General features: G+C 51.9%; 2 protein-coding genes across 6 annotated transcripts; both read right to left on the bottom strand.

Moving 5' to 3' along the window:
- Nucleotides 1-22,757: 22,757 nt before the first annotated feature.
- Nucleotides 22,758-62,672, bottom strand: TRAIP (TRAF interacting protein). Of its 2 annotated transcripts, XM_074958366.1 has the most exons (16): nt 62,634-62,672; nt 61,655-61,819; nt 59,446-59,503; nt 57,952-58,035; nt 45,156-45,195; nt 42,287-42,414; nt 40,133-40,227; nt 39,524-39,637; nt 38,456-38,543; nt 34,091-34,180; nt 33,707-33,795; nt 27,659-27,814; nt 27,358-27,406; nt 25,678-25,803; nt 24,932-24,982; nt 22,759-24,223 (listed from the first exon to the last, which is right to left on the bottom strand). In XM_074958366.1, exons 2-16 carry the CDS (start codon nt 61,750-61,752, stop codon nt 24,092-24,094), a joined length of 1,398 nt encoding a protein of 465 aa, XP_074814467.1. In that variant the 5' UTR covers nt 61,753-61,819; nt 62,634-62,672; the 3' UTR covers nt 22,759-24,091. The 2 variants fall into 2 exon arrangements, with proteins under 2 accessions (XP_074814468.1, XP_074814467.1); XM_074958367.1 differs by lacking the exon at nt 24,932-24,982 and having other exon boundaries at nt 22,758-24,235.
- Nucleotides 62,673-65,581: 2,909 nt separating this feature from the next.
- CAMKV (CaM kinase like vesicle associated) lies at nt 65,582-118,005 on the bottom strand. Of its 4 annotated transcripts, none has more exons than XM_074958363.1 (11): nt 117,573-117,699; nt 94,181-94,289; nt 79,117-79,248; nt 77,643-77,717; nt 76,441-76,579; nt 75,815-75,935; nt 74,005-74,080; nt 73,342-73,478; nt 72,078-72,156; nt 71,715-71,802; nt 65,582-69,221 (listed from the first exon to the last, which is right to left on the bottom strand). In XM_074958363.1, the coding sequence occupies exons 2-11, from the start codon at nt 94,273-94,275 to the stop codon at nt 68,967-68,969; spliced, it is 1,197 nt and encodes a 398-aa protein (XP_074814464.1). In that variant the 5' UTR covers nt 94,276-94,289; nt 117,573-117,699; the 3' UTR covers nt 65,582-68,966. The 4 variants fall into 4 exon arrangements, with proteins under 4 accessions (XP_074814464.1, XP_074814461.1, XP_074814462.1 ...); XM_074958360.1 differs by lacking the exon at nt 117,573-117,699 and adding an exon at nt 109,543-109,692; XM_074958361.1 differs by having other exon boundaries at nt 65,583-69,221; nt 117,516-117,668.
- Nucleotides 118,006-142,392: the final 24,387 nt, after the last annotated feature.

Raw genomic sequence — 142,392 nt, 5'->3', positions numbered from 1 at the left:
AACTTTTAAAGTGCTGTGTGTCCTTGTCCTTCCCTCCTCCACCACCCCTCCTGGGCTACCTTGGCAGTTATCCCCCTATTTGTGTGATGAATTAATAAAGAATGCATGAATGTGAAGCAACAATGACTTTATTGCCTCTGCAAACGGTGATCGAAGGGAGAAGGGGAGGGTGCTTAGCTTACAGGGAAGTAGAGTGAACCAAGGGACAGGGGGTTTCCATCAAGGAGACACAAACAGAACTTTCACACCGTAGCCTGGCCAGTCATGAAACTGGTTTTCAAAGCTTCTCTGATGCGCACTGCGCCCTCCTGTGCTCTTGTAACTGCCCTGGTGTCTGGCTGCACGTAAGCAGCGGCCAGGCGATTTGCCTCAACCTCCCACCCCGCCATAAACGTCTCTCCCTTACTCACAGATATTGTAGAGCGCACAGCACGTAGTAATAACAGTGGGAATATTGGTTTTGCTGAGGTCTAACCGAGTCAGTAAACTGCATCAGCACGCTTTTAAACGTCCAAATGCACATTCTACCACCATTCTGCACTTGCTCAGCCTGTAGTTGAACAGCTCCTGACTACCGTCTAGGCTGCCTGTGTATGGCTTCATGAGCCATGGCGTTAAGGGGTAGGCTAGGTCTCCAAGGATAACTATAGGTGTTTCAACATCCCCAACAGTTATTTTCTATACTGGGAATAAAGTCCCTTCCTGCAGCTTTTGAAACAGACCAGAGTTCCTGAAGATGCGAGCGTCATGTACCTTTCCCGGCCATCCCATGTTGATGTTGGTGAAACGTCCCTTGTGATCCACCAGTGCTTGCAGCACTATTGAAAAGTACCCCTTGCGGTTTATGTACTCACCGGCTTGGTGCTCCGGTGCCAAGATAGTGATATGGGTTCCGTCTATGGCCCCACCACAGTTAGGGAATCCCATTGCAGCAAAGCCATCCACTATGACCTGCACATTTCCCAGGGTCACTACCCTTGATATCAGCAGATCTTTGATTGCGTTGGCTACTTGCATCACAGCAGCCCCCACAGTAGATTTGCCCACTCCAAATTGATTCCCGACTGACCGGTAGCTGTCTCGCGTTGCAAGCTTCCACAGGGCTATTGCCACTCGCTTCTCAACTGTGAGGGCTGCTCTCATTCTGGTATTCTTGCACCTCAGGGCAGGTGAAAGCAAGTCACAAAGTTCCATAAAAGTGCCCTTATGCATGCGAAAGTTTCGCAGCCACTGGGAATCGTCCCAGACCTGCAACACTATGCTTCCTTGAATTAATCCCAACAAACATTGCATTGCCTGCACTTCAGACTTCTGTTCTTCTGCATTCTGTCTGCGTAACAACCACCAGTGGAGGGGTGAAGAAAAAGCGCTTAACACCCTGTGCACCAAGGGCCTGCTCCTACACGCAAGGAGGCCAGTGGGAGCTGACTTCAGAGGGCTTTGGAGCAGGCTAAGAACAACCTGATTCTTGTGCTTAATACTCCTTGGAACAGAGCCCATCTCTTTTGTTCTGTGTTTGGACAGTGTCTAGCACAGTGGGGTCCTGCTCCGTAAGTGGGGCTCCTGGCACTGCTGCAGTCCAAATCAATGATTAATAATGACACCTTTAGACAAAATCTGTGCGCCTTTTGCCCCCTTCCTTCTGCAACCCACTGGTCAGTGTGTGCTCCTGCAATTGGCCAAAGGAAGATGTCGTGGCATAAATACAATGAAAAGCCAAAAGAAGCAGGCTTTTCCTGAGACTGTTTCCCTAATGAAATAGCAGGGGCCGTTACTATTTGGGTGAAATTATAGAGACAAGCTCAGGCCCAGTTTTCACTTCCAATAAAATTCTGTTCACTTTAATTCCAGATTTGGTTGTTTTTCTCAGGGTATGTATACACTACGAAATTAGGTCGATTTTATAGAACTCAATTTTTGGAAATTGATTTTATACAGTCAATTTGTGTATGTCCCCACAAAGCACATTAAGTCAGCGGAGTGTGTCCTCAATACTGTGGCTAGCATTGAGTTATGGAGCGGTGCACTGTGGGTAGCTATCCCACAGTTCCCACAGTCTCCGCTGCCCATTGGAATTCTGGTTTAAGCTCCCAATGCTTGATGGGGCAAAAACATTTTTGAGGGTGGTTTGGGGTACATGTCAGTCACCCCTTCTCTCCCTTCGTGAAAGCAATGGCAGACAACCGTTTCATGCCTTTCTTCCTGGGTTACCCGTGCAGACGCCATACCACAGCAAGCATGGAGCCCGCTCAGCTCACTGCTGCAGTTGTGAGCATTGTAAACACCTTGCACATTATCCTGGAGCATGTGCAGAACCGAGCTAAGAGACGCCAGCACGAAGAAGATTGTGATGAGGACATGGACACAGACGTTCCTGAAAGCATGGGCTGTGGCAATTGGGACATCATGGCAGCAGTGGGGCTGGTTGATACAGTGGAACGCCGATTCTGGGCCCAGCAAACAAGCACAGACTGGTGGGACCGCATAATGTTGCGGGTATGGGATGATTCACAGTGGCTGCGAAACTTTCGCATGCGTAAGGCCACTTTCCTTGAACTTTGTGAGTTGCTTTCCCCTGCCCTGAAGCACAGGAATACCAAGATGAGAGGTGTCCTGACAGTTGAGAAGTGAGTGGTGATAGCCCTGTGGAAGCTTGCAATGCCCGACTACTAAAAGGGATCAGCCCAGAGAATAGCCATGCGGTGGGGGGGAGGGGTGAAGGGATCATCCCAGAGAATAGCCAGGCGGTGGGGTCGGGGGAGGTGTGTGCTGCACACCCACCTGAAAATCACAGCCCTTCCTTTTAAATGTGAAACCCAACCCATTGCTTGCTATGGGAAAAGGATGGCACTGCAGTTTGAAACCATTCCCACATGTTATGAAGGCGTAAGAAGCCAACCCCATGTACCAAAAGACTTACCATGGCTGCCTGGAAACCGAATTCAGTTGCCCAGCTGTTTGTGATGTGTCACCATACTGGCAGGTGGCTCAACATAAAAGGCAAAATGCGATCTTGTACCTAAAGCACATGTGCTGTTTTCTGTGAATTGCTTTACTGTGAAAGAGGGTCTCCCTTTTGTTCTCAGAAATGTATCATCTTAAATTTTACTCTTTTTTATCTCCCCCCCAGCTGCAAATCATAGAACCATAGATTATCAGGGTTGGAAGGGACCTCAGGAGGTCATCTAGTCCAACCCCCTGCTCAAAGCAGGAACGATCCCCAATTAAATCATCCCAGCCAGGGCTTTGTCAAGCCTGACCTTAAAAACTTCTAAGGAAGGAAAAAGAAAAAAGAAAAGGAGTACTTGTGGCACCTTAGAGACTAACCAGTTTATTTGAGCATGAGCTTTCGTGAGCTACAGCTCACTTCATCGGATGCATAGCATATCGTGGAAACTGCAGAAGACATTATATACACACAGAGACCATGAAACAAAACTTCCTCCCACCCCACTCTCCTGCTCGTAACAGCTTATCTAAAGTGATCATCAAGGAGGGCCATTTCCAGCACAAATCCAGGTTTTCTCACCCTTCCCCCTCCCCCCTTTCCCCCCCCCTCCCTCCCCCACAGACACACATACAAACTCACTCTCCTGCTGGTAATAGCCCATCCCTGTGCTGGAAATGGCCCTCCTTGATGATCACTTTAGATAAGCTGTTACCAGCAGGAGAGTGGGGTGGGAGGAAGTTTTGTTTCATGGTCTCTGTGTGTATATAATGTCTTCAGCAGTTTCCACGATATGCTATGCATCCAATGAAGTGAGCTGTAGCTCACAAAAGCTCATGCTCAAATAAACTGGTTAGTCTCCAAGGTGCCACAAGTACTCCCTTTCTTTTTTCTTTTTACAAATACAGACTAACACGGCTGTTACTCTGAAACCTGTCATTATTCTAAGGAAGGAGATTCCACCACCTCCCTAGGTAACGCATTCCAGTGTTTCACCACCCTCCTAGTGAAAAAGTTTTTCCTAATATCCAACCTAAATCTCCCCCACTGCAACTTAAGACCATTACTCCTTGTCCTGTCATCTGCTACCACTGAGAATAGTCTAGATCCATCCTCTTTGGAACCACCTTTCAGGTAGCTGAAAGCAGCTATCAAATCCCCCCTCATTCTTCTCTTCTGCAGACTAAACAATCCCAGTTCCCTCAGCCGGTCCTCATAAGTCATGTGTTCCAGACCCCTAATCATTTTTGTTGCCCTCCACTGGACTCTCTCCAATTTTTCCACATCCTTCTTGTAGTGTGGAGTGCAAAACTGGACACAGTACTCCAGATGAGGCCTCACCAATGTCGAATAGAGGGGAATGATCACATCCCTCGATCTGCTGGCAATGCCCCTACATATACATCCCAAAATGCCATTGGCCTTCTTGGCAACAAGGCCACACTGTTGACTCATATCCAGCTTCTCGTCCACTGTAACCCCTAGGTCCTTTTCTGCAGAAGTGCCGCCTAGCCATTCAGTCCCTAGTCTGTAGCAGTGCATTGGATTCTTCTGTCCTAAGTGCAGGACTCTACACTTGTCCTTGTTGAACCTCATCAGATTTCTTTTGGCCCAATCCTCCAATCTGTCTAGGTTCCTCTGTATCCTATCCCTACCCTCCAGCGTATCTCCCACTCCTCCCAGTTTAGTGTCATCTGCAAACTTGCTGAGGGTGCAATCCACACCATCCTCCAGATCATTTATGAAGATATTGAACAAAACTGGCCCCAGGACCGACCCTTGGGACACTCCGCTTGATACTGGCTGCCAACTAGACAGAGCCATTGATCACTACCTGTTGAGCCCGACAATCTAGCCAACTTTCTACCCACCTTATAGTGCATTCATCCAGCCCACACTTTTTTAACTTGCTGACAAGAATACTGTGGGAGACAGTGTCAAAAGCTTTGCTAAAGTCAAGGAACAACATGTCCACTGCTTTCCCTTCATCCACAGAACATGTTATCTTGTCACAGAAGGCAATTAGATTAGTCAGGCATGACTTACCCTTCATGAATCCATGCTGACTGTTCCTGATCACTTTCCTCTCCTCTAAGTGCTTCAGAATTGATTCCTTGAGGACCTGCTCCATGATTTTTCCGGGGACTGAGGTGAGGCTGAAGTTCCCCGGATCCTCCTCCTTCCCTTTTTTAAAGATGGGCACTACATTAGCCTTTTTCCAGTCGTCCGGGACTTCCCCGGATCATCATGAGTTTTCAAAGATGATGGACAATGGCTCTGCAATCACATCCGCCAACTCCTTTAGCACTCTCAGATGCAGCGCATCCGGCCCCATGGACTTGTGCACATCCAGATTTTCTAAATAGTCCCGAACCACTTCTTTCTCCACAGAGGGCTGGTCACCTCCTCCTCATGCTGTGCTGCCCAGTGCAGTAGTCTGGAGCTGACCTTGTTCGTGAAGACAGAGGCAAAGAAAGTATTGAGTACATTAAGCTCTGTCCACATCCTCTGTCACGAGGTTGCCTCCCTCATTCAGTAAGGGGCCTACACTTTCCTTGACTTTCTTCTTGTTGGCAACATACCTGAAGAAACCCTTCTTGTTACTCTTAACATCTCTTGCTAGCTGCAACTCCAGATGTGATTTGGCCTTCCTGATTTCACTCCTGCATGCCCGAGCAATATTTTTATACTCATCCTTGGTCATTTGTTCAATCTTCCACTTCTTGTAAGCTTCTTTTTTGTGTTTTTAAATCAGCAAGGTCTTCACTGTTAAGCCAAGCTGGTCGCCTGCCATATTTACTATTCTTTCTACACATCGGGATGGTTTGTCCCTGTAACCTCAATAAGGATTCTTTAAAATAAAGCCAGCTCTCCTGGACTCCTTTCCCCCTCATGTTATTCTCCCAGGGGATCCTGCCCATCAGTTCCCTGAGGAAGTCAAAGTCTGCTTTTCTGAAGTCCAGGGTCTGTATTCTGCTGCTTTCCTTTCCTCCTTGTGTCAGGATCCTGAACTCGACCATCTCATGGTCACTGCCTCCCAGGTTCCCATCCACTTTTGCTTCCCCTACTAATTCTTCCTTGTTTGTGAGCAGCAGGTCAAGAAGAGCTCTGCCCCGAGTTGGTTCCTCCAGCACTTGCACCAGGAAATTGTTCCCTACACTTTCCAAAAACTTCCTGGATTGTCTGTGCACTGCTGTATTGCTCTCCCAGCGGATATCAGGGTGATTGAAGTCTCCCATGAGAACCAGGGCGTGTGATCTATTAGCTTCTGCGAGTTGCCGAAAGAAAGCCTCATCCACCTCATCCCCCTGGTCCGGTGGTCTATAGCAGACTCCCACCATGACATCACCCTTGGTGCTCACACTTCTAAACTTAATCCAGAGACTCTCAGGTTTTTCTTACATACAGTGCAACTCCCCCACCTTTTCTGCCCTGCCTGTCCTTCCTGAACAGCTTATATCCGTCCATGAGAGTACTCCAGTCATGTGAGTTATCCCACCAAGTCTCGGTTATTCCAATCACATCATAATTCCTTGACTTTGCCAGGACTTCCAGTTCTCCCTGCTTGTTTCCCAGGCTTTGTGCATTTGTGTATAGACACTTGAGATAACTCGCTGATCGCCCCTCTTTCTCAGTATGAGGCAGGAGCCCTCCCATCTCACATGCTCCTGCTCCCTCCCGGTATCCCACTTCCCCACTTACCTCAGGGCTTTGGTCGCCTTCCCCCGGTGAAACTAGTTTAAAGCCCTCCTCATTAGGTTAGCCAGCCTGCTTGCGAAGATGTTCTTTCTTCTCTTCATTAGGTGAAGCCCGTCTCTGCCTAGCACTCCTTCTTGGAACACCATCCCATGGTCAAAGAATCCAAAGCCTTCTCTCCGACACTACCTTCATAGCCATTTGTTGACTTCCACGATTCGACGGTCCCTACCCCGGCCTTTTTCTTCCACGGGGAGAATGGACGAGAACACCACTTGCGCCTCAAACTCCTTTATCCTTCTTCCCAGAAACACGTAGTCTGCAGTGATCCGCTCAAGGTCATTCTTGGCAGTATCATTGGTGCCCATGTGGAGAAGCAGGAAGGGGTAGCGATCCGAGGGCTTGATGGGTCTCGGCAGTCTCTCTGTCACATCGTGAATCCTAGCTCCTGGCAAGCAGCAGATTTCTTGGTTTTACCGGTCGGGGCAGCAGATAGATGACTCAGTCCCCCTGAGCAGAGACTCCCCGACCACCATCACCCGCCTCCTTCTCTTGGGAGCGGTGGTCATGGAACCCCCAGCCCTAGGACAGTGCATCTCATGCCTTCCAACTGGCGGAGTCTTCTTCTGCTCCCTTCCCTCAGACGTATCATGTGGTCCACTCTCCGCATTGGTACCTGTGGAGAGAACATGAAAACGGTTACTTACCTGTATCTGCATTGCTGGTACATGGACGTTCCCCTTTCTTCTTCTGGAGGTCACATGATGCCAAATTTCTTCACCGGCCTCCTGTCCCCGCTGTGCAGCCTGCTCTGAATCTTCAGAACCTTGTGCCCGTAGAAGCATATCCTAACGTCTGTCCAGGAAATCTTCAGTTTCTCTTATGCAACGCCGGGTCGATACCTGTTGCTCTAGACCTTGAACCTTCTCTTCCAATATGGAGACCAGTTTGCACTTTTTACAGACAAAGTCGCTTCTGTCCTGTGGAAGAAAGACAATCATAGCACATCCAGTGCAGGTCACAACAGCTGAACACCCCGCATCCATATTACCTTCCTTCTACGAGCTTCCTCAGGAGATGCAATAACTACTCAGAGAAGCCGGCAAGATGTAAGCCTCAGTGGGCTCTCCCCAGGTGAACTCCCAGGCAAACTCCTTTCTATGTTTCTATGCTCCCCCTATCATCTCCTTCCTGAGGTTAACACAGATTAGAAGGTGAAAAACATGCACTCGATGACATGTTTTCTGAGCTCGTGCAGTCCTCCCGCACTGATAGAGCGCAGCTTAATGCATGGAGGCATTTAGTGTTAGAGGCCAGGAAAGCATTAATTGAGCGCGAAGAGCAGAGGCAGGAGGTGATGCTGAGGCTAATGGGGGAAGCAAACGGACATGATGAAACATCTGGTGGAGCTGCAAGAAAGCCAACAGGAGCACAGACCTTCCACTGCATCCATTGTATAACTGGCTGACCTCCTCCCCAAGTTCCATATCCTCCTCACCCAGACGCCCAAGAATGCATGGGGGGAGGCTCCGGGCACCCAGCCACTCCACTACAGAGGATGGCCAAAGCAACAGAAGGCTGCTATTCAAACAGTTTGATTTGTAGTGTGGCTACAAAAGGCAATCTAGCCTTGTCCTTCCCTCCTCCCCCACCCCACCCGGGCTACCTTGTCAGTTCTCACTTTTTTTTTTTAAAATTAATAAAAGAAATAATGCATGGTTTCAAAACAATAGTTACTTTATTTCGAAGGGGGGAAGGAGGGAGGGTGGTTTGGTTACAGGGAATTAAAAATCAACCAAGGTGGGTGGGTTTGCATCAAGGAGAAACACACAGTCACACCATAGCCTGGCCAGTCATGAAACTGGTTTTCAAAACCTCTCTGATGCGCAGCGTGCCTTGCTGTGCTCTTCTAATCATGCTAGTGTCTGCTCAAAAATTGGCCACCAGGCGATTTGCCTCAACCTCCCACCCCTCCATAACCGTCTCCCTCTTACTCTCACAGATATTATGGAGGACACAGCAAGCCGCAATAACAATGGGAATGTTGGTTACGCTGAGGTCTGACCTAGTCAGCAAGCTTTTAAACATCCAAAGGCACATTCTACCACCATTCTGCACTTGCTCAGCCTATAGTTGAACTGCTCCTTACTACTGTCCAGGCTGCCGGTGTACGGCTTCATGAGCCATGGGAGCAAGGGGTAGGCTGGGTCCCCAAGGATAAATATTGGCATTTCAACTTCCTCAATGGTAATTTTCTAGTCTGGGAAGTAAGTCCGAGAAGTTGCAAGAAGGAACAGTCCGGAGTTCCTAAATATGCAAGCATCATGTACCTTTCCCGGCAACCCCACATTGATGTCGGTGAAACGTCCCTTGTGATCCACCAGTGTTTGCAGCACCACTGAGAAGTACCCCTTGCAGTTTATGTACTGGTTGGCAAGGTGGTCTGGTGCCAAGATGGGGATATGCATGCCATCTATCGCCCCACGACAGTTAGGGAACCCCATTGCAGCAAAGCCATCCAGTATGACCTGCACATTTCCCAGAGTCACTACCCTTGATAGCAGAACGTCAGCGATTGCATTGGCTACTTGGATCACAGCAGTCCCCACAGTAGTCTTGCCCACTCCAAATTGATTCCCGACTGACCGGTATCAGTCAGGCATTGCAAGCTTCCAGAAGGCTATCGCCACTCGCTTCTCAACTGTCAGGGCAGCTCTCATCTCAGTATTTCTGTGCTTCAGCGTGGGGGAAAGTAACTCACAGAGTTCCAGGAAAGTGGCCGTACGCATGCGAAAGTTTCACAGCCACTGTGAATCATCCCATACCTGCAACACTATGCGGACCCACCAGTCTGTGCTTGTTTGCCTGGCCCAGACGTAGCATTCCGCTGTATCAACCAGCCCCACTGCCGCCATGATGTCCCAATTGTCACAGCCCATGCTTTCAGGAATGTCTGTGTCCATGTCCTCATTAAAATCCTCCTCGTGCTGGCGTCTCTTAGCCCGGTTCTGCATATACTCCAGGATAACGTGCGAGGTGTTTACAATGCTCACAACAGTAGCGGTGATGGCGAGCTGTGCGGGCTCCACGCTTGCCGTGGTATGGCGTCTGCAGGACAGCAGAGTTGAAGCGGAAGAGGTGGGTGACGACTGTTAGGAGCACCCAGGAGGACCAGAACGGATCCCCTGAGCTGCAGGAGAGCAGAGTTGCAGAGGAAGCGATGGATGATGACAGCTAGCAGACCTACTGCACTGTTGGCTGACAGCAGCACCCAGGACACTACAGCAGCGAGGGTGAGCTGAGTGGACTCAATGCTTGCCGTGCTATGGTGTCTGCACGGAAAAAAGGTGCAAAACGATTGTCTGAGTTGCTTTCACGGAGAGAGGGGCGACTGACATCATGTACCCCAAAACCACCCGCAACAATATTTTTGCCCCATCAGGCATTGGGAGCTTAACCCAGAATTCCAATGGGCGGTGGAGACTGCAGGAACTGTGGAGTAGCTACCCACAGTGCACCGCTCTGTAAGTCGATGCTAGCTATGGTAGTGAGGACGCACTCCACCAACTTAATGCACTTAGTGTGGACGTACGCAATTGACTGAAAATCGACTTCTATAAAATTGACCTTATTTTGTAGTGTAGACATATCCTTTGACTTTTAGTATTTCTTATACTTTCCCCCCCTCGCCCTTCATGACTGGTTCCTTGACCTTATTTCAGGAGAGGAGTTTGAGGCAGGACTGTCCTTCAAGTGTACACTTGTATATTAAACTCCCACTCTGCCCAGCAACACTTTTGCTCTCTTATCTCTCCCCCCTTCCTCTGCTTGTGGGCAGCTGTAACAGTGTCTTTGTTCACACATATTAGTAAGAACATAAAAATATCAAAAAGGCAAATGGGCAAACAAGATGGGCACTGCTACAGACTAGGGACCGAGTGGCTAGGCAGCAGTTCTGTGGAAAAGGACCTAAGGGTTACAGTAGACTAGAAGCTGGATATGAGTCAACAGTGTGCCCTTTTTGGAGGAGCACTGCCAGCAGATCGAGGGATGTGATCATTCCCCTCTATTCGGCATTGGTGAGGCCTCATCTGGAGTAGTGTGTCCAGTTTTGGGCCCCACACTACAAGAAGGATGTGGAAAAACTGGAAGAGTCCAGTGGAGGGCAACAAAAATGATTAGGGGGCTGGAGCACATGACTTATGAGGAGAGGCTGAGGGAACTGGGATTATTTAGTCTGCAGAAGAGAAGAATGAGGGGGGATTTAATAGCTGCTTTCAACTACTTGAAAGGGGGTTCCAAAGAGGATGGATCTAGACCAGTGATACTCAAAGTGGTGGTCGGTAGACCGGTGCCAGTCCGCGAGCCGTCGGCTGCAGGTCTGTGCGCATGTTGGAAAAAAAAATTGCCGGTCCCACACATCAGATAGCTTGAGAAGCACTGATCTAGACTGTTCTCAGTGGTAGCAGATGACAGAACAAGGAGTAATGGTCTCAAGTTGCAGTGGGGAAGGTTTAGGTTGGATATTAGGAAAAACTTTTTCACGAGGAGGGTGGTGAAGCACTGGAATGGGTTACCTATGGAGGTGGTGGAATCTTGTTCCTGAGAGGTTTTTAAGGTCAGGCTTGACAAAGCCCTGGCTGGGATGATATAGAACAAGTGCTAGTAATAATAAGCGGGCTCAGATTTTCCTGGATGCGATAGCTGATGGACTCCTTCACAAAGTAGGTGCTGAACCAAGAGGGGATGCCATTTTAGATTTGGTTTTAGTGAGTAGCAAGGACCTCATAGAAGAAATGGTTGTAGGGGACAACATGCGATCATGCGCTAACTCAGTTCAAACTAAATGGAAGGATGAACAAAAACAGATCTCTGACTAAGGTTTTTGATTTCAAAAGGGCTAACTTTCAAAAATTAAGGAAATAAGTTAGGGAATTGGATTGGACTGAAGAACTTGTGGATCTAAAGGCGGAAGAGGTCTGGAATTACTTCAAGTCAAAGTTGCAGAAGCTATCAGAAGCCTGCATCCCAAGAAAGGGGAAAAAATTCATAGGCAGGAGTTGTAAACCAGGCTAGATGAGCAAGCATCTCAGAGAGGCGATTAAGAAAAAGCAGAAAGCCTATAAGGAGTGGAAGATGGGAGGAATCAGCAAGGAAAGCTACCTTATTGAGGCCAGAACATGTAGGGATAAAGTGAGAAAGGCCAAAAGCCATGTAGAGTTGGACCTTGCAAAGGGAATGAAAACCAACAGTAAAAGGTTCTATAGCCATATAAATAAGAAGAAAACAGAAAGAAGTGGGACCACTAAACACTGAGGATGGAGTGGAGTTAAGGATAACCTTGGCATGGCCCAATATCTAACCAAATACTTTGTCTCAATCTTTAATGAGGCTAATGAGGAGCTTAGGGATAATGGTAGGATGACAAATGGGAAAGAAGATATGGAGGTAGACATTACCACATCCGAGGTAGAAGCCAAACTCAAACAGCTTAATGGGACTAAATCAGGGGGCCCAGATAATCTTCATCCAAGAATATTAAAGGAACTGGCACATGAAATTGCAAGCCCATTAGCAAGAATTTTTGATGAATCTGTAAACTCAGGGGTTGTACCGTATGACTGGAGAATTGCTAACATAGTTCCTATTTTTAAGAAAGGAAAAAAAAAAAGATCCGGGTAACTACAGGCCTGTTAGTTTGACATCTGTAGTATGCAAGGTCTTGGAAAAATTTTTGAAGGAGAAAGTAGTTAAGGACATTGAGGTCAATGGTAAATGGGACAAAATACAACATGGTTTTACAAAAGATAGATCGTGCCAAACCAACCTGATCTCCTCCTTTGAGAAGGTAACAGATTTTTTAGACAAAGGAAACACAGTGGATCTAATTTACCTTGATTTCAGTAAGGCATTTGATACGGTTCCACATGGGGAATTATTAGCTAAATTGGATCAATATGAAAATTGAAAGGTGGATAAGGAACTGATTAAAGGGGAGACTACAACTGGTCACACTGAAAAGTGAACTGTCAGGCTGGAGGGAGGTTACTAGTGGAGTTCCTCAGGGATCAGTTTTGGGATGAATCTTATTTAATCTTTTTATTACTGACCTTGGCACAAAAAGTGGGCGTGCGCTAACAAAGTTTGTGGATGATACAAAGCTGAGAGGTATTGCCAATACAGAGAAGGACCGGGATATCATACAGAAAGATCTGGATGACCTTATAAACTGGAGTAATAGTAATAGGATGAAATTTAATAGTGAAAAGTGCAAGGTCATGCATTTAGGAAATAATTGTTATAAGCTGGGGATGCATTGCTTGGAAGTAACAGAGGAGAAGAAGGACCTCCGAGTATTGGTTGAGCACAGGATGACTATGAGCTGCCAATGTGATATGGCCGTGAAAAAAGCTAATGCGGTCTTGGGATGCATCAGGCGAGGTATTTCCAGTAGAGATAAGGAGGTGTTAGTACAGTTATACAAGGCACTGGTGAGACCTCATCCGGAATATTGTGTGCAGTTCTCGTCTCCCATGTTGAAGAAGGATTAATTCAAACTGGAACAGGTATAGAGAAGGGCTACTAGGATGCTCTGAGGAATGGAAAACCTGTCTTATGCGTGTTTGCTGAGTGAGTATCCGAGTGTGTGTTTGCTGGGAGGGCAGTTTGAAAGCCTGAGCGAGTGCCTGATTGGGTGGTAGCCTGCAGGGGGCGGGTATTGGGGCTGTCTGTTTCAGGGAAGCCTGGCTGTTTAAAAATAGCCAGAGCTCCGTGAACCAGCTGAGCGGCGGGGAACCAGCTGAGCAGCGGGGAACCAGCTGAGCAGCACACAGCAGGAGTTTGCCTGGGAATTCGCCTGGAGTGAGCCCAGTGAGGCTTACATCTTGCCAACTTCTCTGAGGAAGCTCATAGTAGGAAGGTGATATGGAAGGGAGGGGTTCAGCTATTGTGACCTGCACTGGATGTGCCATGTTTGTCTTTCTTCCACAGGACAGAAGTGACTTTGTCTGTACAAAGTGCAAGCTAGTATCCATACTGGAAGAGAAGATCGAAGGTCTGGAGCTACAGATATCGACCCTGCGTTGCATACGAGAATCTGAGGATTTTCTGGATAAAAGTCAGGATATGCTTCTACGGGCACAAAGCTCTCAAGATTTAGAGCAGGTTGCACAGCGGAGCCAAGAGGCCAGTGAGGAAGCTTGGCAACATGTGACCTCCAGAAGAAGGGGGAATGTCCGGGTACCAGCAACGCGGACACAGGTAAGCAACCGTTTTCATGTTCTCTCCACAGGTACCATTGCGGAGAGTGGACCAGATGATACATCTGGGGGGAGAAAGCAGAAGAAGGAGACTCTGCTGGTTGGAAGGCATGAGATGCGCTGTCCTGAGGTTGGGGGTTCCACGACCACCACTCCCAAGAGAAGGAGGCGGGTGGTGGTGGTCAGAGACTCTCTCCTCAGGGGGACTGAGTCATCTATCTGCCGCCCTGACTGGGAAAACAGAGAAGTCTGCTGCTTGCCAGGGGCTAAGATTCGCGATGTGACGGAGAGGCTGCCGAGACTCATCAAGCCCTCGGATTGCTACCCCTTCCTGCTTCTCCACATGGGCACCAATGATACTGCCAAGAATGACCTTGAGAGGATCACTGCGGACTACGTGGCTCTGGGAAGAAGGATAAAGGAGTTTGAGGCGCAAGTGGTGTTCTCGTCCATCCTCCCCGTGGAAGGAAAAGGCCAGGGTAGGGACCGTCGAATCGTGGAAGTCAACGAATGGCTACGCAGGTGGTGTCGGAGAGAAGGCTTTGGATTCTTTGACCATGGGATGGTATTCCATGAAGGAGGAGTGCTGGGCAGAGACAGGCTCCACCTAACGAAGAGAGGTAAGAGCATCTTTGCGAGCAGGCTGGCTAACCTAGTGAGGAGGGCTTTAAACTAGGTTCACCGGGGGAAGGAGACCAAAGCCCTGAGCTAAGTAGGAAAGCGGGATACCGGGAGGAAGCACAGGCAGGAACGTCTGTGAGGGGAGGGCTCCTACCTCATACTGAGAATGAGGGGCGATCAGCAGGTCATCTCAAGTGCCTATATACAAATGCACAAAGCCTTGGAAACAAGCAGGGAGAACTGGAGGTCCTGGTGATGTCAAGGAATTATGACGTGATTGGAATAACAGAGACTTGGTGGGATAACTCACATGACTGGAGTACTGTCATGGATGGTTATAAACTGTTCAGGAAGGACAGGCAGGGCAGAAAAGGTGGGGGAGTAGCACTGTATGTAAGGGAGCAGTATGACTGCTCAGAGCTCCGGTATGAAACTGCAGAAAAACCTGAGTGTCTCTGGATTAAGTTTAGAAGCGTGAGCAACAAGGGTGATGTAGTGGTGGGAGTCTGCTATAGACCACCGGACCAGGGGGATGAGGTGGATGAGGCTTTCTTCCGGCAACTCGCAGAAGCTACTAGATCACACGCCCTGGTTCTCATGGGCGACTTTAATCTTCCTGATATCTGCTGGGAGAGCACTACAGCGGTGCATAGACAATCCAGGAAGTTTTTGGAAAATGTAGGGGACAATTTCCTGGTGCAAGTGCTAGAGGAGCCAACTGGGGGGGAGCTTTTCTTGACCTGCTGCTCACAAACCGGGAAGAATTAGTGGGGGAAGCAAAAGTGGATGGGAATCTGGGAGGCAGTGACCATGAGTTGGTTGAGTTCAGGATCCTGACACAGGGAAGAAAGGTAAGCAGCAGAATACGGACCCTAGACTTCAGGAAAGCAGACTTCGACTCCCTCAGGGAACTGATGGGTAGGATCCCCTGGGGGAATAACATGAAGGGGAAAGGAGTCCAGGAGAGCTGGCTGTATTTCAAGGAATCCCTATTGAGGTTACAGGGACAAACCATCCCGATGTGTCGAAAGAATAGTAAATATGGCAGGCGACCAGCTTGGCTTAACGGTGAAATCCTTGCGGATCTTAAACATAAAAAAGAAGCTTACAAGAAGTGGAAGATTGGACAAATGACCAGGGAAGAGTATAAAAATATTGCTCGGGCATGTAGGAATGAAATCAGGAAGGCCAAATCACACCTGGAGCTGCAGCTAGCAAGAGATGTCAAGAGTAACAAGAAGGGTTTCTTCAGGTATGTTGGCAACAAGAAGAAAGCCAAGGAAAGTGTGGGCCCCTTACTAAATGAGGGAGGCAACCTAGTGACAGAGGATGTGGAAAAAGCTAATGTACTCAATGTTTTTTTTGCCTCTGTCTTCATGAACAAGGTCAGCTCCCAGACTGCTGCGCTGGGCATCACAGCATGGGGAGTAGGTGGCCAGCCCTCTGTGGAGAAAGAAGTGGTTAGGGACTATTTAGAAAACCTGGACGAGCACAAGTCCATGGGGCCGGACGCGTTGCATCCGAGAGTGCTAAAGGAATTGGCGGCTGTGATTGCAGAGCCATTGGCTATTATCTTTGAAAACTCATGGCGAACGGGGGAAGTCCCGGACGACTGGAAAAGGGCTAATGTAGTGCCCATCTTTAAAAAAAGGGAAGGAGGAGGATCCTGGGAACTACAGGCCAGTCAGTCTCACCTCAGTCCCTGGAAAAATCATGGAGCAGGTCATCAAGGAATCAATCCTGAAGCACTTAGACGAGAGTAAAGTGATCAGGAACAGTCAGCATGGATTCACCAAGGGAAGGTCATGCCTGACTAATCTAATCGCCTTCTATGATGAGACTACTGCTTCTGTGGATGAAGGGAAAGCAGTGGATGTATTGTTTCTTGACTTTAGCAAAGCTTTTGACACGGTCTCCCACAGTATTCTTGTCAGCAAGTTAAAGTAGTATGGGCTGGATGAATGCACTATAAGGTGGGTAGAAAGTTGGCTAGATTGTCAGGCTCAACAGGTAGTGATCAATGGCTCCATGTCTAGTTGGCAGCCGGTATCAAGTGGAGTGCCCCAAGGGTTGGTCCTGGGGCCGGTTTTGTTCAATATCTTCATAAATGATCTGGAGGATGGTGTGGATTGCACCCTCAACAAGTTTGCAGACGACACTAAACTGGGAGGAGAGGTAGATACGCTGGACCGTAGGGATAGGATACAGAGGGACCTAGACAAATTGGAGGATTGGGCCAATAGAAATCTGATGAGGTTCAACAAGGACAAGTGTAGAGTCCTGCACTTAGGACAGAGGAATCCCATGCACCGCTACAGACTAGGGACCGAATGGCTAGGCAGCAGTTCTGCGGAAAAGGACCTAGGGGTGACAGTGGACGAGAAGCTGGATATGACTCAACAGTGTGCCCTTGTTGCCAAGAAGGCCAATGGCATTTTGGGATGTTTACGTAGGGGCATAGCCAGCAGATCGAGGGACGTGATCGTTCCCCTCTATTCAACATTGGTGAGGCCTCATCTGAAATACTGTCTCCAGTTTTGGGCCCCGCACTACAAGAAGGATGTGGATAAATTGGAGGGAGTCCAGCGAACAGCAACAAAAATGATTAGGGGTCTGGAACACGACTTATGAGGAGAGGCTGAGGGAACTGGGATTGTTTAGTCTGCAGAAGAGAAGAATGAGGGGGGATTTTATAGCTGCTTTCAACTACCTGAGAGGTGGTTCCAAAGAGGATGGTTCTAGACTATTCTCAGTGGTAGAAGAGGACAGGACAAGGAGTAATGGTCTCAAGTTGCAGTGGGGGAGGTCTAGGTTGGATATTAGGAAAAACTTTTTCACTAGGAGGGTGGTGAAACACTGGAATGCGTTACCTAGGGAGGTGGTGGAATCTCCTTCCTTAGAGGTTTTTAAGGTCAGGCTTGACAAAGCCCTGGCTGGGATGATTTAGTTGGGGATTGGTCCTGCTTTGAGCAGGGGGTTGGACTAGATGACCTCCTGAGGTCCCTTCCAACCCTGATATGCTATGATTCTATGAGACTCAAAGAACTTGGCTTGTTTAGCCTAACCAAAAGAAGGCTGAGGCGAGATAGGATTGCTCCCTATAAATATATCAGAGGGATAAATACCAGGGAGGGAGAGGAATTATTTAAGCTCAGTACCAATGTGGACACAAGAACAAATGGATATAAACTGGCCATCGGGAAGTTTAGACTTGAAATTAGACAAAGGTTTCTAACCTCAGAGGACTGAAGTTCTGGAACAGCCTTCCAAGGGGAGCAGTGGGGACAAAAGACATATCTGGCTTCAAGACTAAGCTTGATAAGTTTATGGAGGAGATGGTATGATGGGATAGCCTAGGTTTGGCAATAAATTGATCTTTGACTATTAGCAGTAAATATGCCCAATGGCCTGTGATGGGATGTTAGATGGGGTGGGATCTGAGTTACTACAGAGAATTCTTTCCTGGGTGTCTGGCTGGTGAGTCTTGCCCACATGCTCAGGGTTTAGCGGATTGCCATATTTGGGGTCGGGAAGGAATTTTCCTCCAGGGCAGATTGGCAGAAGACCTGGGGGTCTTTTGCCTTCCTCTGCAGCGTGGAGCACAGGTCACTTGCTGGAGGATTCTCTGCTTGAAGTCTTTAAACCATGTTTTGAGGACTTCAATAGCTCAGACATAGGTTAGCGGTTTATTACAGGAGTGGGTGAGATTCTGTGGCCTGGGTTGTGCAGTAGGTCAGACTTGGCAATCATGATGGTCCCTTCTGACCTTAAAGTCTATGATTCTATTTAGTTGCGGATTGATCCTGCTTTGAGCAGGGGCTTGGACTAGATGACCTCCTGAGGTCCCTTCCAACCTTAATATTCTATATGTTCTCTGTGTAGGGGCTCAGACTAACCAAATCACCCTGACTGTCTCTATGTTAAGTTAAATAGCAATAGACTCAAGGAGCTCAATCTAAGAGGCAGATTTTCCAATCATTTAATGCTTCTCATGGCTCTTTGCTGACCCCTCTTCAATCTATCAACATCCTTCTTGAATTGTAGACACCAGAACTGGATACAAGATTCCAGGAGCGGTTGCACCAATGCCAAAACATAGCAGTAAAATAACCTCTCTACTCCTACTTGAGATTCACCTGTTTACACATCCCAGGATCATATTCTCTCTTTTGGCCACAGCATCACACAGAGTTCCCATTCAGCTGATTATCCACCCCCCCCCCCCCAAACCCCCAAAATCCTTTTCATAGTCACTGCTTCCCAGGATAGAGTCCCCCGCCTATAAATATGACTTACATTCTTTGTTTCTAGATATATGCACACAGCCAGGGCTTAAATTCAGCCAGAGCCGAGCTCTGGTAAATATTTTCAAACGCGCAGGGCTGAAGCTGTGAGCCTCGGCACACCCCACAGAGCAGAAGTTCTGAGCCCTGGCACACCTCAGGGGGCTGAAGTAGTCTCATTATGCATATAGGAAGCTGACACACAAAAAGACTAAAGTCACTTGCCCAAGGCCACACAGGCAGTCTGGTGTAGAGCTGGGTAGACCACAGATCTACCCGCTAGCAGGCTAGCATCCTAACCAGTTTAGCTAGAGGCCTGGTGGATTCTCCAGTCCAAGTCAGGACTGCATGTCTTTCCAAGAGAGCTGCTCTAGCATAAACAGATGTCATGGGTTTGATGGAGAAATCTGGGTGAGGTTCTTAGGCCTATGCTCTGTCGGTCAGAGTAGGTAACAATGGTCCCCTTTGGCTTTAAAAGCTATTAATGAAACCACTGGATCATCTGTCCTCTCTAGCACACCTAACCAAAGTGCCTCACCTCAGTCGGTGCAAGTGCTGCTGGTGAGGACGTGCACCACTGACAGAACGAGCGTAGTGTGGACATGAACAGCTGATTTCATTACTGTGGTGGCTGTAGGTCGACCTACTTGACTTAATGTTGCGCAGACATGCCACTGTTGTGTAGCACCAACACAGGGTCAAGCTAACCTGCCCTCACCTGGCTTTAATCTACCTGTAATTCAGTGCTGAGCTGAGGGCCAGGTCTATCAAGCCTCCAAGGGCCTCCTTCCCAGCCTCAGGAGCTGCCTGAGGAGAAGGGGATGGAGCTGGGCATCCTGACTCCCCTCAGGACCATTTCCAAGCTGGTGCAGAGTTTCAATTCCTGGAATGTCTGGTTGTCAGGCGCCTTCTACTTCGGGGTGAGTGCCCCAGTGCTGGCTAGAAAGCTTCAGTGTTGGGCCTTCTGCCACCAGGTCCCCCGCCCTGTAGCCAAACTCCTGTCCCAGACCTGCTCCCTGGCTCCATCCCCATGCTTCCAGTAGCTGCTCACCCTCCTCCATAGCCAGACTAGAGAAAGCAGCTACCCAGCACCTGACTAGCTCCCATCCTTCTCCAAAAAGAGCTGGTTTGTTCCCCCCTTGATACCCTGCAGCATTTAACCTCCATGTGCCCCAGGCCTCCTCACATTTCTAGGTGACCCCTTTCCCTCCCTCCCTCCCGCCAAACTTCCCCACTGGTCATCTCCCCCTCACTGCCCCAGTGTTCCCATCGATCAGAGCTGCTGGAAGGAGGGGAAATTAGGGAGCCATCCAGGATTCCAGCCCAATGCTCTTGTGCCACCCCACTGCCAAGGGACCCATCGCCTCCACTCCACATTGGGAGCAGCAGGTGTGAGGGGCAGATGCTGGAAAGCCCCCCCACGCAGAGCTCCAGCTCCACGCAAGGGTGCCTGCCCACACTCCGGAGATGGAGCGACCAACACAACTCATGCCCTGCCCAGTGCCCTTCTCCATGCCTGCCTCTAGTGGAGCTAATGCCCACCTCAGCATTCATTGGGAACAGTGGCTGGTGTTCCATGGACTGTGGTGCTCCCCTTTCTCTACCACCACAGACAGCAGGGTGTAAGATACTAGGGCACAGCAGCTGCAATACTTCAATAGGCCCCACAGGACTTGGACTGGCTCACAGCTGAGGCCCACGAAATCCAGGTCCCTGCCTCCATCAGTGGCCTGCACCTGCTGGCTCAGAGGAATCTGCAAGAGTGTCTCAGCTACTTTCAAATTCTGTTTCCCAGTGAGAACTTGGCTCCCTGAATGCAATGGAGGGAGCGAAACCTTCACTGAGAAGAGACAGCAGCAGCCATCTCAGGTTACAAGTCAGATGGCTCCATCGTGTACACCACATTTATGTAATAAAGGCACACGTTCTCAGGGACGTACAGGAATCGGGCCGCCCACACTGCATGGGCTGGGCGCTGACACAAACCGCTGCTGATGCCGAAATCAGTGGAGTTAGTGCTCTGCCTTTAATCCATTCATTTTGGTTTCCAGATAAGCCTGTACCAATACTGGATCTGTCCAGCCAGCTCTCTAACTAGCCATGCTCACTGGCCAATTAATTATAAACAGCACCATTTAAAGACGGCTCCATTGAATCAGGGCAAGATCTGGAACAGAACCACATGGGATACCTGAGACAAAAGACTGAGCTTAAGGCCAATGAAGGGGAATAAAGCCCTCCCCTAGTAATCAGCAGCCCCATCATATTTCTTCCCCAGTAAGTGTAATGGGGCTGGTATTTTGTATTGAACACCCAAGCAGCAGTAGGGAGGGATCTGTTGCAGAGGAGCATTTGTAAACTCACCATATCATTTAAAAAATTGATTTAAAATGTAAGTTCCAAATCAAAGTTTGCAGAGAATCCCGAAAGTCACACAGGTGCCTGCCCCTTTAAGAGCCTGGTACAGAGACAGGACGTTCTCTCGATTCTGGAAAATAAAGCCCTACAGAAGTGGCGAGCTGGGAAAGGCCACCTGCTCTGGGTGCTGCAGAGCTAGAAATGCTAAGATCACCTCTAACCCTCACCTCCCACTGCCTCATTACAGACCCACCTCCTCCTCAAATCTGTGCATGCCAACAGTACAGTGCCGATCGCACGCCCACTGTATAGCAACAAATCACACACAGTTTTACTCTATGGACAATCGGCAGGCCGGATACCTGCTGGGATGGCAAAGACAGCAACATAGAATGGTTGTCTGCCATGGATTCCGGCCTCATCCCTTCCAAAGCAGAGTCTCCTGCTAGGCTAAGTCCCCAGCTGCCATGCCTGGGTGTGAGGTGTCAATGTGACTGGCCAGGGTGTCTCCCCTGGCTATCAGATTAAAAACCAGATTTGTGCCTGAGGCAGACCCCTCCTTTCAGGGGGGTTTGCACCAGACATGCTCTGGCCCAAAGACTCTAGGTTAGGGAGAGGATTGCCATGCCACCCTACTAGCAAGGACAGTTGGAGGTGAAACACCCAGCACGGGGAGACTGCCCATCCCTGTCCTGGAAATGCAGCTGTGGATGCTACAGGCTAACAGACACTGGATCCCCTTCCTCCATCTTCAGGTCTATGCTGCTCCTGAAACCAAGCTAGAGTTGTTTGTCCCCCAAGGGACCCGTCACCACCACAAGCGCCAAAGCCTCAGAACAGGCCAGCAGGGTGAGGAAATTCATTGTTTATTCTGTGCCAACAGAGGCTCCTGGGGGAAACGTAAGGCCAGACCCAAACAAGGCCAGTCCTCTGTGAAGAAAGAAGTGGTTCGGGACTATTTAGAAAAGCGGGACGAGCACAAGTCCATGGGGCCAGATGTGCTGCATCCGAGAGTGCTAAAGGAGTTGGTGGATGTGATTGCAGAGCCATTGGCCATTATCTTTGAAAACTCATGGCGATCGGGGGAGGTCCCGGATGACTGGAAAAAGGCTAATGTAGTGCCTATCTTTAAAAAAGGGAAGGAGGAGGATCCGGGGAACTACAGGCCAGTCAGCCTCACCTCAGTCCCTGGAAAAATCATGGAACAGGTCCTCAAGGAATCAATTCTGAAGCACTTAGAGGAGAGGAAAGTGATCAGGAACAGTCAGCATGGATTCACAAAGGGTAAGTCATGCCTGACTAATCTAATTGCCTTCTATGACGAGATAACTGGTTCTGTGGATGAGGGGAAAGCAGTGGACGTGTTGTTCCTTGACTTTAGCAAAGCTTTTGACACTGTCTCCCACAGTATTCTTGCCAGTAAGTTAAAGAAGTATGGACTGGATGAATGGACGATAAGGTGGATAGAAAGATGGCTAGATTGTCGGGCTCAACAGGTAGGATCAATGGCTCGATGTCTAGTTGGCAGCCGGTATCAAGTGGAGTGCCCCAAGGGTCGGTCCTCGGACCAGTTTTGTTCAATATCTTCATAAATGATCTGGAGGATGGTGTGGATTGCACGCTCAACAAGTTTGCAGACGACACTAAACTGGGAGGAGAGGTAGATACGCTGGACCGTAGGGATAGGATACAGAGGGACCTAGACAAATTGGAGGATTGGGCCAATAGAAATCTGATGAGGTTCAACAAGGACAAGTGTAGAGTCCTGCACTTAGGACAGAGGAATCCCATGCACCGCTACAGACTAGGGACCGAATGGCTAGGCAGCAGTTCTGCAGAAAAGGACCTAGGGGTTACAGTGGATGAGAAGCTGGACATCAGTCAACAGTGTGCTCTTGTTGCCAAGAAGGCCAATGGCATTTTGGGATGTATACGTAGGGGCATTGCCAGCAGATCAAGGGACGTGATCGTTCCCCTCTATTCGACATTGGTGAGGCCTTATCTGCAGTATCGTGTCCAGTTTTGGGCCCCACACTACAAGAAGGATGTGGAAAAATTGGAGATAGTCCAGGGGAGGGCAACAAAAATGATTAGGGGACTGGAACACATGACTTATGAGGAGAGGCTGAGGGAACTGGTATTGTTTAGTCTGCGGAAGAGAAGAATGAGCGGGGATTTGATAGCTGCTTTCAACTACCTGAAAGGGGTTCTGAAGAGGATGGATCTAGATTGTTCTCAGTGGTAGCGGATGACAGAATGAGGAGTAATGGTCTCAAGTTGCAGTGGGGGAGGTTTAGGTTGGATATTAGGAAAAACTTTCACTAGGAGGGTGGTGAAACACTGGAATGCGTTACCTAGGGAGGTGGTGGAATCTCCTTCCTTAGATATTTTTAACGTCAGGCTTGACAAAGCCCTGGCTGGGATGATTTAGTTGGGGATTGGTCCTGCTTTGAGCAGGGCGGTTGGACTAGATGACCTCCTGAGGTCCCTTCCAACCCTGATATTCTATGATTCTATGAAATCAGCAGCCAGGAGATTTTTAAGTCTGCTTTGTCCCACACTTTATTGCATTGCCTAGGAGTGAGGCCGAGATGAGTCAAACCAGGCAGAGTTGAGGGGTCCACACACCCCACCCACAGGGAGTCCTGAGCTCTTGAGCACAAACCAGTGACCTTGCACGTCAGGCAAAGGCAGGCAGGTTGCTCAGTGTCAGGAGCCCCATCTCCCAGGACAGCTGGCAGCACATGGCACATCCTGCCTCGCCATCCTCACAGTGTAGTCAGCCTCGACTGGATCAACAGCAAACAACGTGGGAGAGTTCTGATTGACACTGTGTGTTGGTCCCAGCACCTTGGTTCTGCAGAGACATAGATGAGCCCCAAGTCTTCTGCCCAAGCATGCCTAAGTGACCAGGAAAGCCTTTGGGTTTACTGAAGGAAGCTGTCCAGTTTCACCTGGCTGGTGCCAGAGGAGGAAGCTGCTGCAGTTGTGGATGCTGGCCTGGAGACGTTCCTCTTCCTGCTCTTTACAGCTAAGGGACGGATCTCCATTGGGTTTGTCTGAAGGGAAAACTGTCAGGGAAAACAAGTCTGAAAATGGGGAGCAGGGAGATTTATTACCAGCTCCGGGCTAGGCTTACTTTTAAATCAGGACCATGTGGAAGGGTCTCAGACCTGCCCAGAGAACATGGCCACACAAGTGACAGTCCAAGAGCTGCCAATTATTTCATAGTAATCAGATGATTCAGATCCCCGATTCCTTGTGAATGACCTGATTCACATACAGATCAAATACAGCCCCAGGACCTGTGCCCAGGTACATACAAGACCCACAGCAGCACAGTATCTGAGCCACAAGTTCCCAGATTGATCAGGATCTTGTGAGTTTCCCTCAGGAGTTCCCATCAGCCGATCTGTCTCCCTTCCTCCTCCCCCAGTGCCTGAAGAACAGAGCTGTGTTGTGGGACTACACACCAGAACAGTGTCTTTAACCAGACATGTAGTAAGATATTCTGCTCTCCCACCTGGGCCATGTTGGGTGGGCAGTCTAACTTTGTGCATAGAAAACAGATTAAGTAAAATCAGCCTTTTCTGTGGGCACAGTGCTCGCTTAAACAAGTTCCACCACATTCTCCCTTAAGAGTCCCCAGCCCATTCTCAAGCAAAGCCCATGCATTATTCACCCTAGCTACTCGCCCCAAATGAGAAGGAAGCAAAGCAGAACTTCCTGCCTGCTTATTTCCACAGCGCAGAAGTGGGGAAGGATACGGGCTGTATGAACTTAGTTCTACCTCCTAAGCCATCGTACCCCATTCTCACCTAGAAGAGAAGAGAGGAGATATAACACCACGCAAGGTCTGCTTCTTCACTTGGGTGATGCTAGGTACTTCACCCAAGCTGGAAGCTTGCAGCATACTGGAAGGGAGGGACAGTTCCAGGCACCTTATAATGTACAGAATGCTTTGGCCAAAGCAGACTCGCAACTAAGGTGTCCGACCTGAGACAATAAAGAAGCCAGAGCTTCAGGAAATGCTGAGCAACCACCCTCTCGAGATCAGGACCCTTTGAGGGTCTCCAAGTTGGCCGCCCAAAGTCACTTTTGAAGAACTTGGCCATATTCTGATGGAACCTCACACAACGGACAGAACCTCCTCTAAAAAAAATAGGACATTTAGTCAAGCCCAGTCACTGGGAAACGTGGGATAGCTACACAAGCCGCCGAGAGCTAGAGCAATGAGGGTGGACAGGATCTCAGTGAAGGGCTATGGCCATCTGACTAGCTTCACAGGAAGTGGCTGGTAGTGCATGCGGGAAGACAGAGGGCTCTAAAGGGAAGTCTTTAGCCACATTTCTCACATCCGCAAACCACAGGGAAAGCAAGAGTCTCGTTTTCATTCACTCCCACTTAGATCACTCAGGGGGCTAGAATGCCTATGACTGACCCTTGACAAGTCTCCACCACCGGAGGGCAGGGAGCAGCATCCTTGCTCTGATCGGCCAGAGCACATACTCACAGCTCCTGTGTTCTTGTGTGGCCCCAGCAGGCTGCCCATGGGTGGCTTCCGGGAAAGAACCGAGTTCCTGATGAACGCAGGAAAGAATTCTTCTAGAGGGTCATCCTCTGGCTCACCTACCCAGTTCTGTCCCAGGAAAGAGAAGAAAGGCAGCATGAGCGGCTTTACTCCCAGAATTTCATTTACAGAAAGAGGTAGCACTGAATGCCCCACCAGGCAGCTTAGGAATGATTGCTCCTTTACCCCATGGCTTACCCTTTTAAGGTGGACCATGGAACTGCAGCTTCTCAGCTACTCAGTATCAATATCTGTGGTTTCTTGCTATTAAGAACAAAGCTTGGGAGAAAGTGTTTGTGTTTCATGTGGCTAGTAAGACCAGCTCTCTACAAAGTGTTTGCCCCCAGGATCCTTAGAGTTTAACACCACTGGTGTAACTGGCAATAGCAATAGCGTGTGCGCCAGGTGAGTGCACTGTAGAAATGCCCAGAAACTATTGAGAATGGATGGCCTGAAAGCCTAGAATAGCCCTTGGACTGGGGCAGCTGTGTTAGGGCATTCGTCTGAACACTGTCTAGGCCAGTGGTTTTCAAACTTTTTTCCTCGTGATCCAGCTAAAGAAAATTGTTGATGCCCATGACCCAACATAATTATATCTTTTAACTAGAGTTTTCATGAAATCATAATACTGCAATACATTCCACTTAACCCACTTTACATATCTAACACTAGCCTTAGTAAGCCTATGGTAAGGAGTGTGGGAGGTGGCCCAGGGTAGGGCAGAGGGTGGGGTTAGGGCTCTGTCTGGGAGTGAGGGCTCTAGCATGGAGCTGGGGATGAGGGGTTCAGGATGCAGGAGGGGGCTCAGGGCTGGGGCAGAGGGTTAGGACATGGGGGGAGGGTGAGGGCTCTGGCTGGGGGTGTGGGCTCTGGGGTGGGGCCAGGGATGAGGAGTTCAGGGTGCAGGCAGCCTGCCCCAGGGCTGGGGCCAGAGGACTCCCCCCAGCCCTCTCCACACTGGCAGCAGCTAGCTCCAGGGGAAGGGCCTCTCTCGCCCCCTGCTGGCAGGCAGCACAGAGCTCCGGGGGAAGGAGCCCCTCTCTCTCCTTGCTGGCAAGCAGCAAGCAAGCAGCATGGAGTACCGAGCTCCGGGAGAAGGGCCTTTCTCCCCCCATGCAGGCAGGCAGCATGGAGCTCCAGGGGAAGAAGCCCATCTCTCCCCCTGCCAGCTGGCAGCACAGAGCACCGGGGGAAGGCCTCCCTCTCCCTCTGCACAGAGCTCGATGGGAAGGGTCCCCTCTTTCCTGGCTGGCAGCAGCAAGCTCCAGGGCCGGGGGAGAGGTCCGCAGCAGCCCTGCAAGCCCCAACTTGCTCCTCTCCCCAGTTCCCACCCACCCCCTATCTCTTTCCTCTCCAGGTCCCTGCTGCCCCTTTAGAGCTGCTGCCTGGCAACGATAGTTATGATTAAATCAGTGATACAACCCAGTGCCGGGCATTCCGCGAATGTCGGGACCCGTACTTTGAAAACCAGTGGTCTAAGCGATGCACCCTGGAGCATGTATTGCAGTACTAAGATCAGAGCATGACTGTTATGCAGCCCAAGTGGAGGGATATTCTGGTCAATTTTTTAAGTCTATTACCAGATCGAGAAAAGCAGGGGATTTAAGCAACTGGTTACTTTACCTCCATTGTTTCCTTCAGAACTTTTTTTGCTACGTTTGTCACAGGAGGCCTGTAAGAAATCAGATCAGTGAGTGGATATCTATCTGCTGTGGGTTCACTGCTTCAGAGGATTGCAGCCACTAGCAGAGAGTTTACAGGGGAGAGGAACTGATAGATGGAAGGCCAAACAAAGATTAATGTCTCCTAGTGCAATGAATCAAATGGGTAGAGATCCTGATGCTCAGCAGAAACGTGAGCATCAGAGGGACTTAAGCTTAGTCCCCTTGGTCCCACCTAGGGCTGGAGAAAGGGGAGTACTCACAGCTTTTTATCCAGCTTGAGTTTTTTTGCAGGGGTTGTGATTGATTTGTGAGGCTGTTGCTCAGGCGTCTCAACATCAAAGGTGGCGTCCAGGTCGATCTTATCGCTATGGGCCGGGCGGTGGAGCTTTGGGCTCAGCAGTTCCACAGGAGCAGGGCTGCAAGGCCATTTCAGACATGTCAGCCATCAACATCAAATTACATACTGTCCACCAGACAGACAAGAGAAAGACTTTAATGCTCCAAGTTACACTGTCTATCAGGAGCAGTGGTTGTAAATATTTATATCTTGTCATGGTGCCACAGCCCCTGCTCAGGATAGATACCCCATTGCACAAACACAGAAACTGAGGTCTCAGACAACACAGCACAGAGCTAGCATTTGCTGCACCACAGAACTGCACACCTTCATGTAAGCTTCTTCCCTTCAATTTCAGCAGGCTTGGCAGAATTCCTTTTTTTGTTATAATTTTGATAGATAATGTTTATTTTTATGCTTTTTAAAATTCTCAATTTAAATTTTCACAATTTCAGGAAATTATTGGGGTGGGGGGTGTCAGACAATTTAATGACAACAGATGCAGAGATTCAAAAAGTTAAGGATTTGTAACCATTAAAACACAAAAACGGCCAACATCACATCAAAATCCACAAACTAAACAGCCTTACATCAATCACTAGTTCTCAAACAGCATTTTTCTTTGCCTAGCTGTAAATTATCATTACCATTGATGGAAATACGTTGGCGTAGGTTTGTGTATGTACAGTGAAATAGATGTTCGTCGACATTTATTGATAAAAATCAAATCCTTCCAAGCCTAAATTGAAGGCACTTGGGTCAAGATTATTATTTACACCCAAAGCCCTTTCCACCCAGAGGGCCTGAGCCCCATTTGAGGAAACTGTACCCCATGCTCCTTATAGGAGTGCACCTCGAATGCTGTTGCTCAATCTAGATTACCCCATCTGCCATCCAGAGGTGGGGAAGTTACATTGTTTGGAAGGCACTGTAAGCGCAAATGCGTTCCAGCATCACCACATCACGTTCAAGCCTAATATGCAAGCTAGCCTGTTGGGAACTCCTATTCAGCACAGCCTTTCACCCCAGCGTTCTTAACTTGGATCCCCACGTTGATAAATCTCCTAACAAATCCAGAGTAGTTACAATGACACTTCTCTAGTGTTGGGTTATAACAACAGCCGCTAGGTTTCACTCAAACTACCCCTTCATTTTGTTCCCTCAGAGCTTTCCAAATCACACCCGAGTCCCTCTCTGAACACATGCTTCCGGATACCTGCAAACCCCTGTCTTCGCATCAGCCTAGCATAAGCGAGAGGGGATGAGAAAGATACAAAAACAAAGATAACGAAACCAAAATTCTTTGAGATGGTTCTGCACATTCATACTTATAGTGACTGCACCGCCTCCTTCTAGCGGTGTCAGCTAGGGCTCTCCCACACCATCCCAACACACTGAGGGCAAGGCGGTAAAGGGGGCAGAGAGTCCTCACCACCTGCGTTCCTTCCACTGCAAAGCCAGAAACAGAACAAACAAGGACTCTGACAGAGAGGGGGAGGCAGGTGGGAAGGGTAAGCAGGCAGAGCCATCTCAAGGGATGCCGGTTACAAGTTAAGTTCATTTCTTCAAGTGGCTCTGCATATTGCCACCTATGGGACAGACTGAGGAGCACTGCTCAAACTCACCTGGAGATGGGAGCAGAGTCCTAACTGAACAGAGACTGAAGCACCGCTTTATCAAATCCAGCATCTGCCCTAGAGACCAAGTCCAAACCATAGTGCATGGTTACACTGTGCACCAAAGTGCAGGTTGAAGCTCTGCAAATTTCAATGACTGGCACCTGCTTGTGACAAGTGAAGGAAACGTGATCACACTGAAGCAGGTACAGGAACTTTTGCTAGCATGTAACAGTCAGAAATACACTGTTTACTCAAGGGAGAGGCTGGGAAGAAACCATATAACCCATGTGGTGTTTAGCATACGGCACAAACAATCTAGACGATTTATGACAATTTTTAGTTCTATCTAAATAATAGGCGAGAGCCCGTCTGGCACACAGTGTGTAGGATGATTCCCCCTTATTAGAGTGCAATTGGGGGGGGGGGGGGGCGCATGCACGCGGGGAGGGCAAATTACTTGTCTGACTGACATGAAAATCAGAGACACAATGTTGGTGAGATAATATCTTCTATTGGACTGACTTCTGTTGGTGAGAGAGAGAAGCTCTTGCAGAGCTCTTCTGACCTGAAGAAGAGTTCTGTATAAGCTTGAAAGCTTGTCTCTCTCATCAACAAAGTAGGTCTACAAAACATATTACCTCACCCAATTTGTCTCTAATATTGTAGCAGTGTTGGTGCTAGGACAACACTGCCTATGAAAATCAGACACCACTTCGGTAAGAACCTGGGATCAGGTCTGAGACCTACCTCGTCCTTATGAAAAGGAGTGAAGGGTAGATCAGCCACAAGGCCATTCAATTCACTCACTTTCCTAGCTGACTTGATGGCAATAACAAAAGCTCTTTTGATAGATAAATGCTAGAAAGAACACTCAGCCCAGGGTTCAAGGGGCATGGCCAACAAACAGTATACATTTAATATACTTTTCATAAACCTTTTGACCGAACAATGAACAAACAGCAACCCACTACTAACTAAAGCATGTTGCACAGAAATGGCTGTCAAAGGGACTTTTAACAATGAGTTAGATAAGCCCCAGACTTTAAGTACATTAAGTATTCCAGAACACAAGGAATGAAAGCAGATACAGAGCAATCAGGTTTTCCCTTCTTCTGTGCTTAAAATCTGGTCCACTTTAAAAGCTAATAGCTCTAGTGGACTGTTTTCTATAGTTAATTAGCCTGCCCTGAACAAAGAATGTGACTGCTCAAGAGCGAAGTCCAAGCAGCAATATTGACAAGTGAAGAGATGGTGGGTCTGGGTGAAAAATCTTGTCCTCCTGCTGAGATAGTAGGTCTGGAGACAGAGGGAGCCACAGAAAGACCACCTTACGAGTTTCATAACATCTGTTTGTTACCTCCCCTGGTTCCTGATATTTCGGACAAAACATCCCTAATCATTAATTTGTCAAACCATTTTATCTTGTACTAGAATGGGATGTATCTGTACTAGCTGGAATATAAAATATCTAGTGCCTAGTACACTAGCAAAAGCTTTGCCAAGTTCAAGTACTGGACAGCAAACTTGTAACCATCTGCTTTAATACATGGCTTGACTTTGGTTCACAGCCTCTGGTTCAGGACTCAGATCTTGCATCAAGCTCAGTGCTCCAGGCTCTCTCTACTACACCCTCGAACTGTCAAATGTTTGATGCATCTGCAGTTCCTGTCAAAGATGGATCCAGTTCACCACTGAGCACATGCATTCTGACTGACCACCATTTGAGAGCGAGTACGATGTTCTGAGACATGGAGATCCACATATGAAGTCTGTCCCAAGTTGATCTGTAGACTGGGACATTCAGTGCTGCATAGCTCTCATTCTCAGATGCACGAATGGAGTCGCATAAGTAGCGGCTGCGATAAGACCAATGAGACCCCAAAATAATTTTACTCTGAGTAGGACCCTGTTGAATTTTTAATAGATACTGGCTCATCTGAAGACATCTGTCCTCCAGTAGCAAGGCTCTCTGGTATGGAGCTTATGCAGGGAATCCTTCAAGTAGGGCATAGAATTGACTTTGGGCGGTTGAGAAGGAGCCCAAGGTCTGAAAGGAGACTGGTTGTCAAAGCAATATGGTGTAATAGGTCCTCATGCACACTAACTTTCAGTAGTTAACTGTCCAAGCAAGACCTGCTAAATTGACAGCCGATCGCTCTCCCATCAACCCAGCACGGTGTAGACACCGCAATAAGCTGACCTAAGGTATGCTGACTCCAGCTATGTTATTCACATAGCTGGAGTTGCATAACTTAGGTTGACTTAGCCCCGGAGTGTAGACTTGCCCGTAGGGTTAGGATGGGTATGGAAGTAGGAGCGCCCCTCGGAGGGCATCTGATATAACTTGTCAGCTTTCTTAGACACAGGCTGACAAGCAGCAGGCAAGGTCCATGTGGATTTAGCTGGCTGTAGCAAACCATCAAGGAGTAGTACCTATCTTAGAAGTCTACTCCTTAAAGAAGCATCCAAGGATATCAAACACCAGGTGAGAAGTCTCTTCCACAGCCACTGCAGGAAGATTTACAGCAGATACCATACAATCCATTAAACTGTGGAACTGTGTAGCATCCTCAGGAGAGGAGGCTGAAGCCACCCCCACGTTCATCTGGTGATAAATCAGGTTCATAATCCGTTTCCAATTGCTACTACTCAAAGGGAGCTACCTCTTCATCTTCCTCCTCAGACAGCATTTCCAGCCTCACCATCTGTAGTGTCAATCCGAGGATCTTTGGATTCCCAGATCCTTTGCAGAAGAAAAAAAATTACCTCTGCCTACACAGAGGATAATAATAAAATTCCTGAGGTAGCCCCCAATAAGGCGATGGGCCACAGGACAGCCAGTTCCCCCAGCAGCTAGGGTTCAGGAACATGCCTGCAGGAGGTGGACTATAGGGTGGTATGAACTGAGCCACAGGTCTCTGCATTCTTCCTCTATTTTCCTCCTGGTAAAGATCCAGGTCTGTATCAGACATAGACTGCACCAGGGATAACTGCAGATCTGGAGAAGAGTATGGAGATCCAGTTCTTTGTGGGGACCCTATAAAGGTCCTAGGAGGAGGAAGCATAAGGTGTTCACAGGAAGAACCAGCAGCACACTCTGATCTCTTCTTCCTATCAGAAGACTGAAGCTACGGGGTGGAACAGGTCTTTGCTTTGGAACTGTAGTGGTCTTGGGAGAATCAGATGGATCCGAAAGTTTGATGCACAGTAGCCATTTTGTCCCTATGCCTCTTTTCCTTCGGTGATGGGACAGACAGAAATGAAAGCATCAATGACCCCGATTCTGACACACCAATCAAATCCATCTTCCTGGATCTAGAAGTGGAATTCGGAACTGACCCTGGACCTGCAGCAGGAGTGGCAGCCATGGGGGTCAGGTATCTACGAGGCACCAGGTACAGCACCAGTGAGGTTGGCCGAACTGTGTCTCTAACTCTCTTCCAGAACTGGGGCAGTTGGATCTGACCATGTGGTCTTCGGTATGGACACGCATAACTTCGGAGGCTTGACTGAGGGAGCTGCAGGAACCCAATCTGGCCCCGACAGTCTGAGGTCTCTTGGAAACCTTAGATCGCTGGGAGCCACTGGAAGCGAGAGGAGCCGAAACCGGTTTCTTAGACCCTGGATCTGAGGAGTGATGGGATCCAAAGCGTCTAGCATAGAGAGCTTCCTTGACAAGGAGGCGCTAAAAACAAGTCTCCCTGTCCTTGAGGGTTCTGGGAGCAAAGGTCTGACAAGTCGAACACCCAGAAGGCGAGCACCCTTCTCCCAGGGACCACATGTAATCGTCAGATGCCGGGAAGCCAGCTGGGCAGGAAATGTACCTCCTAAATCCCAGCCTCCTCTGCTTCTTGGAGTCCACCAGACCTGTGAAACACACTCACTATAGTGCAAAGCTCTCTAAAAGAGAATGACTAAGGCTCCAAAGAGCCAGGCCAGGTTCATGTCCATCCAGACGCAGAGTTGGAAGGAAGTGAGGTGGTGAGGGCGCTCCACCCCATCCAGTCTTGCTGTCAGGATGTCAGTGACACAGAGGACGGGCGGGACATGGGAGAGCTCTAGATGACCCTGCTAGAAGAAGGTTCCATGGCCAGGCATCACAGGCAGTGCAGTATGGAATGTGAACGTGCAGAGCCACTTGAAGGTTGCTTAACAAAGGTTAAGCTACCACAATACCTGCCCTACTTCACCCTTACCTACTGCTTTCAGTTGCATCCCACACCCCAGCTTTCTGTTCCGATTTAAGCGGAAGGCTCTTTGGAGCCAAGATCTCATCCCTATCCTTGTCTGTAGAGCACCCAGTATGCCTCTATGTGCACTACACTGATTCCCAGGGAATGTATCCATCTAACCTTTCGAAGACCAGTCGGCTGAGCGTTTCGCTGGTTACAGATGGCACCTTCAGGGTCTCCTGCAGGATTCCAATCTTCTTCTTCAAACTCTGGGGAAAAAAAGCAAAGAAAACAATAAAAAAACAAAACAAAACAAAAAACAGAGCACATATGAGGAAATGGGAAGCCTGTGCCAGAGAGAGTTTGCCTCCTCCTGCCCATAATACTCAGGAAAGCACACAGGCTGCAACACAAGGGAGAGAGAATCTCAAACAGGATCAGGAGAGAGGCAACAGAATAGGGATGGACAGTGAGCTAGGTGTCTAGCTAGAGCTGGCACGAGTCCTGACTCTGCAGCTGTAGGCCATGGATTGCTGCCAGCTATTGTAGGCTGGAGGATCTCACCATTATCTCCTTGTCTGAGTTACTCAGATCCTTCTGGGTGCTTTTTAACTCCTCCTTCATCTTCTCCAACTCCAAGAATGTTTTCTGCAGCTGCAGAGTAAGAACAGTTCAAACAGTGCAATCTTAGGCAAAGATCGCAACCACATATCAGGTATACAACAAGCACAAGCTATCTTTCCCAGTCAGCTTTCAGGCCCTACTGTTTGAGAATTGACCTCCCCATAGTGGAGATGCAGGGCAGCCACTCTAGATCAGTGCTTCTCAAGCTATCTGATGTGGGAGACCAGCAATTTTTTTTTCCAATGTGCGCGCACACTGGCAGCCGATGGCTCGCAGACCGGCCCCGGTCCACGGACCACCACTTTGAGTAGCACTGCTCTAAATCACCTAAATCAGTGTTTTTCAAAGTACGGATTGTGAAATGTCAGGCCCTGCTGATTTAAATTATAAAGATCGTTGCCCACAGCAGCTCTAAAGGGCCTCGCAGCAGGGAAGGATAAACAAAAATAGATCTGTGACTAGGGTTATTGATTTCAAAAGGGCTAACTTTCAAAAATTAAGGAAATTAGTTAGGGAAGTGGATTGGACTGAAAAACTTCTGGATCTAAAGGCAGAGGAGGCCTGGAATTACTTCAAGTCAAAGTTGCAGAAGCTATCAGAAGCCTGCATCCCAAGAAAGGGGAAAAAATTCATAGGCAGGAGTTGTAGACCAGGCTAGATGAGCAAGCATCTCAGAGAGGCGATTAAGAAAAAGCAGAAAGCCTACAAGGAGTGGAAGATGGGAGGAATCAGCAAGGAAAGCTACCTTATTGAGGCCAGAACATGTGGGGATAAAGTGAGAAAGGCCAAAAGTCAAGTAGAGTTGGACCTTGCAAAGGGAATTAAAACCAATAGTAAAAAGGTTTTATAGCCATATAAATAAGAAAAAAAAAGAAAGAAGGAGGGACCGCGAAACACTGAGGATGGAGTGGAGGTTAAAGATAACCTTGGCATGGCCCAATATCTAACCAAATACTTTGTCTCAATCTTTAATGAGGCTAATGAGGAGCTTAGGGATAATGGTAGGATGACAAATGGGAAAGAAGATATGGAGGTAGACATTACCACATCCGAGGTAGAAGCCAAACTCAAACAGCTTAATGGGACTAAATCAGGGGGCCCAGATAATCTTCATCCAAGAATATTAAGGGAATTGGCACATGAAATTGCAAGCCCATTAGCAAGAATTTTTTAATGAATCTGTAAACTCAGGGGTTGTACCGTATGATTTGGAGAATTGCTAACATAGTTCCTATTTTTAAGAAAGGAAAAAAAAAAACGATCCGGGTAACTACAGGCCTGTTAATTTGACATCTGTAGTATGCAAGGTCTTGGAAAAATTTTCAAAGGAGAAAGTAGTTAAGGACATTGAGGTCAATGGTAATTGGGACAAAATACAACATGGTTTTACAAAAGATAGATCATGCCAAAACAACCTGATCTCCTCCTTTGAGAAGGTAACAGATTTTTTAGACAAAGGAAACGCAGTGGATCTAATTTACCTTGATTTCAGTAAGGCATTTGGTACGGTTCCACATGGGGAATTATTAGCTAAATTGGATCAATATGAAAATTGAAAGGTGGATAAGGAACTGATTAAAGGGGAGACTACAACTGGTCACACTGAAAAGTGAACTGTCAGGCTGGAGGGAAGTTACTAGTGGAGTTCCTCAGGGATCAGTTTTGGGATGAATCTTATTTAATCTTTTTATTACTGACCTTGGCACAAAAAGTGGGCGTGCGCTAATAAAGTTTGTGGATGATACAAAGCTGGGAGGTATTGCCAATACAGAGAAGGACTGTGATATCATACAGAAGATCTGGATGACCTTGTAAACTGGAGTAACAGTAACAGTGAAATTTAACAGTGAAAAGTGCAAGGTCATGCATTTAGAAATTAATAATTTTTGTTATAAACTGGGGATGCATCGCTTGGAAGTAACAGAAGAGGAGAAGGACCTCGGATTATTGGTTGACCACAGGATGACTATGAGCCGCCAATGTGATAGGGCCGTGAAAAAAGCTAATGCGGTCTTGGGATGCATCAGGCGAGGTATTTTCAGTAGAGATAAGGAGGTGTTAGTATCATTATACTAGGCACTGGTGAGACCTCATCTGGAATACTGTGTGCAGTTCTCGTCTCCCATGTTGAAGAATTCAAATTCAAACTGGAACAGGTACAGAGAAGGGCTATAGGATGATCTGAGGAATAGAAAACCTGTCTTATGAAAGGAGACTCAAAGAACTTGGCTTGTTTAGCCTAACCAAAAGAAGGCTGAGGCGAGATAGGATTGCTCTCTATAAATATATCAGAGGGATAAATACCAGGGAGGGAGAGGAATTATTTAAGCTCAGTACCAATGTGGACACAAGAACAAATGGATATAAACTGGCCATCGGGAAGTTTAGACTTGAAATTAGACAAAGGTTTCTAACCCTCAGAGGACTGAAGTTCTGGAACAGCCTTCCAAGGGGAGCTAACTGCTGCTGGCGGGGAGTCCTCTGGCCCCAGCCCTCAGGCAGCCTACCTGCACCCCAAACTCCTCATCCCTGGCCCCACCCCAGAGCCCGCACTCCCAGCCAGAGCCCTCACACCCCTGCATCCCAACCCTCTGCCCCAGCCCTGAGCCCCCTCCCGTACCCTGAACTCCTCAGCCCCAGCTCCACGCTAGAGCCCTCACCCCCAGACAGAGCCCTCACCCCACCCTCTGCCCTACCCTGGGCCACTTCCCACACTCCTTACCATAGGCTTACTAAGGCTAGTGTCTAGTGTTTGTTATGTAAAGTGGGTTAAGCCGGAAGGTATTGCAATATTATGATTTTATGAAAACTAGTTAAAAGATATTATGTTGGGTCATGAGCATCAACAATTTTCTTCACCTGGGTTGCAAGGAAAAAGTTTGAAAAAAGTACTGGCCTAGACCACTGGCTTACTCCTGGGTAAGCAAGCCACCCCTATTCATTCCCTCAAGTCCTCTGCAGAGGGAATCCCATGGTGGTTTATCTCAGACCCAGCCTCCAGCAGAGAAGTTTCACAGGTGATTTCCTGAGCTTTCAGGCCCAATGGTGACAGCTTTTCTGTGGTTTAACACATGGTGGCAGCAGCTGCACTTTGGTTCAATAATTTGAGTTTCTACAGGATTTCATAGAATCATAGAATATCAGGGTTGGAAGGGACCTCAGGAGGTCATCTAGTCCAACCCCCTGCTCAAAGCAGAACCAATCCCCAATTTTTGCCCCGATCCCTAAATGGCCCCCTCAAGGATTGAACTCACAACCCTGGGTTTAGCAGGCCAATGCTCAAACCACTGAGCTATCCCTCCCTCTGATTTGAGACACATCAGATCAAAGGGAATCAGGACTGCCACCTTGCAGGATGGTGATGATGTGGCCTCACCACTCCCACAGGGACAGCAGCTTTGCTGCATCAGCATTAGAACACAAACATGCCAGTCACTGCAACTTCACTAATTCAACTAGTACTGGGGCTAACTTAGTGCTACCCAACAGGAGTTCAGGAAAACAGTTCTGTTCTAGGACCTTGGACTATGACATTATGGGACTTCAGTCGTACTGTGACTATACTGCCTGGCTACTCCTAGGTAAGGGCAGCCTGTATTCACCCCCTGCCACTCAAAATCACAATACATCTGCTCTGCTGACATTGGAGGGCCGAGCGATTTGTATTTGGCAATGCACTCCCCACTGTGCCTCATCATCAGTCAGGTACAAGTTTCAAGTCGCTACTCAATCCTACCTCCAGTCTGGGTCAGCAGCCACAGACCTCAACCAAATTATCAAGGAATGCCACTGGCCAGGCCAGGACCTGCCAGATCATTGGGGCTGGGAAGGCCATGGGTGCTTGGATACTCAACAGCACATTACAAATGTCACTTCAGCCCCCAAGAACACCTTGCAAAGGCACCTGTTTCAGACAGTGAGCTATACAGGGCAGGGATGGTAGCTTGCTGCAGGGCACAAATGCCTTATACACAAGAGGGCAGAACATTCCATCAGGGGTTAATTATAGCACTTGTTCTGTTACAAGCACTGGACTTGTAAAGAATAAAGAGATTTACTTGGGTTCTTCAACAGCTTAGGATAACAGATTGACCACTCAGTGGGGGTCTTCAAACACGTGCTCCAAGCACAAGGAAGCACCAGCCGAATTTTTCAGTTTACCAAGCAGTGGCTAGAGTAACTGATATAGCTGGTTGGACAGAAGCAGCGCTTACTGTGAGTGCAAGGCAGAGGCCATGGCTGGACACCTACAGAACAGAGATCACCCAGACACTTTTGATGTGCAACTCCCTGCACTTTCCTTACCTTATTAGTGGAAGAAGACAGCTCCTTTTTCAGCTTCTCAGTCATCTCACTAGATGCCTTCCGAGCTTCTTTCAGATTTTCATATTCCCTGGAAAGAGCCCAAACTACAATCACTCTAGGCTTTTGAGATAGAGTTCTTAACTGGAGTCAGTGATCACATGCTGCCTGCAGATACCTGATTCACAGCTCCACGGCTGCAGAACTTTAGGTGCAAGGCTGTTATACAAGAGTCCCCACTGGGGAGAAGCCAACGCTGGATAAACCAATGCTAAACTGCAGCGTGGCAACCACCAGCACAGCACTGGGCTGGTAAGAGAACAGGCTTAGATAGAGACTGCGCTCAAGTGACTGGAAGGGGCAAAAACGAAAGTCCCTGACTGCAAAATGGAAAGGGACTGTGACCTGGGGGACAATGCAGCCTCCCTGCTGAAGGGGCACACGTAGCACTGGTTAAGAAGTGAAGTTCAGAGGCACTTAGGGATATTTGCTATGCAAGTTCATTACCAATTACAATGCAGGTGCAATCATTCTGACTGGCAGTGCCATATAAAATCATGATCACCGAGTTGCCATCAGATTGGAGCAGGCAAAGATGCGGTTTAACACCGTGTGAGCAGAAGGATCTCCATGTAGGAGCTGGAGCCAGCGCAGATAAGTATGGCAAAAACTCGTGAGCTGAACAATTGGAGCCACAGCAGCACTGCTATCAAGTACTATGTGCCGCATGAATGAGACATTCAGGGATCGTGCCACCATCCCCAGGAGTATGTCAATGGTTTGTTCCCTCAACTGCCATCCAATAATCAACACCTAGCTGCACTGACACAGCTCTGAAAGCTGTTCCTGTAGTAATGCCTCTGTCCATAGTATCGGTGGAAGTATTCCGAGTGGCAGTCTCCAATCTAAGTCGCCTTGATTCTGTCAGTCAAAGCCCAGTGTAGAACAAACAGGCAGTCATGGCAGCTAAACCATTGTACTTTTCTCCAGTACCCTGCAGGGGGAGCTCTACATATACACATATCAAAGAGATGGAACAAACAAGTCTACTGTCAAGTTTTCAGCACCTACTTTTTCAGTGAGATGCAGTAGACTGCAAGCTGTTCTACTGCTGCCTGCCCTATTCCCATGTCACGGATCATCTCCTCCACTTCCGGGCGCTGGCTCTGCAGGAGCATCTCAATCCTGAAACAGACACGTCCTGTCAGGTTCCCACACAGCCATGAAGAGTGGAGCTGGGAAAGGAGTTGGAGTGCTGGGTCGTTACCTGGGCCACTAGTGTGCTGATCCCCCTGGGCAATTCACATCAATATCAAACGTGCCTTGGTTACCCCACCTGTAAGCCAAGCTCCCAGTGCTAGGGATGAAAATTATTTAGGGAGCAAATAACTGCCCAGAGGTGCCAGGGGTGGGAAGAGGTGGTGATGAGTTTGGACAGGTCAGGACCAATGAAGACACACCAGCACTGATGCAGGAGGTTCCCAAACCTCCAGCTCAACAGTGCAACAGCAGTGACATTTCCATCTGCACCAGGAATTGAGGCTGAACCCAAGTAGCTCTGTGTTTGTAGCATTCAGAACTACTGCGCAAGACGTCTAAGAAAGTAAGTGACTCGGACCACTGAACAGCATGCTGGCTCCAGCCCACATATATGTACACAGCAGAGGCCCTGTATCTAACCTCTCCATGGTTTTCAGTTTGTTTCTCAGCCTTCGGGCCTCCTCTTTTGCACCTTTGGTATCTTCCTGCTGCTGCTCCAGGTACTTCATTTGTTTCTGAGACAGAGATAGGCACGTGTGTAGTTAGCATGGCACATGGGGACTCCTATGGAGACATACAGCTAGCATGTGTGCACTGAAATACTTGCACAACCCGCTCAACAGTCAGGCTCCTCAAAGCTCTCACCATCTTTAACAGCCCAGGAGCAAGGTCCCCATAGGTTCCCACCCAGCGCACCACTCACTCAGCTCCTAACATGTGGCAAATTCTCAGTGCTGGCCATCAGATACTTCAGTCCATGAACTGCCCTATTCCATTTGCTCCTACTAGGCCAGGACCCGGGCGGTGTGAGTGCCACTGAAATCAGCTCACGTGCCGCCTTTGGCACGCGTGCCATAGGTTGCCTACCCCTGCTTTAAACTGTCTGAGGAGAAACAGTGCACAGAACTCTGCTGTAAGATCTCAGACACTTTCAAGAGGAGAAGATGCAACCAGCATGGTGCCTTTTCTTCTAACGTTCCCAGATTATGCTGGAGGGGCTTTCACATGTCAGAGAGCAATTACAGTCAGAGGAAAGATAGGTTCTGAGTCTCACCTTGAATCTGGGGTAGGGAAAGCCCAGGAGAGAGGGTGTGTACAAACCTAGCAGCAAACCCAATCACTTAGAGCAAAATCATCTTGGGAAGGGCTCATTTGTATCAGCTGCAAGAGCACACCCTGATTTAGAGTTTTACAGCAACTGGAGCGTTTGCAAGACTAGGAAATGCCAATAAGCCTCAGAGACACATTCTGTTCATTGAGATACCCCAGTGACCTATAAAACCACTGAAAAACACGAAAAGTCAGGGACAAAGTACCCTTGGGGTGAAGAGTGATTTTCACAGTTTCACCTTTTTTCTTCCGTTTAACTTAGGTGCATTAAGAATGCAGCTCCGCACTCACAGCTGGTGAAGCACAGCTTACTCGGTGGCAAAGTGCACCCCCAAAACATGGAATTTATGGCACTATCATCTCAATTAAGCACTGGCAAAGACCCATCACTATGATTAAGTTAGATCGGTTTCCCTGGGGGGCATCACAGGGAAGTGGCCATCCCACTTAAGCCTGTCCTAGCTGTTATTCACTCATGAGTTATGACTATATACATACATACACACACACACACACACACAGATTATTTCCTGTTAGTGGCTTGACTACAGAACAGGTTTGGCAGCAGCACAAGGGTTGGTCCAACCCACCCTAAACTTGTAACTTTCTCTGTACATTTCAATTAACTTGCCTGGGTGGAGGAGGAAATCATTGATTAACATTAACCAATTCACACTGAACCCCACCAGGCCTACAGAAAGAGATTTAATGCAGGGCACTAGTGTCAGTCCTAACAGAAGCTAGAGTCTCTCTCCCTAAGAGGGCATTCACACTGATGCGATGGAAGATCAATACTGACACTGCATCAACAAGCCAGACCCAGCTCATCGCAGGCTGAACACGTCAGCATGCACTTTTGCCTTTCATTCCCTCGCCTTGAGTGGAATGCCATTTTTAAGCAGGATTCTAACAACCCACCCCAGCCACAAATCACTTAAGGCTAAGCACAGAGAAGACCCAATATTTTAACATGTCAAGTACTCCAACTGCTTTAGATTCATCCAGTAAGTGTATTGTTTCCCCAATCTCTCACCTCTTCCAAGGTGCCTGGGTCCAAGGGAGGTACCCTCAGGAGATTACTGTCCCAGGGTGATGTGTAGTTAGAACTGAAAGACATCGCCTTGAAACAGTACTGCTGCCCTAGAGAACGTTAACCCTTTGCCCCCTTGGATCTTCTATAACACCACCTCCTCAAGGAGTTCGGACAAGGTTAAAGGATTGTCTTAAATGGGAACACAGCTCCACTGCTCTCCTTCCACTTCACATCTCGAGAGATGGGGCCCACACATGTCACAGGGAGCTGGTTTCAGAGCCAGGAACAGAACTTCGACCTCTGAGCGCAGAGCCACCTGTCCTCTCTGCACAGGCATGAGGATAGCATGACGCAGAGGAAGAGCCAGTGAGACTGTAACCCTAGCCAGATAGGGGGTAGATCAGATATACGCTGCCCATGGAGAAAGGTACCTTGAGAGTGGAACACAGCATCTCCGTCTCACACAGGGCTTTCTGGAGTGACTCGATGGTGGCGTTGTGAACATCCACAGTCTCCCTCAGTGTGTCTATGATAGACTGGCAGTCTCGCTTCTCCTTCTCTGAAAGGAAATGCTCACATAGCACTTGGAATGCCTTGCCCTGGGCAGCCCTGAGACCCATGGGTCTAAGGGCAGATATGCAGCCAGAGTGACAGACAGGATACGTAAATTCAGATTGAGAAACTCTCCGAGACTTAGTCATTTCCCATCAGACCCCCTCCCTGCCAAATGCAATGTGTCAGACACGATCTGTGCTAAGCAATCCCTGCACCCAGCATCAGTAGACTTCAAACATTTCTTTACCAGTCAAGAGAAATCCCCCTCAATGGCCTTTCAGCACTGTCCTAGCTTGCCCAGTTAATGTGGACTGAGCTAACTATCATGTGCTATCCCCCAGCTGCTCCCAAAGTCAAGCTTGGGTGCAAAGAGCCAGCATCCTTGCAGGCTGAACGAAACATTTATAGAATTACAAAGCTCTAGTGAGCTGCCTTGATGCTGCTCTCCCAGCGAGAAGTCGTGTGCGCAGGGTACATGCTTAGATAGGCTTGACAGCCGCTGCTGTGCACAGGAACACAGTGCCTACATGCAGAGCAATTACGCGGCTGTGCAGTTATGCTGCTGTCACTCACCCTCACCACAGTCTGTCTCTCTCTGGGTGCGAGATCACAAACACACAAGCGAAGCAGCATTAAAGCACAGCTCTGCAGAATGCACTGGGGCTCTTAAGCCCACATGGTACTTGATTAAGGCAGATTTATCACTCTGGAACATTTCCAGTCCTTGCACATCACAAGGCTTTAAAATCCTGTTCTGATCGCCCCTCCCCCACACTAATATCCTCAATTCCAATGCCTTGGCTGCCAGCAATAAAACCTTTTGGCCTGGAAGGTGTATTTGTGCCTGCCTTCAGCCATGTGAGATACAGGGGTACGCAGATCCTGCTGGAACTGAAGCATGTTCTGGAGGGAGGCAGGAAAGCCAGCTGGTGGTCAGACTGACCAGCATCATGAGCTGACAGAGGCAGCAGAGAACATTTTACATCACTGGAAAGCTCCTGTTTTGCAGCAGCATAAGGCAGTGGTCCCCACCTCTCGCAGTGCTACTACAGCAAGTCATGGACAGCAAAGCAGCACTATTTTTAAGCACTGTTTAAATCCACTCATCCTCCCGGTTTCCATCAGCTCTCTGGTAGTAACTGACCATTATTGGAGAGGCATCCCACTGCACACACTTTCAGGCAGGACTTCCCCTGGTGTGGTGGCAGGAGGCTAGTTCTGCAAGACTGAAGCTTTCAGGGCCAACAGATGTTTCATTTCTGGTATTTGTGATGGGAAGAAAATGTTCCAATGTGACCAGAGTGCAGCAATGCCTCTTGGGCTCTGCAGACAGATCCAGCACCTCAGCTGCTGGTCTCAGGTGTGTACAACACTCTTCTCAGGTACACATCTGCTCTTTAGAACCCCCTGTGGCAGCTGTGAAACTGACAAGGCTACCTTCATTCTGCTGCTGGGGAAAGCTACAAGCGGAGGCAGATTCTTGAAAAAGGAGGAATCGAAGATGGAGGCAGTGGGGGCAGAGTCCCTGAGGCTAACAGGGCAGGAGTAATAGCCTATACGCAGTCAGGACACAGAACAGAAGAAAGCTCCTCCTTCCCATCAGGGAGACCTTCAAGTCCAGCACCTCCTAGCTAACATAAAAAAGCAAATCTGCAAAGCAATTCCTTCGGAGAGCATTCTGATAGGAGTCCAAGCACTCTTCCCCAGAAGGTACTCACTATGTCACCACCCCGGACTGCTTGCAAGGAGGGTCCATGGTATAGGCATCTGATAGATTTTTTAACTCTTTTCAGGCTAATAAATAGATCTAGTCAGCTATTTCTGCCTTGCACGTGTGAGAGGGCAGAGGACCCAACAGGACAGCGGAAATGGCTGAAACTCCCCACTCCAAGCTCCCTTTAAAGGGTTTGTTTTTTTGTTTGTTTTTTTTATTTTGCTTATTGCAAACTCATGTCTCAGGATTTCTGTCACTCAGACTGACTGACATTTTCCTTTGGCTGCTCATGACTCATGTTCTGATGACAGGCTGCCTACAGACAATGCTTAAAACACACTGACACCATCCCCAGGGTTTTCGCTTTCCTGCCTCCATCAAACAGACTCTAAAATTAAAGAGCCCGAGCTCTTTAAAGCAATGAGAAAATGGAAATGCACACATCAAATTGTGCCTGCTCTTTTGGGGATGCAGCATCGCAGCAGCTGAATAAGTCCCAAAGTTCTCCCATTTCTGTTTGGGCCCCAATTATATGCCCTCTTCTGCCATTTTACACTTGAAGAAATGAGCTACTGACATCTGGCAGCTGTGGGTCTCCTAACAAACAGGTCTAACTCAATGAAACAATCTTTGCTTGCCACCGATTCCCACCTGGAATAAGTGCTACACTGAGCCATCAGTGGTATGTCAGCTAGGGCAATCTTGCAAGGGACAATTATAGCACAGCTGTATCACATAAGAGCCCTAGCGTTGAACAAAGTCTACAGGTCCCTCTACTCTACTTACTGGCCCAGCAAGCTTAAGACTCATGATCCCCAGTTTGCTCTGTCCGACCAGTTTCATAGAGGCAGACCCCACTTGTACTGTAGGCTCAGAGAGCACCCTCATATACAAATGCCTCAACTTTTCTGCTGCAAACTGACCTGAAAGCCTCTGCACAAAACAAAACAGTAGCCTGCCAATCTCGTGTTCCTTGTCTCCGCACCCTTACTGCTGGGCAGAGTGCTCTTCTGTTTCCTTTCTGAACTCACCTTTCCCGGAGAGCTGTGCTTTCACCTTGTCCAGTTCATTCTGAAATGTAACACAAAGAACTGGATGAGGAGCAGCACCACCCAGTAACCTTCGCCTAATCTTAGAGGAGAGTTTTATGATTCCTAAATGCTTTCTCCTGGTGAGTTACATGACCAGGTGCTGAGAGCAGAACAAAATAGTGAGGAATGCCCTTGTTATATGCAACATTCCCAAGTGCTACGGCAGGACACATGGGGAGCACCTCAAACTGGCAGAGCTTCAGGGGAAGAACAAGACTGCCACAGAGAACATCCCAGTCTTGTCTTATCCATGTCATTCTCTCATTTCTCACAGCGTCAGTCATTTTGACTGAGTTGAATAAGTCTGGAAGGCCTCTCGGGGAAAACACGAAGTCAGAGGAAGAATTTTCATAACATCTTAACTAAACAAGGCAATAAGGCAAGGATCTCAAAAGACAGAACTAGATTGTTGATTATTTTTAACTAGAATTATGAGTTCAGTGGTTGAAGGGAATGCAATAGATGCAATGAAATTGGGCCGTATACCCAGAACAACGGGAAGATTTGAAAATGCCCAGCTAGACAGAAAATGGAGTGAGCAAGTGTCTAGCAAAACCATATTCAGTGTTCATTCAGATCAGCTTGGATATGGATGCTTATGTGAACTGATAGTTGGCTTGCAACACCCTAAATAAAGGGCAACCATAAACTGATCAGTATCAAGTCAGGGGAGGTGGTGTCTGGCAAGTATCATAGGGATCCAGGGAAGATCACATCTTATTAAATACACCGGACCCTCGCTAGAACGTGTGTCTATATAGCGCGAATTCGCATATAACGTGGTCGCGGCCATGGATCCCAAATTTAATTACTTTAATTGGAATTCATTTTAATGCGGTCCCCGCGTTAACGTGGTACCATGCATGGATCCCAAATCCCACGTTTAGCGAGGGTCCGGTGTACCTTCATTAGCAAGCTGGAGAAGGGAGAAAATAGCATGTTAATTTAATTAACAGATACTAAATTGGTAGATGCTGTAAACCCAGTGAGGATACAACAGGGACCTACAAGGGGTTGGAAAAGTGGGCAGAGAATAATCAAATGAAGCCAATACATCTGGGGAAAAAAAACCAAACATACTTAATGGGAGAAAAACCTGAAAAGCAGTAATATTGAGACCTGCAGGGGACAGGAGACAGCAAGCTGGACAAGAGTTGCAATATAACTAGACAGCAAGAAATGCCAACACAACGCAGAAGCTGCATATGCAGAGGCATCCTGTCAGAGCCCCTCTCTCTCTATATGGTACCTAGAATATTGTGTTCAGTTCTGTCATCTGTTTGCCAGAAAGATATTGAGAAATGGAGGAATTCAGAGAACAGCAACAAAAAATGATCAGGGAGCTGGAGGGACGAGACTGACATTTGGCTAAGTGACAGCCAAGGGATGGGGGAGCAGAAGCCACAGGATTTACAGTTTATACCTATTTGAAAGGTGTAAACATCCTGGATGGAAAGAAGCTAGTTACTGTGAGGCACATGGCTATAATTAAGGGCTTGTCTGCACAGGGAAATTGACCAGAATTAACTATTGCAGAATAGCTCCCCATGTGGACCCTATTTTGGAATAATTAGTGTGCTCAAATAGTGCACTAATTATTCCAGAATAAAGTGATTTATTCTAAAATAGAACATCCACTTGGGGAACTATTCTGGTCAATTTCCCCATAAAGACAAGATGTAAGAATAAGGGGATAAGACTAGGAAAATTTAGGCTGAACAGGATAAGTGAGCCATGTTGGGCTTTAGAATAGTCTCCAAAGGAAAAGGGAAACCTGCCATCTCAGCTACTCCTGCATTGACACGAAGATAAAACTGCGTAACCAAGAAGGCTTTTCCATCACCCAGTACCGACGGTTTACGATTCTGTACATGATAGTCATACACAAGCACTGCAAGCTAACCTTCCTCCAGTAGCTCAACATTACACATTTAAACTATTTTGAAAACATTGCAGGGCAACAGGAAGCATTCAATGTGATTGTATTGCTCAGCTGGCCCCTGTGCCCTGTTAATATAAACAGTAAACTGAGGTTAAGCAGTATGTGAAACAAATTAAACTATTTGCATACAAAGACCTGCAGTTCTCTCCTGGTACTAAAGGGCCCCGCTTCTTACTAATTAGCGAAGATGCATGCTGGGGAGCCAATGGCTTGCTCCTGTAGTTGAAAGATTCGTTCTGTATGGGCATAGCACATTAATCTCAAGTATCTGTGTTTAGGACAAAAAGACTGCCTTCACAGCAATGTCTAGGAGCACAGGAGCAAGACTTCACTGAAGAATCAAGCAGGAAGAGGAAGCTAGGAAGAAAGAGAATTAGACCCCAGAAAGAGCTGCAAAAATGTTAAAGAAACATGAAAGAAAACACAGTCAGTGGCAAGAAAAATTGCTTTTCTAGAGAAATCTTTTTTCTAGCCAGCCCACAGAGAGAGTGCCACTCATCTATTTAGCATGCATTCAAACTAGTTCTTGCAAGCATAAAGGTAGCATTTATCTGCTCCAAGTCATAGTTTTAGGTAGCTATGGGTAGTTAGACATGTTTTATAGGAGATCTTCATCTCTTCTGCACATCTCTTCTAGCCCTCAATATATGTTAGCTGTATCTCAAGATGACACTGTTACCTATGTTAATGTCTTGCATTCTCCCCCCTGCCTCCCACACACATATGAAATACACAGCAGTTGCCATGATGATGCTAATTATGGTAATCACTGCACATGCTGATTTTAAACACAAGAGGGTATAAGAATCCCATTATACCAAGGTCAAGGCGATTTTCTTCTTTTTAAACAGTTGACTCAGACATGCTATCATAAATATAAAGGGAAGGGTAATCATCTTTAAAATCCCTCCTGGCCAGAGGAAAAACCCTTTCACCTGTAAAGGGTTAAGAAGCTAGGATAACCTCGCTGGCACCTGACCAAAATGACCAATGAGGAGACAAGATACTTTCAAAAGCTGGAGGGGGGGAGAAACAAAGGTTCTCTGTCTGTGTGATGCTTTTGCCGGGAACAGAAAAGGAATGGAGTCTTAGAATTTAGTAAGTAATCTGGCTAGATATGCGTTAGATTATGATTTCTTTAAATGGTTGAGGAAATATGCTGTGCTGAAAGGAATGGATATTCCTGTCTTTGTGTCTTTCTGTAACTTAAGGTTTTGCCTAGAGGGATTCTCTATGTTTTGAATCTAATTACCCTGTAAGGTATTTACCATCCTGATTTTACAGAAGTGATTCTTTTTACTTCTATTAAAATTCTTCTTTTCAGAAACTGAATGCTTTTTCATTGTTCTTAAGATCCAAGGGTTTGGGGCTGTGGTCACCTATGCAAATTGGTGAGGATTTTTACCAAACCTTCCCCAGGAAGTGGAGTGCAAGGGTTGGGAGGATTTTGGGGGGAAAGACGTTTCCAAACAACTCTTTCTCAGTAACCCAGTTAAACGTTTGGTGGTGGCAGTGAAAGTCCAAGGGCAAAGAGTAAAATAGTTTGTACCTTGGAAGTTTTAACCTAAGCTGGTAAAAGTAAGCTTAGGAGGTTTTCATGCAGGTCCCCACATCTGTACCCTAGAGTTCAGAGTGGGGAAGGAACCTTGACACATGCAGAAGTAGGACTTTGTCAATGTTAAACTACTGACTTGAAGACAGAGCACCATAAATATCCAGATTTAACTCTTTGCATTCAGAGTTTTCCAAAGCTAAACACCATACACGCTGCTATCAGGAGATTTGTTCACATACATCCCTAATCAAAGCGGTTTTCCTATAGTTACCAGTGTGTCACAGTGTTACTCTGATGCTCATTTTAAGAGAGAAAGCATAAAGGTACAGATTTCCCTATGCTGCTTTGTTTAAAGGCATTTCTAGTCAATTTCAATGAGTTAAAAGTAGGTTGGGGTACCAGACCTGCTCCCATGTCAAACGTGGGGTTCTGAGAGGGAAAAAAAAATAAAAAATCAGAGGACGTAGTCATACCATTTGATAACGCTCTTTCCATTCCACTAGAATCTCAGGAGGATGTTAAATAGCTACTAAAGTTAGACATTTTTAAATCAGCAGGCACAGATAAATTGTATCCAAGAGTTTTGAAGGAGTTGTCTGAGGAGCTCACTGAACCATTAATGTTGATTTTCAATAAGTCTCAGAAATCTAGGGAAGTTCCAGAAGACAAAGAAAGCTAATGTGCCAATTTTTTTAAAAGGGTAAATTGGATAGCCTGAGTAATTACATGCCTGTCAGTCTGACATTGTTCCCAGACAACATAACGGAGCAGCTGATAATGGGATTAGATTAATAAGGAATTAAAGGAAGGTAGTATAATTAAATGCCAAATCAACCTCAGTTTATGGAAAACAGATCCTGTCAAACTAACTTGATTTTTTTTTTGCCGAGATTATAAATTTGGTTGATAAAGGTAACAGCGTTCATGGAAACAACTTCTGTAAGGCATTTGACTTTGTACTGCATGACATTTTGATGAACTAGAACGTAAAATTAACATGGCACACATTAAATGGATTAAAAACTGGTTAACTGATAGGTCTCCAAATGTAACTAAACAGGGAATCATCATCTAACAGGTGTGTTTCCAGCAGAGTCCTGCAGGGACTGATCTTGGCACTATGTTATTTAATATTTTTATCAATGACCTAGAAGAAAACGTAAAATCATCACTGAAAATGTTTGCAGATGACACACAAATTGGGGGAGTGGTAAATAGTGATGAGGACAGATCACTGACACAGTGATCTGGATTGCTTGGTAAACAGTGTGCATTTTAATATGGTTAAATGTAAATGTATACGTCTAGGAACAAAGAATATAGGCCATACTTGCACGATGGGGGACTCTATCCTGGGAAGCAGTGACTAAAAAAAGATTTGGGAGTAGTGGTGATAATCAGCTGAACATGAGCTCCCAGTGCAACGTAGTGGTCAAAAGGGCTAATGTGATTCTTGGATGTATAAAACAGAAGAATCTCAAGTAGGAGCAGAGAGGTTATTTTATTTCTGTATTTGGCACGGGTGCAACTGCTGCTACAATAGCATGACCAGTTCTGTGTGTCCACAATTCAAGAAGGATGTTGATAAATTGAAGAGGGCTCAGAGAAGAGACATGAAAATTATTAAAGGATTAGAAAACCTGCCTTATGTAGACGCAAGGAGCTCAATCTCTTTAGTTTAAGAAAAGATTAAGGGGTAACTTGATCAGTCTATCAGTACTTACACAGGGAACAAATATTTAACAATAGGCTCTTCAATCTAGTAGAGAAAGGTCTAACACCATCCAATGGCTGGAAGTTGAAGCTCAGATTCTGACTGGAAATAAGGTGTAAATTTTTAATGGTGAAAATAATTAACCATTTCAACAATTTACTCAGGGCCGTGGTGGAGTCAGTGACAAGTTTTAAATCAAGATTGGATGTTTTTCTCAAAGATCTGCTCTAGAAATTATTTTGGGGAAGTTCTCTGGTCTCTGTGACACAGGAAGTCTCACACGAGATGATCACAATGGTCTTTTCTGACCTTGGAATCTATGAATCACTCCACCCTTGTTACTGTGTGCAAGATCCATAAACAGGGAAAAAAATGCCTGCGTATACACGGAAACAGTGACTCACTGTTAAAGTGGGTTTTTTTCTTGTTTTTTTCAATGGTTTGCATGTTGAGGGGGTGGGATGCAGTTTCTCTGGGTGTTACTGGTTTAACGAGGGAATGGGAGGAGGAGTTTGTTATTACAGAGGACCAGCGACGGAACTTGGGACCCCAGCCAATGGCCTGGAGAATGGATACCCCAGTGACTGGTGACCAGCTCAGGAGTCACAGCTGGTTCTGGCCAGTGGGAGGACAATAGGCTGTGAAGAGAAGACCCCGGTGACCTGACCAGCCAGTTTCAGCCAGAGGAGAACAAAGGACAGCTGAGAGGAGAGGAGGCCCAGGCAACCTGGTTTACCTGGACAGAAGACAATGGACAGAGGCGGGGCTTGGGGGAGGTGATATCAGATGCCCAGCTGGAAAGCACAGGGGCTTGGGACTGGAGAGAGAAAGCAGGCAGAGCCCACCTGAATGCAGGGGAGACTTAGATGTACTGTGCTGAGGGAGGCCAGGCCTTGGGGCCCTGAGAGTTTCCTATGCTGTGTTCAGACGCTCAATAAACCCTCCCTTTTTAAGCTGGCTGAGAGTCACTCCAGTCTAGAGAATAGGGTTGCATTATTCCTTCTGGGAGTGGAGGCCTCGGGGGTCCAGAGGGAGTGGACTCCCTCAGGGGACCCACGGCGAGAGATAGGCGTGCTAAGGCTCAGAAAGGTGCAGTTTCAAGAAGCGGAGGGGCTTAACCCCTAAGAGAGAGTGGGCCTCCGAGAGGGGCTGTCACACTGAAGAGGGTTCCCCCCAGGGACCATATGGGCTAAGAGTGGGCACGACCTGTGAGTCTGTGGTAGCAGAGGACCGTTTGTGGACACACCCTGTAAATGGGTGGCTGTGAGCACACGCGCTTTGCAGTGAATGGCTGCCAGCAATAAAATGAGGGAATTGAAGGAACCACTGTGGAAATGGCCTATAAGAAGCTCCGTAATAGGGACCTGGCGCGTCTGTGGAGGGAGAGAAGGCAGGGGGGAGGAGAGCAAGAGACAGACACACACACACTAAGGAGCAGATGGTGGCTCAGCTTGTAGAGAATGACCAGTCTGAGGAACAGGCTCCAGATCCCAGGGGGGGCTCTCAGGATGCCCTGAGAACCAGTGAGTAGCCATGGGGGCAGTCCGTGTAGCATCTGGGAATCTATCAGATCCGATTCTCCAGTCAGCACAGGGGGCCCCCAGGCAGGTTTCTCCCTGGATGAGCTGCGGAGGCTGGAGCTGAAAGCAAAGGAGCTGGAGGAGCGGAGGCTGGCAGACTGTGCAGGACAGCAAAAGCATGAGTTGGAGGAGAGGTGGGCCAAGAGGGCCTGCTGGGGGGTAAGTGGGAAAGGGCCCCGAGACACCAGTTTTGTGGGGACTCTAGACACCAAACTACTGCCCCAGCTTAAGGAGGAGGGGATATTGATGCCTACCGCACAGCCTTTGAGAAGGCGTGTGATCTGAACTAGATTGACCCCCACAGGCTCCGCTGTCTAACCCCCCTGCTGGGTCCGAAAGTAGCTGGGAGCAGCTTACATGCCAGAGGCTGTGTGTGAACAGCCCAGGAGTGGAGGCTCTCACAGCAGAGCAGGGTAAGGCTGGCTCCCACAGTCAAGGATTGGAGTGGCCTAGCAGATCACTGGTCCAGACAACCCCAGAGGGGAACGTCACAAGGGGACTATGACCTGTTCAAACAGGCTTTGCTGATGAAGTTTGAACTGACCCCCGAGGCATACAAGAAACGATTCCTGGGTGTACTCAGAACCCCAGGTGTCACTTACAAGGAGGTCGCCAATCTGTTGGGGGAATATATCTGTAAGTGCAGGAAGGGCACAGGGGCCACTACCGCAGAGGACGTGTATAACCTTCATGCATCCAATGAATCGAGCTGTAGCTCATGAAAGCTTATGCTCAAATAAATTGGTTAGTCTCTAAGGTGCCAAAAGTACTCCTTTTCTTATAACCTGGTGAGGGGTTGGAGCAGCTGTATGACATCTGCCCTCCAGACCTTAAGATGTGGTTAGTGGACCGGAAGCATAAAGTTCTGCACAGTGCAGGTGCACTGGCGAATGAGTTTTTGGACAGCAAATTTGGGGCAGGAGGGAGACCCACGTCAGGGACTCAGAAGGGGAGTCACCCAGAGACCTCTCAAAGGTGAGACTCCAGGAAGCCCAACTCAGGGGTGCCCATGAATGCCGGGGTGGGCCGACGCCCCTCGTGGGACTTGAGGGACCTGAAATGTAATTGCTGTGGCCAAAAAGGACAAGGTGGCACAATCCCTGAAGATGAAGGAAATGGCAGCCAAGCAGAACTGGGTGTCAACTGGGTGGAAGCCCACTGAGTGGGGGCACTGCCAGTCCAGGGGGCCGCAGTTGATAGGGCTGTGCCAGGTCAGGCCAGCAGGAGAAGGTGGGGCTCCAGGTCCAGAGTGCCCATACTCAATCCGCTGGGTAAGCGTTCGACAGGCCCCGGGGGACAATTGCCACATCATCCCCATTGAGGTGGGGGGAAGGAGCATCCAGGGGTTCTGGGACATGGGTGCAGAGGTGACACTTGCGTGGCCCGAGGTGGTGGACCCAGACCAGCTAGTGCCCAATGCATACATGACCCTGAGGAGAGTGTTTGGGCCCTCCGTCAAGGTGCCTGTAGCAAGGATACACCTGAAATGGGGAGCTAAGGAGGGATCCCAAAGATCACCTGCCTACCGAGGTGCTAATGGGTAATGACTTGGAGAACTGGCTGGATGGCACTCAGAGCACCCTGGTCCTTACCTGGAGCCAGAGCGGAACGCAGGACCTCCGGAAGGGGACCAAAGCACCGAGGATAGGGCTTGACAGGGCTGGGGCTGGAGCCTCCGTCCCAAGGTGGGGAAACTGAAGCACCACCAACCAGGACTGTACCCTCAAACCCAGCAGCTGAATTCCAGATGAAGCTGCAGGAGGATCCCTTCTTGGAGAAGGCTTGCTGGCCACAGCGGTGCAGGATCCCAGGTGGATGACCACCAGGAGAGATTCCTGTGGGAGAAGGGAGTCCTGTACCAGGAATGGGTTGGTTTGGGGCAAACTGAAGCTTGGAAAGCCAGGAGGCAGTTGGTGGTTCCCCAGAGGTACCACCGCAGACTGTTGTTCTTGGCCCACAATATTCCCCTTGAAAGGCATCAGGGCATCAGCAGGGCAACCTGGTCGGGGAAGAAATGCATCCTGGTGGTGGTACATTTCACTATGTGCTACCCCGAGTCGGTGGCTTTGTCCTCGATTGAGGCAGACACTGTGGCAGATGCGCTGCTGACCATTTTCAGCAGAGTGGGGTTCCCCAAGGAGGTCCTTATAGACCAGGGGTCCAACTTCATGTCAATCCTACTCCAGTGCTTGTGGGAGAAGTGTGGGGTCCGACTAAGGTGACCAGACGGGACTGTCTTGATTTTTAGTTCTTTGTCCTGCATCCCGACAGATGGACGATCAGGACACCATTTGTCCCGATTCTGTGGCTTTGGCTGCTCCGGCCGCCTTTTTTTTTTTTTGCTTCCCCCATATGTTCCGATATTTTGTCCGTTTCAGCTGGTCACCCTAGGTCAGACACACCTGGGCCTCAGCATATCACCTTCAGTCCAACGGGACCTTAAAGATGATGCTGAAAGCATTTATGGACCAGCTCCCGTAAGACTGAGACAAGTATTTACCCCTCCTGCTGTTCACATACAGGGAAGTGCCCCAGGAATCCACAGGGTTTTCCCTGTTCGAGTTGCTGTATCGGAGTAGGGTAAGGGGACCTCTAGACTTGATGAGGGACGAGTTGGAGGGGAAGACCTCTCCCGATGGAGAATCAGTGGTGGAGTATGTACTGACCTTCTGGGAAAACGCTTGTGGAGCTCATTGGCTTGGCTGGGGAAAATCTGGCCAGGGCACAGAGGAAGCAGAAGGTCTGGTACGATCGCTCAGCAGGTGCCCGCTCCTATGCTACTGGGGACCAGGTGATGCTTTTCATCCCTGTGAGGAAGAGCAAGGTCCAAGCTGCCTGGGACAGCCCCTTCAAGGTCATCAGACCGGTTATGAGGTGAACTATGAGGTTATGAGGTGAACTATGTAGTTGAACTGTCCAATCGGGCACAGCGCCACCAGGTGTACCATGTCAACATGATGAAACCCCACTGGGACAGGCAGAAGTTGGTGCTCACTGTGTGTGGGCAGTGGGAGGAGAAGAGAGAGGATCCCCTGGTGGGACTCCCTCCCTGAGGTGGGGGCTGACCCCTCACTGGAATCAATTCCCCTCTCAAACCAGCTAACCCTTGCCCAGCAGACTGAGATCAGAGATGTGCTGCATTCATACTGGCAGCTGTTCTCCAACTGGCCTGGGCTCACTAACCTGGCTGTTCACCAGGTGGAGATGGGAGCCAACCTTCCAATCAGGTGTTCACCATTTAGGGTCACTGGGAAAACAGCCCAGGACCTAGAGAGAGAGAGATATCGGAGATATGCTGGCTTTAGGGGTGATCCAGCCATCCTCCAGCCCCAGCCTCTCCCGTGGTGCTTGTCCCTAAGAAGGATGGGTCGATCCGGTTCTGTGTGGACTATTGGAAGTTCAATGCGATCACCATGTCCAATGCCTACCCCATGCGTAGGACCGATGAGATCATAGACAAGTTGGGGGGTGTCCGGTACCTCACTACCATGGATCTCACCAAAGGCTACTGGCAGGCGCCTTTGGACCCAGAGGCCAGGGCGAAGTCTGCCTTCACCACCCCAATAGGGCTCTTCGAGTTCCTGGTCTTGCCTTTTGGCCTCAAGGGGGCACCTGCCACCTTCCAGCGCTTGGTGGACAAGTTACTAAGGGAGACGGAGGACTTTGCTCTAGCGTATATTGATGATATCTGTGTCTTTAGCCAGACCTGGGAAAAACATGTGTCCAAGGTGAAGAGGGTGCTGGGTTGCCTCCAGGATGCAGGACTGACCATAAAAGCTGGAAAGTGCACCGTGGGGATGGCAGAGGTGTCATACTTGGGCCACAAGGTGGGGAGTGGCCACCTGAAGCCGGAGCTGGCCAAAGTGGAGGCAATCAAGGATTGGCCCACTCCCCAGACTAAGAAGCAGGTCCAGGCTTTCATTGGGATGGAGGGGTACTACCAGAGGTTTGTGCCACACTTTAGCACTTTGTGCCATCCTGGCAGCTCCCCCCATGGAGCTTTGTAGGAAGGGAAAGCCGGACAAGGTGGTCTGGACTGAGCAGTGCCAGAAGGCTCTCTGTGCGCTGAAGGGGGCACTCATCCAAAGCCTGGTGCTGGTAAACACAGATTTTAACAAACCCTTCCTGGTGTCCACTGATGCCTCAGACACTGGGCTGGGTGCAGTGCTGTGCTAAGCTAATGCAAACGGATACTAAGGGGGAGAGACACCCCATTGTGTACCTGAGCAAGAAGCTGCTGCTGCCCCGGGAGCAGCACTATGTGGCCACAGAGAAGGAATGCCTGGCCATGGTGTGGACCCTTAAAAAGTTGCAGCCATATCTATTTGGGCAGCGCGTCACTGTGTACACTGACCATTCGCCCCTGACATGCCTGCAATAAATGAAAGGGGCTAATGCCAAGCTGCTGAGATGGAGCCTGCTCCTCCAGCATTATGACGTGGTCCTTGTGAGGGGGAGTGCCAATGTTATAGCCGATGCTTTATCATGGGGCGGAGGCCTTGAACTTCCCTAAGTCATTGGCTAAGTGACCCTGCTCAGTTCAGACTTGAAGGAGAGAGAGATGTGATGAAGTGGGGGGTTTTATTGTTTTTTTTCCCAATGGTTTGCATGCCAAGGAGGGGGACGCAGTTTCCCTGAGTGTTACTGGTTTACCGAGGTGATAGAAGAGAGAGTTTGTTTGTTATTAAGCAGGACCAGCAAGGGAACTTGGGACCCCAGCCAATGGCTTGGAGAATGGATACCCCAGCGACTGGTGACCTGGAGGCCCATTTCGGGAGTCACAACCAGTTTTGGCCAGTGGGAGGACAACGGGCTGCGAAGAGAGGACCCCAGTGACCTGACCAGCCGGTTCCAGCCAGAGAGGAACAAAGGACGGCTGAGAGGAGGCCCAGGCGACCCTGTTTACCTAGGTAGAAGACAATGGACAGAGGCGGGGCTTGGGGGAAGGGGATATCAGATGCTCAGCTGGAAAGCACAGGGGCTTGAGGCTGGAGAGAGAGAGAGAGAGAGAGAGAGCAAGCGTGCGCAGGCAGAGCCCACCTGGATGCAGGAGAGACTTAGATGTACTGTGCTGAGGGCCCTGAGAGTTTCCTATGCTGTGCTCAGATGCTCAATAAACCCTCCTGTTTTATGCTGACTGAGAGTCACTCCTGTCTAGAGAACAGGGTTGCATTATTCCCTCTGGGAGTGGAGGCTCCAGGGGTCCAGAGTGAGTGAACTCCCTGAGGGGGCCCACGGCAAGAGACAGGCGTGCTAAGGCTTAGAGAGGTGTGGTTCCAGGAGGCGGAGGGGCTTAACCCCTGAGAGAGAGAGGGGACCCCCAAGGAGGGCTGTCACACTGACAGGGGTTCCCCCAGGGACCGTACGGGACCAGGAGTGGGCATGACCTGTGAGTCCATGACACTCATCTAAACACAGAGGACTGTTAAATGCATAAAGTGAACAAATTGAGTGTACCTTTAATAGGCCCTTCCCCAGGAGAGTTAGAGGATCATCCTCCTATGCCCAGGTTCTCTAAGGTTTGCTGACTGGCTTGATAGAACTCGGGACTCTCTCCACCCCAGGCTGCAGGAAAGCTTTGTCTCCCAGCCTTCCACAACAATCAAGGAGCCTCAAGAACAGGAGTTTGAACAGTTATAACATATGGGAAGGGCTTCAGGGAAGATGACAAGTGAAGGGGAAGTAGCGAAGGGGTGGAGATGGCTTCCTCATTTGAAAGAAAACCAGGGACCACGTGAAGCACCACGTGAAGGTGTTCAGCAGGAAGAGCTGAGCTGACCTCAGTGTTGAACGCAGGGACAGAAAGCAGAGAGGCAAACAGGAGAAAGAACACCAACATCCAGCTTTGAAACCCAGGACTGTTTAGAGACTCCACCAGTAACGAAAGAAGCTGTTGGGACAGACTGTGGCTCCAGGCTGCTGTTAAGAGAACTCAATCAGAATACCTGTAGGCTTTCTGCATCCAGTGATGTCTGCTCCTCCAGGGCAACATCAAAGAACAGCTTATTGATGATGTGTCTTTTGCTGACCTAGGTAAGACATGGAAAAGGACGAGAGTCATGAGCGTGAAAACGCAGGGAGAGCCTTTCCTGCTAGGCAGACAGCTACAATGGGAGAAGGTTACTGTCCCATCACAAGATGTTAATGTGTGGTATGGCTGGTGGAAGTCAGTTCACACAGCTGGCATCTCTATGGTGAGATCCTGTTTTGGATCTGTCACCCAAGCATTGAGATTTACAGTCCTCACTCCAGGCAAGATCCTGGAATTATGACAGAAAGATTCAGGCATTTTTGAGTCAAGAGCAGCTCGTTCTCTGGCAGCTCAGACCCAGCAGCTGATGCTGAGCTCACCCAGTGCCAAATCCAAACACAGAAGTACGTGCTGCTCTCTGTATGCAGAGGGTGCTCTAATTGAGTGCAGTAGCTCTCCCCACCTCCCCCATGCCGTTACAGCTTTGTGTTTTAAGTATTACATGCAGTCATGACACCAGCTAATTGCATAGTTACTGCTACATAAGATGTTATTTTGTGAGTAACTCCATGGTAACCCAGAGATGTAAGAGGCGGTGAAGAATACAGGGAATCAACAAGTCAGGGAAGAAACAAGGGCCAAGACCTTGAAAGAAAAGAAAAAGACAGGAGCACACCTATAAAATTAACATGCTGGCTGCGAACTGACTCCTCCATATAACTCAACTCAGAGTATAGCCAATACAGCCTAGCGCAAGCCAAGACCCCCAATCTTGACAATCACTGTAACGTGAGGCACAAGAACCAGACTAACTTAAGAAAAATGGTCTTGGGGTTCAGGCACTGGACTGGGACTCAGAAGAGCTGGGTTCAGTTCCTGGTTCTGCCCAGACTCCCTGGGTGACCACGAGTGAGTCACTGAATCTCTGTGCCTTGGTTCCTAATCTGTAGAAGGGAGATAATCCTTCCTGTCTCCCACCGGCTGTCTTTTTTCCCTCTTTAGGCTGAGTGCTCCAGAGCAGGGACTGTCTCTCACTGTGTGTATGTGCAGTGTCCTGATCTCAGCTGGGGAAGCTAGGAAGTACTGTAATACAAATCTCAGGCCTAGATTATTTCCTAGCTCCCTCCACCCCTTTTCCATTTAGTGCTAGTGAAGTTTTGCCACAGTAAAAGCCCTGAAGGCCTGGCAGTAGCAAAACATGCTTCCCAATGTGCCCCAATCTGGCCTGAAGAGGCTTCGAAGGAGGATTTCAGTCTCAATGGCCCATTCACTCCTTAGCCTCTCTGCTAGAGTGTAAGTAGTGACATCCAGCACAGTCTGATGGTGACTGAGAGGTTACAGCCAATCTTTGCATGCCATCAATGCCTCTGTGAGCCACCACTGTGCCCTCAGGCCTGAGCTCTGACAGTGCTGGTAGACAGCATTGGGATGTAGAAATACAGTGTTTTATTCAGGATTAAGGATTTACCTGGATTCTACACTGTGGACAAGTCCGACTCGGAGCAGTGTCAAACCACTGGATGAGACTGAGGGAGAAAGAAAAAAAATATACAGTGAATTGTTAGAATTTAAGATCATCTATTCTAAAGGTTGTCAACCAAGGGCTACATTGCTAACCTACCAGGAAGCAGAGGAATAATTTCTATCAAATGGAGGATGTTTGGGACATGCTTTAAGCTCCCCAGGAGAACAGCATGTGGAGAAGACTGTCCAGTCTGATGTTAGGAATTGGGTCTTCAGAGCACCTTAAGAACTGTGTGATTACTGGCAGCAAAACAAATAGCTTAGCCAGTCATATCCAAAGGGAACGGTTCCCCTTATCCCCCCACCCCCAAACCGTTACGGAGCAAAGCGATCCCCAGATGTTCTTTTCATTAAAGTCAGTGACCATCGCCAGGGTGATTCATTTTGATGTGGATGAGCGCGCCCTGGTAAAACATGTCCCCTCTGCCCCCCTCCCCCCACACACTCAGTTGATCCCACAGGAAGAGCACATGCCTCCAGGTCAAATCACTTGCAAAGGAACTCCAGCAAAAGCATGGAATTGATTAGGATTGTTTCATCTTTAGCCTGCTCCTGCTGAAGCGCATGGACAAGCACTTTGTGTAAAAGCAACACAATGGTGTCATCTCTGACGGAGAAGGCAAAGAAACCAAGACCACAGATGGGGAAGGGACAAGCGCGAAGGGGGAGGGAGCAGCACCCGCAGAGTTCAAGAGCATTGCAAGTTTCAGCCCCATTTCACTCTAGCACATTCCTCCAACAAAGTGAAAAATCAATCAAGGAAGCCCAAGCACCACACCCTTAGCCAGAAGAAGGGTCACTGTGAGAAAGAGGTTCAGGGAAGAGAGAGGGAATTGTGGAAGACAGAGAGAACAGACAAAACACAAAAGATGGAAGGAAGAAATGAGACGAGAAAGACTTGAACAGCAGAGGTGTTTTCTACAAGGGAAGGAAGCTGCTAAGAGGAAAGAGAATATTCAGTTACCAGAGTTAATTATTTGTCTTGCAGTCAAGAGAAACTCAGAAATAAGACTTCCCAGGGAGAATCATATGAGCCAACAAGTGACACTAGGCCCTGGTACAGAATCTTAGTTTGGGTCACCATGAAAAAAGCTTCTTTAACATATGGCTCAAGAGGGGAGAGCCTGTGGCATACAGACATATTTAGTGTGTTTGGCATTTCTCCATTTTAATGAAAAAAATGAGTTTCAATTTAACATCACAGGGAAAAAAAGTATCTTGAAGTCTGTATATTGATGGGCCTAATCCACATTTCCTTTAGTCTCAGAGTATTAACAGCACAGGACTAGGATTTGATTCCTATTTCCAAACGGATACTGGCTTACTGTAAGCTTGGAAAGTTAACTTCCGCTCTGCCTCACTTTTCCTCATCACTAAAATGGAGAGGTGAGATCTACCCACCTCACAGTGGCACTGTGGGACTTTAATATTCAAAAAGCACTCTGAGAGCCTTCAAGGATGCCATGTTACAAAAAACAACATTAAGACAAATTAAGTACTTTTTACTACTTTTGAGTATAAGGCACTCAATCTGCCTAGCTACAATCAGCACTAACCAGTCAAGAACCATGTAGGATTTCCCACATTGCTCAGTTTTGCATTGCATTGGCAGAACTGCACCCCCTTCCCCTACTACAGCCCTCAGCGGCACTACAACTCTGCCAAAGCACTTCAATGCTGATCTGCAGCCCCCCTGCAATTCCAGTGCTCCTAATACACAACTATACAAATGTAGCTCAATGCCAACCCACAGAACCTCTTGTTATTTTAGTTCTCCATCTCTCAGAAACAGAAAAAGCCCAACGTTTAGAAACCTGCACTATGATGATGGCCAACTAACAATCTGTCAACCCACCCCTTCAAAAAGCAAGAAGGGTCAGCCAGGCACAAGGTGCATGGTTTTTAATGTCTGTGTTCATCCTTATCCCCCTCAACTATAACATTTGCAAACAGCAGGATTGGAGAAGAGGAGGCTGAAGAGTTCAGAGACTGAAATGCAGAAAGACAAGAGATTATCACAAGAACAAAACACTGGAGAGGCACTTCCTCTGTTTCGCTAGAGATACTCACATCATCATAAGACATATTAACTCAGCAGTTGAAGGAGATGCATGTTTTTACCACTACCTGTCATGCTGTTCATGTTTACTCACCACTCCTGATGGAAGGTGTGTCCGCAGTGGATAGCTGCCACATCCTTGTGATTGTCAAAGAAATCCGAGCAGATGGTACAGTGGGCACGGATAGGCATCCTCTATTGTTCCGACTGACATCCAAGAGGCTGCCACAGCACAACCAGGGAAGCACTTCTCCTTGGCCTATGCAAGGAGAGATGAACACACCAGCCTCAGCGGGGCTGTCTCCCAAAGCAACACCAAACAGCCTCACAAGCTTGGATCTTTGGCTGGCATAGGGGCCAGGCTGCTATACACATGGCATAACCTGACATTTAGGATGGCACGGGGGGACCCACTATGAGCTGCAGGCAGGTCAGAGGGATGGCACAGAAGGCACTGTAGGGTATAATATGCAGGGCATGCATGGCATGCTGCTATTCATGGTACTCATGGCCAGGCATGGGTGGCGATTAGGAGATGTTGCTGTATATGGCACGGGTGTCAAACATACTGTCCCCAGGATACAGCCAGCCCACAAGACGTGTTTGTTCCCAGCACGATACACCCAGATGGGGCAGAATCTTGACTTTGCCCTAGTGGCTGTAGAGACTTGTCCCACCGGGAGCCACGTGCCCCCCCAGACTGCAGCCAGCCCGGAAGGGCGACGCTAGCTCCCAGCGCGAGCCGGGGCCCGAGCCCAGCGTCCCGTCGGGGTCACAGCAGCTGTCACGCTGGAGGCCGCAGCAGGGAACGAGCCGGGGACTCGCGCCGAGCACAGGCTGGAGGCTGCCCGGGTCGGGGCCCGCCTGGCTGGGCGGACGCGCGGGTGTAGGCGGCGGCTCTCTTCGGGACAGGGCGCCGAGGAAACGGCGGGCAGCCCGAGCGGGGCACTCGGGCCAGCTCCCGCCCGGCTTCCCGCTCTGCCCCAGCCATCCCCCGCCCCCTGACGGCGGGGCCCTCGTGGGAGATAGGCTCGGTCCCGGAGCGGGAGGTCGCCCGGTTCGCATCGCGTTACCAGTTCAAATCTGGTTCATTCCGAGGTGGCTTCCGGCATGAGCCGGAAATGACGCCCCCGGGAAAGGCGCGGGGCCCGCCCCGTCGCACTACATGGCAGAGGAGGGGGCGGGGCCGGCTTCCTCCAGTTGTTCCCCCGCCTGGCCCCAGCGGGCTCTCTGGGGCGAGGCTCACGGGAGCACGGGGTCTTAGCCCCGCCCCAGCCTGACCGGCCGGAGCGCACAGGTGGGGCGTGGGGCAGGGGCCGCACACTCAGGGGCGCGGTGTGCGCTGTTGTAAGGCCCGCTCATGGGGTGGGGCGTGTGAGTCGGGGCAGGGCCTGCAGACTCAAGGGGCGGGGCCTGGAGGATGAAACAGGGTTTGTCTCTTGTTAGGGGACTGGGTGCAGAGTCTCACCTTCCATTAAACAATCCTGTTTCCAGCCCACCACCTGGCAAATGTGGCCTGAGTGTCATTGACACTGCCATGTGTGTCCAGGGCTGCAAAAAGCCCAACACAATAGCTCTGGGAGGTGTGAGCTGCTCCATCCATCTCTGTGGGAGTGTTAAATCTGAAACCTAATGATGGTGATTTGGTTATCCACTCCAACTGTCCTACTGCCAATCGTTATAGCAGGACCATCTAATCATGTGCTCACAAGGACTCCCCTGGCTTTGTGGGCACGTTAAGTCCCAGCTGACCCTTACTCACCCACCAAAATCTCCAGCTACCCTGACACACCATCCAGCTCTCTTACATTTGTAATGATGTACCATTTGTTTAATGGACGGCTCCTGCTGTAGCATGCCGTCTCAAGCCTTGGGGGCCATTGTCTCCTCAGGTGCCAGGAGAACTCAACAAACCATCCTGCTTCCCACAGACCTTCCAATGAAGCATCATGGGAACCAGTGCAAAGGATTCTGGGAAACATCTGAAACATCAGCTTTGGAGTGGCTGATGATTGGATCGCAATCCTCCTTTTTGATCCCATTTCCTTGCCCATTCACAAGGACTGTTGGCCCCATTGAAGAGGGATAGCTCAGTGGTTTGAGCATTGGCTTGCTAAACCCAGGGTTGTGAGTTCAATCCTTGAGGGGGCCATTTAGGGATTGGGGGCAAAAATTGGGGATTGGTCCTGCTTTGAGCAGGGGGTTGGACTAGATGACCTCCTGAGGTCCCTTCCAACCCTGATATTCTATGATTCACAGACCAAGAATTATTCACAGAAATTAGGTGTCTATGATATCAGTGAGGGCTAGGGGATCTGCTCCTCATCCCTGGAGCATGCAGTGACTATTAGGTGGGGTCCCCTCTCCAGGGCCACATCCTGGCCCAGGGCTGGGGGAAGAACATCTGGGGAGTTGCTGCCATGCCAGACACTCTGGTGCTCTGAGGCTTGCTCCCAGCCATTTCCCAACCCCTTTTGGAGCAGACTGTGCTGCAGTCTGTGCATAGCAGACAGAGGGGGTGCTGTGCCTGCCCACAGGACAGCAGAGATCAGATGAGCTGGATTTTAGAGGCGGGGGGGGGGGAATCCCCAAGACTTGATGATTAACCTCCTCTTAGCTGCACCTCTACCTACCCCACCCCTTGTTCCTTCCAGCTCCCAGAGCGTCTGTGTCCCACCCACTCCTCCCCCAGCTCAGCTCTGAGGCACAGAGGCATGCATGGCAGCTGGCTGGGGGATCTGCTCCTGGCAGCAGCCTGGTGTGTGAACTGGCCCCTAGAAGGGCAGAGCTCATCGGCAAGGCAGACAAAGAGACAGAGCAGGTATGGCTGGTGCTTTCTCAGTTTGTCCTCAGAAGGTCTTTATTTGCCAGTGGTACAGTGCAGCGATCACACAGGAGCTTCTGGGTGGTCGTAGTGGAAATAAAAGTTTCATAGACAGAACTCAACCCTACAAACATGCAGCTGCAAATCAAGGACAAGGGGAAAGTAAAGCCGGAGTGGTGGGACCATAGCCCAGAAAGCCGCAGGCTGGGAGGGCCCTGGGGCAGACAGCTGTGGAGAACGCCCCACTGATGGCAGGTCAACCCTGCAGGCCCGTCACAGTGGGACTCAGGCTTCCTTCCTGTGTTTAGTTTGGGGCCAGGGGAAGGGGACACAGGGGGGTGATGGGCCAGGCCTGACCCTGGGGGTACCTGAGGGGCTCTGGTCAAGTGAGCATAGCTCACAGGACTCTCATCTGGACTGCTCTCCCCTACCCTCCAAAGAACTGATACCCAGTGCTGCAAGTACCCTGCACCTAGGAACAGGCAGGCAAATGCCTTCAAAAGACTACTTCTAGGCCTTTGAACTAAAGCATGGGGTGGGGTTGTTCAGGCTCCCACAGTTATGACCACATGGTGGAGTGGCATCTAACCAGCACCCAATGGCTCATTCACTAGAGCACTAGATAAGGCTGCACCCTAAACTGGGGCAGGGTGGGACAGATCCTGATTCAAGCTCTAGACTGTGCATTCCACCAGAATGCAATATTTCTGGAGCACTCTATAGCCCAGGGCCGGGCAAACTTTTTGGCCCGAGGGCCACATCAGGGTTGCAAAATGGTATGGAGGGCCAGGTAGGGAAGGCTGTGCCTCCATAAACAGACTGGCGACTGGCCCCTGCCCCCCTCAGAACTCCCAAGCCATCCAACCCCTCTGCTCCTTGTCCCCTGACTGCCCCCTCCAGGGACCCCCCCACCTCTAACCGCCCCCCCAGGTCCCAACCCCCTATCCAACGTCCCTGCTCCCTGTCCCCTGACTGCCCTGACCCTTATCCACACCCCCGCATCCTGACAGGCCCCCTGGGACCCCTGACCCATCCAACCCCTCCCCTTGTCCCCTGACCACCCCCTCCTGGGACCCCTGTCCCTAACTACCCCCCCAGGACCCCACCCCCTATCCAACCCCCCCGCTCCCGGTCTCCTGACCGCCCCCCCCAACTGCCCCCCGTCCCCTGACTGCCCCCCGGGACCTCCTGCCCCTTATCGAACCTCCCTCCCCCTGCCCCCTTACCATGCTGCTCAGAGCGGCAGGACAGGCTTATTGGAAAGCCTGGGAGATGGGTGGGGGACAGAGGACAGCAGGGGAGGGGCCAGGGACTAGCCTCCCCGGCCGGGAGCTCAGGGGCCAGGCAGGACAGCTGTAGTTTGCCCACCTCTGCTATAGCCCCTATAAGGTTTCACATTGGAAACTCTAGAATCTCAACAGGGTGGTGGCAATCTAGATCACTTATTGGCAAGCATGTGATGTGATCTAGGACAAGACCTTCACAAGCTGGATGCCTGAGATGCCCTAGAGCTGTCAGGAGCTCTCCTCTAGGATGATCTAGAACCTTCACAAGTGCAGAGTGCTCTAGAACATTTATCTGTAAAACACATTTTTGCCAATGGGCAATGACTCAGGAAACAAGAAAAATCTTCTCTTGTGCTAGAGTAGGATCCCAGACTCTGCTTACCAGCAGCTAAAACCAATCCCTTTCCACCGCCATATGCCCAAACAGCCCAGCACAAAGCAAGCCCAGAGCAAGTCTCCTTGGGCAGGGCTGGCTCCGTGGGGTGGGCACTATAATGGGCCTGGAGACCAGAGCGGACCATGTGCTCCCCAAGAGGACAAAGCCCCCTGCTGCTACAGTTCTGCACTGGGCCAGCCTTATAGGGTGGGCGCTGTGGGTGAAGGGCGGGGGGCGCTGTGGGAAAGAGACAAGGAGTGGGGCAGGACTGGGGTGCAAGGCCACGGAAGGGAGCTCAGGGCAATGGAGGAGGAGCGCAATCAGGGGTGGGAGCAGAAGAGTGGCTCAATGAGCCACGTGCCAAACATCTTATCGCCTTGGATCCACTCTGTTCCAGAAGCCACATTCGCATCAGGCTATCCTGATTGAACCTTATTGTCCCATCAGTGCTCATCCCCACCCTAAAATGGTAAAATGTGCACTGCTAGCTGCTGATCCAGGGGTGATGGGGGGCTGGGGGAGACAGCAGGGCTCAGGGAGGATGGGTTAGGGGCCAGAGGAGGCAGCAGGGACCAGGGCACCATTTTCCCTAAGGCCAGCCCTAGTTCTGCAAACTGTCAGTTCAGGGTCGGGGCAAGGGAACACAACTCTGCAAGGGGCCACTGTCCAGCGCTACAGTCAGGAAAGCCCCGCTCGGACTGGATGGGCCCAGGCCTCAGCCTCCACAGTACAGAACCTCTATGTGCCCCAGGTTAAGCCTCTGGGAGGAAACAAGACTACACAGTGCTGAACAGGGCACATGTGGGTCACTATGTATGCACATCCACACAACGAGAGTATATCCACCACTCCCACCCCCAGAGCCTCCATAAACACATCCAGCAGGGGCTGAATCTCACACGGCCAAAGCCGGGACCAGAGCTGTGCCATGTAAGTCTCACACACACACCATACTGCTCCCATAGACATGCTGTGTGCTGTCACACGTGGGCTGCAAACACCACAATCAGCCTGGACAATGGCAAAGCTGTTCTTGTAGAAAGAGGCATAGGACAGTGCTTTGGCGATGAGTCAACCCCCAACCCCTCCCTGCTCCCCCTTGTTCCGCAGGCCAACCCAGAGCTCCTGCACGCCTTTGGATCAGCACACACAGGGATTGGGGGCCAGCTTTCAGCAGGGCTGCGGTTCTAGTCCCTGGCCATGCGGAGTTTGTGATGGCCACTGGACAGCTACAGAGGCACCTCTTGTGAGGGGTCTGCAGCCCCTTGGACATTCCCAGCAGCCCCCTTGTTCCTCCCAGGGCTGCTCCAGCAGTGGCCCTGATGCACAAGTGCTGGGCTCCTCCACACATTGAGCCACCACAGGCATCCCTGGTGCCCACAGCCTGGCAGCAGGACCATTGCTGTCAGTGACACCAGTGAGCCTGCGGAGGCAGCAGTGAGACCAAAAGTGTCATGCTGGGAGGATGCCACTGTGAGTGAGTGGAGTCTGGTCTGTATCTGCCGTGGGTTCAGGCTCTAAAGCAGCGGAGCAGAGTGTAGGGATGATGTGTCTCACCCCCACGTGGATCCAGCCCCTTCTGGAGCCTGCTGTGGATGCAGATTAGGGAGATACAGGACATCCCCAGTGCTTACTGGCCAGGGTGAGGCAGCGCTGGTGCTCGGGCGTCTCCCTCATCCAAGGGGAGGAAGGCAGGTCTGCAGTCCATGGGGCCAGATGCCACCATTACAGCAGGGAGGAGGGACACCCAGGCCACTTGCTCTCTGCACGTCACCCAAAGCTCCAAGCAAGCTCGGTGAAGGTAGTGAAGGACTGGAATGGGTTATCTAGGGAGGTGGTGGAATCTCCATCCTTAGAGGTTTTTAAGGTCTGTCTTGACAAAACCCTGGCTGTGAAGATTTAGTTGGGGCTGGTCCTGCTTTGAGCAGGGGGTTGGACTAGATAACCTCCTGAGGTCTCTTCCAACTCTAATCTTCTATGATCCTATGATTCAACAGGAACCTGTGGGCATGAGCGGGGGAGTCCCATTGGTGCCAGCAATTGCATGGGAAGCTTTATCTGGGATCTAAGTGCAGCATCCCTGTCCTAGGCCACTTGAATCTCAAGCCCTCCCCGCCTCCTTGTCACCCCACCCCTCCAGCCAGCTCAGCTCAGCTGCTGCTCTCCAGACTGGTGCTCAAATCCTTCCCTAAATGGCTGGGGATTGCCTCTCTCCCCACTCCCAGGGTGAATGCACCCAATAAACGCACACTTGTTCGCCCAAGGATACACATATGGACACACCCACCCACCCAGAGACCCATACACACACACCAATGTATAATCACAGACACCCAGACACGCACTAATTCATATGGACACCCACACAAACACCCCATGTCTGGAGACACATACACTGCAATGGACACACAGCACATACATGCAGCTGTATGTAAATGCACACACACACAAGTGCTGGGTATGGACACAATTGGATCTGTGTCCAGGCTCCCAATTGGATCTGGAACTCAGGAGGGTGGTTGTGTTTGATCCTGATGTGCTGGCTTCCTCTCGCTTGGCCCAGCGATGGGGGATCAGGTGGGTCAGTGAGTGGGCAGACTCAGAAAGCAGCCTCCAGTGAGGAAAGGAAACCAACAAAGCCACCAAAGGAGACAGAGAAAAGAAAAGCAAAGGGAGAGAGAGAAAACTCCATGCAAGGGGCTCTGCTTCTGCCTCTGTCTGTCCAACTGGGCCTATTGGGTCGCTCCAGGCTCAGGAACATAGAAAATAGAAGCTCTGTGCAGCGGCCCAGCTGGGGGTAGACAGAGTCAGACAGACAGGCACATAGCAGGGACAGACAGAGAGCCAGGGAGGTTTGGATACCATGCCAGCGACTATGTACAATGAGAGATCCAGTGCTTCCCCACCCCGTCCCTCCTGTTCAGCCGGTCTCCTCGGTCCAGGCCTCGGGGGTGGCACTGGGGGCAGTGGCTTCTTCTCCATTACATGTAGTTGGGGCTCCCGCTGTTGGGGCAGTGCTGTCAGGTGTGGCGGTGGCCGCAGGCTGCGTGGCAGTGGCGGGGGCTGGCAAGGTGGCACTGTCCAGCATGGCGGCAGCTGGCAGGGTCGGCTTTGCCGGCTCAGCCTGCTCGGGTGCACGGAGCCGCTTCATAAGCGTGGTCACTCGCACGGCTTTCTGCGGGGAGGGGAGGAATCCCATCGGTCACTACGGCATGGGTGGTCTTTCACCATTGCTGACTGGCCCTCTGCCCCCACACTGAGCTCCCACCTCCTCCTCCATCCTGCCCACTGCTCCGTGCCCCTCTGTCTGCCCCAGCCTTCCCAGCCCTGCAGCTCCCCAAACAAGTGCAGCGTGCAGGGGCAAGAGCCAGGCTGTATGACCAGTTACTCAGGGGATGGATACACCATGAGTGCTCCAGTGGTACAGCTGCATCACCGCCACTGAGTGCCCTAGTGTAGACAAAAAGAAAAGGAGTACTTGTGGCACCTTAGAGACTAACAAATTTTTAATAGATTTCCACTCCATACGGCTAAATTCAGTGCCTTGCATAATGACAGGTTTCAGAGTAGCAGCCGTGTTAGTCTGTATTCGCAAAAAGAAAAGGAGTACTTGTGGCACCTTAGAGACAAATTTGTTAGTCTCTAAGGTGCCACAAATACTCCTTTTCTTTTTGTGAATACAGACTAACACGGCTGCTACTCTGAAACCTAGTGTAGACACTTCCTCCATTGATGGAAAGGGTTCTCCCCTTGCTGCAGGGAACCTGCCTCCCCAGGCAGTGGTAGCGAGGTTAATGGAAGGGTCTACGCCTGGGGTTGGGTAGGCTTAGCTACAGCCCTTGGGGGTGAATTTTTTCACACCTCTGAGCACTGCTACATTTTAAGTGTAGACCAGGTCTCAAAGGGAACAGACATTATGGGGATGCTGCAGTTACCCCAGAATTATATGGTGTCATACTGCCTGCTTGCCTTGGGCTTGTATACAGCCGCCCATCACCACAGTACCGGGGCTCCAGCCATGCAAATCAATAGCAACAGTGAAGCCCTTAGTGGACTTTGTGGAGCCTCCTTTTGGGGTCAACGCCCTGCTTGGGGAGGTGCCCTAGGGTGAGCTGGCCCTTTAAGGAGGCTAGGGCTCAGCTGGGCCAAACCTGGCTTGCCCTCCCAGGTGGAGGAGAGGTACAGGCCTGTGGTCCAGGCAGACTGGAGAAGATCCCCAGGACAGCAGCCCTGGCCGGCCAGGGGTGAATGGGAGCATAAGGAGAGGTTCTGAGATGGACACAGGGTAGTTTGGACTAAGGGGGCTGACAGCCCAGTTGTTAAGGCTCTGGATACCCTCAGCAGGGGGTGCGCACAGATTCTCCCTAGGCTGCCGCCCTGTGTATGTGTGTGGGGGGGTGCAGTGACCCCTGCTGTTAAGGGAACAATGGACAGACTCTGATTACCCCAAAAGGGGTGGCTCTTTCAGACTTCTCCAGAGGGTTAGGTCACTGCAATGATGGGCCAGCACTGGGAGTCAGTGACTGACTGAAACTCTAGGGAAACTGAGGCAGTGTCCAATGCTGGCTATGGCAGGACCTTGCTATTGGAGAGTTTGTGTGAGACAGGGATCTCAAACTCAAATCACCACAAGGGCCACATGAGGACTAGTACATTGGCCTGAGGGCCGCATCACTGACACCCCTCCCACCGCTGCCCCCGGCCCCGCCACCACTCTACCCCTTCCATAAGGCCTCGCTCCTGCCCCGCCTCTTCCCACCCCTTCCCTGCCCCCATTCCAACCCCTTCCCCAAAGTCCCCACCCCAGCTCCGCCCCCTCCCTGCCCCTATTCCAACCCCTTCCCCAAATCCCCGCCTCTTCTCCACCTCCTCCCCTGAGAGTGTGGGTCCCCGCTCCTCCCCCCTCCCTCCTGGAAAGTGATAAGTGCCGCCAAACAGCTGTTTGGTGGTGGGAAGCGCCTGGAGGTAGGCAGAGGAGTTGGGACACAGAGTGCTGGGCGGGGAGGGGGGGAGCCGGTGGGGGAGGGGAGCTTGGTGGCCGCAGGAAATAACTCTGCGGGCCGCATGTTTGGGACCCCGATGTGAGACCTGAGCATTACAAAGCCAGGAAATACAGAGTGAATGTTAAACAAGAAAGAAACCCAGTGGCAACTGGGTCTGGAAACACCCAGTTCAAGCCCCCTCTGAGCATACTAATCCTCTGCCTTCCTCTGGGGCCCTTCACCTGACGGATCCCTTCCTGGCAGCTCCCCGGACAGCTGCAGCAGAGGGGCTGGAGCCGCAGCGGGAGCAGCTTTGCCTGCTGACAGGCTGGTTTCCTAGCCCTGCCTGAGAGCGGGACACCAGAGACCTCTCTGTCTCAGTACTCACCTGGCCCTCCTGTCTTCTCTGCACCCGTCACTGCGAGATCCTCCCTCCACACCACACTCTGTGGTCCAGAGCAGGACTGAGACCCAGGGTAGGTTCAGTGACTGGCCCAGGGAGTCGGTGCTCAGCTGGGAACTGACTGCTGATCGGTGCAATCCCAGGCCAGTTCCCTACCCCTAGGTTACCCTTCCTACCCTGACTGTGGAGAACACGGTGCAGGGGGAGGCTGAGATCTCCTCTCTGCTCTGCTCAGGGCTCCCCATGGGTGGAAGTACCTGAGCATGGGGCGAGAGCTATGTACCTTCCACTTCGCTCTGGCAAAGTTCTTCTCAATTTGAGCGCAGACGCCATCCTTGATGTTCTTATCGGAGGCGGCATTGCCAGAAATCCTGGAAGCAGAAACACACGTCAATGACCAGCTGCCCTCCCAGCCCCATGCACCCGCACTCTGCTTCCCCCCTCAAGCCAGGGGGCCCGTGGGGCGCTCCACCCACCCAGCCCCCACCACCTCCAGCCTGCACCCAGCTCTTCCCCTGGCACCAGTAAGTGGAGCTGGGGTCTCATGTCCCTCCCAACTCTCACGATACTAGTCAGTGTCCCCTCCATCCCTCCAGGGTCCTCCTGCCAGAAGGCCCCTCGCCTGGAGTCACCAGCGCTGCCTTACCACTCGTGGGAGATGGCTTCTTCAGCTGTGATCCTCTGGTCCTGGTCCACCTCCATCAGACGGGTCACCAGCTCCTTAGCTGCAGAGACAGCAAGTGGGAAGAAGGCGCTTAGTGCTCAGGCCGGCCATGTGCTGGGGCACGGCTCGAAAGGGATGGTGGCGGGTAGTGGATGCTCAAGCTCCCTGTTCTCATCCGCAGAGGAGCTGGGGCTGGCGGGGAATGGAGAGGAACGAAGGAGCCCAAAGCCCTCTGTGGCTGGCTGCTCTGCTGGAGGAAAGGGTGGCAGGGGGCTCTAACGACCGGTCACCAGGAAAGGTCTGTGCAGGGCAGGGAGCATGCGCCTGCCACAGCTGGTCACTGCTTTCCCCAGGGACCAGGCTTGCACAGGCTGCTCAGACAGCTCTTATCTGACTCCTCTCCCACAGGGCAGCCTGGGATGGGGACTGGGCCTTCACTCCTGGAGCAGGCCCCATCCTGCTGTGCCCTGCCTCCCACCCCCCACTCCAGGGACAGCACTCCCTGGACAGTCACTAACCCCCACGGGACTGGCTGAGGAGGGGGAGGGGATGGTGTCCCCATAGAACAGGACTGGCAGGGGCGGGATGAGGATGGAGTTAGGACCCCGTAGAAGAGGGCTGGCCAGGAAGAGGACGGGATTGGGGTCCCACCGAACAGGACTGGCTGGGGTGGGATGATGATAGGGTTGCAGTCCCTGTAGAACAGGGCTGGCAGGGGCAGGACGCAGACGTGGTTGGGGTCCCACAGAACAGCACTGGTGGGGGTGTGGAATGAGGATGGCGTTAGGGTCCCATATAACAGGGCTGACAGGGGCGGGATGAGGATGGGGTTGGCTGGCGTCCCACAGAAGAGGACTGGTGGGGGAGGCTTACGAGGATGGGGTTAGGATCCTGTAGAAGAGCACTGGTGGGGGTGGGATGAGGATGGGTTGCAATTCTGTAGAACAGGGTGGGGTCGGGGGGGAGCGGAGGTGACGAGGACTGGGTTGGGGTTGCCATAGAGCAGGACTGGCAGGAACTGTTGTTTTCCTCTCTCCCACTGAGTGGTCTCTCAAGGGAGGGTAGGAGTGTATGGGGTCCCTGCAGCGGGGGCTCTGCAGGCTCTGCGTGGGGGTGAATCTCGCCTACATGGGCTCCTCTGTTCTATTGGCTCTCAGGGCTGGGTTTGCGAGTGGGACTCTGAGCGAGCATCACGCTGGTTCTGGACCCAGATGCCCAGCAGTGCCCCCAGGCGAGCGAGCCTCACCTGCCTGGGAGATCTCGTCCCAGTAAGGCGGGTCAAATTCATAGTCGCCGGCCAGGATCTTGCGGAAGAGATTCTTATCATGGTTCTCGTAGTCGTCCTCTTCCACCTCCTCATAAAAGGGTGGATTCCCCGACAACCTGCGTGGGGCGAGAACGTCGGGGCGGTGAGCATGCCTAGCCTGGCCCAGCACTCACTACACCTTGTCCACTTACCCCATCACTGCCCCTTGGTCTCCGGCCCCCTTCCCTGGGGCCCCTCCAGCTCCCCTCCCTGGGGTCTGGGGACCCTTGGTCTCTGGTCCCCTCGCTCTCTGGCCCCCTTCCCCGGGCCCCTTTGGTCTCCGGCTCTCTTCCCTGGGGTCCAGGTCCAGGCCCTGGTTGATGGCTCACTCTCTCAGCTAGTTTCCTGGATGTGGTCTCTGGCTGTCACCCCTGCACCATGTCCTTGACTCTACAGCCCAGTCCATCGTCCCTGTCCCCCTAATATCAGCTTCCTGGCCCAGCCTCTGGCTCCACCCCATACTCATCTCTCCAACTACCATCTCCTCCACAAGCCTATCTTCTGCTCCCTGGCCCAGTCTCTGGCTGGCCCCATCCTCAGCTAGCCTGCAAGCCAGGCTCAGAACTCCAGGACCCCAGTCTGTGTTCCCCTCCCCATACTTACAAGATGTACATGATGACACCGATAGCCCAGCAGTCCACAGGCCGTCCATACCGCTGGCGTCCCACCACCTCCGGAGCTGCAACGGCCCAACAGCAAGGTGAGCCCCACACCCAGGCAGTGGCAGGAGCTCCGTCTCGGGCTCTCCACAGGCCCTGGTGCCCTGTGCAGAGCTGCCGGCGGGTGGCCAGCCCATTACACACAGCAGCCCCCACCTTGGACGTTCCCATGTCAGCAGTGGTGCAAGGGCCAGTCAGGATCTGGCTAGCTAGGGCTACTTCTCATTTACCTGCTCCCTTCCGCCTGCCATTTTGGGCCTCACCTTGTGCATGTCTGCACTGCAGCTGGCAGCGAGCCTTCTGGCCCTGGAAGATTCTCTCTGGCCGCGAGGCTGTGCCTGGACTCCCCCTCTGTGGGCTAGCATGGACACCCAGCCTCAGCTCCCGGTTCCCCTGCCATCACCTCTCTTGGTGACCCATGTTTCTCCCTTCTCACCAGGGCATTTCCAAGCTGTTTGACTCTCTGCCTACATTGTGACCTCCCCAGCAAAAGACCGGCTGCCTCAGCAGGCCTGCCTCACTCCTCTCCCCAAGCTGGTACACAGTATAACTGCCATGGTGATGTTACCGCCTGGCCCTTGTGAAGCAAACCCATTGATTCTTGAGGGGAAAGCACCACAGAGAGGAAAAGAACCTACACACAAGCTACTAAGCTTACCAGCGGTCCCCCAGCTCCAGCATGGGCTCGGGCAGGTGAGTGGCCCTTCGAACGCCATCATGGGATTTTCTTGTGCTTCCCAGTTCATAACACCCTTTGCTCAGAACACGCCCACAGTGGTGTGGGGTCTCAGTGAGCCAAAGTCCTTCCAGCCCTAGCTAAGGATCAGAGTCTGCCATAGACCAGCGGTCCTGCCTGTTAGTGGCATCAGGAGGAAGGCTCTGGGTTCAGTGTAACTCAGGCTATTTAACCAAAAATCCTCCTGTGTCTCTTGGTCCCTGGAGAATCCGGTGTGAGCCTCTATCCCGGTGGGGGAAGCTCTCTGGAGGTGTTACAACCTGAGTGAATTCACCTGATCACCCCCAGTGCTCTTAGCTCCTGGAGGGCTCTGGCCTTGCTCTTCTTTGTGGGCAACCACCCGCTTTCTGAGCGGACATCAGTGCTCCCGGGTTACTGTGCCCATGCTCTCTGCAGACTGTGGGAACCTCTTCCCTCGACGACAGGGAGCTCAGATCTTTGCAGGGAGAAAGCCCCTGCCAGTGCCATGCCCAGGAGGACCCTGTGTGTATGTGACTTCTCCCCTGGAGGAGGGTAAAGGGGCCGGAACAGCTGCAGAGGGTACAGGATGGCATGTGAAAGGAGGCCCGGCTGGAGCAATCCTGGGCTGAGCACGCTGGTAGGAGGGTTGTGGAGAAGGAAGGGGGCAGGCAGGTGAGGAAGAGCTCAGGAGAATGTGCATGGATCCCATTTGGCCACCTCTTCCAGGTCAGAAATTCTGCCCTTGGGTGGGAGAAGCAAAAGGATGGAAGGGACCTCAGCCCTCATGCTTCAGGGCACAAGCCAGCCTTTAACTATTCCTGAGCCCCTTGAAGGGGCTCTGGGGCGGCCCCTGGGCCGGGGATGGGGGGTGGTGGTGTGGGGAGGACCAGCCTAGATTACTGAGCCCCCGGAGCAGGCTCTGGGGGCAGCTTCTCACTCTGTGGCACACCCTTGGTTTTTGAGCAGAAATATTTCATTTTTGTGCCCTCTCTTGCCTAGTCTGTCCCTTGCTGCCCCTTGCCAAATGCCCCCCGATGCCCACCTCGCTGTTTCTTACCTAGATACTCTGGAGTGCCACAGGGCTCCTTGATGAGGCCGTTCTCTAGCTTTGCCAGGTGGAAGTCACTGATTACGATCTTGGAGTTCTTCAGGCGGTTGTAATACACTAGGTTCTCCAGCTGCAGGTTCCCATGCCGAAAGAAATGCAGGAGTGGAAGGAGAGAGCACAACCCAGCCCAGGGATGGGCACACTGCTGTGTGTGTGTGTTTGGGGTGGGGGTGTTTGTGCCTCATGCCCACCAGGGCCTGATAATGCTCCCTGGGCACCAAGGTGCATCTCACCCAGGGCTCTGTGGATCAGCCAGCACCCCATCCTGCCCCAGGGGAGAATGGCTCAGAGAAGAGGCCATTTGCCATATAGAGAAGCTACACTGCTGGGCACACCAGGCCAGGGAGCCACGAACCAGCCTGCAGCAGGGAGCCAGGCTATGGGGCTGAGCAGCATCTACTGGGGAGCACAGTGAGGTGCCCCCCCAGAGCCCCGTCCCCTGGAGAGGAATGAGAGTGGGGAGCCACATTAGAGCTCAATTGCTTGTGAAGGCTGGAGGCTGCGAGGGCAGATGGGGCGTGCAGGTAACAGACTGTCCCGGGGCATGCAGGCCAGTGGGGAGCTGGCCAACTGACCTTGAGGTTCCTGTGCACAATCTTGAGTGAATGCAGGTAGGCGACGGCCTCCAGCACTTGTCGGATGACATTGCTGGTGTCCCGTTCAGAGTAATAACCCTGATCCAGGATCCAATCGAACACCTCCCGGCCTGTGGCCCTGCAGTGGGGGGACAAAGCCCACGCCTGAGAGAGCAGCAGGGTCAGGCCTTTGCCCTGAGGGGCAGGCCTTGTACCCAACACTCCCCAAGCTATGGCTGGAGCACTCCAAGACTCACATGAGCACCCCAGATACTGCAGGGTCTCAGAACCCTCCCCATCCAACAACAGCAGCTGCCCCAGGCTGCAGAGGCAGCTGGGTCCTTGGCTTGGTTAGGAAAGGCAGGAAGCATGGCAAGGGAAGAGGAGCTGTCCAGGGGTCCAGCCCAGCCAGAGGCAGGACACAGCGTGTGTCTCATCAGAGTGCTGGATCTTAGAGCTGCAGGTAATGCTATAGAGCAGCCCCTGCATTTCTGGGTGCTCAGCTGAACCCCCCAGACCCCTGCTGTCAAGAGTTTCAGTGAAGTTGGCCAAGCCACGCCTACCCAAGAAGCACGCTCACAGCAGGGGCTTGAGCATTCCTGACAGCTCCCCACAGCAGGCTGCAGCTGAATCTGGTGAGGAACATGAATCAGCCTCCACAGAGTCACCACAGATCCCCTGACCTTCCCAGCATGGTTCTTTCTCCTGTATTGCTCGTGTGATAAAGAAGGGTCCCAGACCTGTGTTAATTGAGAGCTCCAGCCCTCTGTACCCGGAGATCAACAAGCCCTGTGCTGCCAGCCACAAGCTGTCCTGGCTGTGGCGCATGGCCAGTCCTCGGCTCAGAGCTGAGCTGCAATTCTAAGCAGGAGCTGCCTCTAGACTGACCTGCTAATGAGTGCAGCATCTGGCCATGGGGCAAGAGCAGTCCCAGGAGGGGAGCCAGGCCAGCTTTGTGGGGCAGATCTGCATGGAAACAGAGCCTCCCAGAAGGAAAAAGGGGCTTCTGGGAATTACCCAGGGGGCGTCTGGTGTGGCTGCCCCAGACACGTATCTGGGGAGCAGCAGTGGAGGGATTACAGCCATAGCAAGCTCCCTCTGGGACCCCAAAGCCAGGGTCTCTCTGGGGAGGGGCAGGGGCCCTGTCAGAGCCGGCTGGGGCCAATCTCACAGCTGCCGGGTACCAGGCAGCACTGACTTACAGTTCCAGGAAGATGAAGTACTCTTTGCGGGTGACATACACGTCCACCAGCTGCAGGATGTTAGGGTGCTTCACCCTGGGAGCACAGAGCGAGAGAACATGGGGTTAGCGGATTCTGCCCAGCGCGGCACCACGTCCCTGGGGTACCTGTCTGTGCCAGGACACAGAGACTCTGCCCCCTGCTCTGCTCCCACTAGGGCAGGGCAGGCACTGGAGGCTCTTGTGGGAGTCATGCAGGTCAGAGGGGAGAGAAGACTGGGAGGCCAAGACGCGGGAGAGCTGGGTACAACACAGTGGACAGGGCAGGGAGAACGCCGAGCACCATACAGGCTGGGCAAGATCCCTCACTCAGTTGTGGCCAGCTTCCTCTGCCAGCTGCTCAGCACCCTTTCCTCTGGCTCCTCCCCCAGTCCCTCAGGGTCTCCCATTGGAGGAGGGGGAGGAGCTGGAGGCACAGAGGCTGCCTGATTGGTTGAGAGGGAGGGTGAAACCAACTGGCCCCACCCACCCAGCAGCAGGACGGAGACTGGTGGGTGGGGGCCAGGGATCCCGCCGCAGCCCCAAACTCTGCCAGGACTCCCTGGTGCCCCCACCTCTGAGTCAGGCTGGCCTGGGGGCTGGACCAGCTGGACTCTGCCTCGGACTGGCTGGAGGCCTAGGCCAGACCTTCCCCTCTGTGCCCACCTTAACCCAACCTGGAGCCTGGCACCAGGCCTGGCCATGCCTGCTGGGGAGCTGGGGCTGGGCAACATGCACTGCACGTCCAGTAGAAGGGGGCATGGGGATGAAGCCAACTGCCAGCACCCAAGGGAGGGGAGTACTGGTTTCACCTGGCCACATAGCCACATGGGCAGGGGCAACTCAGGCTACCCTCTGTGTCTAGCCTCATCTCCCCGCTATAACACACACCCTGTCTCCCCTCTCAGTCCCTGCTATATTGCCTGCAGTGGGGGAGGCAAAGAGTACCCACTGACTGTCAAAGGGTACTGTGGGCATGTCCCAAGAAGAAAGGGCTCTTCTATAAGTTGGCACTGGTCACGCACAGAGGTCAGCTTGTGAGCAAGATGTAGTGCTAGGTCAGCTTGGCCCAAGGGACCAGAGGCACAACAAAAGGAGCCGTGGGGCTGCCCTACCCAGCCCTCCCAGCATCGAAGCAGGCGACGTTGGGGGCCCACAGATGGACAAGTGCAGTTACATGTAGAAGAGGCCTGTTGTCAGCAGGAATGCCCTGAGCAGGGGGCCCGTTAGAAGGAGACTGGGTTAGCAGAGCCTGGTCAGGTTGTGTCATGGCTTCAGCAGACGTAGCTCCCACTGGTACATTTGTCCCCCTCCATTGGCTGGTCCGCAGAAGAGGATAAGAGTCTATTACAGCTGCTAGCTAACAGAGTTACTCCTGTAGTATACGCAGCGACTCATGCCGTTAGTGCTGGGAGCTTCACACCCAAGCCCCAGGATGGGAAGGTACAGTGACTCACATTTTGAGGATGATGATCTCATTCTTGGCCGCCTTCCGCACCTTCCGTCCGTCTCTCTTCAGGAACTTCTTGCACGTGTAGAGCTTTCCTGTCGTCTTCTCTTTGGCCCGGAATATTTCACAGAATTCCTCCCTGGGGAACGAATCAGCATGGGCCCTGTTAGGACTGTCCCAGGTTGCCCCATGTCGGGCTAGTGCTGGCAAGAAGCCCTGTGTGTTACCTTCTGGGAGGGAGGTGCAAGGATCTGCTTCCCTAACTGCTACCTTGGTGCCCAGATCATGCTGTCAGAGCACAGATCAGTGTGGTGGCAATGCATCGAACTAGTGTCAAAGAACTGTCTGTGTGCCACCAGCTACCCAACCAATGCTGCGAGGGGCATACACTACAGGACGCGAGGCAGGTGGGAGGCTGAACTCCTTGGGGGGAAGAGTTAAGGTTGCTTGGGTGCCACCTCCATGTTGCACCTGCGGTTGTCGTGGCTTTCGGCAGCACACTCACCCCGCCGCGGTGGGAGGAACCTCCCTGCACTTGAGGAAATTCCAGCACCAAACAGAATTGCTACAATGTGAAAGTGAGGCTGTGACTTCTCCCTCCAGCACAGGAGCCCCGACCTGGGCTCAGGCTCCCATAGGACACCGCCTCTCTTATAGGGAAGGAACTCTGGGCCTCAGTCCTGCTTCTCCAGGCTTTGCCATCACCTTCTGGCCAGGAGGGCTTTTTTTACAGCTGAAACTCACATGCTACATTGGAAGTGCTGTCTCCCTTGCACCCCTGGAAAGCCAGCTAAGTGCAGCAAGGAAATGGGTGTCTAATGCCATGAACTCCCTCCTCTGCTTAGAATGGACTCTGCCTAGTATCATGCTTGCAGCACACCCACCACTACTCCCAGGACTGATTGCTCCAGCTCTACCCACTCCCAGGACTCAACCAGGCCTTAGCACCAAAAGAGAGCAGACCTAAGAAATCAGATTCCAGCCATCTAGCACTTGTCCACTGCCTGGGAACATTAGCTAGGCATGGGCCCAAAGCCGGCAGCACAGAGCTACATGAACTAATATTGACACCAATCAATGCAAGCTCCATCTCCAACACCCATCCCTTGCCAGTGATGAATCCCCTGATCTAGCCTGCATCTCCAAGGCTGGATGATGCCAGGAGCCCTGTGCTAGCCAGTGGCAGATTAATGATTTTGCTGCCCCTAGGCCCTGAAATAATTGCCGTGCCCGGCCCCTTATGAACTTGTTTTAGTTTTTTTACAAATTCATTTGAACTAAAATGAATCTAAATATCATTAAAATAATTGAACATTTACAAGTTTTATTATAAATAAAATTACAAGTACAGCGGACCCCCGCTTGAACGTGCGTCTGTATAGCGCAATATCACTTATAGCGCGGGACCGCGCATGGATCCAAAACCCTGCATTCAAGCAGGAGTCCGGTGTATATCAAATATTTATTTTATGTAGATACAATAAAAGAAATATAAGTATGTGAGTAGTAAGTAGTTACATTTGTTTACACCTACACCTTTGAGCGACAAACTTATTAATTAATTCTGTGTAATCCAGAGAAGTTGTTAGATCCTTTTCAATTGTCAGGAGAGAAAGGGAGTTTAATTTTTCTTCACTGAGATTAGCCCTCAAATAGTTTTTCACCCTTTTTAATGCCGAAAATGATCGTTCCGCTGAACAGTTTGTAGCAGGTGTGCAAATGAACATTCGGAAGGCAATATCAATATTTGGATATACTGAATGAATGTTTCGATTTCGAAGAAGGCTGCAATATCTTAAAATTGACTTCTTTTCATTTTCAGGAATTTTGACACCTTCCAAATACGATCGAAAATGTAGACATTCATTCACGAATGATTCTTCTAAATCTCCTTGGTAGCATAGCTGTAATTTTTTAGTGTGAACGGTTATATCTGTTAAAAGAAAAGGAGTACTTGTGGCACCTTAGAGACTAACCAATTTATTTGAGCATAAGCTTTCGTGAGCTACAGCTCACTTCATCGGATGCATACTGTGCAAAATACAGAAGATGTTTGTTTTTATACACACAAATCATGAAAAAATGGGTGTTTATCACTACAAAAGTTTTTTTCTCCCCCACCCCGCTCTCCTGCTGGTAATAGCTTATGTAAAGTGATCACTCTCCTTACAATGTGTATGATAATCAAGGGGGGCCATTTCCAGCACAAATCCAGGTTTTCTCCCCCCCCCAACACCCCCCCTCCAAACAAACCCACTCTCCTGTTGGTAATAGCTTATCTAAAGTGATCACTCTCCTTACAATGTGTATGATAATCAAGGTGGGCCATTTCCAGCACAAATCCAGGTTTTCTTCCCCCCCCTCCCCCCCCCCACAAACCCACTCTCCTGTTATATCTGTTGTTGAAGTATTGGTAACATTACAGAGAAACTGAAATCTGCCATAAATTTCTTGATATGCATTACTTCTGTGTTTTAATTCGGCGCATACAAGGTCTAGTATTGTTAAAAAGGTATCTACTTTAAATTTATCTCTACCACACATTTCCACTTCACCTTCGCGTGTCTCATCAGATTGAAGTTTACGCTTTCTTTTTCGCCTTGTGTCAAATTTGTAGTCTTCAGTTTCAGATTTTTCTTTGGCTTTCTCTTCATACATATCAAACAAGTACCATATAGAGTATCCTATTCGTGAGTTGTAGAGTTCTACAACTTCTGTATATCAATATTAACATTTTGCAGCTTTTGGCTAGTTATATGAAATTGATCCAAGAGTGAGCTCCAAAATATAGCCATAAAAGCTGCCTCAAGTCGATCGAGTTTTCGCTGAAGGCCTGCAGCTTCATTACATGTAACAGGTAGCATCTTCCTTTATTGTATTTAAGGCTTTAATTAATAGCATTCCAGTTTTCACTCAAATTATGACAAGCTTCCACTCGAGATGACCATCGAGTCTCAGGAAGTCTTTTTATTACTTTACTGCCTGGCTTCAAATTAGATAGTAAAATCTCCCACTGGTGATTAGAGGCAGAAAAAAATGAATAAAGAGTTGGACAGTTGAGAAAAATGAACATGCTTCTTGACAACTTTCTGCTGCACATACTCCAACCAGATTTAAAGAATGCACAGAGCAAGGCACATACACAGCATAAGGATTTATAGTCTTTATTCTTGCTTGCAACCCGCTATATATACCAGACATGTTAGTGGCATTGTCATACGACTGGCCACGGCAGTTGCGATATCTAATCCATAACAATTCACAGTTGAAAGTACAGCATCAGCTAACTGTTCTGATTTGTGGCCAGTATTTAGTAAAAAACAAAGAAACCTCTCTACTGGTATGTCATCATCGTTTACATATCTCAGTATAAAAGCCAATTGATCAACATGAGATATGTCGGGAGTTGAGTCAATGCTTATCGAGAAATATTTGGCTTCTTTTACTTCTTTAATAATATTTGAGATCACATTTGAAGCCATCGATTTTTATAAATTCATTACATATATAGGATGAAAGATAAGATACGTTACCTCGACCTTCATTTCCGTAACGTGCAATGTGATTTGCTAAAAATGGATCAAATTCTATGACAAGCTCAAGGGCCATCATGTAATTGCCGTTATAAGGTGATCCAAATTTTTCCATCTTACTGCTAAATGCAAGTCCTCTGCTTGAAAGTTTCTTTACCTCTGCTACAATCCTCTTCATTACATTTCGCCAATAAATAATTTCTTCTTCCATTTGAAATTTTAAATTCGTATAAATTCTTCCAGATATCTTGCCTCTCTTCACCATTGTCATTACACACATTTTATGTTCAGTCGAATTTTCATGTTCACGTAGTTGAGCTGATATGTTTTTCCAGTCATGGTATCCACTCATCGCCAGACTAGAGATCCCTCCGAATAATCGACATGGGGCACGGCTCCTTTGCTCTCCAAATATACAAGATATTGCTGTGGCTTTACTTCACCGTTTAAAAGATGTTGTTCAAACACATTCTTTGTTAGAACATGCATTTTATCAGTATATTGTCTTTTTGAGTTAGTAAAATCACTATCGATATTTTGTTTAATACCATGGGTTGATAAATACTCAATTTTAGCATCATTCAATGTCCATTGGGCCAGGTCATCACCTAAGGCAGATATTTCAATGTCAGATTGAATTTCTGATTGATGTGATTCGCAAATCTCTGCAGTATTGTCAAAGATATCCAGATCAACATGATTCCCGGTCGTCTCTGATATGCTCATATTTGGAGCATTTTCTTCAACACTAACCGCAGCCAGAATTTCTTCATTAGTTTCAATATGTACTTTAATCACATCAATATTTTCAATATGAACATCAATATTTTCACTTTTTACTTCACTACTACTTTCAACTATTTTTTCTGTCTCACTGTCAGCACTAACTGGTACAACAAAGGAATCTATTTTGTGCATTTTTGCTATCATTTCATTTTCCCTTTCTTTCTTTTGTATAGCATTTTTTTGGAACTGAGAATCGCTTAATTTCTTCCTTCCAGTCATATTATTAATGTTTAGGATTCTCACAAGTATGTTTACTAAATGGTGTCGCGCCATAATGGGTGGTATCAATACGCGCTATGATTGGTAGAATCGCAGCGTCACTGAGGCTGCGATTACAAAAATGCTGCTATTATAAATTTCCCGCCCCTGCAAATTTGCCACCCTGGGCCTAGCTTTGTCGGCCTAGGCGATAATATGCCGCTGGTCCTAGCCCACCTAACCCCTCAGGATAGATCACACCCTTGCATTCACACCCTTTAATCTTTTTACAGAGGAAGCCTTTTAAGGTATCATTTGAAAACTCATAATTTGCTGGGCAGTACTGTCCTGGTAAAATATGTGTGGCAACATTGTATGTGAAGTTATAACATTCTACTGTATGGTTTTGTCAGGGGTGAAAGTAACTTAAAGGACTTACTGGTACTCCGGAGTCCTGAGCAGGGGGGCGTGGCCTTGACCAGAAGAGGCGTGGCCTCAACCGGAAGAGGCGGAGCCTTTAATACCCTGGCCCTTTAAATCAAGATTTAAAGGCCCCAGGGCTCTGGCTGTGGCTGGGGGATCCAGGCCCTTTAAAGCGCCACCTGAGCCCTTGCTGCCAGAGCCCCTGGGGAGCCCCAGACCCTTTAAAGCGCCAGCCTGGGGAAGCCGGTCTGGTCCGGTATGGCATAGTGGCTCTTGCCAGTACGCCATACCATACCATACTGACTTACTTTCACCTCTGGGTTTTGTTAACACAGGTTCCAATCCCTACAGCCCTGCCCCAAGAGAAGTCAGCAAACAGGCCTGAACTAAACAAAGGAATGTGTGCTCTGCTTTATTTGCATTGAACCAGTAAACAGAGTTATCAAGCAGGAAAGTAAGACAAAGAAGTTCAAACAGGTACAAAAACCAACAGGGAAAATCCTTCCACATCAAGTCTTTGGCTCCTGATTTTCAGCTGGAAATGTTTTTCAAGAAGGGGACTGAAACCATAAGGAGGGACAAACACTCCTTTCCCATCACATTCTCTACACCTGAAGAGACAAAGGAAGCAGGCTTTGGACTCTGGGGAGGGGTCCTGACCTGAGAGTTTGGTCAGTAAGACTTCTAGAGCATGTGCTAAGAAGCTTTGCTTGAATCTATGATAGTTTGTTAAATTAGGCATTAGTAAATGTCTTATCTTTATTTTTCTTGCAACCATTTCTGACTTTTATGATTCATTACTTGTACTCGCTTAAAATCTCTCTCTTTGTAGTTAATAACTTTGTTTTACTGTTTTATCTAATCCAGTGTGTTTAAATCAGGGTGTCTGAATAACTATTTGAGATAATAAGATGGCATATTAATCCCTTAAAGGAATAATAAACTTAAAATATTTGTACTGTCCAGGAGAGGGTGGGGCGGTACAAGACATACATTTCTGGGGGAAACCTGGGGCTGGGGGTATGTTGGAGTCACTCTGCAGTATAACCCGGGATGGTAAGAGCTGGAGTATAACCCAAGTGTGGCTGGTGGGCTGCAGTTATATACAGACACTCAGGGTATGTCACCTGCACACCCACAGGATACTCGGTACATCACAGACCCAGACAGGACAAGAAGGCAAACAGCACTGCATTCATCTCCTCTGCAAACATCAAATCCAAGAAAGGGTGCCTCAGATAAGACAAAGTCATTCAAATACATTAATCTAACAACAGAAGCAAGAGCCAAAGCTAACACAGATGTTATGCTCATTTACAGACCAAAGATGAAATGGTTCACGAAGGAACTCACTGACAACGATGGTTATCTTGGGAGATTTCAACATTCATGTCAAAAAGGCTGCAAAGACACCCCCCCCCCGCCCCCGCAAACTCCTGTCCTCATCTCTGGTGAACTCACCCAGCTGGGCACAGCCTGGACCTGCTCTTTGGTCTAGATATCAATATTAGACATGACAACCCAGCCACTGCCTTGGGCAGACCATCAGCTCATTAAGGCAGTGAACAGTGCTCTTCCAGGACCCAGCATCAGAAAGACTCATGGACTCTGCCAAGTTCAGCAGGACTCCACAGGACAAGGAGTCCAGGACGTAGTGACTCATCGTCATTCTACACTTGCCTCGGCCATTGGCCCCAAGTGGGCCCTTGCTCCCCATCACCCACACAGGTCTCCGTGGTTTTGACACCCTGAACTGGATGAAGAGAGACAGAGAGAGTGAGAGAGAGTCAGAAACTTGAGCGCCAATAGCAGAAAACAAAGGCTGATACAGGCAGGATGAAACAGAATGAATTCCTCCATGCCTATGCTAAGGCTTTATTAATCACTAGGAGAACCTTCCTATCAGCCTGCACTGAAATGACCAGCTAGATCCTGTCCCAAGGAGTTACCTGGGTGGTAGATCGCTTCATCAGTCCTGAAGCCACACCCTGCATCTGAGCCAAGCCCCAAGTGCTGGGAAGAATTATCATCCTATGGCACTGAAAAGATCGTGTGCATTCAGGGAGGTTTCTCACACACCCTAGATCCGCTCTGTCTGTACCAGCCAAAGAAGAACCCACCTACATTCCTGGAGCTCAGTGCAGTTGCTCCTCACAAAGTACTGGACACCGTAAAGGAGTCTGGACCCAAGACTCTGACTCACCCCTTTTCTGGCTGGTGGCAGACAGCCTGGAGCAATGGGTGCTGCTCCTGCCAGGACTATCCAACACCTCCATCAGAGGAGGAATCTTCCCTCCCTCCTTCCGAGCTGCAATAGTGCTACCAACACTGAAGAAACCCACTCGGAATGCTTCGGTTCTAGCCCACTGCCACGTGGTATCAAACCATCTGTTCCTAAGCAAGCTCACAGAGAAGCAGACAACGGCCAACTACAGACTCACCAAATTTAAGCTAATATCCTAGACCCAGCACAGTCAGGATCCAGGCCAGAACATGGGACAGAAGAATGACTCCTGGTGTCTACAAATGGAGGGCACACATCCATTCTCATCCTATGGGACCTCTCTGCAGCACTGAACACTGCCAACCAGGAGAGAATGCTGACCTCCCTAAAGGAGGTAGCAGGAGTGCTAAAATGGCTTAAGCCCATCCTGGAGTGATGCACCATGTGGCAAAGAGAAGAGTTTCAGAGGGCTTAGCTGTGGACTCCGTGCTAAGAAGGTAAGTAATTGTCATTGGTGATTCCCTAGTAAGACCAGTGGGCAGAGAATTCAGCAAAGGACACACAGATAACAGTGCAGTGTGCCCCGAGAATGAAAATACAAGATGTTATTGCAAGATTGGGTAGGTTATTTGACTAATAACACAGCATCACATGGAACTACACAGGCCACAGAAGATGTCAGGGACCTTGGAAGGGAGCTGATGAAGAGAAAAGTTCCAGTGATCTCAGAAGTTCTTCTGGTCCCATGAGCGAGAGAAGGCAGAAAATACTGGAGGTGAACCACTGGCTACATGACTGGTATGAAGCAGAAGGGTTTGGTTTTGTGGAACATTGCATAGCACCCTCTCTCCATGGAATGTGGCCCAAATTGGACAGCCTGCATCTCATAAGTGGGAGAGATGCTAATCTTCTCAGCTGGAGGCTAGCTGGAGTACCCAGGAGAACGTCACACTAGCAATGCCAGGGGAGAGTGCTTCGGGGGCAAATACAGTACCTGCTCAAACTCAGTGTATCACAAAACAAACTGAACCAATGGGACGAAGAATGTACAGAGAAGAAATTTTCCATTGCTTCTGTACCAAAGCTGGCAGTCTGAGTAACAAGCAAGAAAAACTGGAAATTCTCATTGATAAGAAGAAATTTGATACAATTGGCATTGCTGAAACTGGGCAGAATGAGTGGCATGTTCAAATCCCTGGTTCTAACCTGTTCTGGAAGGATAGCATGGGTAAAAGAGGTGAGGAGGTGGCACTGTACATTAAAGATGCCGTTACCTGATTTAGAGATATCAGAAGCTGAATACAATAGACAGGCCAAGCTCTTGTGTGGAATGAAACCATGGCCGCAGGCACTGCGGTTGTGATGAGCCTGGTGGTTGCACGTAGCCCTGTGATCATCGCTGTTGCTCACCACAGGGCGCCTCAGCTGACGCTGTCTCTCCATTCTGTTACAGCCTCTGTTTCTGTTCCCATGGCGCTGCTCCCTGAGATTGGATAGCGCTGTTGCCAGTCCCATTGGATCACCAACACAGGCTGTGCAAAACCATTGCCAATCGCACCATCACTCCTTGAGCCAGGCAAGTGCTCCAGGGTAGGGTGTTTATGTTCCTGCCAGTGAAAGGATGGCTCCAGTGGGCCGCTGCTCAGCTTCCTCCGCCTTCTGGGGAGGCATGTGCCAAGGGCGTTCACTGACAGTGTTCCGGATCCTCATGCGAACACATTCCCAAGAGCTCCTGCTGGGAGGGGCTAGTGGACATCGTGGGAGAGCCGTGCAGGCTTGAAAAATCTCCAGTCTCCCCTGACACAGGTCACCAAAGACACAGGACAACGGACAAGACTTTCCACAGTGGCCACGGATGTCATTTGGGAACCATCTCGCTGTGATACAGTCACGTACACCAGCCAGCTGAGAGCAACCAGCTGAGGGAACTCAAAGCCTGGTGACTCCCACAGGGGTGTCACAAACTGGAGCAGGGGTCCTTAGAGAGACTCCTGGGATATTCTGCCCAGCTTCCACCAGCAGCAACCACACCACTACCATTAGCATCACTGCCATATTGTTACCAATCTCGCCCCTGCACTGGCACCATCACCCAGTCACCCCCTGCTCTGGCACCAACTTCACTATGGCCCTGCTCCTGCTCCCAGCCCTGTAGCCAGGTCCACGCTATCACCCCTTTGCCCACGGGGCAGTCTCCATTGCTACGGTGTCCCTGCTCCTGCCCCATGCCCTGGATCATACCAACTGGGAGGTGGGCACACATAAAAAGAGGAGAGTGTTGCGTCTTTTACGTGTCACACAACGACTGTAACATGTAGGAACCGCACGGGCACGGTGGGGTCCAAATAACCATAGTTATCAACCACACACAATACGCCAGGCCTAGCCACACATTCACACTACAGCTCTGGCAGGGGGCAAGCGGGCTCAAACACAGAAGACAGCAAGGCCCACTACAGGGCTTGCTAGCTATTTAAAGGGATACTGCGCACAGGTGCGGAGTTTTGTTTTTGTCAGTGGGTGCTTGCTCCTCTCCAGGGGTGAAAGTAAGTTAGAAGACTTACCGGTACGCCGGAGTCCTGAGCAGGGGGCGTGGCCTCAACCAGAAGGGGCATGGCCTTAACCGGAAGAGGCAGGGCCTTAAATCCCCGGGAACTTTAAATCACCCCTGACCTACCAGCTGCAGAGGCGGCTGGGAGCCCCAGGGCTCGGGGGTGATTTAAAGGGCCCAGGGCTCCAGCTGCCACTACCGCAGCGGAGCCCTGGGCCCTTTAAATCACTGAGGAGCTCTGGGGGCTCCCGGCTGCCACCGCTACCCTGGGGCTCTGGACTCTGGCAGAGCTTTAAAGGGCCTGGGGCTCCGCTGTGGTAGCGGCTGCCGGAGCCCCGAGCCCTTTAAATCCCCGCCTGAGCCCTGTTGCCTGAGCCCTGGGATAGCGGCGGCCGGGCTCTGTCGGCAATTTAAAGGGCCCCGGGGCTTCAGCCGCCGCTACCACCCTGGCCCTTTAAATCCCCTCCAGAGCCCCGCCACCACTACCCCAGGGCTTCAGCAGCAGGGCTCAGGTGCGGATTTAAAGGGCTGGGGCAGTAGCGGCATCTAGAGCTCCGGGGCCCTTTAAATCCCCGCCTGAGCCCTGCCGCCGCCGCTACCCCAGGACTTCAGCAGCAGGGCTCAGGCGGAGATTTAAAGGGCTTGGGGCTCCGGCAGCTGCTACCGCCCCGGCCCTTTAAATCCCCTCCGGAGCCCCGCCACTGCTACCCTAGGGCTTTGGCAGCAGGACTCCGGTGGGGATTTAAAGGGCCGGGGAAGTAGCAGCGTCTGGAGCTCCGGGACCCTTTAAATCCCTGCCGGAGCCCTGCCGCTGCTACCCCAAGGCTTTAAATTGCTGTCTGGGAAAGCTGGTCCCAGGACGATGCACCGGCTCGTACTGGTACTCCGTACCAGGGCATACCGGCTTACTTTCACCTCTGCTCCTCTCTGACCCCTACCCACTCCATGCAAGCAGTGGGCAGGGCCTCAAAGGGAAGAGGCTGAGTGGGGGCGGGAGCTCAGGTGGGGCCTCAGAAACAAAGAGGACAAGCGGGGGCAGGGCCTCTGGGTGGAGCAGCAGGCAGGCCACGGTCCAGGCACCGGGGACCACAAAAGATTAATCAGGCCCTGCAGGTGCTGAGCACTCCCTATTTTTTTTTTTTAGTGGGTGCTTGAGCCCCGGAACACCCATGGAGTCAGTGCCTAGGATACCATGGTATTACCGCCCAATATACTCTAAATATCTCTCCCCCTTCAGTCTGAAAAAGGACATAACGTAGTTACTAATGCAGGACTATCAAAGCTACTCTTATTCCATGTGCAGCATGCTGCACGTCCAGTCTGAGCGGAGGATGATGACTTCTCTCTAGGTAGCAGCTCACAGGCAGCACAGCAGGATTTGGAACAGCAGCTGTATTTCTTGTGCAGCTGACTCAGCAACATCTCCCTGCTCTGTAGAGCCAGGGTCACCTGCAGACTCACTGGTGCTATCACAAGTCACCATCTGTGGTTGTATTGTAGGCTCAGTATTTTCAACAAGTGTAAAACATCCTGCTGAACCTGTGCTCAAAAGCTAGTTTCTGGGTCTTCTCCAGGACATGTTTGGTGCCACTTCTACCTGTTAAGGCATGGGACCAGTCTGTGACACAATCACTCCAGGTTTCCACCAATTGTCTTGATCGTCTCTTACTACGACTTTTTCTCCCACGTGAAAGCTGTGTGGTCAGTTGTGACTATCTGTGGCCATTGGATCACACTGTTTCTTGTGAACTCCCTCTATAGATCAGGCTTTAAGAAGTCCAGGTGTTATCTTAAATTATGTCCCCAAAACATCCTCGCTGGTGTCTGATTTGTAGCAGCATGAGGTGCATTCCTATAGGCAAATAGAAAATTTGGAGTCTTGTGTTGTAAGCTACCCTTATCCGGGGTCATAGCATGGATCACTTGCTAGAATGTCTAGACAAACCTTTCCACTAATCCATCTGTGTTAGGTTGGGAAGGAGCTGATGTGGCATGTTTGTTCTTTTGACAAACAACTGAAACTCTTTGGATGTGAATGGAGTTCTGTTGTCACTCACAATATCCCAGCCTCGAAAATAAGCTGGGTCATCATCCGAGACTGCTATGTCATGAAATATATGGCAGAATGCAGGTAAAACAGAGCAGGGGATATACAATTCTCCCCCAAGGACTTCAGTCACAAAATTAATTAACCCAGAGTGTCATCAGCATGGAAGCATGTCCTCTGGAATGGTGGCCGAAGCATGAAGGGGCACACGAATGTTTAGCATATCTGACACGTAAATACCTTGCAATGCCGGCTACAAAAGTGCCATGCAAATGCCTGTTCTCACTTTCTGGTGACAATGTAAATAAGAAGAGGGCAGCATTATCTCCGTAAATGTAAACCAACTTGTTTGTTTTTAGCGATTGGCTGAAGGAGAAGTAGAACTGAGTCGATTTGTAGGCTCTGAAGTTTTACATTGTTTTGTTTTTGAGTGCAGTCATGTAACAAAAAAAAAATCTACATTTGTAAGTTGCATTTTCACGACAAAGAGATTGCACTACAGTACTTGAATGAGGTGAATTGAAAAATACTATTTCATCATTTTTACAGTGCAAATATTTATAATAAAAATATACACTTTGATCTCAATTACAAACACAGAATACAATATATATGAAAATGTAGAAAAATATCCAAAATATTTAATAAATTTTAATTGGTATTCTACTGTTTAACAGTGTGACTAAAACTATGATTAATCACGATTCATTTTAAATCGCGATTAATTTTTTTGAGTTAATTGCGTGAGTTAACTGCAATCAATCAACGGCCCTACTTAAGACTTGTCTTGTGATTTATACGAACCAGCTTTGTCCATGGCACTGTAAGGATCACGGCTGGGACGTGGGTTATTGGGTCTTATGGTCAAAGCCATAGGGGTGGCCAGGCCTGGAGGTTAGAGCGGAGATGGGCTGGCGTGAAGAATCGGGACCACAGGCTGCTCCGGGACATAGTTGAAAGCCATAGGTCGGAGTCAGGGTCCAGAAGCCAAAAAACAAAGCTGATGGGCGAGCTGGAGATGTGGCTGGGGAGAGGAACTGGAGGCCAGAGCCAGGGGTGTCAAATACAGAGAAGGGCAGGAACTGGGCCAGGAGCAGGACCAAATGCAGTTGCAGACAGGGAAGGCGCTGAGCAACCACGAGCACAGGCTGTGGCAGGGTCAAGCAGTAGCTAGCTCCATTCCACCACCAGTCGGGAAGTGCCGTCAACTGGGCAGCCCCTGCTAGAGTCCGCTGTATCCAGTGTCTTGTCTGACCCTGCTGCAGCTGGCTCCCTGACAAATGCGTCCATGCTGTGCAGCTGAATCTTGGAAAGGTTTCCATTTCTTCCTTTTTGCTCTCAGCCTCTGCTCAGCCACCATCACACGGGACTTTGTGGGGGCCCCATGCCCATGCTCTCGTCCTCGTGAGATGGAGTACCAGCCATGCCCCGTGGTACCTGCTCCAGGGCTCCCTGCCAAACAGCAAATGCGGCCATTATTGCAAACACCAGCCAGTTAGACTGAAATAAGCCCTTGTATGTGATAATTGTGAGGTTCTTCTTGGCACTGCCTCCAGCCTCCATTTGTAGGCAGGCTTGGACGAAGTCGGTCCTGAAGAAATGCTGCTCACTGGCTAACGAGGCAAAGACAGCCTCCATTTGAGTCCAGGGACACTGATCTGCATGCAGCAATGGCTAAGGATAATCTTGAAATCACACCAGTTCCAGACACCCCATTCATTTCACTGCTGGCTCTCTCGGGGGCTCCTTTGCTGGAACTCCAGCACCCTCAAAGAGTGGAAATTCTGCCTCTCCCTTTGGCCGTGTCGCCAAAGGTACCGGGTGAGCTTTGCACAACTCCCAAATCGCTCGCTCTCTTCCAGCTTCCTCATTTGTTTCCTGATGCCATCAGCTGGCTTGTCCCAAAGTTCCGCTTGTTTGCGTGTCAGTCTGGAGCTCCGCAGTTCTTTACCGCTGCAGGGGTGTGTTTGTGTTGCCATGGCAGGCCAGCTGAATCTCTCAAACAATGCAGGACCCTCACACTTCACAACATAGAGATTTAGCAGCTGCTCGTTACAGATAGATGTTACCTTCCCTGTAATAATGCCCAGGGGAGAGAGGGTTTCTCTTTATATTTTCTAGTTACACAGAGATTTTGTGCTCTCTGATAACCACACTGTGAAATCCCAGTCACAGCAGAGCCTCGATCCAGCTCCATTTTGTATCTTACCCTTTCCATTGGAAAGAAATCCAAATAACCCTTCATTTATTGTATTCTAAATGTAAGTAACTGTAGAGATGCTGCAGTGGTTGTCATACTGTGGGTTGGGACCCCAAAGTGGGTCCTGACCCCATTTTAATGGGATCGCCAGGGCCAGCATTAGTCTCACTGCAGCCTGGGACTGAAGCCTGGTCCAAGTCCAATTACCCATGCAGTAATTTTTGTTGTCAGAAGGGGTCGTGGTGCAATGAAGTTTAATATAGCATTCTCCACAGTCTCCCTGTTATCATCTGCAATGCTGAACTCCTCGGGGATGGCCCTTAGAGGGATGGGGCGTGCTTTTTGCAATCCCCAGCACATTTCCTACATTCACCCCAATTTCTTGCAGTTTCTCCAGGGTTTGTCCCTGACCCAACTACCATTTGCATTGTGCAGCTGTTTGTCGCATGGACACACAGTCCTTGAGCATTGCTCACATGGTGCTTTCTTCTTGACCCACAGTTTATTTGTTGTATGGATCATATGGAGCTGTTGCAGCTCCCTGGCATCTATCATAGCTACACACAGTAGATACAGAAATTTCTGGTGTGCGTTTTAGGTCAAGCCAGTATCACTCGGTGTTTTTGGCTTGCTTCAGTGTGTGTACCATACACTAACCGGCCCCTTAATGCATCATTTCAACTCTCTGAAGCCTGGTAACACTGAGCCTTGAGCCAGCCACATATTCACAACATTTCTCAGCTTCTTTTTGATTCCTTTTGTAACAGCGGAAAAACTTGGTGCTCACCGATGGCTGGGGGCGGGGTGTGTGTTGGCTGAATATCCACAATTGCAGCAAACATTTTCTCTGTGAGATTAGTAGGGGCTGGTAAGCTGTGCAGCAGATCCTACATTTTAGCCCCCTTTACACTTAGTAAATCTGCCACTTCTGTCTTCCCAGTGATACTGTTATAGATGATCTACTATTCCAGTCTCTCAATCTAGGTGAGCCATAAAGGAATACCACCCACTTCCTACACACTGCAAAAGGGATGGGAGAGTGTAAGCAATGGAGACAGCACAGCAAGAGGTGTCGGGGAGAGGGCGGGTAGCATCCGGTTCATACTCACGTTTTGATGACCTGTCCCAGGTCATATCTGTCAGTCACCTCAGATGGCTGGTTGTAATCTTTCTTGTCTCCCAGGGTGACGCAGCCAAACGGCATTGCCGGGTCTGGTGCTGGAAGGCAAAGAAGCAGAGAGTTAGATTTCCATATTTTGAGGGAGTTTTGCATGAACCTGCCACTTAGCCCTGTTGCTTTACTCCTTGCCTTCCTGGTTCTAGGCATGCTCAGGGACACACATGGTTGCTGAGACTCCATCCCTGGTTTTTTAAGTAGCATTCATGCCACCGCTAAGGATTTACTCCCTTTGCATTAGTCTCCTTATTTCATTGACATTTCCCTTTCTGAAGCTCGGTGTCAAGGTCACATTTAGTGTCCTCCCCACCCCTGAGAGTGTCAAACCTAATTCTGTTGTGTGGTCACTGTAACTTAGTGGCTCTGCTACTGTCACTTCTTGAATTAACTCCTCTGTGTTAGCGAGATCAGTCGTTCTCCTTGTGCGCTTTAGACTGAGCTGGTCCATGAAGTGACTACTTAACACATTGAGAAATGGTTTTCCTAATCTTGGTTCCATTTTCCCAGTTGCTAAGTGGGTAGCTGAGATCCTCTTTGTTCCCATTTTGTCAGACTTCGCTGCCTTGTTGATCTCTCTCAGCACTGTGCACTCAATTTCCTGTTCTTGGTGCTAGCACCATTACAGTTAAGGCTCAGACTAAACTTACTGCATAACAACTGATTTTTCTGAGTGCTCGGAAATCCATATCCAAACTCCGATTGCCTAGAAATGTGCTATGCCTCAGCAGTGCTCACGGCAGGTGGTCCAAATCCAGGCTAAAGTTGAGCCCGGGGTTCCCAAGACACACCTGAAATTATCGCATTACAGCAAAGTGTTTAGGGTTTTTATAAAAATTTTTGCACCCACCTGGGGTTCAAACTATTGCCCTGATCCTGCCCTGCATTGATCACAGCTGGTGTCTGGCACCTCCTTGGGAAAGCAACATTTCCAATGTGCGGTGGAGTGAGAGTTAGATCCCCCAGGCAGCTCATGTCTGGGGAACAAGCCAAGGAGAGTGGTTGGAGTGCGGTCCGCAGGACTCCTGGTCGGCAGGGGGCAAAAGACACAGCTGCCCTAGAGTCACAGAGCAGCTCACAGCAACAGGAGACAGCTACATGTTGGCAGGAAGTTCAAGTCCTGCCCTCTGCAGATTTCTGAGCTTGTCAGCTGTGCCAATTCCATCGGGGTGGGGGCAGTGTCACAGGGCTTCTTTCACTTGGGATCAAAGCTTTTTCATTAACGACTGATCTTTCCCAGCACTCTAAAATCCATATGCACAGTAAGATTGTTCTGAAAGCTGCTTCCTCAGGGCCGGAAGTGGAGCAAGTGCTGCTGAGTGAGGGCTGGGCTGGCCTGGAGCCGGTTTTGCGGCTGGCTGCACTCAACGCCCCGAAAGGGCACCGTGCACTGCCACCCCCCTGTGAGTGGGCATTAACGCAGTTTTGGGGCAGCGGCTGTAGTTCCATTCTCAGCCCTGGGACTCGTGTCCCAGGCAGAACCAGCACCATGAGCCTCTGCTCTCTAGGCGTTGGTCACACGAGCTTCTATGGCACCCTTTAGGCACAGCGCTGCTCCCCCCCACTCCAGCCTTTCAGCTTCCCACCCTGTACCACACCCCCGAAGTGCCCCCTGCCCCATGCTCTGTGGCTTCTCTGCCCCCTGTGTCCCTCACCCTCCATCCCCCAGCTGCCTTGGATTAGAATTTTGGCCTCCTGAGCATGCTAGGCCCCACTACCAGTGCTGTCAAGGGGCCCCAGCCTAGTGGATTCAGCACCCTCCAGCCCCATTTCTTGGCCCTGCCGGCCCTCCCATCACTGATCCTGGCTGGCGCTACCCAGACAGGGCCTGAGGGAATCCCATTGAAGCAACTGGGCAGCATTTGTGCCACCTCTAACTGCTGCTGGCCACACCCCACATGCAGCATTTCTCTAGTAGAGTCCCAGATCCCCCCCTAAATCCTGCAGCAGAGAGGGGTGCTGGGTAGGGAGAGGGGCTATAGATGGAGGCTGTGCTGCGTGAACCCCACCAGGCCCTGCCAGCTCCCAGCAGGTGATGCCATTCAGTCATTTGAACAAGCTTTATATCCTCCCATTGGGATAAGCAGCATGCCCCCGCAGACCCACAGCGAGATCCTCCAGCCCCCAGGCACCAGCGAGACATGCCCTGCCCCAGCGAGATTCTCCAGCCCCCATGCACCAGCGAGATCCCTCCCACCCAGACCAGCAAGTTCTCACAGGGAACAGTTACCAGGGTGACCAGAAGGGCAGCTATGCTGTGTCTAGGTGCATGGTCACAGCTGTGCATCCCCCATCAGTGTTATAGGGTCCCCCTCTGGGCCTGGTCCATGAGGCCAGGATTCTGTCAGGCCCCAGCTCCCTTCTCTGGAGGGCCCCAGTTCAATCACCTGGGGGCACTGATGGGCCAGGGCACCACCCATGGCTTTGGCTGTAACAGACCTTGCCACCGGGGGGCCCTGCACCGTTTCAGGGGCTGGGGTTCAAACCAGGGCCAAGTCCACACTTACATGATGGGCTCCACCTTGGGGGATCGAACCAGGGTTCTCCGGAGCTCCCAGCTGGAGCTGAAGAGACGGGGGCTGTACCCAACTCATATCCTCTGGGGTTGAGGCACAGAGGGGGATGCGTCACCCACGTGGACCTCAAAAGGCTTATGCACCCCATGCTCTATTCTAAGGGCTATGGTGACCACAGCCACTCTGGAATTGCAGCTGAAGGAGCAGCTGGCCATGTGTCCCTGCTCACCGTGCGCCAACAGCCCCACACAGGAGTCTGTGCAGGTAACTCAGCATGCAGTGGGCATCCTTCCACAATGCTGGGCCTGCGCTGTTCCCTGAGCGCCCTGGGGAGAACGTGGGACTAAAACCAGCAGCACCCTGGCTAACGAGGGACAGACAAGGAGGGAAGGCCCAGAAGGGGCAGGATTGAAAGGTATCCAAATTGGGGCTTCTCCCCAGGAGCTCCACAGCCTTTGGACCTTCAGATCACTCCTTCTGGTCCATAGGGTGAAAGCATAGCACAGTGCCCTGCTGCTGGGCTGTGTCGTTGTGCCCCACGGCAGGGCAGCGCTGCTGTGCCCCATGGCAGGGCTGTGTCGCAGAGGGCCCAGGAGCTGCTGGGGGCTGGGATCAGAGCTGCAGGGGGATTGGGATGCAGGCACTGGCTACAGCTCTTGCTGTGTCACATGCACATTGCAGGAGTGCCCAGAGCCCTGCCAGGATACGGGCCCCACAGTGCCAGGTTCTGCACAGACACCAGGAGACCCAGCCTGGCCCTGCAGTGCTCCCAATCCAAGTGACATGCTAAGGTTGCAGAGAGAGGCATAGGTGCCAACTTCTCCTGGCGCCAGTAGGCGCTCACACCCCTGCCCCCCCCGACCCCGCCCCGACTCCACCCCTGCCCCACCCCGCCCCATTCCAACCCCTTCCCCAAAGTCCCTGCCCCAACCCCGCCCCCTCCCTACCCCTATTGGACTCCTTCCCCAAATCCCTGCCCCGGCCCCACCTCTTCCCCGCCTCCTCCACTGAGCATGCGGCGTTCCTGCTCCTCCCCCTCCCTCCCGGGGCTTGTTACACTGCAAAACAGCTGTTTTGTGGCGGCAAGCACTGGGAGGAGAAGTAGGGATGGCACATACAGGGGAGGAGGCGGAGGTGAGCTGGGGCGGAGAGCTGCCAGTGGGTTTTTCCCCGTGGGTGCTCCAGCCCCGGAGACCCGGAGCACCCACGGAGTCGGTGCCTGTGGACAGAGGGACCAGCCCCCAGACCCACCATAGGGCAGGCAGGGCAAGGGACAGAGAGCTACATAGAGAACTCAGAAGTGGGGCTGCAGTCCAGCAGGAATCTGAAATCCAGGCCATGGTTTCCCTCTGACTGTCCAGCTCCAGCAACTAGTCATTTAAAATATGGATAATACAAACAGGACTTGGATGCCTGAGCCCCTGGATTGCCCCCAGGGGGGCACCCCTCAGAGGGTGGGGAAGACAGGCCTGGATTCCTGAGCCCCTGGAACGGGCGCTGGGTGCTGTATGGTGCATGTAGGGTGACTAGACAGCAAATGTGAAAAATCGGGACAGGGGGTGGGGGGTAATAGGAGCCTATATAAGAAAAAGACCCCAAAATCAGGACTGTCCCTATAAAATCGGTACATCTGGTCACCCTAGGTGTGCACTGGCTCAGGGATGGGCAGAGAGGCCTGCACTGGGTGAGGCGGCTGTTCCATTAGCGGTTCTCAGGCTGCATCGGGAACCCAGAGCTGGCACACAGGGCGGGGATTACACTCCAGGGAAGTGACCAGCACACTGGGATTTTAGGCACCATGGGTCTCCGGAGGCGGGGGTGGTGGAGGAGGAAAGAGGGCAGGGACGGCCCTGCAGGCTGACTGGGGCTAAGGCTCCTGGCACAGTGATTCCCCCCCCCCCCAGGAGGGGGCCCTGCTCCTGAGGGGGCCCAGAGCCCTGGATGCATTGGTGGCAGGTGGCCCTTGCCCTGTGGGCCTGAAGCACAAGTTGGGGGTTGCTGCAGTTACTGCTGGACTGCAGCTGCCCCAGGGCTGCCTCCAGCAATGGTCAACCTGATCCCCTTCCCCTGCCCCCAGTCTATAGTCTACTTCACACCACCAGAACGAGAAGGGGGATGGGGCCCCAGGCTTGGGCTGCCTCCTGCTTCTATTGAAGCCAACAGCGAAGCCCAGCAGATCAGCAAGGGGGCTGGAGTGAGCATCTCTGTACAAGAACCACTTTGCCTGCTGCAGAAATGTGGCCACTGCTGGGGCGGGACACCCCACTGTCAACAGCCATACAGCACAGCAGCTCAGGCCAGGAAGGGCAGAGGAGCCAGTATCCAATGGGCAGACGGAATTCAGGATTCATGCCGTCACCCAGAGTGAATGTGGCCTGGATGCCACAGCTCCAGAAAACAGCAACCCCCTGCTGCCCAACAATGGGGTCAGCCCCACCTGAGGGGAGAGTCGACCCAGCAGAGCCACCCACCCCCTCCCTGCAGCACAGCTTCCCCCAGCACGGTGCGGTGCAATGGGATCAGTGCTGACACCACCACCCCGGCTCTCCGTTGCCCCTCAACGCACTGCAGTTCCACCCTGCAGAGCCCTACATGCAGAGCCGCCACGACGGCCCACAGCATGGCAGGATCATATGCCCAGGGTTACGTGGCATTCTGCCCTGCAGAGCCGCACTGCCCCAGTTGCTGCGACTGGCGGCGTGCCGGAGCCCAGCCCTGCACTGGCGATGGCCCTGCCCAGTACGAGCCCCAGGGGCAGCATGCCTGAGCCCTGCCCTGGCAATGGCCCTGCCCAGCCAGACCCAGAGGCAGCATGCTCAAGCCCTGCCCTGGTCTGGGAATGGCAATGCCCAGTGTGAGCCCGAGAGGCAGCATGCCCAAACCCTGCCCTGGGGACGGCCATGCGGAACCCTAGAGCCCCCGAGCACTGCATGCACAAAGCCCAGGGGCAGCACCCACCCCAAACCCTGCACAGTCTCAGTGCCCTTGGGGCAGGGACTCTCACTGGGCACAGCCCCCAAATCAAGGGCGGGGGTGGCCCCTTGTGCTCTTGCTTCCCTCTCTCCTGCACACAGCGGGCTGAGGAACTGGGAGGAGCAGAGGAGCTGGGCTGGGGTCTCTACACCTGTTAGCTGGAGGCATGGGGGGAGTGCAGAGCTCGCTGCTCTGGGTACCAGGCACTGAGCCTGTTGCTATGGCAATGGGAATTGTACAAGCAGGATAAAGGCAAGTCCATGAGAAAGGGGCAAGGCCAGTCTGAAACACCCTGTTAAAAGGGGTAACGGTGGTGGTGGGGTGTCTGAGATTCTCTGTTGGCAGAGGAGGGGCAGGAGGAGGGTCTGAGACGCCCTATTAGCAGGGGAGGGGGTGGTCTCTGGGCTGCGGGATTCACTACAGAGGCTGCTGGACACAGACAGACCCTGTGGTTCTGCCAAGGGCTCTGGTCCCCAGCCTGTGCTGCCTTGTGTCACCACTAGGGGGCTCCCCACAGCCCAGCCAGGCTGCATGGTATAGAGGCATGGCCGCAGGCACTGGTGAGGCAGTTGGCCCAGATCAGCACCACCCACTCCCGAGGCCAAGCCAGTGGTTGCCCAGTGCTACAGCAGGGCACCTGGGCTGCCTGGTGCTGGGGCAAGGGAGGAGGGCGTCATGGTTAAAGCAGCCTCCTTACTGCCCTGGGAAGGCAGGGCATGGAGAAGTGGCCAGGCAGAGAGGTGCCTGGGTCAGGGCTCAAGGAGGGCCTTTCCCTGCAGCAGGATGGGCCGGGTGGCAGAGAGCCCTGGTCATAATGTGCAAGGTAGTCTCCAAGTCCATTGCGCCCCACCCTGCCCATGGAGGGCCCCAGGCACAGATCCCTGCTGCCTGGAAGCCTCACGCCTCTCAGCTGCCACTGCCCAGAGCCCTGAGCTGAGTGGGGCAGTGCAAGTGTCTCAGTGCCCAGCTGGGGCATCTGGGTGGTGCAGGGAGTAGCACCAAGGGCACTCGGGCACCACAGGGCGCTGCGAGACAGATTCCCCCAACTTCCTCCAGCCAGAGGCAGGCCCCATGGGGAATGAGGCGGGACAGGGTGTGGCACTGGTCCCTGTCTGTGCTGAGAGCCAGGGGCTGACTCAAAGCATGAGGGGCCTAGCCAGCCAGCCTGCTGCAGATACAGTGCAGCTGGGTCTCATCCCTAGACATTGTGGGGGGAGCAGAGTTGTGGGCCACCGGGCCCCCAGAGACTCAAAGCCATGGGGGGAAGCCAGCAAGACTGCAGGGGAGGGCACATGCATGGGCACATGCATGACTGGCCCAAGGAGCTGTGACTCCCCACAGCGGTACAGGAAAGGGAGGAAGGCAGGGAAGATGAGGGCTGCTGGACAGGGAGGGATGGAAAGGAAGGGCAGAGAGGAGGGCTGGCAGGGAAGCTCCAGTTCCCCATGTGGGCCTCTCTGCAGTATCCGGGCAGTGCCAGGCAGCCCCCTCTCCCACGGGACGGAGCTTTGTGCCTGCACTGGCTGCACCTCAGCGTCTCGGGCTGGGAAAGAGCAGCAGCAGAGAGAGGCCAGAGCCCCTCCACTCCTGCTCAGAGGGCCGAGCTGGGCTGCAGCAGGCCCAGCGGGGATGGGGAGGGGTTTGCAGGGCTCAAGGCTGGACCAACGCTCCTCACCTGTCCCAGCCCTGCCATGGATCCAGGGGAACTCAGGGGCGCTAGGAGCTTGTCTGGTTTTGCAGGTGCCCACCTCGCCACCCCACAGGCAGCTGGCTGGGAGGGCATGCGCAGTGGCCCCCTCTCAGCCCTTGAGGTGGGGGACCCCAGGCGGCACTGGGGTAGCTAGCCTGGCTTGCCCAGACCCCCAGGGCACAACCCACCCTACTAGGGGATTCAACAGCAATTCCAGCCCCTTGAAGGATCTAGGGCAGGATCCAGCTAGGGCAGGATCCAGGCTCCCCAGCAAGGCCCCCGCTCTCTGGGGCCAGTGGGGAATCAAGGGGAAGATCTGACCAATGCAGAGCAAGGAAGCTGGGGCTGAATGGAAGGTGCAGCCATGTGAACCAGCCACAGCTTCCTCTCTGGGATATTCGAGCCCCTTTGGTTCCTCTCTGTTCCTGCTGTGACAAAGTGGGGGGTTTTCTTGGTTTTTCCAATGGTTTGCATGCAGAGGGTGGTGGGACTCAGTTTCCCTGGGTGTTATTGGTTTAACGAGGGGATGGGAGAGGGAGTTTGTTGTTACAGAGGACCAGCAACAGAACTTGGAACCCCAGCCAAAGGCCGGGAGAATGGATACCCCAGTGACTGGTGACCAGGAGGCACAACTCAGGAGTCACAGCTGGTTCTGCCAGTGGGAGGACAATGGGCTGTGAAGAGAGGACCCCGATGACCTGACCAGCTGTTCCAGCCAGAGGGGTACAAAGGACCGCTGAGAGGAGAGGAGGCCCAGGCAACCCTGTTTACTTGGATAGAAGACAATGGACAGAGGCGGGGCTTGGGGGAGGTGATATCATATGCCCAGCTGGAAGGCAGGGAGGGGTGGTGCCTTGGGACTGGAGAGAGAGAGCAGGCAGAGCCCACCTGAATGCAGGGGAGACTTAGATGTACTGTGCTGAGGGAGGCCAGGTCTTGGGGCCCTGAGAGTTTCCTGTGCTGTGTTCAGACATTCAATAAACACTCCTGTTTCACATTAGCTGAGAGTTGCTCCGGTCTAGAGTACAGGGTTGTATTATTCCCTCTGGGAGTTGACTCCCTGAGGGGGCCCATGGTGAGAGACAGGTGTGCTAAGGCTCAGAGAGGTGTGGTTCCAGGAGGTGGAGGGGCTTAACCCCTGGGGGAGAGAGTGGACCCCTGAGAAGGGCTGTCTCACTGAAGGGGGTTCCCCCCAGGGACTGTACAGGCCAAGAGTGGGCACAACCTGTGAGTCCGTGACAACCCGCATTTCCAGTGCAATGCTTGGTTTGCTTCCACTGGATGGCAGGGAAATGGAGGGTTGGGCAGCTTGGTACAGGCTAGCTGGGGCTGTAGGCAGCCAGGAGGGGTGGGGGACAGGGTGGGAAAGGACACAGGAGGAGCACATGGGAGGTGAGTGACTCTGCTCAATAACCTTGTATTGAATTTTAAATCACTGTCATTAGACTGAGCTGAACCATTCATACCTCCAAGTGATTGGCAAGGGCTGGCTGCAGATTCAGGCACCCGCCACTATGTCAGTGATGCTCGGGTGGGCACATTTCAAAGGCTTGAGAGCCAGAATCATCCTTTTCCAAAGAAATCTGTGATTCCGGGCCACGACTCTGCAGCAAAGGGATGGATTCTGTGGCCTCCCAGGGCTGCAGACTCCCCAGGTCGCCCTGTGGCAAGCCTTTTCCCCAGAGCACTGAGTCCATGCCTGGGCACCTTGCTTTCATGTGCTGCAGAAGGGCCAGAACTTCTCTGCCATGAAGGGGCTGAGCATTGATGAGGGATTTGGGGGCATTGCACCTATGTTCTGAAGCCAGCCCCGCTGTGGCACTCAACTGCCAGACCCTGCTGTGCCCCACTCCAGGAAGCACTCAGCTGTTAGGCCACACTGCAGTATTCTCAGGAACAGTGGCCAAGCTCTTGCTTCTCAGTATTTTCCACTCCTGGACTCCCGCGGTGCCCACCTAACAGGATGCTCGCCCCACCTCAGCATGGGATCCACGCCATGTAACACTGGAAACAGGCAATTTAGGAGAATGTTAAGATTGCGAAGGGAGCCAGGACAAGCTGCAGGGTGTCAGGGCCCCACCAGATTGCAAATGCAGTGCCAACCACAACACTCTGCACCATAGGCGCTGACTCCCCCCCACCCCCACAACAGGTACTCGACCTCTGCTCCACCATGAGGCCCCAGCCCTGCTCCGCCTCCTCCCCTGAGGCCCTGCCCTCACCCTGCCTCTTCCCACCCCTGCTCCACCCCCTTCCCTGAGGCCCCACTGTCACTCCGCCTCTTCCCGACCCCGCTCCCCTGAGCCCCCACCCCAATGCCTCCCATCAGCTGCTTGCTGATCTGCTGGCCACCCTGGGGGCCTGCTGAATAGCTGATCGGCAGCCAGCCCTGGCCCAGAACCACTGCGGCTGGTGGGTGCTGAGCACCCCCTATTATTTTTCATGGGTGCTTCAGCCCCAGAGCATCCCCAGAGTCAGCGCCTCTGTGCTGCACAACGAGAACGATGCTGCTGGCTAGGATCTGGGAAGATCCCTTCCTAATCGCTATTGGGCAATTCAGTGACCAGAGCTTCCCATCTGACAGCTCGTTAGCACTAATTACTTGGCACTGGCTACATTGATGCTAATCCTATTCCAGGAAAGCATCAGTAGCTACTACTCACAGGCATGAGGCTGACACACTTTCCTGAGCAACAGCCGGATCCATCCCAGCATCCCACGCCCAAGCGAGTCAGTAGCCTGCACTGTCAGCAGCTCCCATGTGTACCTGGCACCTCATGGACACATTCAGCCTTAGAGCCCCTTGGACTCTGTGGTGGAGGGGAACAGCCCCCTGGCTCACAGAACAGGAGCCTGGCTCTAGGACACCAGGGTAAGCCCCCAATGCTCCCTAAACATATCACAGGCCTTTTGGTACCCCTCCCCACACAGGACCAGGGGTGAAGGTCTGGTCTGCAGGAACTAGCCCCTGCCCTGACCTGAGGGGAGGGTCTCTGCCTCCTCCGGCCCCCCACATTGGGCCCAAATCACCAGCCCACTTCCTCCAATCCCCTCCTTGCTCCTTCTTCCCCAGCAGTGTCCGTGGCAACAATTTCCCAACATGCCTGCCCAAGAAGTCCTGGGCCTAGCTAACCCTGCCCAATCCAAACAAGGGAGGTCACCCCTCCTGCAAAGTGTGCTGTGCTCATGGGGTGCACGCCATGCTTCCCTCTGGCCACTGGTCCACAAGCTCTGGGGTTCTCAACCTGGATGGCATTTCAACCCCTAAATTGCTAATGAGAGGAAGGTCTTGCTACTGAAGGGTCTTGCTAACAACCTACTAGCGCACCTGACTAATGGAGCCACTTCTTTAGCTGATGCAGGGGTGCCCTGTACTGTGATGTTCAAGATCCTGGGTTCAAAGCCTGCTGATGAACCATTAACACTGTGGGGAGCTTCCGCCCCACCCCCCATCTTCCTCTTAAAACAGCTGCTGTCTGTGCAGGAAATACTGTGCCAAACACAGCCTCTGTCCTGGCCCCTCAACAGCTGATGCGGAGTCAAGAGGAGCTGCAGGCCCCAGTGAGGACAGGGAAACTGCCACCAAAGCCAGGGTTCAAATCGCTGGCAGGAAACAGCAACATGGATTCAGCTGGCAGCAAATGCATAGGAATGGGGGGAGGGTTAGCAATATGCCAACACAGAGCCCAGTGACGGGAGGAGCCCAGATGCAGGGAAGTAGACAGCAGGAATGAGGGGTTTGCAATGCAAATGGGGATCAGGCCTGTGGGAGGGTTCATTAGCTGGGGATCCGGTGCTAAGGATCATTCTTATTAATGCCACAGGGCAGCAGAAAGGGGCACTGGAGGAGTTGGGTGCATGTGCAGCATCGCTACAGCCCAGAGCAGGAGGGGGAGACCCTGCACACTGCCCTGGGGTGACCCCCACATGGGATCCTGCACCCAGAGCAGGGAGAGGTAGCCTGTCTGTGGGAGTCTGGGGAGATGGCACCCCACTGGCTGGATGATGCTGATTTACACCCATGGGGAATGTGGTCCATCAGCTGCCCTGGGGTGATGCTGATTTACACCTGCCAGGGATCTGGCCCCTGTTCATCAGTGTGAACCCAGTTTCCTCCCCTCTGTTACAGCCACACCTGGGATGATGCAAAGACATTTTAAACTCCCAGTTTAGCCTTCATCCTTTCTGCACCTGGAGTCAGGGCTCGTCTATGCTTGGAGCTGGGGGCGTAATTCCCAGTGCTGAGAGCTGCAAAATGACTCAACTTCCTGGAGGTCTTTGTGCCTTGAACACTGTTGATAAGAATGCTGTGGCTTGGCTTGACTGGATTGCATACGCCAAATAAATAAATTCCCAGCTCAAGGAGATGGACCTACATTGACTCTGCTGGAGCTCGGGTGCTAAAAACAGAGTGTAGCTGCAGCAGCGCAAGAAGCTGGCCAACCGACTACACTTAGCCTCTCGGATGGGATTGCCCTAGGGAAGCTAGCCTCTCCCGCGCTGGGGCCACAACGGCGCCACCATTCTCTTTAGCACGCTAGCTCAATCAGAGCTAGCGCAGGTATGGGTCCTCAAGTGGGGCTCGGGGAGACGAGCATAGACGGTGCCCCAGATATGCTGCTGCTTTTAATCAGTCCATTTCCCCAGCAGCCCAGGTGTGGCTGCAGACTGGGAAGGTTAATTCAGCTGATGAAAGAACACACCTTCATTCCCACTAGAATAAAAACAGGCAGAGGATCTGGAGAAACCTCTTGTCTTCCCCTAGCCCCATCCCATACCCAATGCTGGAGTGCAGAGGGGCATGCACGGAGCAGAGCTCTGGGCTAGACTTGACAGAAGCTGCAGGCCAGATCCCTGCCCAGGCTTTGGCATTGCTCTGTTCAGGATGCTATGGTCCCCCTGTGCTTAAGGCAAGCACTCAATAGATGCTGCTCTGCCATCGCTGTACGCGTTGATAACGCTGGCTCCGTGCTGCTGCATTCTACCAAGGTGCCAGCCCTCGAAAGCTGGGCTAAGATGCTGACAGGGTCTTTGTCACCAATGTGACTCATCTGCTCTGGGCGCCTGGCAAACACCACAAAATGCTGCCAGTTCTGGCTCCCCCACTCAACCTGTGACAGCCCCTGGCTAGCAAACGCCCCTACCCCATCCTGCCATTCAGGTGCTCCCCAGGCAGGGCTGGTCAAGAGGAATCACGGCACCCCTGGAGCAGTGACTACTGCTGGGCATTATAGACTGGGGGGTCGGGGCATCCAGAGGGATCCCACTCACCGTGGGTGGATCCCACTGCACTCTGCCAGGATATTGGAGGCCCTCGGACATCACAGGGTCATGGCTGTCTGACCTGGGAGCGGCTGGCTGGAACTCCGTGATCCCGCCTGGGTTTGGTGGGCAGAGGCCATGAGATTGACGTTCACACTAGGGCAGAGGTGCTTACACCCCACTCCCCACATGGCCCTGTGACAAGGTTGGGATTTTTATAGTGTTTTACATGAATGGTATGTGCATACCTCAGTTTCCCTGTGTGCTGTATGTTTAACAAGATGGTAGGAGAGGGTTTGTTGTTGCAGAGGACCTCACCTAGCAGCTGGGACCCCCAGACAATGGCCTGGAGATGGGGAACCCTAACAACTAATGACTAAGAGGCCCACCCCAGCTTGGCAGCCAGCTGGTTCTGGCCAGTGGGGGGACAAAGGGCTGAGGAGAGAGGATGCTGGTGCCCTGACCAATCAATTCCATCAGAGGGGAACAAAGGATGGAAGAGCGAGAGCCCCAGTGACCTGTTTACTTGGGAGGGAAGACAAAGGACAGGGGACAGCTGTTGGGGGAGATGATATTGGATGATTGGCTGGAAGGAGGAGGCCGCTGGACTGGACAGAGAGAGAGCATCCAGAGCCCACCTGGATGCGGGACAGACCTAGATGTACGGTGCTGAGGGATGCTAGGTCTGAGGGCCTGGAGAGTTTCCTGTGCTGGGTTCAGATACTCATAAATCATCCTGTTTTTACACTGGACGAGAGTCACTCCAGTCTAGAGAACAGGGTTTCATTATTCCTTCTGGGCGTTGAGGCCCTGGAGGTCCAGAGCGAGTGGACTCCCTGAGGGGCCCATGGCGAGAGACAGGCGTGCTGAGGGCTCAGAGAGGTGTGTTACCAAGAGGCAGAGGGGCCTACGGCTTAACCCCCAAGAGAGAATGGTCCCCTGAGAAGGGCTGTCGCATTGAAGGGGGTTCCTTCCAGGGACATTATGGGACCAGGAGAGAGCACGAGTCCTGTGAGTCCGTGACAGGCCGCAGGGAGGAATGTGGTGCTGGGTGGGGGAGGCATGGGCCATGACCTCACTCACTCCTGTCCTGGGGAGTGAAGGGGCTCAGGGAGATCTCACTGCTCTGTCTCGGCACATCCCAAACCAAGGGTCAGTTGGCAAGGTGTATACCCGGGACCCCAGGCCTGAGATAACAGGGAAGCTGCTGGTCGGGAATGAGGAGCATCAGCAGAGCTCAGGGGCGAGCCCAGGGCTGGGCAAGCAGGGGGCTGCAGGGCAGGAGTGAGGGGCACTGGCAGAACTGTGCAGGAGGAGCTTTCCTTTTCCTTTGCTTTATCAGTGACTAACAAGTACCAGATTCGCACCCATTAAACAACAGTTTAAACTCAGTCTCAGTGCCCCGTTCTTAGTGGGTGCTGGGGCACAGACAGCATGCAATGGAAAAGCAGGGAGGCCAGGGGTTGACTGGTTGGGGGATGGGTGCTGACAGCTCCTGGGCAGGAGGGCAAAGGACACATTGTGCCAGGCTGGCAGGGAGCTGCACCTCACAGATAGGTTCAGAATCAGCAGGATGAGCCCCAGCGCAGTTTCAAGGCCTGGGATTCACATGCATCCTGCCCTGCCCTCTCCTGCTGGAGGGAGCTGCCATGGGGCAGGCTGTGCTCAGCACTGAGAGGAAGCTGTGGTATACAGGGACCCTGACCCACACCAGAAGCAGGAGGCACTCACCCTGTGCCCTGCCCAGGATGTGGGGCTGGGTCCCCTGGAAGGCTGCCAGCCTGGCACCTTGTGATCTGCCCAGACTGCCCAGCCCCTGCCTATACCCTCAGCTAGCTTCCCCAGGAAGGGACAGTGGATTTCACTGGCCGATGAATGGGGAGGGGAGGTTACACATCATGCAGGAAGTGGGGCTGTTATAGAGTCTGGCTCTAGCACAAGCCATAAAGACTCAGGTGTCCAGCCCTCAAATTCCCTGGTGCTGGCCATGTTGGCAGCCAATGCACCAACAAAAGCAGGACCCGGGATGGGCCCCCTCAGCCTGGGCCAGTTGCTTTTCTCCTCCCCAACCCACCCCATTCATCTCAGCCTGCCCCAGGCCCTCTCAGGAGCTTCCTGCTCCGTAGGTACAGGACGCCATCCTGGCTTCTTCTGCCTGCTACATTCAGCATCCCATGGACCTTTCCCATCTTTGCTGGGGAATCAGGGCCTCCCTTGCATGCACCTGTCCACCCTCAGCAGTGAAGAGAAGAGCAAGGTAGCAGAGTCCTGAGCTGCCTGCATGTGGAAGGCGCTGGAGCCCCATGTCATGGGGGGGAGATTCTCTTCTCCCTTCCCCACTCCATGGGGGTTATGTGGATGTGCCGCATTAACACCCCTGGAGAGCAGGGATGGCGTTAGGCACTGAGGTGGGGCCCCAGGGGCTTGGGCACAGCGGTACACATGGCAGGGCATGTGCGAGATGCAGCATGTTGGAACGGCACCGGAGGGAGCTGTGAACGGTAGCGTTCACTCGCATTGCCTGTCGCTCTCCAGCCCGTAATGAAATGCTCTACTACTTTATGGATCTAATAAGGAGTAGGAAAGCCAGAATTAGAGACTGAGCCTCATGCCCTGGCAGGGGAGCACAGCACCAGTCCACTTCCAAAGCACTCTGGTGGGCTGAGCCGGCACACAGAGCCAGCCTCCTTTGGTTAGTCACAGGGGCAGCGCCATCAGCGGCCCATATTCAGCAACCATCTGCTCACCAGGGCCTGTGCTGCAGGAGTAGGGTGACCAGATAGCAAGGGTGAAAAATCGGGACGGGGGTGGGGAGGTAATTGGCATCTAAACAAGACAAATACCCCCCAGACACACCTGTTCTCTTCTGGCTCATGCCCTGCGTCCTCCCATGCCTGGGCAGGGCTCCCTTGGTGTTGCCCTGGAAGGTTGCTGCCGCAATTCTGCCACTGCCTGGCTCCTGCATAGGGTCCCCCGATTTTATAGGGACAGTCCTGATATTTGGGTATCTGGGCTGGACAAGAGCAGAACAGAACTGAGTTTGCTGTACCGCTGGGCCAGGGTGCTGGATGCCGGAAGACACAAGTCTAGTGAGAGGGGGGCAGCAGGGGGAGCAAGACAATGCAGCCTGGTAATGCTCATCTGGTTTAGGGACGTCTCTGGCCTCCATCACTCTAGTACCTGGGCACCTCACTGTCTGTCACATCTGTATCACCACAGCCCCCTGGGTGGCCAGGCAGGGCTGTTGTCCCCATGGGGCAGCTGAGGCCCAGAGAGATGAAGCGACTGGCCCAAGCTCACGCAGAGAGTCTGCAGTGGACACAGGAACTAACCCCAGGTCTTAAATCCCAGGGAGCACCCTAACCACTGGGCTATCCTTCCCCATGAGTGCAAGCCCCCACCATTCTTCTGGAGCCCATGTGGCTGGACACTAGAACCAGTCCAGGAGCTGAGATTGAACCCAGAATCAGCTGAGGTGGCATAGTGACAAGGACAAACAAAACCCAAAGGGGGCCAGGGAATGAAAGGAACTTTTTCCAGAGAGATAACATGACTCTGGGAGCTGGGGCTTTAAGGAAAACAAACAAACATGGGACATACAGTAAAATTCACAAGAATGGCGACTGAAATATTTTTGACTCCTGAGTAATTTGAGTGCCTTTTAAAAAGAACTGTCATTGACAACGAAAATGAAGGAGGGAAAAATCACTGGGAAATCTGAACCTAGTTTTCAGCGCCCTGTGCATCCGCAGGCCATAGAATTTGTTCTGGAATCCACCCTTTGCAACTGAATCATACTCCAGAATTGATTAATTTTGTTTTTTTAAAAATCCTCATTCTTATAGTCACAAAGAAAACCCTTAAAATATGACCCAGCCTTATGGTGTCTGCCTGAGTTTGCAGACAGCCCCAAGCGATAGCTGTGCACGTGTCCCTTTGGCTCACCTGAAACAGCCAGCTAACGTGCTTAGCCTAAAATCTCAAATTCCCCTCCTCCTTCCCACCACCCCTGTTCTCCCCATGCACACATCCAGTGGTGAGCTGGAGACAGTTCACCCACCAGTTCACTAGAACCGGTTTTTAAATTCAGAAGCCCTTTTAGAACTGGTTGTCCCGCGAGTGACAACCAGTTCTAAAAGGGCTTCTGAATTTAACAACCAGCCAAAAGTGGCGCCTTAGCTGCCAACTCCGTGGGTGCCCCAGAGCTGGAGCACCCATGGTGAAAATTTGATGGGTGCAGACCACCCACCTGCAGCTTCCCGCCCTGCACCCAGCCCCAGCTCATCTCCGCTCCGCCTCCTCTCCTGAACGCGCCGCCCTGCTCTGCTTCTCCGCTGGCCCCCCGGCCAGCTTCCCAAGAATCAGCTGTTCGTGCGGGAAGCCTGGGAGGGCTGAGAAGCAGGCGGCGGCTTCGCGCTCAGGCCCAGGGAGGCGGAGGCGGAGCGGAGGTGAGCTGGGGCAGCGAGGAAGGCCGCCTGCACCGCAGCAGGTAACCCAGGCCGGGGGGGGCGGGGGGACTGCTCCCCACCCCAGCTCACCTCTGCCTCCCTGGGCCTGAGCGCGAAGCCGCTGCCTGCTTCTCAGCCCTCCCAGGCTTCCCGCATGAACAGCTGATTTGCGGGAAGCTGGGGGTGGGGGACACGGAGAAGCAGGGTGGGGTGGCATGTTCAGGGGAGGAGGCGGAGCGGAGGTGAGGTGAGCTGGGGCTGGGGAACTCTGCACCCACCAAATTTTCCCTGTGGGTGCTCCAGCCCCGGAGCACCCACGGAGTCGGCGCCTAAGGCTCCACTTTTGATGTGATCAGTGGGGGGAGCGGATGCTCCCCCGCCCCTAGGAGCCAGAGGGACCTGCCAGATGCTTTCTGGGAGCTGCCTCAGGAAAGCACCGCTGGGACTCCCCACCTTGTGCCCCGGAAGGTCCGTCTGGCTCTTAGGGGCGGGGTGGGCACCCACTACAGTGGCCCACGAGACCCTCCTGCCCAGTTCTGGGGGCAGTCAGGGGACAGGGGAGGGGGGTGGATGGGGCAGGGGTTCCGGGGAGGGCATCAAGAAACGTGGGGGGTTGGATGGGGCAGGAGTCCCCGGGGGCGGGGGGGGCCACGACCCCCTCGTGGGGTGAGGAGGGAACTGGTTGTTAAGATTTTGGCAGCTTATCACTGCACACATCCTAACAATTTTGTCGATGCAGGTGGATGTTGTCAACACAATCTGCACCACATTAAAAAGGTGGGGGCCGTGTAAAATTCAGAGAACAGTGAGACACACCAGAGCTATTTCCTGGGTGTATCTGTTATTGTGTTACTAGAATTCAAAAGCAATAAAGTGAAGACCTCAAGTTTCTACTACTACCTCAGTGGATGCTGCATTTCCAGTCTCCTCCACCAGGGGGTAGTGTCATAAGGATTAGATTGGGCTTGCACAGCCACAGATCAGGTGGCATTCCCATGCACTTGGATATCGAGGGAATTGGAACAGAGCCACTGCCCCACCAATGGCACCTTTAGGGACGGGGTGGTGGTGGTGGTGGAGGAAGAGAGTGTGAGGGTGGGGGAAGGGGAGGAAGAGAGGCAGAAGTCGGGAGAAGAGTGAATGTAGAGCCAGGCTCTCACACAGCAAAGGAGAGCTTTGCCCGCTAGGTCTGACTGTCTCAGCCAGGCAGAATGGGCACTAACCAGGAAAGAACCTGGCAGCCATTCGAGAAGAATGGAACCAGGAACAATAGGCAGCACTTGGTGTTCTAAAGGAAGAGGCCATGCCAGGGAAACATGACAGCTCTTGGGTTTCTTTAATCATGGGCCCGGCTGCTCAGGGGACCCAGAGCAGGGTAACTCAGATTTTATAGCAGCATTCCAGAGCATCCAGCGACACCTCATGTGGCTTGGCTGGGCACGATCCTGCACATCCTGAGTACTCCCTTAAAGGGGTCACATGTCCTCCGCTCCCATTGACTTCAGTGAGTGTGACCAGGCCCCATGGATAGCCTGGGGCAGTGACCCACATCCATGTACCCAGCTGGGGAAAAGAGGCCGTGTGGGGATTGGGCACAGGTCCAGCTTCACTAACATCCTCGTTAAGGCTCTGTGGGAAGCTAACTGTGTGAACGCGCAGACAAGACCGCACAAGGCGGTGTCACAAAGAGCAGGGGAGGCAGAGCTAATTCAAAGGAGCTGGAGGGAACACCAGGGGATTTGCAGTGGGACAGCTGCAGTCGACACAGCAGGAGCATAACTCTAGTCATGGGCACTTAGTGGCAGAGATCTGCACCCTGATGATGCCAGCAGAGACCTAGGGGTGGCAAGGGGAGCGAGCAAGTTAGGAGTTTGTTGATGTTCTTCTGTCTGTTACAGCAGACCTCCAACCAGACTGGGGAAGGGCCACTATGCACACACATGCACAGCCCCTGCCCCCAATCGTTTAGCATCTAATTTAAGACAAGACGCAACAGTGCAAGACACAATCGCTGTGGAAGTGGGAGGCAGGGTGTGGATGGCATGAAGAGATGACGCAGCTTTCACAAGCCAAGGAGCCCGATTCAATGTAAACATTCCTGCTGCTGTACTGCGGCTTTAAATTAGCTTCCCAGCCCTCACCTGTTCTCAGCCCATCCACATAGCCCCCGCCTGACTCGCTTCGTACCTGTCCAGCCCGCCGTTGCAGCCTCAGCCCAACCTTGGGGGTTAACAAGCAGCTGCCTCTGCCTAGAGCTTTCTGGAGCTCTGCTTCCATTTCCAGCTAGGCAGGTGGCTGCCAGAGAATGGAGCAGTGAGCGGGGCGATTTTGCTTATTCAGAGGCACTGGTGTCACGTACCTGGGAGGTGACAGCCTGCTCTGGGCAGCGCTCGGGCTACCTCTCCAGAAATAGTGGCTTCTCTTCTGACACCGTCTGACTAGAGAGGGACTGTACCCAGAGGGAAGAGCAACAGCCACTGATCAGGGCTCCGAGATGGACCTAAATAATGGTGCTGTGATATCAGCCCCCAGAACAGCCTAAAAGGGATTGTTCATGGTGGAGCAAGGAGTAACAGACAGGGACCACAGAGGCGCTAAGTCGGGATTGAGTGGCACTGGCAGAGCTGGGATGGGATAGAAGAACATGGCTGGCATAGCAGGGGGCTGCAGATTGGGACTAAGGGGTACTGGCAGAGCTCCATGCACGGAACCCTTCAAAGCTCTTTCAACCAAGTATCAAGCAGGGACCAACCCTACTTAGCTTGTGAGATCTGAGAAGAACAGAGCCGAAGTGAGACGGCTGCAGATCATAAAGAAACCCCAGGAAAGAGCCTTCATTGAATCTAATAGCCTCAACATCAATCATGGCAGCAGAAAAAAGGAAAGTCGGCTGCTGGGTTGTATTAAAAGAATGGGGAGGGGAAAATGCTGTTCTATAAATCAGTGGTTTGCTCACACTTCAAACCCTGCACTCGCATCCTGTCCTTTTAGAGGTGAATGTTGAGAACATATCAGGAAAAGGCAGTGGGGGATGGGGGGGAAAAATCAGGGTGATAGAGGGAAGGGGATATTACATACAAGAGTTGGGGGTTGCTGGGGTCAGTGCATCTGGAACTGCAAATTATTCCAAGTGGACTTGGCTGAGGTTTGTAAGGATCCCGAAAGATATAGTGGAAATGACATGGTTCCTTCCTATCCCATAACAGGAGAATAGGAGGGAGTCTCAGCTGATGACAACCTGTGGAACTCACTGCCATATCACACTCATGAGTCACATGCTGGAAAGGGAGTTTAAAGGACAGAGACATTTTGGGAGTTTGAGTAACACTGCAGAGCCTGCTAGGTGCATTAGGAGGCATTTTTAAGGGGGCCAAGGATGCTTTTAGACACAACAAATCCTGCATCTTGGCAGGGGGTTAGACTAGATGATCCTTGCGGTCCCTTCTAACCCCATGTGTCTGTGATTGGCTGAAGCACAGAGGCTGGAGCCCAGCCTGTAGGCACTGATGGCTCCTCAGCAAGGTAGCAGGGAGTCTGACTCCTGCTCTCACACCTGAAACCAACTGCCTTTGCACATGGAGCTCTGCAAACCCCTCTAGCAGCTGTCCCAAACCAGGGCAAGGCCTGTGCTGAGCAACAGTCCTGCCCCAGCCCCAGGGAGAGAGGGAGACAGACAATCTCTGACTTCAGTGAGCACTCCCACCCCCTGCGGTCCAGCACGGTGCTGGGGCTACTGGGAGGGGAAAACCCAGCCCATGAACTCTGACAGGAACCATTGCCAGGAACCATCCAAACCATTGCCGGCTCCCAATAACAACCACTCACAATACTCTAAGAGAATTCACCAGTCCCATCCACCAGCTCCTCCCTGTGAAAGACGAGCTGGGACACAGTGCCCCAGGAAGCAAGAGGGAGACTGAGTCCACATGCTGCTTCCTACCAAGTGGCCTGCAGCCTAGCACTGGCTCTGCAGCATCCCAGGCAGCTCAGATGTGCCCCCCACAGTCCCAGGTAACATTAGGACCTCCACAAGCCAAGCCCGACTTGCACTCCGCAGGAGATACCGATGCGCCTGACCCCAGCACCAGTTCCTGAGCACCGGGGCTTGCACTGAAGTGGGGTCTGTCTCGAGGCCAGAACTCACCGTCACCTGGGGCCATGGGGCTGGAATTAAGGAACAGAACACGTACAGAGAGGGAGATCAGGCCAAGAAATAACCTCTCATTGCTGGGGGAATCCTACAACTGCACAAAACTACGCAGGGAAGGATCTTACAATGGCCAGGCTGGGGAGGGCAGCATGACCGGGTCAGGGTCCCCCAGCACCTGCTTCAATGGAGATTTAAGGAGAAAACAGCAACACACCGTTGAAACCCTGAGACCCCAGCAGGCCATATTCAGAGCTGGCGTAAGCTGGCACCACTCCATTGCAGGCAGGGAAGTTGCACCCATGTACACCAGGTCAAGACTGAGCCCAGACAGTCCTGGAGGGCTGGCATGGAAAGCAGTAAGATGAAGTCCGCCTCCTCTGCACACACTGGGTCTGGGGATACCGGGGACACTGCTAAAGATCTACCCCACCCCAGGTGTAGCAGTGATTTCCAGGGCTCTGTGCCCCCTCCTCTCCCCAGCCAGCTGACTCCCTATACCACAGTTTGCTGGCAGACTTCTGATTCCTGGCTACAGCCTGCTGTGCTCAGGTCAATATTTCTCCTCAGTGCCCTGGAGTGCAATGTGCAGGCACCAGGCAGCATGAACCAATGGGTCCCAATGCCACGAAATGGCTTTAAGTTCAGAGGAGTGGGCAGGATGACACCAATCTTCCAGCACCTCCAGCAGCGGCAAGGTGCCACTGTCCCTGAGGGTGCACGCAAAGGCCGAGCCACTGCATGAAGAGTGCAGCCCCTGGGGGCTACAGCAGGGAGCACAGGCCGAGGGAAGGCAGCAGGAGGGATCTGAGGTGGTGGTGGGGTGGTGGTGGTCAGGGAGTGCAGGTGGCAAAGTCCATCCTGAGGAGGTAGAGAGATCAGACAGACTGGGGGGGAGGGGGGGTTGAGGAGGACCACAGGGTTGCCCCAGCCCTACACTCCAGACTTTGCCCAGATGACCCTGCAGAAGACCAGAGCCCAGCCAGAGCCACATACAGAGGGCAGGATGAAACAATTTCACACCAGCACCACTGAGGGTCTGGGGCAGGAGCCAGGGCCTGACACCCCACGAATGAAGGTCAAGAAAGGGGTGGGGACATCTGGCTTTGTGAGAGGGCTCCAGCTAGGGACTCGCAGGGGGCGGCAGAACTCAAACCCTGCCCCCTTCTCACATAAATGGCCATCACATGTGCACCCCCACTCCTGAGACAAACACAGCACACATGGCTGGTGTCACAGCCCTGAGCACGTGCAAGGCTCTGCCGGAGTGGATGGAAACCGCCTCTGGGCGGCCAGCGCTGCGGGGCCCGGCCCCTCAACCCGTGTCGCTGCACCTGCTGGAGGTCAGCATCCCTGGGGGGAGGGGGGGGAAAGAGATCTACTTGTTATGCTTATAAGATAACATATTCCCCTCCTGCCCAGCAATGGCCCCACACACCCTCCAACTCTACATACTCAGTCAGCGCACGATCCCACAGGTGCCCCCTACCCCCCCCCCCCCAGGATGGCTGCCTGCGAGCCCCCTGCCCGCGCAGGCTGAGCAAGGCAGACGCACCCCTGCACGCGCAGGCGGGCATGGCCACAGATGCAGGCATGCTGCACCCACCCCCACACCAGCGCTGGCACAGCACGCGGCCCACGCACACAGACCCCCTCGCCCAGGGCGTGCCCCCCCATGCTGCCTGGAAAACTTGGGCACCCGCTAGAGCCCAGCCTACCCGCCCCCTTCCCTTTATTTGTGACATTAGCGGTTGTCATGGAAATTAGCGCCATGTCTCGCGCAAGGGGGTGAACTGGGGGAGGGGACGGAAGGTAAAACAGCCCTAGCTGGGCGCAGATCAGCCCTCAGCTCCCCGGATCCTGGCCAGGGGGACCCCGCCGCCCCCGCCGCCCCCGCTTCGGGATAGCCCCGCCTGGCAGCCCGGGGCGCTGGCCCGTGGGCACTGTTCCCCGATGGCTCCCGCCCGGTGCCAGCTCCCTGCCAGAGCAGAGCAGAGCACCCACCCCCGACATATGCTGCACCGGGCGCCTGCAGCTAGCTGCAGGGGAAGGAGCCGCTAGCGATTGGGGGGGGGGGCGGCAGCTCCCCGGCAAGGTGCCCAGGCACCGCCGCAGGCTCCTTCCCCGGGTAACTTTGTCCGGGCACCCCCCTACCCTCGGTTCCAGCCGCCTCCTGCTCCTTGTCCCTGCCCCGCCCCCCGGGAGGCGCAGCGAGCCTCTTGCACCCTCCCTACCTCCACCCTGCTGTGGGCGCTGCTGTCCCCTTGCCTGGGTGCGGGGGAGAGTCATACCGGAGTCACTCTCTCAGCGCGAAGGAGCGGCAGCCGAGCACCTGTCCGAATTACAGCCCGCGGCTCCACACAGGGCTGACAGCGGGGCGCGGGGCATGCGGGGCGCGCCCCCTCCCTCCAGATCGGACGAGTTCGAAGCCCGAGCCTGGCCCCGCGCCCCCGGCCGCTCGGCTCACCTGCAAGCCTGCTCCAGCCGCGGGAAGGTGCCGGGTCCCTCAGCCCTGCCCCAGACGCTCAGGGCTCCTGTGCCACCCGCCCCGCCGTGCCTGGGCTGCAGGAGCCGGGCGTCACTAAGCGGCAGGCTCCGAGGTGGGAGGTCGAGGGGGGAACAGATGGAGCCAAGCGCGCTCCCGGCTCCGGGCACCTGGAGCATCTCCCCAGAGTTCGGCGTGGGAAAGTTACAGGGACTGGACTGATAGGGACCCGCCCCGGGGCGGGGCCAGGGCCCGCTGACGTAACCGGCAAACTTTAGGTTCCTACTGCTCTGGGGACCGTGTGCTGCCTGGGCTGGGGGCCCCCAGCTCCCTCTGGGCAGCCCCGGGTGGGCTGCCTGGGGAGGGCAGCGGGGGGCGTCACCGGGCTGCCAATGGGGAGGGAGGTGCAGGCCATGGAGAGGAGCCCTCCCAGGGTACGGAGTTCCACTGGGGGGCCCACAGACGCTGCAGGTTCCCCCAGGGTGCTCCATAGGGTCAGAAAGGACTACACTGATCATCCAGTCTGACCTGGAGCAGGTGAGCTTTGGGGGCAGCCCACATGTGCAGCACCAGCCTGCCCTCAGTGTCACTAGGGGCGCTAGTTCTGGTGCTGAAACATTCACCAGCCCTTCATAGCGACAAAGTGCCTAACAAATGTGATCTGACTCACACCCACAGGAGGCAGATTAGTGTAACAGAAAGGGAAATTGAGGCACTGAATAGTGAAGACTGCCTCACTGCCAGAGCTGGGATTGGAATCGGGGAGTCATCCTTGGGGTCTAACCACTAGCTTATGCTGAATAGCTCTCTGTTGTTAAATTAGGGTCTGCATTTAATCATCCTTAGGCTTTGTTTCTTATTTATGTCAGTAGTGTCTCAGGATCCCAGTCAGGATTACAGCCCCATTGTGCTTGTTATGTTATGTGGAAAGAGCCAGTGTTCCCCCAGATGGATGCAGGAATAAAGCTGTGTGAGTAACAGACTGGGCTCTGCAGCAGACTGAAACCCACACAGCGGTACCAAGCCTGCTTTAAACTGAGGTACTAGTTATGGGGAGGGGAAATCCATCTTCACACGGCATTTTCTGGGCAGCAAACCTGCTCTCATTTGTACTGTGAGATGTGGAATAGTGTGGGCTAGTGGTGGCTCATGGACACCTACAATAGCAGCCTGCGGCTCAGGTTCCCATGGGCTCTCAGGGAGGAAGGCTGTGTTACCTGTCAGCCCATGGATGCTGCCCCCATATCTAGAGGTGGTTGCCTCACTGTCTCACAGCCTAGAGAAACCACCCTCGCACCTGCCTTGCCTTTTGCCTGCAAACACCCCGTTCCAAAGCCCTTGTCTCAAACAGCTCTGCCCTAGTTCCTCAAAAACCACCAAAACCCAAAGCAAATTGGACCCAGCTGGCCTGCAGCCTACCCTGGTCCTTCAGAGGGAACTCCACTGGGTTCTAGCTTCCCACCATCTCCCATGTCAGCCCCAAGGCCAGAAGATTTAGAGCAGGGGTGGCCAACCTGAGCCTGAGAAGGAGCCAGAATTTACCAACATACCTTGCCAAAGAGCCACAGTAATATGTCAGCAACCTCACATCCTCCCACCTCCCCCCCGCTCCCAGCACCTCCCACCCACCGGCAGCCCCACTGATCAGCGCCTCCTCCCCAGACCTCCTGATCAGCTGTTTCATGGCGTGCAGGAGGCTCTGGGTGTGGGGGAAGGAGCAAGGGCATGGCAGGCTTAGGGAGGGGGCAGGAAGGGGTGGAATGGGGGCAGGACCTCTGGCAGAGCCAGGGGTTGAGCAGTGAGCACCCCCTGGCACATTGGAAAATTGGCGCCTGTAGCTCCAGCCCTGGAGTCGGTGCCTATACAAGGAGCCACATATTAATTTTTCAAGAGCTGCATGTGGCTCCGGAGCCACAGGTTGGCCACCCCTGATTTAGAGGAATGGAACTCTCTGCTCCTCCTGTAGGTGAGATGGGGAAAACCTAGCTCTGGCTAGACTCATTGACATAAATTAGAATATTGTTTCCGCAGAATTCCACCTTCTGAATTTTGTTGCTTTAGCTGGCCTTTGTTTATGTTTGGATTGTATACATTAGAACAGATGATTATCATTACTGTAGTCATGCAAGGCCTAGGGGTTGTGCTGGACATGCCCTGGTGTGAGTAGGTCACACTGATGTCATGAGTAGTTAACTTTGTTTCAGTGATGAAATACAAGCTCAGCAGTTGCTATGGTTTAGTTGTGGGGCTTAGAGTTTAAGGTATTGTCTATGTTTTAGGTTAATTGAGCTGCAAGTACTCTCTAGAGAGGTGCAGTCAAGCTGATCTGGGTCCTTGTATAGATGCTACTAGGCTGACGGGAGAATTCTTCTGGCAATACCTTTCCCTGGGGTGAGTTTATTATAGTGCTAGAAAACCCTCTTCTGTTGCTCTAGCAGGTGTGTATGCTACTCTGGGTGTATCGGTAACAGTATAGCTATACTACTGTAGTGCTTGTAATGTAGACATACCTTAAGAAGTGGGGATTTGGTTTTTCCTCATTTGGGCAGTCTATGCACAGTGAGTTCCTGTGTTCTAGCTTCCCGTTGTCCATACAGATGTAGCCTTCCTTTGTTTAGGATATTGGATGCCATAACTACAAGGGCCTCAAGGACCTGTCCCACTTGTTCTATGCTCCCTGTCCCCAAGTACATACTTCTAACAGGGGTAGATGAGAGAACAGACGGGAGGCCTCTGTGGCCCCAGTTATGTCACACTAACTTCCCCCCATGCAGATTGCCCTACTATGCCTCAGAGCTAGCGCCTTGTGCAAAGTCTGATCCTGCCTTGGGAGCAGAGATTTCAACAGGGCTAAGGAAAGAAGAGGGTAAGCAAACAAACGGTGCTGGTATGGAGGCAAAGACAGCCAGGGGATATGGCACCAGGCTGGGAGTCAGGGAACCAGCTTCTATTCTTGGCTCTGACCACATCTTGCAATGGGACCTTGAGCATGCCACTTCCCCTTTCTGTGTGGCAGCCCCCCACCACCATCCATGCAGTGCTTATCCACTGAGCAGAAAGTGCATGGAGCGAGAGAAGACCAGCACTAAATATGATTAGTAATAATCCCAGGGACTATCCGATAACATTAACTCACTCCTGCCTTCAGAGCCAGGCTCGATTTGTTTTGCACAGTGAGCGTGAATATCCTTATAAGGGCAGATGGATGGGGGATGGGGAGGTGTAAGGGTTTTACTGCATTACTCCCTGAGTGGCAATGCAATATATGTGTGAAGCTATATGTTCTGATCTTATAGGAGAGGACAGCACATGCTATTCCTTAAATAACACAATAGCCTACATTTTCTTCTACAGCCTTATCATTGGGAACACAGAGGGCTGGATTCTACTCTTGCCTAAACCAGGAGTAAATCCTGTAAAGTCAGTGGAGAGACATTGGTGTGAAACTGCAGTGAGAGAAAAAATCAGGGCCAGCAATGTGTGTGTGCGCGCACACATTGTGTGCTGTGAATTTAAACATCCAGTTTCGATATCTAGCTTTGAAAATCTCAGACACAGGGTTTGCCTCATATATATATATATACACATATAGGCTTGGCTGAATTTGTTGTTTTTTTTAATATAATTTCACCAGAAAATATCAATGTTTATTTTAAAGCTTTTTTAGGTTTTAATTGATTTACATTTTCACAGTTGTGCACAATTTGGGTTTTAAGCATTTTTACAGTTGCGGGAAATTATGTGGCGGTGGTCAGCCAAGGAGGGGAGGTCAGCCAGTAATTATTTAATGACAGTAGATATTGAGATCCCAAAAGTTAAAGCTTTTACAACCTGTAAAACACAAACTGTCAACATCACAGACCAAAATAAACAAAATAAATCTCCTTAAATCAAACTGTAACAAGTTCTGGAGCAGCCTGTTTCTTACTTTGCCTTTCTGTAAATTTCAGTTATTATAGATGGAAATATTTTTCATCAGTTTATGGGTGCAGTGTGAAATTGACCCTTACCGACATTTACAGATAAAAATCTTATCCTTCCAAGCCTGTATATACACATACACACACACCCTACAGTACATATGTAATGGTGAAAAATGAAATCCTAGTTGTATCCTCACTGCATTCACTAAGGGAGGGGTCATAATTCACAAGAGATGGAGCCTTGGTGTAGCAGGAATACAGGGGGTTGGGCAGTGAAAATGCTCTGAGGCTGAAACCGTGCCCATATTAAGAGAGGCAGGAAAGACTGGGATGGCTCTGTTTAGAAGAGAGGAGTGAGAGCAGACACGACAAAGAGCTACACACTCACAGGTAGAACTGAACAGGCACTTCTCTTCTGCCTGCCTCCTAACTGACTGCTGTTGTGTTCCAAGGAAAGTCAGCACATTTAAAAAGGGGAAAAGGACAGTTTTTTCACACAACACACAATTAGTCTGTGCAACTCACTGCCACAAGATGTCTCTGAGGCCAAGAGCTTAGCAGGATGCTTTAAAAGGCCTGGCCATTTCGATGGATAATGAGAACATCTAGAGTTATAATAGCAAGGATTAAAAAATCCAATCTCCTCCCGTCTGAATCCCTAGAGTTTGGCTGCTTCATGGGGCAAACTGACCTTGGACTAACAGAGGCTGGAAAGAAAGTTTATCCACCATGGGATACTTTGGGGGTCTTGCACCTTCGTCTGGCAGTGACTGGTGTGAGAGCTGATGTAAAGAGCTGCGCACAAGAATCCATTTACAGTGCACAATGACAAGAGTAAATGCTCCTGCAAACCCATGATCTACACTGAGTGCCATCCGCTGGCACCTTATCTACTAACCAACTATTTACATCTACCGGAGACAGACATAACGCACTGTCCTAGGAGAGGATCCTCTCTGCTCAGACACAGCATCTGGGGTCTGTTCTGCTCTGTCAGTTCCTCCATTCTCCCCCCTTCGGCATCACTCTGCTGTTCAGGTAAAGCTGGGACCCCTCTGCCCGCTGTTACCTGCATCGTTCATGCCATGGGAACGTTTGAACTAGAGACAAGGACACATACTGCTGTGATGGGGCCTCTCAGCAGCCCGCTGATGTGTGCTATGTAGCTGTTGGGCCTGTCTCCGCATTAGCATCTCTGTTTTGTGTTGGTGCCAGGCTGTCAGACCGAGGGTTTACTTCAGTTTGTTCTGCCACTCAGTGCCGGGTTGGCTAGAAGGAAGTGGAGCCATTTGTGCATTTCGCTGTCAGACGATGTCATTTTCAAAGCGATTCAAGTTTCTGAAGGGGAAAAAAAAGAAAGTTGTCCACAGATAGAAGGTTAAACACGCCAGAAGGCGGTGGACTTGAGAGTTATGATGTCCGGTGTGGAATGGTGTGATTGTCAGTCATATTGACTGACAGCCTTATGAACTGGCTGCAACAGTGAAATACACCTGGCACTAAACTACACCTAGACAAGGGCTAGTGTACAACTGGCCCCACAATCACAGATATACAACTAGACTCTCTTCACGCCTGCCACCCGACTCCCAAGTTGCTGCTGGATGTAGCTAAGAATCTAGCCCCATATGTTGTAAAGAAACATCAATGACATTACTAAGTGGCCCTGTCGATTATTAAAAGTGAAAGAATTTGACAAATCCAATTTATTTGTGCCTGCTTATGCTAAGTGCTTCAGTTTTGCATTTCCCTCATTTTGAACAAGGCAAATCAAGGAAGTCTCTTTCATTTTCATTTATAGTCAGTTTCACTTTTGATTATAATCACTTTCTCATACAAATGGCTAGATCTGCAGCATTTGGGTTTCAGACCCTGCAGGAGAAGATTTCTTTATTTAAAAAAACATGTTTTCATTGGAAGAAAAAATGCCATGAACACATTTCTGTGGGTCTCAGGGTTTTTTTGACAGATCGGGGATTTTCCAACATTTAAATTTCAGACCAAATGTGACAGCTCCCCCTTCCATAGAACAAATACACTCATCAAGGAACAGGGAAAGAGACATACAACATCAAATAAATCAGTGACCAAAGTACATAGACCAGGGAGCTGGGGGAGCCCCCCGGGCCATGGCCCAGCCATGTTTAAGCAAGGACATAAAAAATAGGCTTGTCACCTGGCTGTTTTGACTGGCCTGACTGGGTTTTCCATTCTCCTGCCAGTTGTCGGTCAAGAGCTGTAATTTGCTGGGATTTTTGGCATGCACACATGCAGCCGCATGTGCAGCCATTTTGTAACTAGTGGCAATGCATGTGTAAGCAGAGTCAGGATGAGCTCCACCCTGACATCTGGTGGTGAGGTGTGGCAAGTTGTGGAAAAGAACTTCAGGGGCCGATCTCATTTGCATAGGCACACCCACCCCGCCTAGAATGAGGCCACAGCTGCCCAAATGGTCACTTTGGCTGCTGTGGGATCCCCAGTGTCTCTGTTATTGGGGCAGGAAGAATAAATTGTTATTACCCTGATTATGGGAATCAAGGACAGTGAAACTGTACTTGGCCTTTTGTTATGATGGAGGGACTCGCCACCAACTAAGTAGCACTCGCTAGGCAAGGGACATGGGTTCCAAAACTCTGTGAATTGAGAGAGGTTGGAGACAGGTATTAGTACCTGGTGGTGTGGGCCCAAAACATCAATTGCACCTCTGTCTCTCTCCACTGTGGAATGTCAGAGCTAATTTTGGGTCTATTAAGGGTCTAGCTACAGGTACTGTGCTGAATTCACTTTGGCCTTATGGTGCACCAGCACTAAGGCTTCCACTACTACAAGCTGAAATCACTAAAGAGATAAAATTACTAAGCCTGAAGGGGAGCCGTTCGTGAGACGGCTGGCGGAGCGGCTTGTGGAGCGGATCAGAGTGAAGCCCTGTGGGGCAGTCAGCTTCAGGTCACATAAGGTGCCCCTTACCTCTTTCCCCACCCCACACACACGCACATTTTTACCCAGACTGGGGAGTAACACTCTGCAGATGAACTTTTGAACTCTGGGGCTGGACTTTTGGGGTTGTTGGACTTTTTGGACTTTGGGTGATTTTTGGATTGCTGGACTCAAGAAACATTTGGGTTGTGGGACTCAAGAACCCGAGGGAAAGGACGTGGCCCAATTTGCTGGGGTGGGTCGTTGCTCATGGTTTGGTTGATGAACCCTAGTTGTGGTGTTTTCCCAATTTAATGCTTATGTCGTTTACCTCATGTTATTAAAGATTCTCTGCTACACCAAGACTCTGTGCTTCCGAGAGGGGAAGTATTGCCTTTTTGAGGCGCCCATGGGTGTGTGTAAGATTTTCCCAGGTCACTGGGTGGGGGCTCGAGCCAGTTTTGCATTTGCTTTGATGAGAGGGAACCCCTGTGTACTGAACCCCTATCAACTGGGCCTGGCAGAAGGATTACACATGTCATGGGTGGGAGTGTGCTGCAGCCGGCCTTCTGGTCCCATTCTGTGTATGCAGGGTGCTGCATGCTGGGCCCTCACCTGCCAAAACTGCAGCAGCTCCTCTCTGTGACGTGGACTGGCTGGCAAACAGGACAGACCCATCATCTAAAGGTGAGGCCCGGAGGGGTAAGGAGCGGAGACTGGGGCTGGGGAGGGAGGGGCCTCCTGGCAGAGGATGGTAAGGGGGCTCCCTTGAGGGCTGAGGGTCTTGTATGGGGATGCAAGTTGGGTCTCATTGACTATGGGGGTCAGGATGCTGGTGGGGCTGGGGCCACTTGAGAGAGGGAAAGGATGGTTAGGCAAAAGGGGAAAATCTCTGATCCCCTCCCTTTAAATGGTTCTCTGCAGTACAAAGAAATATGAACTGGGCTTGCTAAGAAAACGCTTTCAGCCCCCCAATCAGAGCATAGCTCTGTGTCCCTTGGGTTTGTATCATCACTATTAATGTTTTGGAAAATGTTACGTACCATATAACCTTGTTATAGTCAGTGCTGTCTGTTCAGTAAAACCTGTTAAATAAATAATAGCTGTCATGGCTTGTTACTTTTTTCCTAATTTTCTTCTCTCTTCGACTTTCATCAGCTCTCAGCCCCATGTGCTCCAATAGACCCTGATGCTGCAAAGACTTTTACTCACATACTTAGCTTTCTGTCCTGTGAATATTGGCTTAAATGGGACAGCTTACAGTGTGCAAAGTTAAGCATGTGTATAATGCTTTACTGGATTAGAGCCAGAATCACCCGAACCAATTTCAACTTCGACAGAGGATTGGAAAATTTACTGTTCACATTTCACCACAAAAATTGTCCAGTCAGGGAATGGAAACTTTATCACATGGTACCAACACAGCAAGAATTGCAAGGTGAGCAATCTGTTGACATTTGTCAAACAGATCATTGGTTGTGATAGTGCGCTCAGCTTTACATAGAGCCGGGGTATTTATTCCCTGGCAAAAATAAAATAAACTGTTAAGATACAGCCTGTAAATAGGTACCAGTTAAGTTATCCCAACATTATTAGAGTACTGTCAAGCAAGCTTCTGTAACCCTGAACACCCCAAAGTTAGTGTTAACATTTAAAAATGCACAGGAGCAGAGCCATGGATCTTCTAGCCCTGTGTTCTGTCTGACTGTGGCAACTCTCACTCTGGTGCAGTGTGGTCCAGTGGATAGAGCATGGGTCTAGGGTTCAGGTAACCTGTGTTCTGATCAGTGATCTGCTGTGGGACCTCAGGCAAGTCATTTCACCTTTCTGAGTCTCCGTTTCCCCAGCTGTAAAAAGTAGATGATGACACTCACATTCCTTTGTAAAGTGCTTTGAGATCTAGGGATGAGGAATATAGGAACCTACAGGCTGCTTGGGAGGAAAGGATAGGAAAACCCCCAATGGACTGTTATGGAAACTAATTGTGTAGAAAGTATTTCTGGAAGTCAGGAAATGTTTGTTAAGTTTCTACAAATGACCTTAATTCTGACCCCATCCCCCTGTTCAGTGATCTGCTATTTTAATAGCATCAGGATATTGCAAGAAAGTGATACATCCAATCAGTGTGTGTTTTGAAAGGTGGCTAAGGCAGAAGTGTTGGTTTGACTGTGACACAGTGTAATCTGTGCTTGGAATTTGCCAGCTGTTGGAGCTCCAGACACCAACCTTTAGAGGGGCCTACCAAAAGGAATACAACTAAGATGGCTGCTAGAGGCCTCTGATACCATCTCCCAGCATGCGTGGAGTCAGGGTTGGAGAAAGAAGGAACTAGAAACCCCTTCTGAGGCTGGTAGGCAGGTTTATAGATCCCAAGGCAGGAAGGGAGCTTTGCGATCATGTAGTGTGACCCACTGTATTACCCAGGCCATGGAGCCAGGGGTGCTCTGCCCCAGCGAGGGGAGAATCTGATGTGGAGAAGCAATTTAGTTTCAGTTTTGGTTTGGAAGCTGGGGGACAGACAGCCCAGCTCCAGGCATTCCTGCTACACTTCCACCCCCCTGGAGGGCATTCTTGCATGGCTGTGAGATCTAGTTCCTGGATCAGGCAGTTGCAGACCAGTCCAGAAGGATCCAGGTAGGTGCTGGCTGCTGAGACCCCCACAGGATCCCAGACCAGCAAGCCTGGTGGGAGCCTGGAGAGGATCCTGCCCCACCCCTGTGAGCACAGTGAGGAGTCACCTTGAGTGGAGGCACCAGGTGTCAGAAAAGCACTAGGGAGAGAGATGGGGGACTTAAAGTCACACTTCATGGGAGGGGCTACAGAGGTCACAGCTGGACTGTACACAGAAACAAAATTCTTGGAATAAATGGGGGGAGGAGAATCTGTGCCCAGGTCGATGGCCCATCAGGAGACTGAATGATAGATGTGTATGTAGACCAAGGAAGGAGTTAAGGAGAAGTAATGTAATGATGAATTTCTTGGTGTTCAAACAATTATTTTGTAATTTTAACCTTAACTTTGAATTCCCAGGATTTCAGACATTTGGGATGATTTGTAGGTATGTATATATACATGAAATCACAGCCTTAAGAACATAAGAATAGCCACACTGGGTCAGACCAAAGGTCCATCTAGCCCAGTATCCTGTCTTACAACAGTGGCCAATGCCAGGTGCCCCAGAGGGAATGAACGTAACAGGCAGTCATCAAGTGATCCATCCCCCTTCCTGACCCAAATCCTCATCTGGGGTAAACTGGTGTGGCTCCATTGACTGGTGTTATACTGATTTACACCAACTGAAGAGATGGTTCATTATTTTAATTTAATTGAGATCAAGTTACAACCTTAACTGAATTGTAACACAGTTTGTTCCTCAGGGAATTCCCTTAGGTTTTTTTAGATAAATATTTTAAAACATTGAAATCTGAGCCCTTTCTGTCAGTTGTGATCCCTTCTTCAGAGGGAGCCGATGGACTGTGTTTTAGTTAAAGCTGCGGAATGACAACAATCCACATTATTCAGTAAAACATGAGGAATGTTCCACTCACAGTCAATGCTCTAGTCACCTCCTTGAACCCCTGTTTCAGCTGACTGTGCCATTGGAGACTTTCACCTCTTTGGAGCAGAGCTACTCAGTTGATGACACTCATAATCTCAGCTGATTGGGGCTGAGTAACTGAGTCTGTAGCCTCCTTGCTCCTTATCATAGAATCATAGAATATTAGGGTTGGAAGAGACCTCAGGAGGTCATCTAGTCCAATCCCCTGCTCAAAGCAGGACCAACCCCAACTAAATCATCCCAGCCAGGGCTTTGTCAAGCTGGGCCTTAAAAACCTCTAAGGATGGAGATTCCACCACCTCCCTAGGTAACCCATTCCAGTGCTTCACCACCCTCCTAGTGAAATAATGTTTCCTAATATCCAACCTAAACCTCCCATCATTGATCATTAATAAAGATGTTGAACAAAACTGGCCCCAGGACCAACCCCTAGGGCATGCTGCTTGATACCGGCTACCAACTAGACATCTAGCCATTGATCAATACCCGTTGAGCCTGACAATCTAGCCAGCTTTCTATCCACCTTATAGTCCATTCATCCAATCCATACTTAACTTGCTGGCAAGAATACTGTGGCCTTAGTGTGGCTGGGCCTATTTGCTGATCCCAGTCATTTCCATTCTCAGGGGCTGGGTTCGGGTTGGTGACGTCTGTCAGCAGATTCTGGGTGTCCCCAGGCAACAGAGGGCCAGTGTGCTCCTTGGTTTCAGTTTGACGTCTCTGTTCGTCACATAGGACTCTTCCTCGGGGCGGGGGGAGACGGGGACTAAGGCAGTTTCTCTTTGCACTTGAACATGCTCTCCCACTGGCAGCGGGGTAGCAGTTTGACATGTGAGATGTGCAGCACTCTCCTCTTGGAGAGATGATGCTCCCTCTCCAACTCACACTGACCTGCACAAGCCCTGGGCCAAGGGCAAGCAAGAATCTCACCCAGGTTCTGGGGCTCTTTTGCATCCTGTTTCCTGGACTGATTGCAGACTTCACGCTTGGATGACTTGTCCAGATCCTCGGCTGGGTCCACTGGTGTCAGTCCATGGACTTTAATGGAGCCGTGCCGGTTCACACCAGCTGAGGATGTGGCCCCTTATCTTCGACAGCTGCATCTGTGCCTGGCCAACACCAGACACCTTGAGCTGTGCTCTGACACTTCTCAGTGCCAAGTGTGGAAGCTGCTTAGCAAACCTCGTGCTGGCTGCTGCTGAGACATGGCATCCTTTGTGTAAAACCTAGCAATTTCATCTCCATCCCTTCAGTGTGCTCGGAGGGGGAAGGGCCTTTTCAGTTGCCCACCCATGTAGAATGACTTCCTCAGGCACCTGTAAGATTGAGTCATTTCCTGTTTCTTAATTGATCTTGTCAAATTTGGGATCAACTGATTCCTACCCACAGATGTATTCATGGGACTGCTCACTGCCAGAAGGAATCAGCTGCAGTCCTCTCTGATCTGACCCCAGCACTGCCATGTTTCAGTCAGTGCTTTGGAAGCGGGTGCCATTGGTGGATCACCTTGCAGAAGGCAACCTGGCCCCAAGGAACCTGCATGGACTGATATTTAGGCTCTTTGTTAATCTCTAAACATTTCAGCACCATGTCACTAATCCTTTTTTAATTCCCAAAACTGTCCCCCTGTCAGTCACCCCACTGCTGCTCTGGCCCGGTCTTTCCCCAGGCAGCAGTCTGAGAGGAACATCTCACTGTGAGCAATGAGGGTTGAATTTGCTTCACTATGTTGCCATGCCCATGAACCTGTGTGTGGCCTCCATGAGTTGGGATCTTTCCATCTGTACAATTCCCTCTCCCCATTCCAGCCAAGCTTCTTTGTCACTGAGTGTGTAACCCAGATGACCAATCCTGCTCCACGTGATCTGGCATTTGCTCCTGTTAATTTAAAGCTCTGTCCTCTGTACAACATCTCAGAACCCCTTTGGGCATTTTCATCCCAAATCAGCAGTTCCTTCCCCGCCAACCGGCTCCCCAGCTATCTGGGACGTGATGTGATAGTGGCTCTCAGTTGCTGAGGCAATCCCAAATGGAAGCCATCTATGGCTATGCCTACCAAAAGGGGAGTTCACAGTGAAGTGTTGGGTGCTTCGTGCATTGAGTTGAACTGGCTGAAACTCTTGACTTGCATTCAAAGCTGAACCTGTTCTTGCATGTAGAAACCTAGATGTGACAGCCCCATGGTGTAGCAGCACTTACATTTGTCTGTCCTTTTGGATCCTTATGTGGTTCTCATCTCATCAGCTTAGCTTCCGAGCACCTCACAGGCAGTAAAGGAGTCCATCCTCCCAGCACTCCTGTGAATTTGGGAGGCATTGTCCTGTTAGGAGCTGGATGAAACCTTCTTATGGGCTGAGCTCAAACCCCATTGAGATTGGTAGGGATAACTGTAAACAAAAGCCCCCACCTAAGTCAATAGATGTGTGGCAATCCACCCAGGAGCTTTTGCTGAGCATTGTTTTTGGGAGGTGGGGTTAGGGGAAGGAGAACAGACATGAATGGACTGAGAGAGAGAGACACCCTGAAGGAGCAGATGGAAGTATGGTGGCTGACCCTGGAAGAAACCTGAGAAGAGATTTTTGAGACAGGGTGCAGGCTGAAAGAGGTACTCTTGGTGGTGTGAGCAAAATAAGCTGTTTCCTGGTATTTAATTCCTTCTGCATTGCAAGACATGGGACTTTATATATTCTTAGTAAACAAACAAAAACTGATTCAAAGTAACTGCATCCATTTCTACTTCCGACTGAAACATCCCCAGGGCCCTGAACTTTGACTTGCTGTTAGGGTTGAAAAGGGGCAGCAGTTCCCATTTCATTACAGGCAGGGAACTGAGGAACACAATAGATTAAGTAACTTACCCCAGGTCACCCAGGAAGTCAATGGCTGAGCCAGAATTTGAACCCATCTCCTGAGACCCAATTCAAGACTAATAAAGGGAAATATTTTTTTCACAAAATGTGTGATTAGTCCTTGGAACTCACTGTCACAGGAAGGTGAGGCCAAGCAAGATTCAAAGTGGGAGTGGACACTGATATGGATAACAAGAACATCCAGAGTTATAACAGGAAATGCTAAAAAAGAGTATTGAAACTGAACAACTGGGCAACAAAATGGCACATAAAATTCAATGTTGATAAATGCAAAGTAATGCACACTGAAAACATCATGCCAACTGTACATATAAAATGGTGGGATCGAAATTAGCTGTTACCACTCAAGAAAGAGGTCTTGGAGTCGTAGATAATTCTCTGAACACATCTGCTCAATGTGCAGCGGCAGCCAAAAAGTGTTGCAAATCTTTAGGAAAGGGATAGATAATAAGACAATCAATATCATAATACCACTATATAAATCAGGGGTGGGCAAACTTTTTGGCCTGAGAGCCACATCAGGGAATAGAAATTGTATGGCGGGCCATGAATGCTTACAAAATTGGGGTTGGGGTGTGGGAGGGGGTGAGGGCTCTGGTTGCGGGTGTGGGCTCTGGGGTGGGGCTGCGGATGAGGAATTTGGGGTGTAGAAGGGTGCTCTGGGCTAGGACCGAGGTGTTCGGAGGGTGATCAGGGCTGGGGTAGGGGTGTGGGAAAGGGTGCAGGTTCCGGCTGGGGGTGCGGGCTCTGGAGTGGGGCTGCGGATGAGAGGTTTGGGGTGCAGAAGGGTACTCCATGCTGGGATTGAGGGGTTTGGAGAGTGGGAGGGGGATCAGGGCTGGGGCAGGGGGTTGGGGCATGGGGAAAGGCTCAGGGGTGCAAGTTCTGAGTGGCGCTTACCTCAAGCTGCTCCTGGAAGCAGAGGCATGTCCCTACACAAATGCAAGAAGCCTGGGAAACAAGCAGGGAGAAATGGCAGTCAAGGAATTATGATGTGATTGGAATAACCGAGACTTGGTGGGATAACTCACATGACTGGAGTACTGTCATGGATGGATATAAACTGTTCAGGAAGGACAGGCAGGGCAGAAAAGGTGGGGGAGTTGCATTGTATGTAAGAGAGCAGTATGACTGCTCAGAGCTCCAGTATGAAACTCCAGGAAAACCTCTGGATTAAGTTTATAAGTGTGAGCAACAAGGGTGATGTCATGGTGGGAGTCTGCTATAGACCACCAGACCGGGGGATGAGGTGGACAAGGCTTTCTTCTGGCAACTAACAGAAGTTACTAGATCACAGGCCTTGGTTCTAATGGGGGACGTCAGTCAAGCTGATATCTGCCGGGAGAACAAAACAGCGGTGCACAGAAAATCCAGGAAGTTTTTGGAAAGTGTAGGGGACAATTTCCTGGTGCAGGTGCTGGAGGAACCAACTAGGTGCAGAGCTCTTCTTGACCGGCTGCTCACAAACAGGGAAGAATTAGTAGGGGCAGCAAAAGTGGATGGGAACCTGGGAGACAGTGACCATGAGATGGTCGAGTTCAGGATCCTGACACAAGGAAGAGAGGAGAAAAACAGACTTTGATTCCCTCAGGGAACTGATGAGCTGGATCCCCTGGGAGAATAACATGAGGGGGAAAGGAGTGCAGGAGAGCTGGCTGTATTTTAAAGAATCCTTATTGAGGTTGCAGGAACAAACCATCCTGATGTGTAGAAAGAATAGTAAATATGGCAGGCAACCAGCTTGGCTTAACAGTGAAATCTTCGGTGAGCTTAAACTCAAAAAAGAAGCTTACAAGAAGTGGAAGATTGGACAAATGACCAGGGAGGAGTATAAAAATATTGCTCAGGCATGCAGGAGTGAAATCAGGAAGGCCAAATCACACCTGGAGCTGCAGCTAGCAAGAGATGTTAAGAGTAACAAGAAGGGTTTCTTCACGTATGTTAGCAACAAGAAGAAAGTCAAGGAAAGTGTGGGCCCCTTACTGAATGAGGGAGGCAACCTAGTGACAGAGGATGTGGAAAAAGCTAATGTACTCAATGCTTTTTTTGCCTATGTCTTCACGAACAAGGTCAGCTCCCAGACTACTGCACTGGGCAGCACAGCATGGGGAGGAGGTGACCAGCCCTCTGTGGAGAACGAAGTGGTTCGGGACTATTTAGAAAAGCTGGACGAGCACAAGTCCATGGGGCCGGATGCGCTGCATCCGAGAGTGCTAAAGGAGTTGGCGGATGTGATTGCGGAGCCATTGGCCATTATCTTTGAAAACTCATGGCGATCGGGGGAATTCCCGGACGACTGGAAAAAGGCTAATGTTGTGCCCATCTTTAAAAAAGGGAAGAAGGAGGATCCGGGCAACTACAGGCCAGTCAGCCTCACCTCAGTCCCTGGAAAAATCATAGAGCAGGTCCTCAAGGAATCAATTCTGAAGCACTTAGAGGAGAGGAAAGTGATCAGGAACAGTCAGCATGGATTCACCAAGGGCAAGTCATGCCTGACTAACCTAATTGCCTTCTATGACTAGATAACTGGCTCTGTGGATGAGGGGAAAGCAGTGGATGTGTTATTCCTTGACTTTTGCAAAGCTTTTGATACGGTGTCTCACAGTATTCTTGCCAGCAAGTTAAAGAAGTATGGGCTGGATGAATGGACTATAAAGTGGATAGAAAGCTGGCTAGATCGTTGGGCTCAACGGGTAGTGATCAATGGCTCCATGTCTAGTTGGCAGCCGGTATCAAGTGCCTCAAGGGTCGGTCCTGGGGCTGGTTTTGTTCAATATCATCATTAATGATCTGGAAGATGGCGTGGACAGCACCCTCAGCAAGTTTGCACATGACACTAAACTGGGAGGAATGGTAGATACACTGGAGGGTAGGGATAGGATACAGAGGGACCGAGACAAATTAGAGAATGGGGCCAAAAGAAATCTGATGAGGTTTGTGATGGGTTCGATCACAGAAACCCCCTTGGGGCTACGAACTGATGTGCCAAGACTACTTCTGCCCCTGCTTTCCCTGCCCTCCCAGCTTGGGACTTCAGTGCCCTGCCTGGTTTGAGCCAGACCCGCTAGCCTGCTGCAAACCCAGACCCAGGTCTGAACCACATCCCCAAACAGCTGTAGACTTAAACTGAAAGCAGCTTAGGAAGTGTTCCTGTCTTTAACACTCAGATGCCCAATTCCCAATGGGGTCCAAACCCCAAATAAATCTGTTTTACCCTGTATAAAGCTGTCCTTGGATCAGGAGAAGGCGTTCGACAGGGTGGATCACGGGTATCTCCTGAGCACTCTGCAAGCGTTTGGCTTCAGACCCCAATTTGTGGGTTTTCTCTGGGTGCTGCACGCCTCCGCAGAGTGTCTGGTAGGGCTCAACTGGACCCTGACCAAACCGGTCAGCTTCGGGCGAGGAGTACGGCAGGGTGCCCCCTCTCAGGCCAGCTATACGCTCTGGCAATCGAGCCCTTCCTCTGTCTCCTCCGCAGGAGGTTGACGGGGTTGGTGCTGTGGGAGCCGGAGCTGCGGCTGGTCCTGTCGGCGTACGCTGATGATGTGCTCCTCGTGGTCCAGGACCCGGGTGACTTGGTGGGGGTGGAGGCTTACCAGGCCATCTATTCGGCAGCCTCCTCCACCCGGGTCAACTGAGTCAAGAGCTCTGGCTTGGTGGTAGCGGACGGGTGGCAGGTGAGCTCCCTCCCACCCGCGCTTCAGGCCATCCGGTGGAGCGCGGGTCCGCTGCTCTATCTCGGCGTTTATCTTGCTGTCACGCATCCGTCTTCGCCGGAGAACTGGCACAATTTGGAGGGTGGGGTGATAGAGAGGCTCCGGAAATGGACAGGACTACTCCGGTGCCTCTCCCTTCGAGGGAGAGTGCTGGTGCTTAATCAACTAGTTCTGTCCTTGCTCTGGTACTGGCTCAACACCCTGGTCCCGGCCCCAGGTTTCCTGGCCAACCTCCGGACATTGATTCTGGAGTTCTTTTGGTCAGGACTGCACTGGATCCCTGCAGGGGTTCTCCATCTACCCCTGGAAGAGGGAGGGCAGGGCCTGAAATGTCTGCACACTCAGGTCCATGTCTTCCACCTCCAGGCCCTGTAGAGGCTCCTTTACGGTGCAGGTAGTCCAGTGTGGAGCATACTGGCGCACGCCTTCCTGCACCACTTCTGAGGGCTCCGATACGACCGGCAGCTCTTTTATCTCCATCCGAGAGGTCTTCCACGAGACCTCTCTGGGCTGCCGGTCTTCTACCAGACCTCCTCCGGACCTGGAAACTGCTTTCAATGACCAGGTCCGCGGTGGCCACCAAGGGGGCAGATCTCCTTGCGGAGCCCCTGCTACACAACCCCCAGGTCCGCATGCAGGTGGCAGAGTCTCCCTCGGTGCGCCAGAGTTTGGTCCTGGCAGAAGTCACAAGAGTCGGAGACCTCCTGGACTACGACCAGGGAGACTGGCTGGATCCCCTGACGCTCGCTCAGCGCATGGGGCTCTCCAGATCTCATACTCCCCAGCGCATACTTCAGAAGGTGAAGGTTGCTTTGCCGCCCGCTGCTCAGGTTTACGTCGACAGGGTCCTGCACGAGGGCAGACCCCACCCACCCTCCACCCCAGGCCTGCCAGACCTTTTAATTGGGCCTCTGCCCCGTGGACCCAACCAACCCCCTCACCCCTTCACCGTGAGCCAGCTGCACAAGCTGCAGCCTGTCTGCTTCCAGACCGCGCCAACGAAACATCTATACACGCTCGTGCTCCACATCCTACATGCCCTCACCCTCGTGTCCTGCCCTGATACAAAATGGCGGGACGTCCTGCCACCTTTGGAAGGTGAGAAGCCCCGGTGGGCCAGCCTATATTCCACCTTGGTCCCGAGGCCCGCCAGGGATATCAGTTGGCGGCTCCTTCATGGAGCCATGAGCACGGGCATGTTCTTGGCACGGTTCACCTCTATCCCAGACACCTACCCGTTTTGCGGCGTGAGGGAAACCCTGGCACACATGTATTTGGAGTGTGCCAGGCTGCAGCCCCTATTCCGGCTCCTCACCAATATTTTATTACGTTTTTGGTTGCACTTTTCCCCTCACCTTCTGATTTACGCACTCCCTATCCGTGGCCCCACAAAGTCACGGGATCCCCTGCTCAGCCTCCTCCTGTCCCTAGCTAAAATGGCCATCTATAAAACCAGAGAGAGGAGGTTGGCCGATGGAGTCTCTTGTGACTGTGGGGCCTATTTCCGATCCTCGGTCCGTTCACATATCCGGGCAGAGTTCCTCTGGGCGGCATCCACTGACTCCCTTGACACCTTTGAGGAGCAGTGGGCGCTGTCCAGGGTTCTCTGCTCGGCGTCCCCGTCTGGTTCCCTTCGTTTGACCCTTTGACCACACTCCTGTCCCTGTTATTTCATTAGTTGTCCCCTGGATTTATTTGGTGTCCAGGTCCTGTGGATCCCCCTCTTAGGCTGGGGGGAGCGGAATCCTTTAGCAGTGGGCGGGCTTTGCCTGCCCACTTCCCGGATCCCAATAGGAGCACTCTCCTGCAGCCCTCTGGCGTGGAGAGAGAAAGAGGGAAAGAGCTGCTGCTCCTGCTGCTGCTAGGCCCTGGGCTCTCCCTGGGCTCTCCCTGCTGCTACTGCTGTTGCTGCTCCAGCTGCTCCCCTGGCTGGGCCAGATACCACCCCCCTTCTCTGCTACCTGGTTGCTGGCCGGCTGCTGGACCCCCCACCCTCGGGTGTTGCTACTGCTCCAACTGCAGCCCCTTGGGGGGGGCCTGCTAGCCCACTCCCCAGAGCGGAGTGAGGGTCCCCAGCCCCAGCCGTTGCTGTTGTGGACACCACCAACACCACCACCACCTGAGAGGGGTCCTTTCTGCCTGCCTGGACCACAACCTGGAGTTCCTGGAGCTGCTGCTGCAGAGTCTGCTGCCTGGAGCTGCTGAAGCCCCGAGGAGGAGAAGAAGAGGACCATCTACCAGTGAGAGAACACCTAGATACTTTGCAGACCACTGTGGAGGGGGCCTTTGGAACTGAGTAACTTTCAGACTGTGCTCTTGTGATGGGGGTCTTGACTGTGTTTGCAGGGACACAGGGGATGTGGTGTGGAGCTGCCCCCCCGATAGATCTGTGTGTCCCCCTCAACCCCCACCACTACCACCACCGCTGCCCCCTCCAGCACCCCCACTGGCTGTATACTATCTGCCTCAGCTCCTGCCTCTGGACTCAGCTGCTTGCTTGGCTTGCCACGCCCTGATTCCATCCTTTGGGCCAGAAGCAGCAGCCCTCCCAAACTGACTCTTTGTGCAAGCGCACATGGTCGCACGTGCCCCCCCCCCCGGACTGCCCACCTCACAGCTTTTCCCCTTGCTACCTGCCCCATTTGCCCCTTGCAGCCTTTTACCCCCCCTTTTGACCCAGCCCCCTTACTAGCTTCAGTTTGTTTGCCTGCCCCACCTGTTTTTCCTTCTGCAGCCTTTGTTTGTTTGCCCCGCCCCAGCCTCTGAAGCTAGCCCCTTGGTTTCCCTGCCCTAACTCCAGCCCGCTTAGCCCCTTGCTCCGTGCACCCATGCCCCCTCCCATGCGCTTGTGCCACTCCCCATTTTAGTTTAAACCCTCTTCACTGCACCCCCAATGCTGTTGTATTCCCCCCTCCCCTAGTGCAGCTAGAGGAACCGGAATTCCACCCTGTGTCGGCAACTGACCCCTAACCCTTGTTTTGTCCCCTCGTCCAGCCCACCCCTTTTGGCGCTCTCCTCCCTTGCCTGCAGCCTAGCGGGGAGGAGTGGTCCACCTGCTTCCCCTTTCCCCTCCTCCTTCTGGTGTCTCCCCTTCCCCCCCGCTCATGATGGCGGGGGACGAGATGGGTGGGGCCCCTCCAGCAGCACCAGCTGCCCCTCCCCCGCCTGACCCTCCGTCACCCCCCCAAGCCTCTACCTCCGCTGCCGCCACCAAACCACCTGCCACCGCCCCCGCTGGGGCGCAAGCAGCGGCGGGCACTGGGATGACCTCCGCTGCTGCCACGTCCCTCGCCCCCTCAGATTCGGGGGGAGCCCCCCCAGCCAGCGGGAAGGGCCAGGGTAAGAAGAAGGGGAAGGGCCCCGCTAAAAAGACCAATCCCTCCATGGCAGGGGCTGCCCCCACTGCCGCGGCCCCACCACTGGCCGCAGCGACCCTCCCCGCTGTTCCCTCCACCAGCTCTGCAGGTGTCCCTCCCACGGCCCCCAGGGCGTACGCCCAGGTGGCGGCAGCCCCCCCCCCGCCTGCCGCTACATCATGTCTCCTGCCCACCGCCTCCACTACCATCTGTAGCGGCCAGGGCCCCTTTCCCACCATGACCAGGAAGCACGGCGTCCGTTGCCTCCTGGTGCCCGCCTCGCCTCATGTGGAGACCTACATGCGGGCGTTGGCGAGGGTGGTGGGGCCCATGGCCATTGTGGCGGCCTCCAAAATGTATGGCAAGGTTGTCTTCTTCTTAGCATCGGAGGCCGCTGCCCAAGAGGCGGTGGAGAAGGGCCTGGCAGTGGAGGGGGTGTTCTTCCCCCTGGAGCCACTAGAGGACCTGGGCGTCCACCTGGTCCTGACCTCTGTCCCTCCCTTTCTTCCCAATGCCGCCCTGTTACCCACCCTCTCCACCCTGGGGAAACCCATCTCTGTTGTCAGCCCTCTCCCGTTGGGCTGCAAAGACCCTGCCCTCCGTCACGTCCTCTCGTTCTGCCGGCAGGTGCAGCTTCAACTGCCGCTGGCGGCGTGTGACGGAGAGGCACTCGGGGGGTCCTTCCTGGTCCCCTACCAGGGGGCCCATTACTGGGTGCACTACTCCACAGGGGAGGCCTGGTGCTACCTCTGCCAGGCGATGGGGCACGTCTGGAGAGACTGTCCCTTGGTCCGGCAAGGAGAGGCATCCAGGACCCCCGAGCCCCGGCAGGGCACTGGCCCTGTCATTGCCAGCGCCCCTGGCTGCCCGGCGCCCGAAGCCACTCCTCCTCTTCCCAGTCCACCACTGCTCCCACTCGGGCCCAAGGGGCACCTCCCCCACTATGCCCAGACAAGCGGGAGAGCCCCACGCCCGCTGCTTGCAATCTGGCGGAGCCTGTGGAGGAGGGTGCGGCAGGGACACCGCCAGGCATGGGAGAAGGCCCGCCCCAGTGGGAATCCTCCCTCCCTCGTGCTGCCTCACCGTTACCCCACCAAGTCCCTGAGCCATCGCCTCTGCCCCCTGACCTGACCCCTGCTAGCCAGCCCCCAGATATTGCCATGGAGGGCTGGGCCCTAGTCCAGGGGAAGCGGGGCAAGCGGAAGGCTCGAGCTCTGCTTCTCCCATCCGATGCGGAGGCCCCCCGGAAGACCAGGAAGGGGGGCACCGATGCCGAGCCTTCCGCTTTGCCCACGGGTGTGTTCCATCCACCGGTGCCGGCTGGGGAAGACATGGCAGCACTGGAAGGCAGTCTCTCCCCTCCACGGGAGTCCCTCTGCTCCAAGGCCCCTGAGGGAGCCCCTCCTGCGTTGGTACCATCTGAAGCCTCTGTGAGCCCTGAGGCGACCGTCACGTCAGGGGCTGGCGGGGAGAACCCCGGGGTGGTAGAAAGCGATCTCCCATCCATATACGAGGAGATTGAGGCCCTGGGTCTGACCCCGGTCACCCAGGGAGAGGACGACCCTTTGCCAGCGGGCCTCGATCTGGACGACCTCACTCCAGCCCCCCTTTCCCCATGCTCCCTCCCCGTAATCGTTGCTTCTGCTCCCACCGCCGAGGAGCCCCTGGACTCCTCCATCAACCCAGCCGCAGAAGGCACCCCGCTGACGGCCACCGAGCCTGTTGAGGCGATGGCCAGTGCCACGCGGCCGGGACCCGAGCCACCAGGGGCACCCTTCGTTGGTGTGGAGCAATCAACCTCCTTGCCGGGCGGGGGCCCTACAGAAGATAGTCCACCTCCTGATGCCGTGGCTGCCAAACCCACCATAGAGCCTGCGCCCAGCATCGCTGAGAGACTCCTCCCCACCCCCTCAACCCTTGAGCCTGATTGGGAGATGTCACCATCCAGCTGCTTGGCTTCTGAAGCCCAGAATCTTGCCTCTGCCCCTGCCCCTGTCCCTATCCCGTCCACCTCCTGTGGTGTTATTGCTGCCCCAGGGCTGTCTTCTTCCCTTTTCCAGTAGATGACCCCCAGGGAGCGGCCTTTGTGTTTACCTGTCCCGACCCACTAGGGGCTGCTATCCTCCCTCCGCCACCCCTATTGCCCCAGGGTTCGAGGTGGGCCTAGTGGCACCAGTCCATCAGGCTCCCCGTCGGGGGTCCGCACCCCGTCTGCCCGTCTCGGTGGGCCACGGGGCTGTACCACAGGGCCCCGCCAGGGGATAACCAGGAGACAGTAACCCCGCCCCCCCCCCATGCGCTGCGAGAGGAGTTGCAGGAGTTTTTAGAAGATGTCCGGGGCTCCCGCAACAAGGTACAGCTTGCTCTCCAGTGATGGGGGGACTTTCATCAAATCCTCCGGGCTGCGAGGGCCCTCATGGGGGAGGGTAAAAGGACCGGGAAGCAGGCCGCCGCAGCCTACCAGCGGGTCCGCCTCTTCCGTGACTCCTTACTCACCTACGGGGTAGGTCACGGACTGTTGCGCGGCCCGTCGGGAGCCGCGAGCATCCCTACCAGTGAGGATCCCCCCCAGCCCTCCTCATGGCACCTCTCACCATCGCAACGTTGAACACCTGGGGCTGTAGGATGGGTCTCCGAAGGTCCCAGGTGCTCTCCTTCTTTCGGGAGGTGAGGTACTCTGTGGTTTTCCTGCAGGAGACCCATACAGAGCTGGCCGCCGAAGACAGCTGGCGGCTGGAATGGAGGGACAGGGTCTACTTTAGCCATCTCACAGTTCGTACGGCTGGAGTGGCGATCCTGTTCTCCCCCGACCTACGGCCCGAGGTGCTGGGTGTCGCCAAGGCTGTGCCGGGCCGCCTGCTGCACCTCCGGGTCTGTATGGAGGGGCTTGTGGTCAACCTCGTTAACGTCTATGCCCCGACATTGGCACCTTGGATCCTCATGAGTGCCTGGACCTGGGGGGGACTTTAACACCACCCTCGAGGAGCGGGACCGAGCAGTGCCCGGCCGCCACAGACGTCCTCCGGGAGATAGTCGAACACCACTCCCTGGTGGATGTCTGGCGCGACCACCACCTGGAAGACATTTCCACGTTCACCAATGGAGGCCCATTGGTTGCACCACTCTCGGTTGGACCGCATTTATTTATCACGCTTCCACCTTTCACGAGCCCACTCCTCCAGCATCCAGCCGGCCCCATTTTCTGACCATCATTTAGCCACCGTGATGGCCTCCCTCTGCGCGGAGAGGCCGGGACTGGCCTATTGGCATTTCAACAACAGCTTGTTGGAGGATGTGGGCTTCGTGACATCCTGCCGGGAGTTCTGGCTGGCCTGGCGAGGGCAGCGGCATGCCTTTCCCTCGGCGCGGCAGTGGTGGGACCTGGGGAAGGTGCGCGCCCAGCTCTTCTGCCGTGACTACACCCAGGGCGTCAGCCGACGGAGGTTTGTGGCGATAGAGCAGTTGGAATGGGAGGTCTTAGAGCTGGAGAGGCATCTGGCTGCTAGCCCCGAGGATCCGCCCCTCTGCGGAGCGTGCCGGGAGAAGAGGGAGGAGCTCCAGGCCCTCGAGGACCATCGGGCCCGGGATGCCTTTGTTCGATCCCACATCTGCCTCCTTCAGGAGATGGATCATGGCTCCCGCTTCTTCTACGTCCTGGAGAAAAAGAGGGGGGCCAAGGAACATGTCACCTGCCTTCTGGCAGAAGACGGGCACCCCCCTCACGGATCCGATGGAGATGTGCGGGAGGGCAAGAGCCTTCTACGCAAGCCTTTCCTCCCCGGATCCGACCGATCCTAACGCTTGCAGAGTGCTCTGGGAGGTGCTCCCTATGGTTAGCGCGGGCGACCGAGACCAGCTAGAGCTGCCTCTCACTCTGGCCGAGTTCTCAGAAGCCCTCCTTCACATGCCCACCAATAAATGGGCATGGACGGGCTGACCGTGGAGGTCTACCGCGTGTTCTGGGACATCCTCGGCCCAGACCTAATCACCATCTGAGCAGAGTCTTTGCAGAGCAGAGTCCTCCCTCTTTCGTGCAGGCGAGCCGTGCTCGCCTTATTGCCAAAGAAGGGGGACCTCCTCAATTTACGAAATTGGCATCCCGTCTCGCTCCTCAGCATGGACTACAAAGTCGTAGCAAAAGCCATCTCGCTGCGGCTAGGGTCCGGGCTGGCGGATGTGGTCCACCCAGACCAGACCTACACCATCCCGGGCTGCAGCATCTTTGACAACCTAAATCTGGCCTGGGACCTTTTGGAACTCGGGTGTAGCGATGGTCTGTTGTTCGC

This window comes from Natator depressus, chromosome 7 (assembly GCF_965152275.1).
Source record: "Natator depressus isolate rNatDep1 chromosome 7, rNatDep2.hap1, whole genome shotgun sequence".
Lineage (NCBI taxonomy): Eukaryota > Metazoa > Chordata > Testudines > Cheloniidae > Natator > Natator depressus.
Note: the sequence above shows the minus strand (reverse complement) of the source record. Positions and strands in the feature narration are given on the sequence as shown.

Bases quoted from the DNA above. Each gene is read 5' to 3' on its own strand.
- CAMKV (XM_074958360.1), bottom strand. From the start codon at position 109,651: ATGCAGGAGCCAGGCAGTGGCAGAATTGCGGCAGCAACCTTCCAGGGC. The intron at 94,290-109,542 runs GTGTGTCTGGGG...TTTGCCTTCCAG, and splicing joins CATGAGCCAGAAGAGAACAG to CACCAGACCCGGCAATGCCG. The intron at 73,479-74,004 runs GTAAGTATGGGG...CGCCCCACGCAG, and splicing joins GGTGTCATCATGTACATCTT to GTTGTCGGGGAATCCACCCT.
- TRAIP (XM_074958366.1), bottom strand. From the start codon at position 61,752: ATGCCTATCCGTGCCCACTGTACCATCTGCTCGGATTTCTTTGACAAT. The intron at 40,228-42,286 runs GTACCTTTCTCC...TCTCTGTCTCAG, and splicing joins TGCTGTGTTCCACTCTCAAG to AAACAAATGAAGTACCTGGA. The intron at 27,815-33,706 runs GTTAGATGGATA...ATGGCCTTGCAG, and splicing joins AGCCGACTGGTCTTCGAAAG to CCCTGCTCCTGTGGAACTGC.